Source organism: Arachis hypogaea, chromosome 15 (assembly GCF_003086295.3).
Source record: "Arachis hypogaea cultivar Tifrunner chromosome 15, arahy.Tifrunner.gnm2.J5K5, whole genome shotgun sequence".
NCBI classification, from domain to species: Eukaryota; Viridiplantae; Streptophyta; class Magnoliopsida; order Fabales; family Fabaceae; genus Arachis; species Arachis hypogaea.
In genome coordinates this window covers 12,167,317-12,311,495 of record NC_092050.1, presented here as the reverse complement: position 1 = coordinate 12,311,495, position 144,179 = coordinate 12,167,317, and the positions used below count along the sequence as shown (strand labels likewise).

The following is a 144,179-nucleotide window of genomic DNA, read 5'->3' as shown; positions in this document are numbered from 1 at the left end:
GTGAGTAGTACGAGGAGCTGACAAAAACTGGCTGAGAACATGAACTGGATAGGCAATGTCTGGTCGGGTGACAGTCAAGTAAACGAGACCGCCAACTAACTGTCGATAGAGAGTCGGATTATCCAAAACAGTGCCATCCATAGGGGTAAATCGAACATTAGGCTCAATAGGAGTAGACTCAGTGCGACTATCTGTAATCCCAGCGCGAGCAAGAAGATCTGAAGCATACTTAGCCTGAGAGAGATAGATGCCATCATCAGTGGAGGTGACCTCGAGACTAATAAAATAGCTGAGAGAACCAAGATCTTTCATCTCAAAGGTACGGTGAAGTGAGGCCTTGAGATCAGAGATACCATCAACATCATCTCCAGTAATGATCATGTTATCAACATACAAAAGTAGAAGGACAACTCCACGGTCGCTTTTACGAATGAAGGGCATTCTCATGAGGACTAGAAGTAAAACCAAGACTGCATATGGTAGTACTGAACTTGTCAAACCATTCATTCGAAGGAGACAAACCTTACGAGGAGGACAAGGATATCCCGGAGGTGGTTTCTGAAGGTTGTGGTAGGCTTAGAGAAGGGGGGTTGAATCTATGCCTTCCTTTTGGTTGCTGTTATTACCCTTTTAAAACAGATTTGCAATTCTGATTCTGTTTAAACTTAGCAGCAGTAATTTATGAGACAATTTATTTTTGTCTCATGAATATCAGAAAACAGAACACAACAGAGAAGAGAAAAGCTAACACCAGCATGTATCCTGGTTCGGTTGCCTTGTGCTATGCAACCTACATCCAGTCTCCTCCACAACTATGGAAGAATTTCACTATAGTTAACAGTATTACATACACCAATAACTCAGGATTGACCCAATCCTTTCACACTCAAGTTCTAACCTAACTTGACATTGGCTATGCTAATACCTAACTATTCACTCTTAGTGCTAACCCAACTAAGAAAGGGATACCTCACAGGTACAAGATACAAGACATAAACACACCTAAAGAAATCTGAAAATAACTCTAGGCTTTTCTCTCAAGTGTTTCACTCAGCCTTTTTCCACTCATGGCTTTTACTTGAGTTTTCTCACAATGCCTTTTCTCACTAGAAATTACAGAATGATAAACATTGAAAAGTACATTACAATCAGTAAAAACATGAAGGAGATTGACTTCATCAACAGCCTCTGTGCTATGCGAAAAACCAGATTAGCAAGCCTCTGATTTAGTTCTTCATACTGGCGGAATGCACCTTTGATTAGGTTACACTGTCCAGTTAGTTGAACTTCTTCAAAGAGCTCTCTCAGAACAATAACCTCTATTCACTGGTTTTCTCTCCTTGCCTTCTGAATGAACATCAAGCTTCTTTTATCTCCTTGCATGTTGCTTGGTTCTTCTTCCAAGGTCAACACCTTGAGCCTTGAGCTTCACCAACCCACAAGCTTACTTTTTCTTCTCAAGCATCAAAGTAGAACCTTTGCTTCTGACTTTTCCAACTTGACCGAAAGCCATGTAGGAGTAACCGAGATTGTCTTCCAATGGTCAACCAAATCTGAACCATAGAGATGCAACTTGGTCCCCAAGTATCTCTTGTGACCGTGGATTTGTAGCAGTGAAGAACAGAGATCAACTTTCCCTTGAATGTCATTTTCGGATAGTGCAGAGAGTTGGGAAGAAGGGATGAAGATCTGATGCATGCAAGATGAGATGGATTACCTTTAACCTAAGCTTGATTTGGATTAGATTTTCTGCTTTAGCTTCTGTGCTTCAAGCTTAGATTTTCTCTTTCTTGCTTCTTTGGTTACTGGCTTATGGAGGAAGCTTTTCTTCTCTTTCTTACTTTTCTGAAGTCTTGATATGACTTGATTAGAGAAGAGAAGAACGTTGCTTTGGTTGGAGCAAGATGGTGGGAAATTGAAAAACAATTGAGCTTGGATCGGGTTCTTCTCTCTTTAGCCCGTGGTGCCTTGCTATGCTTCTTTGATGAATTTGTTTGAGATGAGTGACTTGGGCTTATCTTTATTCACTCTTATCAATCAGCCCATTAGCCTTGTTTTGTTATTCATTCAACTTGGGCTGCCTAAATTGAATTATGGCCTGCAACACAACATAAATAATTAGCAATGTATACTTATTAATTAAGCAACTCTAATTATTTATTTTGCCAAAAATAATGTTTGTCATCACTAATTAATTTAGTTAATTTCTTAACTCAACAATCTCCCCCTTGATGACAAACATGATTTAAGCAATAATCAAAAAGGAAATGAGTTTGAGTCAGGTTTAGAAAACTCCCTTTGATTTTTGTCATTTGCTTTTATGTTGCTCCCCCTTTCCTTTTCAAGGTTAGCTCCCCCTGAATTTATGCTCTTCTCTTCTTTCCTGTTTACATATACTTATATGGAACTAAACAGATGCTATGTACCAACCAAAAGTATAGCAAACAGTGATAGTTTAAATGTCCAAAATAGAGCTTTAATACATCAGGGTCAGAATCAGATAGCAACATATCATAATCAGCCCAACATCAAGCTATTACCATCAGCAAACAGATTCAGCATGTGAAAACAAGTATTAATACAGCAAAGATTATTCAACATGCAAACTCAAGTATGGATGCAGCAAAAATCCCAAAAAAATACTAGGGTCCTATTGCTATTACTCCCCCTTTTGTCATCAAGGGCGGATAATAAACAAGATCAACAAAGTCTTGCATCCTGCAGAAAAGAGTTAGAGCACAGTTCAAAGTGCTAACTAAACTACCAAAGGTGCAGTAATATCCAGAGTTATTACAGTCATCCAAAATGAAACAGTATAAAAGTACTAAAGAAGCAGAATTCATGAGACAAAAAGAGAGCAGCAACAACAGTTTTTATGAGACAAATCCTAGGCATCAGAACCATTCCCCTCCGAAGCAGCTTCCTCTTCAACATCCGTGGCAATGTCTTCATCATTTTGAAGGTTGTCAATGAAAGTCAATAGTACAGCCACCCTATCCCTTGATTTCTTCAGAAAGTTCTCATGCTTGCTAGCCAGCTTCCTTTTCTCTTTGCTCAATTCAATCAAGTGATTCGATTGGGAGACAAACTCTTGCGCAACATCCCTAACAACATTCAGCAGAGTGGATTTCTTCCCAGTGGAGATGGAAGTGCCCTCAGTGGAAGGAGCAGTAGAATCATCTGGAATGAACTCTTCATCATCATCATCTAGAACCACTCTCTCAGATCGAGTTGGTCCTTTTTGCTCGTTGAGAGCGCATTGGAACAGACCTGGATTTGGGTTGTGTTGGTTCGGGTATAGGTTCCTCAGTCGCCTGACGTTTGCCTTTGGAGGAGCCAGGCTTTGCTGAACTTGGTTTTGAGGAGCCAGGCTTGGAAGGTGTGGCCTTTGGTGGTGGCGTCGGCTTGGCAGAGGAAGGAAATCTTGGAGTGTTTTTAGTCCGAGCCATGGGGTCACAGCGAGGAGGAGAGGTAGGAGGAGAAGGAGAAGGGGTAAAGGTGCGGTCTTGAGAACGAGTGGAAGGCTTTGTGGGTAGCTTGTAAATCTTTTCACGAGGAGGCCTTTTAGGAATGATTTTCTTCCTCATTTGGTTAGTTTCAGTCTTTTGAGGGAAGAGAAGCAGTAAAGTGAGTGGAAAGAAATCGAAGAGTGTGTGGAGAAGTTATGGAGGGAAGAGAGGGAGTGTTGGTAACCGTACCCAAAAAGTTGATTTCCAAAACCATGCAACTGCATCACCATTTGAAAAGACTTGAAAAGACATGACCTCATTCAAGAAAGATCTTATTTGATTTAAAATTAAAACAGGAAATTAATTTTAAATTTTGAAAGACAATCAGAATTAAATTGAAACACCTTTTGGGCCAAAATTAAATCCATTTGAAAACCTTTTGGGCCACAAAACATTTATTGAAAACCTTTTATGACACACACAAGTCATCAAAAAATAACAAACAAGATTGTAACATTCATGTTAGGGCCTTGAGGTGATTTGGATTTAATGAAACATATAGGACAACCCAGATCCGAATTGAGGTTGGTCCAGATCAATTTTTCACTTGAAGCAAGCCCAGAACACGTTGACTTGAGGGAAACGTTCATCACCTGCCCAGAATTGTCTCATACCTGTTTATGAGACAAAAAGCTCCAACAAATACATCAGCATTTTTCAAACAAGGAATCATAACTCAAAATTCCTAGACAGGTCTTAAGCATGCAGAATCTATCCTCAGCTAATGGTTTTGTAAAAATATCTGCTAATTGCTCCTCTGATTTAACAAATTGAATACTAATATCCCCTTTTTGGACATGTTCTCTTATTGAGTGAAATTTCACTTCAATATGCTTAGTCCTAGAGTGCAAAACTGGATTTTTAGAAATATTAATGGCACTCATATTATCACACAGCAGGGGAATATTTTCAGCCTTTAATTTGTAATCAGCAAGCTGTGTTTTTAACCATAAAAGCTGAGAACAACAAGAAGAAGCAGCTATATACTCAGCCTCTGCAGTGGAAAGGGCCACTGTGGGTTGCTTCTTACTTGACCATACATTTAAGGACTTCCTAAGGAAGCAACATAAACCAGAAGTGCTCCTTCTATCAACTCTATCACCAGCAAAATCTGTATCACAATAACCAACTGCAGAAAAATCATCAATCTTAGGATACCAAAGACCAAAATTGGATGTGCCATGAACATATCTAATGATCCTTTTAACTGCAGAAAGATGTGACTCTTTTGGTTTGGATTGGAACCTAGAACACAATCCAACACTTTGCACAATATCGGGTCTAGAGGAAGTTAAGTACATAAGAGAACCAATCATTCCTCTATACCTAGTCTCATCAACATCTTTCTCATTTTCTCCTTTATCTAATTTAGAATTAGGATGCATGGGAGTTCCCATGGGTTTGGCATTTTCCATACCAAATTTCTTAACTAATTCCTTGGCATACTTCTCTTGATGAATGAAAATACCTTTTTCAGTTTGTTTAATTTGCAGCCCAAGGAAGAAATTAAGTTCACCCATCATACTCATGTCAAATTCACTTGTCATGAGTTTTCCAAATTCAGAACAAAGGGATTCATTTGTTGATCCAAAAATAATGTCATCAACATATATTTGGACTAGAATAAAAGAATCATTAGAGTTCTTGATGAATAGAGTTGTGTCAGTGGTGCCTCTTTGAAAACCATTTTTCAAAAAAAAAAGAGCTAAGTCTCTCATACCAAGCTCTAGGAGCTTGTCTTAAACCATAGAGAGCTTTAGATAGTTTGAAAACATGATCAAAATGCTCTTTATTTTCAAAATCAGGAGGCTGCTCCACATACACTTCTCTATCTATCACTCCATTCAAAAATGCACATTTCATATCCATTTGGTATAATTTAAAACCACAAAATGCAGCATAAGCTAAGAGAAGTCTTATGGCTTCCATTCGGGCAACAGGGGCAAAGGATTCATCAAAGTCGATTCCTTCTTCTTGGTCATATCCTTGTGCCACCAGCCTTGCCTTGTTCCTTGCAATGCTACCATCTTCTCCCAACTTGTTCCGGAATATCCACTTGGTGCCGGTCACTTTCTTTCCACTTGGCCTTGGAACCAACATCCACACTTGGTTCTTTTCAAACTCAAGAAGCTCATCCTCCATAGCCTTAATCCAAGAGGGGTCACTAAGGGCTTCCTTGACGTTTTGAGGCTCTATTTGTGAAAGAAGAGCAATGTTTGAACCTTCATTTGCCTTTCTAGTGGAAGACCTAGTTTGCACTCCATGAGAGACGTCCCCAATGACAAATTCCTCAGGATAATTCTTCAAGAATCTCCATTCACGAGGTCTGGTGGACTTGGAGGCAGATTCAGTCACCAAGGGATTCTGTATGCTGCTGTCTGCAGAATTTTCTTCAGATTCATGAGACAAAATGGAATTGTCTTTTGAATTTTCAGCATTAGCTGTTGCTGGTTCAGATTGTCCAGAATTTTCTTTTCCATGATTCTGAGCAGTTTCACCCTCATTTTGAGCTTGATTTCCTGCATCACCATCTTCCAAAATGCTTTGCACCAAGTTAGTATCACATAATGTAACATGTATGGACTCTTCAATAATTCTAGCATCTTGATGATAAACCCTATATGCTTTACTAGTTGAGGAATATCCTACAAACAAACACTCATAAGCCTTTGGATCAAATTTTCCCAAATTTTCTTTGTTATTTAAAACAAAACATTTGCATCCAAAGATGTGCAAGTAATCTAAGTTTGGTGGGTAGCCTTTCCAAAGTTCATAAGGGATTTTCTTCAAAAATTTCCTTATGATTGTTCTATTTAAAATGTGGCAGGCAGTGTTAACCGCTTCAGCCCAAAGGAATTTTGGAACATTGCTCTCACAAAGCATAGCTCTTGTCATCTCTTGTATGCTTCTATTTCTTCTTTCCACAACACCATTTTATTGTGGTGTTCTTGGACAAGAGAAGTTGTGAGATATTCCAAATTCCTCACAAAAGGATTCAAACAAATTATTTTCAAATTCAGTTCCATGATCATTCCTTATAGAAGAGATTTTCAAATCCTTTTCATTTTGAATTTTCTTGCAAAAAGGTTCAAAGGCCGAAAAGGCTTCATTTTTGTGTGCAAGAAATAAAACCCAACCAAACCTAGTGTAGTCATCCACAATTACTAAACCATAATGTTTACCACCTAGGCTTTGAGTTCTTGTTGGACCAAATAAATCAATGTGTAGCAACTCAAGTGGTCTTTTAGTAGAGATGTTTTCCTTTGGTTTAAAAGAAATTTTTGTTTGTTTTCCCATTTGGCAAGCATCACAAGTGATGTCTTTGTCAAACTTTATCAAAGGAAGACCTCTTACTAATTCTTTCTTTACAAGTTTGTTTATTTGAAACATACTTGCATGGCCCAATCTCTTGTGCCATAACCACTTTTCAGATTCTTTAGAGTGAAGACAAGCTACATTTTGATTCTTTAGTTCATCAAGAGTAAGTCCATACATATTATTGAAACGCTTGGCAACAAACATCACTTCATTTGTCTTTTCATTAACAACACAGCATTCAAGCCTTTTGAAAACAACTAAATATCCCAAATCACACAGCTGACTTATACTTAAAAGATTGTGCTTTAAACCACATACCAAAAGTACATCATCAATGAAAGTAGATTGCTCATTACCTACTTTTCCAACAGCAATGATTTTACCTTTACCATCATCTCCAAAGGTCACAAAACCTCCATCATACTTATTTAGTTTGATGAAGTAGGTTGACCTTCCAGTCATGTGCCTTGAACATCCACTATTCATGTACCACATGTCCTTTTTGTTCTTGGATGCTAGGCAAATCTGCATGATGAGTTTCAAGTAGCATTAGGTATCCAAATTAATTTGGATCCTTTGAAGTTAATCCATCTTGGTTGCCCAAGTGCATTGAAATCACAAACAACATTGTAGACTTTGTTTCCTACAACTCTCTTTTCAATGAAGCATTGTGCATATGAGTGACCAAATTTCTTGCAATTAACACAATGATTTTCTGGTGTGTGTTGCTGAAACTGATGTGAGTTATATTGCTTGAAATGATTAAAGCTTTGAAATTTTCTGGTTCTTGGAGGAGATGCATTTCTTTTGACAAACTGATTTTTAGTAAAGTTATTCCTCTTTGCAAAAGCATTTTCACCAGAATTTTTTTGAATATTTTTGCCTTTCGAGAATGAGGTTTTGTTGTAAAAAGTTGGTTTCTTGAAAGCAGCCTCATTTTTCGAAATATAACCCAAACCTAGCGGTTTGAACTCGGTTCAGTTTTTGGTGAAGGGTCAGTTTCACTTGTGTATACTTCATCAAATTTTTCTTCAATTGTTGGAGTATTTTCAATACCAGCTTTGTTTGGTATGGTTTTGGTATTTGATGAAGAAGCCACAAACTTTATAGAGGAAATATTAGAAAATGCATCTTCCTTTGCTATGTAGCCTAAACCAGATTTTTCAAACAATGGTCTTTGACTTGCAAGTAATTTGTCCAAGTTACTAGAACCTTGAGCAAATTTTGCTAAATTACCATTCAACCTTTTAATCATATCATTTAATCTTTTATTTTCAGCAATTAACTCATGTGAAGGATCCACAATGTGCTTTCCTTTTAATTTTTCAAGTTCAGATTTTAGAAATCTGTTTTCTTCAATGATGTCTAAAGCACATTCAGTTTCCTTCACTTTTTCTTTTAAAAAATCATTTTCAGCTCTTAACACATCTCTTTCAGATCTGCATTTATTGTATTTATCAAGCAGTTTTGATGTGTTTAAAGTGAGATCATCAATAATAACATGCAAATCCTCAATGGTCAAATCATAATAGTTTACCTCATCAAGATTGTTATTTCCAGCCATGAAGCAGTCTTTGTCATCTCCTTCAGATTCTTCTTCTTCATTTGAGTCATTCTCAAGATCCTCCCAAGCTGCCATGAGTACTCTCTTCCTTTCCCTCTTGCCTTTGTCCTCCTTTTTGAGCTTTGGATAGTTTGATTTGAAGTGTCCAGCCTCCTTGCAATGATGGCATGTCACCTTGCTCAAGTCCATCTTTTGCTCCTTTGAACTTGAACCCTTGTATTTGCCCTTGCTTTTCATCATCCTTCTAAATCTCCTAGCAAAAACAAAAGTTTGTCATCTGAAATACCATCACCAGACTCACTCTCTTTTGGTTCTATTTGTGACTTGAGGGCTATTCCCTTTTTCTTTGAGTCTGTGTTTGTGTGTGTGGCTTCATAGGCAAGGAGTTTTCCTCTCAGCTCATCATAGGTTATGGGACTTATGTTGTTACTCTCGGTTAGGACAGTGGCAGTGTTTTCCCACTCTTTTGTGAGGCTTCTAAGGAGTTTTCTCACCAAGGTTTGTTCTGCATAGTTTGTACCCATAGCATCAAGGTTGTTGATTATGATTGAGAATATCTCAAATGCTTCATCAATGCTTTCTCCATCCTTCATGCTAAACATCTCATACTCTTTTCGCAGCAAATCAATCCTCGTTTCTTTGACTTGTTTAGTGCCTTCGTGTGTAACCTGAAGTTTTTCCCAGATTTCTTTAGCTGTCTTGCATCTAGACACCTTCCGGTACTCTTCAAAGCTGATAGTACAGTGAAGAAGGTTGATTGCTTTAGCATTCAGCTCTATCTTCTTCTTGTCATCTTCATTCCATTCAGCTTCTTCTTTCGGAGTCACCACTCCATCAGCACTTGTTTTTGTTGGGATCTTGGGACCACTCACAACGATCTTCCATAAGTTGTAGTCAATGGATTGGATGAAGATCCTTATCCTTTCTTTCCAGTAGGAATAGTTCTTTCCGTTAAAGAAAAGTGGCCGGTTGTTTGACTGGCCTTCAGTGAGGGTGTAGGCAATTATGGTTGTGCCCAGATTGTTCGCCATTGGATCTTTGCTCCAAGCGGTTAAGCTTGATTCTTGAGACCTTAGCTCTGATACCAATTGAAGGTTGTGGTAGGCTTAGAGAAAGGGGGTTGAATCTATGCCTTCCTTTTGGTTGCTGTTGTTACCCTTTTAAAACAGATTTGCAATTCTGATTCTGTTTAAACTTAGCAGCAGTAATTTATGAGACAATTTATTTTTGTCTCATGAATATCAGAAAATAGAACACAGCAGAGAAGAGAAAAGCTAACACCAGCATGTATCCTGGTTCGGTTGCCTTGTGCTATGCAACCTATATCCAGTCTCCTCCACAACTATGGAAGAATTTCACTATAGTTAACAGTATTACATACACCAATAACTCAGGATTGACCCAATCCTTTCACACTCAAGTTCTAACCTAACTTGACATTGGCTATGCTAATACCTAACTATTCACTCTTAGTGATAACCCAACTAAGAAAGGGATACCTCACAGGTATAAGATACAAGACATAAACACACCTAAAGAAATCTGAAAATAACTCTAGGCTTTTCTCTCAAGTGTTTCACTCAGCCTTTTTCCACTCATGGTTTTTACTTGAGTTTTCTCACAATGCCTTTTCTCACTAGAAATTACAGAATGATAAACATTGAAAAGTACATTATAATCAGTAAAAACATGAAGGAGATTGACTTCATCAACAGCCTCTGTGTTATGCGAAAAACCAGATTAGCAAGCCTCTGATTTAGTTCTTCATACTGGCGGAATGCACCTTTGATTAGGTTACACTGTCCAGTTAGTTGAACTTCTTCAAAGAGCTCTCTCAGAATAATAACCTCTATTCACTGGTTTTCTCTCCTTGCCTTCTGAATGAACAGCAAGCTTCTTTTATCTCCTTGCATGTTGCTTGGTTCTTCTTCCAAGGTCAACACCTTGAGTCTTGAGCTTCACCAACCCACAAGCTTACTTTTTCTTCTCAAGCATCAAAGTAGAACCTTTGCTTCTGACTTTTCCAACTTGACCGAAAGCCATGTAGGAGTAACCGAGATTGTCTTCCAATGGTCAACCAAATCTGAACCATAGAGATGCAACTTGGTCCCCAAGTATCTCTTGTGACCGTGGATTTGTAGCAGTGAAGAACAGAGATCAACTTTCCCTTGAATGCTATTTTCGGATAGTGCAGAGAGTTGGGAAGAAGGGATGAAGATTTGATGCATGCAAGATGAGATGGATTACCTTTAACCTAAGCTTGATTTGGATTAGATTTTCTGCTTTAGCTTCTGTGCTTCAAGCTTAGATTTTCTCTTTCTTGCTTCTTTGGTTACTGGCTTATGGAGGAAGCTTTTCTTCTCTTTCTTACTTTTCTGAAGTCTTGATGTGACTTGATTAGAGAAGAGAAGAACGTTGCTTTGGTTGGAGCAAGATGGTGGGAAATTGAAAAATAATTGAGCTTGGATCGGGTTCTTCTCTCTTTAGCCCGTGGTGCCTTGCTATGCTTCTTTGATGAATTTGTTTGAGATGAGTGACTTGGGCTTATCTTTATTCACTCTTATCAATCAGCCCATTAGCCTTGTTTTGTTATTCATTCAAATTGGGCTGCCTAAATTGAATTATGGCCTGCAACACAACATAAATAATTAGCAATGTATACTTATTAATTAAGCAACTCTAATTATTTATTTTGCCAAAAATAATGTTTGTCATCACTAATTAATTTAGTTAATTTCTTAACTCAACAGTTTCATATAGACTTTCTTTTTCAAGTCCCCATTAAGAAATGCATTCTTCACATCCATCTGACTGAGAGACCATTTTTTAACTGCAGCAATGGCAAGGAGAGCTCTAACAGATGTAAGGCGAGCGACAGGAGCAAAAGTCTCTTCATAATCAATACCATACTCTTGCGTGTAACCTTGAGCAACCAAGTGTGCCTTATAACGGTCAATAGAGCCATCAGAGCGAGTCTTGATCTTGTATACCCATCTATTGCCCACAACTTCCTGATCAGAAGGAGGATCAACCAAATCCCAAGTGTGTGCTTTTTCAAGTGCCTGTATTTCTTCCTGCATTGCTTTTTGCCAATTTGGATTTGTGGAGGCTTCTTTGAATGACTTAGGTTCATGGTGATGAAGAATAGTGGAAAAGCAATGATAATCAAGAAGATGAGGAGGTGGATTCCTTACCCGAGAAGAACGAGTGGGAGGAGGAGGGAGGACAGTAGGAGCGGGATCGCCGTCCGGACTGGAATCATTGGGAGATGGAGAAGGCGGAGGAGGAGCAGGAGCCTCAAGGGGTGGACTTGGGGTAGACCCTGTAGTATCATCACTAGGAAAGAAATCAACATTGGGGTTAGTAAAACATGGTGACAGAGTGGAAGGAATAGACTCAAAAGAGGAAAAACTAGAGAACATGTGATGCTCCCAGAAGACAACATGACGAGATATACGAATACGGCGAGAGATAGGATCCCAACAACGATAACCCTTATGTTCAGAAGCATAACCAAGGAAACAACACATGCGAGCCCGAGGTTCAAGCTTATTGTGTTCATGAGGCTGAAGAAGGACAAAGCAGACACAACCAAAAACACGGAGGAAACTACAATCGGGAGAAGTATGATAAAGACGCTCAAAGGGAGTAATGTTACCAAGAACAGAAGAAGGGAGTCTATTGATAGCATGAACAGCAGCGAGAACATCTTCACCCCAAGCACGCTCAGGACAGGAAGAGGAAATAAGCATCGCACGGATAGAGTCAAGAATATGACGGTGTTTACGCTCAGCTCTGCCATTTTGTTGAGAGGTACCAGGACAAGAAAACTCGGACAAAGTACCCTGTTCAGCGAGAAAATTTAAAATTTTGGAGTCACGATATTCCATAGCATTATCACGTCTGAAAATTTTAATGACCTTTGAAAACTGAGTTCGAACCATAGTGGCAAAGTTAATGTAAATTTGAGGCAACTCACAACGATTAGTCATCAAATAAACCCAAGTAAAACGTGAATAATCATCAACAAAGACGACAAAATATCGAGCCCCTCCCATAGAAGCGGTGGGAGCGGGGCCCCAAACATTAGAATGAATAAGATCAAAAGGAGAGCATGCAATAGAGGAATTATTATTAAAGGATAAGGCATGTTGTTTTGCAGTGCGACAAGAAATGCAATCTAAAGACTCATTTTGAACTTGACCTAAAACACCCGTAGATATAAGAGGACGCAATTTTCCTAAGGAGCTATGGGCAAGACGACGGTGCCACAAGTGAATAGTAGATGGAGAGGAAGTAGCATAAAGATTTGTAGAGGGAACATGAAGGTTCTCGAGCTCAAATAAACGTCCGACCTTACAACCAGTCCCGATGATCTTTCTCGTCCGACGATCCTGCACATGACAACCAGAAATAGAAAAAATGACATCAAAACTGAGTTCAACAAGCTGAACGACAGAGATAAGATTAAAGTTCAATTTTGGAATAAAGTAAGCATCAGAAAGATGAATATTAGACTGTGAAATAATCCCGTGACGTGTTGCATGCAAGAGGGAACCATTAGCAGTGTTGACAGAAGGTGCATTTGTAGTGGGAGACAAAGATAAAAAAAGATGACGCAGAGGAGACATATGATTGAAACAACCAGAGTCAAAATACCATTTAGAATTACCTGGAGGGATGGAAAGAGTAGCGGGGGTATTACCAGAAAAAGAGAGAAGTTGCTTAAGAAGGGTTTCAATATCTGATGGAGAGACAGAAGGTGTGTTGAGAGATGTGGAAGAGGTGGACTCAGTAGCAGTAGCAGCAGTAGAGGCAGGCACATGCGAAGAGTGGTTGGGACGAGGTTGATACTTGTTCTGATCAGAACGTGGTGGTCGAGTAGGACAGGTAGCAATCAAGTGACCCGAGAGCTTACAATAATGGCAGAACGGTTTCGGGCAGTTGGAGCCAATGTGGCCTTTTTGTTTGCACTTACGACATTCAATGGAAGGACAGTCAGAGAAGGAATGCCCAGGCCGGTTACAGTTGCGACAGATTTTGCCCTTTCTGTCGGTGACAGCAAAGATAGTTTCACTTTTAGAACGAAGCAATCCCAATCGCGTTTCTTCAGACTTGAGACGAGGAAGAGCATTTTCAAGACTAGGCAAGGGATTCTGATGAAGAAGAGAAGTCTTGACCGGCTCATAGTCATCAGTAAGTGCCATCAGAAATTGGATGAGACGTGTCCGGTTCCGATAATCCTCATATGCCTTAGCATCAGTAGGATCTTTAAGAACAGGCTCACAAGAGGTCAACTGATCCCAAATAATCTCCATCTGAGCAAGAAAATCAAAAACTGCTTGGCCACGTTCTTGCTTAAGGCTATGAAGTTCCTTAAGTAGTTGGTACTGATGAGAGAGATCAGAAATAGTGTAACGTTTCGCCAAATGATCCCATACCTCTTTAGCAGTTTCAAAACGCCCAAACTGTAAATGAATGCCAGGAGTAGAAGTGTTGCGGAACCAAGTGATAATCTGATATTTTTACTATCCCAATCTTTCAATTTCTCTGTATAGTCCTTCTCCTTCTCAACATCCTCCTTGGATTTGGAGGCACCATCTTTGGATTTGTCAGTCACTGGTGGCTTAACAGGACAGGCAATATCACCAGTCACATATCGCCATAATTTTCGCCCTTTAAGAAATCCTCGCATAGCTTCAACCCAATGTGCATAGTTGGAGCCATTAAGGATAACAGGGATAGGCTGAAAGACATCTGGTTTTTCCATAGTAAAAGAAGAAATATCAAAGGGAAGAAGAAAAACTGCAAATTCGGAGCAGAAAACGAGAAAACAGAGCGCGAAATCGAAAAGAGCTCACCAAAAAACCTTAGGAAGGGTCCCACTTGTCTGACACGTCAGCGCCACGTCAGCAGGGTCTTCAGTGCCACGTCAGCGATGTTACGACACGTGGCAGCACCTGAGAGGCAGAAGGAGACACGCTGGCGACGAGATGGCACGCGCGTCAACCGTCGGGTCGGGTCGGGCGCGCGGGTTGAGCTTGGGCGGGAGAGCAGCGGCGTGACACGTGGCAGAAGCGAAGCCATGGATCTGAAGCGCTGATCTAACGGCGCTGGATGCGTCTGGAAGGAGAACGGATGAACGCGGACAGGCAACTTTGGGCGGCGCGTGGTGGCGCGTCCGGCGTTTTCCGGCATTTTCCGGCGATGATTCTGGTGGCGTTGGAAAGCTTGCAACGAGGAGAAGGCGAGGGTGGTGGCGGTGACGAACCAAAGCGTCGGGAAGGACTCGAAAAGTGAGCACAAAGTATTGATCGGAAACAAACGGACAGCGACCTTCAGACGGAGCGTGGCGGCACATGCGGCGGTCTCCGACGACGAGGCTGGACTCGTTGAACGTGCAACGACGAGATGAAGGCGGTGGTCAAGGCGATGACGAACCAAAGCGTCGGAAAAGAAACGAAAAGAGAGACCAAAGAACACTACCGGAAGAGGAAAAACAAAGGACTATAAACGAATTTTCATTGAAAAAAAAAGGAACCTAGGTTCTGATACCATGTTAGAAACAAGAGGCTGAAAGAGTGATCTGAAAAGTGTATTATTGAGTGTGATGAAAGGTACAATATACAAGGGATATTTATAGGTGCTAAATGAATCAAAATAATAAAGACATATAATCCTACAATTAATGTATAGATATACTATATAAATATAAACGATACTAATTGATCTAAATTGATTCTAATGATTCTCTAACAGTACATTTTGAGTAGGTTTCTAAATCTTTGCTTATAATCTAGTTATATTTTTGGTGAATTGATAAATGGTCTATGTGTGCATGCCTTTAATTTTTATTAGGCTATTTAATATGTCATAATTTTAGTCATGTGTTTATTATACTAGATATATATTCATGTAGGTATTTTGTTGCAATTTGTTTATGTAAACCATTAATGAATCATACATCTTAACTATATTTTAATTTTCAAGAGTTTCAATGTATTATAGAGTGGAATGTTAAATTTTTCAATGTGTTATATAGTGGAATATTAGAATTTTCATTTATGCCATCTTTTTTTTTCTTATGTTAAATATTTAAATTCGTTGTATTACACGGTTGGATGTTGATGGTACCACTAGGTTGGAGGCGGTGCTGTAAATGAAGTAGAACTTATTGGTAGTTCTTCACATAAATACATCCCCAAAGAGTTCTTTGAGATGATTCTCAACTTTTATCCATTAGGTAGTAGTTTGTATATGCATATTAGATTTGTTATATCATCCATTTTCTTTATCGTATCAACTAATTTTATTTGGATATAAACTAATGTACTTATTTATTATGTTTTTATTGTGTAGTATATTCTTGCTTTATGCAAGGATCTCAAACCTTTTAGTGTTGAAACCATATAGACTATAATTGATCCTGACTCTTTCATTAATAGAAGATTCTACTTTAAGTTTTTTAATAGTTCTAATAGGCAAATTGAGTTTAAATTTAATTTTGGATGGATGAATTTTACTTCTGTTTACAAGTTGCAAGTTGAAAATTATATATTTAAGGTTGTATCAACATATTCATTTCAGATTAAGATACTTAAAGATGTTGGATTATAAATGTATTTAATCATGTAATTTTTTTACAAGTGAACTTTAATTTTTTTTTTTTTTACATATAATCAATATATCATATGACAGACTCAATTTTATATTTAGTTATAAATCTTATATTAGTATAACTATATTTAAATGTGTATTATAAGTTTACATATCTCTGTATATTTTTGGCTTATATTTTGATATGGAATTTTTTACGCTGCACAACATATAAGCAAATTAACATGAGAAAGTATTTTTTGTTATGTAATATGGTATGAAAATTTTTTTAACACTAATAATTAATGTGTAAAAAATGACAATTTTTTATTTATGAAAAAATATTTGTGTATTTTAATTTAATTCGATTAATGATACATATTATATTAGAACTCCGTTAAAGAGATAATGAAGAATCTTGATTATATAATGTGTACAATGGCTTTTAAATTTGACCCAATACAAGAAAAAAAAAGAAACTCAAACAGTTATTTCAAAAAATTAACCATCCTAACTCTAATTTACCAATAGAATTTATTCAAACACCCTCTCCCCAACGTCTGATATCCCATTCTTATCAATCATCCCACCTCTTCGGCTTTAGAAGCTTCTTCACTGGCCATCAAACAACCATCTACGTAGTTATTAAAATAATCATCTTGACTACCTAGTGAAATGACCATCTAATATTTGTTAATTGTATATACTTAAACTGAATTAAACAAAATAACCATCTAATTAAAAATTAAAATAACCATCTATATACCTAATAAATTAAACATCCAAATAGAATAAAAAAACTATTTTTAAAATTTACGTAATTATTATAAAGTCTTATTTATTTTAAATTTTAAATTAGTAATTATTATAAATTAATTATTTATTTATCAATTGATGTTAATTTTAATTTTATCTTTATTATACATATTATACACTAAATTTATTGAGTTTTCGTACTTTTTCATTATATTATGCATGTATAATGTAATTTTTAATTTTTATGATTAGCTCAGGTTCATTCACTAGTACTAATAATAAGAACCAATAGATAAAAGTATGTGTTGCTGAATCATCGTTCATGAATGGGAACATGGAAGGAAGTAAATACAAAAAAAAAAATAGTTGGAGGGATCGCTCCCATTAATCCAAATTAATCGGTCTGCACTCTGCAGATAAATTGTGAGCCGCCCCAGGTCGTTTTATATGCTTACGTGTGTTACTATGATAGGCTATGTTGTTGCCAAGTGACGTTGTCCCACCAATCCCCTTGCAGCCCAGCTATAACATCAAAATATGTATATTCACTATTCAGCAACTTCGTCATGTTACGGGTACCTATTTTTATTTTTTATAGTTTTAATAGAAATCTTCTTTTATGTTAAGAATATTCCTTTTTTTCCCCTAACAAACAACTTACTTTTATATTTTTAACAAGATCACCGTTATAAATAAGAGAGCCATTTAAATAAAGACGTCTAAAATAATTTTTTTAAAAGATATTTTTAATAATTAAAATTTAATACACATAATTAATTAAACTGTGTTATTTTTGTCAAAATTAGACCAGATAAATTAATTTAACCAAAAAAATAGTAAATTAAATCTTGAAATAATTTAAATTAATATTATTTTTTATAAAAAATAACTACAATATCTTTATTATAGAAAATAATTAAAATACTCCTATTATATATATTAATTTTGAACATCCTAAATTCTAACCATTTACTTCTCTACCGTCATAGAATTAGGATTTAGAGCTTTCAAAATTAATACATACACTTTTGAAAGCTCTAAATCATAATTCTATAGCAGCAGAGAAGTATATATATATATATATATATATATATAAGGGTATTATAGTTATTTTCTATAAAAATAATATTAATTTAGGCCGATTCAAAATTTGATTTATTATTTTTTCGGTTAAATTAATTTGTCTGACCTAGTTTAGACAAAAATAACACGATTTAATGAGTTATATATGTTAAATTTTAATTACTAAAAAACTTCTTTAAAAAAAGTACGTTTTACACGTCTTTATCTAAGTGGCTACCTATAAATAAAGCCTCTAAAACAAATGGTTGATGTTTACTATAGTGTTGGATTCATAAATGGAGATGGTGAATTTCGATTATATAGATATGGTAGTAGATGAATTAGGAAGAATAACAGGGTTGGTTCTTGCATGTAAATAACCAATCCCGCAGAGTATTGAAGTGAGGGGAAAAACTCAAGTACATGAATATATATATAGTTAGAGTTGTTTTCAGTAAAGATGCATATTCAACAATTGAATATGATTTTTTTTTTCTCGAAAACTCATGTGTAGTCGTTTTCATGTAAAGTTAATAATTAAAAATCGTTAAATGATGTAACAAATTTAACTAAATTATCATTTCACGATTTTTGACTATCAATTTCACATAAAAACGACTAGACGTGAGTTATTATTATTATTTTTATATTGCAATTGAATTGTTTCTTAAAGATAACCATTCATGATACACATGCTAGTTGTTGAAACTTTTACATCCTTCACATGAAAATAACTCTAGTAATCTTCGTGTGAGTAAGGTTTAGGTTTTGAATAAGTTGGAGGTGGTACCATTGTCTGGCTTAGCTTGTTCATTATTGCTGATACCATATATATAGAACTACGTACTAGTACAGTAGTACTGGATTCATTTCGGTTTACGCATGCATGATAAGTGAGAGTGAGTGAACCATTTGATGAGTTGGGGATCAACGTAACTAACCATATCATGCATGCATTGTTATTGTCTAGATCTTCATTAATGCACATGGAACAAATCAATCTGCCCCGCCGTAATTCAATAATCAAACTTAACATATATCTTACAGTGCAAATTACACCTGGTTTCAACCTAATTAGCTACCATCCTCTCTGTGTATTAATTATTAATAATTACAAATTAAATGATCATGACTTAGTTGCTCATCATTACCTTATTCTGCAGGAAACCGGGAACTCCATAATTTTATGTGATGTAATTCTTTAATTTCATGGCCACATCTGGTCAACTAATTATTAAGTTACGTGTTTATCCTTATCCACTAAATTTCTCATCATGATCGTTCGCATGTATAACTAAGAACATATATGAAAAAGTACAGGTAAACCAATTGTGTATGCAGTAAATTTGAACTACTTTTTTTTAATTTTAAAAAATACGCTTTTAGTAGTTGTGTTGTGCACATTTGTCTTCTTCTTCTTTTTCTTCTTCACCCAATTCGCGCGTGACGCCTATCACTAGGGCACCATCCGCCACAACTTCACTTCTTTTTCTAAGTTTTGGATAATTTTTTTAGTTAGTTTTTGAAGTTTCTTTTTTCTAAATTTCGAATGTATTTTTTTATATTTTAGATGTGTCTTTTTCGTATATTTTAAATGATTCTTCTTTTTGTGTTTTAGATGATTTTTTAAAAAAATATTATATTTTTTATTTTCGAATTTTTTCATTATTTTTAGATGTGTCATTTTCTTAAGTTCTAAATTTTTAAAAATGATTTTAGATATTCGTTTTACAATGATTTTGGATATTATTTTTATTTAATTTTAGATTTTTTTATATTTTAATTTTTTTTATTTAATTTTAAATATTTTTTATGATAATTTAAATTTATATTTCTTTTAAAAAAAATCAACAGAAAAAAGGCCAAATTTTATTTACTTTTTCTTAATAGGCTTCCTTATTTTATTAGTTGGATGGAGTTTGAATACACCTCTAATTGGTTAATTTGCAAAGTTGAACATATAATGAACATGTATATATATTTCATTTTTAATACTATTGCTTCTTTTATACCCTTCTTTTTTTTTGTCGTGACTTTTTTACTCTTACGACATTATTCCATATTTTATTATTGAGTAATGTTACATGTATACTAAAATTAGCTACTAAATTCAGTTACTAGTATAAAATATATGTTAAAATATAAATACACATTGAAAATAAATTAAATCACATATATATTTATATACAAATATATTGATAGATGATTTTAGTGGCTGATTTTAGTGTAAAAATAATATTTTTATTTATTATTGGCCACAGATTAAGCAAGCTACCATCAATGCGTCTTTTGTACAAGACAACAATCTTGCTTCGCGTAATTGGTACCCGGCACAAACTTTCCCGCACCATTAATTTTATGTGTTTCTTTTTATTTTTCATTTCTCTCTCACTTGGACTAATAATTGATATATAATACACAAACTATTATTTATTATTGTTTATGAAGCATGTAGTAATTAAAGGATGTCAAATTGATAGGATTGAAAGTTATCAGCTAACAAACTATACTATATTATATGCTGTATGACGGTGTTTCGAATTGTTTGCATTCTTTTTTACAGATTTTGTGGTTCCATGCAATTCTGAAGCAGTGACGAAAAAGAACAAATTAAAGGTCTATTATTCAATCACCAACATGTGTGTAAGCGTAATGTGATGCATCATCATGCCCGCCACTCACCTCCATTCAAATCTTAAACAAGACCCCAAATTTTTTTTTTTTGGGTGATCTTAATTAGGAATGGAAGTACAAAAATTTCTTACTAAGACAAAATTCATCTCTTTATCAAAGAGGTTGGGTGTTGGTAACAAAATCTAATCCACAAGGTTTTCGATATTTTTTGAATCGTTGTTTATGAAGTGAATAAGAAAATGATATATCATATATATGACTTCTAATTACCGGAATGAGCAATACTCTTAATACAAGGGACTTTTCACTTTACTGCATAATTAGCTGATAGTATAGCTTAGCTACCTACCTAGCTAGCAATAATGATTATTAATTATACCTGAAATTTGAATCATAACAAGATCACCGAGATGGGGAATGTTTAATTTTATTGTTTGGATGATGGTATCAACATGTTATATTCTATATGATATCAACATGGATTGGTCCCCCACCACGCGTTTAATTACGCAAACTAATAATTAATTGGGTTGTCACCAAATAATAGCAAAGAAAGCATACTAACACACATAGTTATAAGTTATAAGTTGCATCTATCTGAATGCGCAAGACCCAACAGAGCATGCAAAATGGTCCATACATGATAATAAAGCAGAAAAGAATGGAGTAACCAAAAGAGTCCATATCCATGTTTGTGTGTGACACGCACTCAACCAATTCCGTAGTGCTAACCACCTAACCTTATCCCTGCACTGCATTATATACAAGACAAGCTAAGCTATACTTAGCTTCTTTTTCTCTGTCAAAGGCTAATTAAACAGAAGCTAAGTGTGCTTTCATCTTATAGAAAAAGAATGGTTAATCAGTGTTTATATACATGTGCCATTGACAACTGCACAGAGTTGCAAAATAGTGAAAGTAATGAAGCAACATTAACGAATATGATTTAAGCCAAGGTCGTGAATTTCTAATGCAGCCTTACAATCAAGTGATGTAAAAAAATTGCACCAGCCGGGAATCGAACCCGGGTCTGTACCGTGGCAGGGTACTATTCTACCACTAGACCACTGGTGCTTTTTGAGATTAGCTATCGAGCCATATTTACTTGTATAAAATATTGTGAAACCACCCCAACATTCTGGCACTTATTTAATTTTAAAGCAAATTTATGTGAATTGATTAGTTGCATATATTTGAAGGCACGCAATCAAGTATGGTTTATGTAGTTGGTACTAGAAGGTGTTGGTATGCATAGTAAACGTGACTAGTGCATTGTGGAGTGATCATCATAATTGTTATTAGTGATCAACATTGAACATACAACAGTAGAGTACTTGAACAAGAGAATTTATAATTAAATAAAAAAAATGAATTAATAGAAGTGATGGATGATGTGTTATTACTTATGACACAGTGGCGGGGGCTTCTGGGCAGCACCTTGGCAGAAAAAGAAGGTGCGAGGGCACCTATAGAAGCAGTTATTAGCAAGGGTGACATTTGCAGAATCGGGTTTAAGACGCAACAGAGGGTGAGGTATCCCTCCGTACAAGTAGTTCCCACCCAACAGAAGCCTCCCAAAACTTGATTCTCCATTTCGCGGGGACACCACCTTCATCGCATACTCCCTTGGTATCTTGCCACTCAACATGTTGTTCTCCAGCGACAATGCCGAAAGCTGAGCCATCCACGCCATGAACCATGGCAAACTACCCCTAAGCTTGTTGTTGCTTATGTCTACCGCGATCAATCCGCTCTTCTCAAATCCTGCGGAGTTTTCTTCCACCGAAGAAAACTCGTTAAAAGACAGCGTTAATTGCTGCAGCGATGGTAGCTCGAAAAGAGCAAAAGGAACTGCCCCACTCAGCTTGTTCCAACTCAAATCCAAAACCTGCAAGTCCTTCAGGTTTTTCAACACTTCTGGCTTTAATACTCCGCTCAACTTGTTGTTCCTCATCGAAATCTGAACCAGGGAAGCCGGCAGCCAGATTGGCAATTCTCCGATCAGGGAATTGTCGCTGGCGTCCAGGTAGTTAAGGTTGTTCAGGGGACCCAAGTATGGAGGAACCCAACCCTGGAGCTTGTTGGATTGAAGCTCCAGCCTCTTCAAGTTCTTGAGGCCGTTGAAGGTGGCGGGGATAGCTCCGGTGAGGTTGTTGTGATCGAGGCAGAGCTCCTCGAGAGTGGAGAGTGAGCCAATGGAGGAGGGTATGGCGCCGGAGAAGGAGTTAGCGGAGAGGGCGAGTCGGCGCAAGCGAGTCAAGTTGGATAGGGAGCCGGGAATATTGCCGTAGAAGAAGTTGTTGGAGAGATCGAGGGTTTGGAGGTAGGGAAGAAGATTCCAAGTTGGAGGCAGGGGACCGGAGTAACCGGCCTGGTCGAGAGCGAGTTCGGTGACTCGGCTCAAGCCGGAGTCGATGGAGTCGCACCTGAAGCCGCACGTGAATTTCTGAGTGAAGAGATTATCGCACGGGTCGAGAGTGAAGTCCCATGAACTTAAGCAGGAGCCGGGGTTCACAGAACTTGGGTGAATCCCATTCTTGAAATCCTTCAGAAACTCTGTGTCACTCCAATGAGTCTTTGATTCTGCTCCCAACAACAATAATAATAGGGAAATCACACGAAAACACCAACCCATTTCAGTGATAGGATTGGTGATGGTAATGACATGGAATAAATAGTGATGCATCTCTGCTAATTATTATATTTTTTGTTTGATGGCTAACGGTTGTGTTATCTATGCTTGATGCTAATTATGATAAAATAATATTAAGCGGTGATTTGTCAAATATTCGTAAGGTAGAAGAAACTAGAGACAAAGCTGGTTGGTTGAGATTAGAGAATCAAGTGCACACTGGCAGTGGTTGCAAACTGATTTAGCCGTCGGGTCCCAACAATGTTAATACACCTATTGTTAATAGCTATGTATCTTGAAAATTTGGCAAAGTCATGCTACCAAACAAACCCACTCACCAAACCGTTGCTACTACATGAATTGGCTGATGTGACCCGGAAAGTCCTACTATTGACACAACACAAGTCATATATCATTGCAAGTTACACAACTAAACCCCAAGTTATTTATTTTGTTAATATCCACTTGGCACTCATTTAGAGCCCGCACCTATCATTATCAAAATTATATTTAACGGTTTAATAATTAGAATCTGAACTACAAATTTCCAGATCTTAGTCAGGTCAATTGTTTAATGGACTGGTTACTCGCTGACCATGTAACTACAACTTATATATATGTTTTTGAGTAAGAGGAATCTCTTGTTTTAAGCCCATTTATAATCAAAGAGGTGACCCAGCTTGTACATTGAATAACTGGGCCAGCATTTCACTATGGAGAATTATTCACAGGAAACTATATGGGTTTTGCTCAAACTCCTTAGTATTCTCAAATAAGTGAATAACTCAAATCTCCAAGAACAACAACCAAAAAAAAAAAATCTCTCATCTATCTCCCAAAAATGACAAGATACTTGCAGATTTCTAGTGAAATTAAACTTCTTTTCCCCTTTCTGGTTTGGGTCTAGAGTAGACTGGATTTAGATTTGGTTAGAGAAACAATTCTGACAGCTACTCTACAAAGCTCACCGTCTAAGTGGTGGATGGATTTCAATAATTTCTCTTCCATTCTTTATCACCGTTACGTTGTGTTGGGACTACATGCACTTGTTGCCAATACTTAATTCTATGCACTTAAATCCAGATTGCCTTCAATTTGTTAACACAGCACGACGTACATGTACATGTCCCACTGGGACAGCAAATTAAATTCTCTTGTCTTTGATTTCAGACCTCTCTTTAGCCGTCGTAAATATTATCATAATATATGATGTTATTATCCCTAACAAGGAGCAAACTAAAGCAATTAATAATATAACATAATACATTAGAGGCACGCATATATAGCGTTTAATTACACATCACACTCTTGCAAAATACTATAGAGGGAGGTAGGTAGCAACCTTAGGTGGTGAATAGGTTCATTAATTGATACAATACAAAATCTTAAAGAGCAAGCAACAGTAATTAATTTACAGATGAGAGGTGGACATTAATTAAGCGAGGCGGAGATCATCGTTTTTGAAGGGTTCCGGTGGTGCATGGTGGTTATGAAGGTGGTGATTGAGATGAGTATGGTGGTGGCAGAATGCATAGAGGTTGGAGGCTCCATTGGCCAGTGCAACTGCTGATTCCTGCTCTCCTTCATCGTGTAATATAAATTGTGGATGGATCACACACTTTTCCTTCTTAGTCGTATTTGTATATTCATCCCATAGCAACAACATAAACAACAACAAACTTATTAAATCATTAATTCATTTCTTTCCATCCTCTATATATCATTTTTAATCAAAACAAATAAACCAAACTTCTTACAAGTTCAAGAAGGAGATTTCCGTTCATCTGCTCCAAGCTTCTCACCTGTATATTGTAAAATTTAATTAACACCAACAATAATCATTCATCAAAGAAATAACTAAAGCAACATTATTATTATTATGTGATTGACCACAATTACTGCTCACCTTTTTCCTACAGGTTTCAGTCCGAGTTCTGATCACATGGAACTGTGAAAAACAACCCAAGAATTTAAAATTATATGCCATATTAATCTAAATCCTACAGGATGAGAAATCTTTAGATATGAAACACGGATTATGCAGCTGAATCACCAATATATATAACTTATATATTGTTTTTTAAAAAATGAGATAAATCAAAATAGTGTATTGCTGTTTAATTTGCTTTTAAACTTGAATTTTGGGTTACTTGAAAAATGGGTTTTGGATCCGGCTATTATTAAAGAGAAGCACATGTAGTTGATCACCTTTCGTTCGCGTATTTTGGCAATGGCAGAAACCATATCCTCTTCAAGAGTACGCAGTTGCTGAAAGCTCATATCATCCATATCCAAGCTACCCTCCCCTATCCGATTCCTGTTCCAACAACCATCAACTTTCATTAACCGTACCATACCAATAAGTTCAAATAAAATACAAGACTAATAGAATAATGGTTTATTTAGAAAGATTTATATTGTATCTTACCTGATCTGTCTTCTGAGCTTATTATTAATATCTTTGAGTTTCTTCAAATTCTCAAGCATTTTCTGCACGGAAACTAAATCAGAAAACAAGAAAAAAAAAATAGGGTGTAAAAGTTGAGTGATGATTTGTTAAGTTGAACCTCATAGTGAGAATGCCAGAGATCGATATCTCCCAAAGTTTTCTGATACTGATCAATGATCTTCTTTGTGCTGGTTCCAGAAGTAGACAAGATAGAAATGAATATAAATAATTAATATAAAAGAGAGAGATTATGATGATGATGATGATGATGATTACCTAAGGCCAGGGCTGATGTACTCATGCATCTTGTTGTTCTTGGAGAACATGATGAGTGAGACCTTAGCATCACAGAGAACACTGAGTTCATGAGCTTTCTTGAAGATACCATTCCTTCTCTTTGAGTATGTAACTTGCCTGTTGGTTGGGTTCTCGATGAGCTTTATCTCAATCTTTCCACGACCCATCTGATCTCTCCCTCTCTTTCTTTTTTCCCTGCTTTCCTCCTTTATGGATCTTGTTCACTTATTATTATTCCCTCTTTTCCAAACACCTACCAATATTAATAGAAGGTGTGGTGTGTGAGAGAGAAAGAGAGTAGAGAGTAGTAACTCGCACACCACAAAGCAGCAGTGAACACCCTTTCTATATTCGGAAATCCATGCTGCCATTCATAAAGTAACCTTGGACTCTAACTCCTTATATCCCTCAACCTGTGTCAAAAGCAAACTCCCCTTCCCTTACTATTATTACTCCCAACTTCTAATAATTAATAATCCAACCACCTCTCCATATTATTATTGTTATTATAATTATAATATACTTATTGGTTAATTATGGGGCACAGCATCACGTATCTGATGTGTTAACTCAAGTGTGTGTACTTTTTGGTTCGGGGGACACACAGGTTTGTGTGGTCTAAATCAGAGTTGGGATATGGAGCATTAAAAACTATTCACTAACTAATGTTGGCAAGGTGAGTAGGTGACAATGTTAAGTTGAATCCACTGTATTTTGTAACCTTGTACTTAGCTAGCTAGCGTATAGTTTCGTGCATTCACTTCCCTCCCTTACTTACTTGCATTATATTATTGTTTGTCGTTATTATACTCAAACCATATGATTTACTCCAAAGCCCAAACATGTTATCACAACACACATCAACTCACTGTTTTATTCATGCAAATGGGACATGACCACTACTGAGCTACACTAATTAAGTGACTTCCCAACTTATCTTATGTATTTTTGGTTAATCAATTGGAAAAAGTTCATATCCACAAATCAAGGGCCTATGTATATATAGGCCAATTTCATTTCACTAATGCTAGCTAGAAATCAAAGAGATGACTGAAACATTGTTGTAGCAGCACAACATATATTGAAGCAAGATTTATGGAGCCACATAGATAGAAGATAATGAGTAAAATTAATTGACTGTTGATCTCTCCATCTATCGGCACTCAGCACCCAGCAGACACACATTGATGTTGAAAGCAAACAGCACATTCGTGCTGTTGCAATTACATGTATCTGTCAGCATCTTATTTGTATTTATTCATTTTGTATAGTAAAGTAGGTAGTAAACATCTCTTTGTTGATTATTAGATAAAATCTCACATCTATTTGTTAATAATAATATTGTAAGTGTAGGTAGCTTAGGTTAGAATTGAGAGGGTGATGATGATCAGCAGAATCGAGGCACGCCAATGGGTTGATGGAGAGAGTTCGAAGATATTAACGTTGTTGGATAGCAATGGACCCGTCCCATCTTTGTGGTCAGTGGTCACATGCCTGCCTTCTCATTATTCATTATTATGATCGCACTTCTCCACTCCTTCACGGCTGCTTCTTCTTCATCTCACAACTCATGAGCTCATCCATACATCCATACATAGGTATTAATCATTCATCCCTCAGTATATGTAATTCTAGTAGGTCGCTAGCTACTATGATCAGTGTTTTAAAGTAAGAAGATACTGCTTACAAAAAATACATATAAAAAAAATATACATTTAATTTTAATATTAATATTTGATGGTCATCTTAATCACTGTAAACAGAATTTATCGTTTATATATATAAAAATAAGATTAAGACACAAAATTATTAAAATATTAAAATTTTTAAAACATGAATCTTATAATAGATTATAAAATTGGTCTAATAAAATTAAAAATCATTCTATCTCAAATTATATTTCTTAAATTTTAATATTAGAATAACTATCTATACATTTAATAAATTGAACATCTAATATTAACTATACATGAATAAATCAAATTAAAAAAAATAATTATATAATTAAAAATAATAAATATAATTATTTACATACCTATTAAATTAAATATCTAATATATCAATTATTTATATTATTTAATATTTTTATTGTTTACCTGTAATTTTCAGTTTTGAATATTGTAGCTGATGTGGGTAGCAGATGAGATAATTTGATTTGAGGTTTGTATAAGGGGGTTGGAGATTTCGTATATTTCTGGATGCAGAGATAGAGAAGCTAGGGAATAGGCATATGGTAGGTCTGCTGGATTTGACTCTCACAATAAGGTTTTGCAAGTGTCGATGACTCAACGTGACTTTGGATTGGACAACAACCACCCCTTTTTTCTTTTTATTTTTAGTGTATTGGCCGATAGGCAACACATTAATCTTGATTCTTGAGTGCTAACCTTTTTTATATTTTTATTAGAAGTGTTATTATTAAGAAATAAAAATAAGAGAGGAGATAGATCCCGTGGGATTTGTAAAAAAGTACACTGAATTTGAATGTCTTAGAAAGGAATGGTTCAATAATTAATTTTTTATATTATAAATAATTAAATATTATATAACTAATATTTTTTATAAATTTTTATTAAAAGTATTAACTTCCTAACATTTTTATTTTCATTTTACCCTTTAGCTTTTGGTCTTATTCTATTTCAGTAGGCCATGGCCCAGAACTATTTGAAATATCTCTATCCACAGTACATTCTATTTCGATTCTTTGTCCTTCCGAAAAAAAAAAGAAAAAAAAAAGAAAAAGGAAAAGGAAACTCCCTCTATATATTAAGAAAGTGAATGAATAATATTATTGTTTGTGTCCCAATGTCTCGTACGTAGTTACTCTTCACTCCTTGCTGTCTAGGGGTGGATAGGGTTGACTGCCTCCTAAATCTTTCATTCATTTAAAAACCTTCTAACCATCGAACCAAAATGTACTATTAAAAATTTAGCCGCCACTCACATAAACATCACAAAAACAATTTTTTTTAAAGACACTTACGTAGTAAAATCTAAATTATACATTCTAAAATTACATTTTTTACTACAAAACATTTAAAACCATAGCTTTTTATAAGAAAAAACGTTATCTAATGAAAAAAAGTAAATTAGAAGATTTAAAAGAAGAAATTATTAAATTATCAAAATTAATAGATCAAAAACTAATGATTTTAACTAATGTTAATTGTAATGATACCGAATTTCTAAAATCAATACAAAATGATTTTTCTCAAAATCTTTATTTTACTATAAGTTTTATTGAAGGACTTCAAAAACCTGAAAAAACTTATATTTCACACGAAATTTCTAAAAAATGCTACCATAAAAATGATTCCCCACATCTTTATCATACTTTTAACCCACCATTAAATTCTATAGTAGATATGCTTGAAGAAATTTTAGTATCCATAAAATTTCAAAGAAATAAGGAAAAAGAGGAACCTAATATAAACGAAATCAAACAGATATTAAATAAATACTTTCAGAAAGAGAATCCCAAAGAAGAAAATTTTCAAAATATAATCAACATAACAGAATTAAAAGTAAAACCACCATTGAAATTATGAATATCGAAAAAAAATTAGAAGAAGTTACAATGCTTTTTAAACAATTAAAAATGGCTCAAGAAAATAATATTATGGAACAGGAATTTCAAATAGAAGAAGAATTAGTAAATTCTGAAAATATAGAAAATGAAGAACACATCCTAGATTATTCAAGTGACGAAGAACCAGCAATTTCAATACAAATAAAAAACGAAGCTGGAACATCTAAAGATAGTCAATCTCAATTTAAATAGGAAACAGGTTTTGAAAATTTTGCTTTTAAAAAGGGATTTATAAATAAAGATTCAAAATATACAAAAATACCATCAAAATACGTTCCTAAAATCCAGAAAATGGAAGGAGAAAGAATGCTCGATTTAGATTGTAAAAAGAATGAAAAAGAAATTTTCGAGAACTGGTTGAATTCCTTCTTATTAGAAGCCTTTACTAATCCAAAACTTAGTGAATTGTCTAGAAGAGATATTTGGAATTACATAGGGTTTAATACTAAAGGAACTGTAAGAGATTATATGACATTAATAGAAAACCAAATAATAGAAGAATTAGTAATAAAAACAACAGCTTATGATAAGATATTACATATAATGATGATTCTATATAAAGAATTTTTTGGAAAAAATATTATAGATCATAGACAAGAAGTCTATAATAAAAAATATCAAGAAACAAAAAACCATTTAGCTAATATTCAGATATATGATTTATGTAATGTGGAATCTTATATATGTGAATATAGAATACATTATTATAAATTAAAAGAAGAAGATAAAGACCATTATCTTAGTATGTATATAACAAAACTTCCATATCCTGCTAATGAATTTATAATGGGAAGATTTATAAGAGAAATAAATAGAGGGACAATTGAAAATAATTTTGGTGGAGCAACCTCTACAATAAGAGAGGAAATAAAAGAACGTTGTATGCAAGAAGCAACTCAAAAAAGATTTGTAAATATAATTAGAATTTGCTGTCAGGATAATGAAGAGATACCTCAAAAATATGGTCTTAATAAAAATTTTCAAAGAAAAAAATATCAATTTAGAAAAAGAAAATACTATCCAAACTGGAGAAAAAAGAGGTATTTTAGAAAAAGAAATAACAATAAAAATAAAAGACAAAAAAATGACTATTGCCCAAATAAAAAAGAAAATTGTAAGTGTTGGTATTGCCAAGAAGAAGGACACTATGCAAATGAATGTCCAAAAAAGAAGGATAAAAAGGACCTTACCAAACAATTAGAAATTGCTAAGTCTTGTTTTATGGAACCATTAGAGGAATCAGATGATAACTTAGACTATATTTTTGAATATATCTCAGAAACAGACTCAGAGACTGAGTAATAATGCTACATTTATTACTATAAAAATAACAGAAAAGTTTTTAAATGCTTTCATAGATACTGGAGCGACACAATGCTTTGCTAGTTCAAATATAAAACTTGATTGGAAAAAATTAAAGAAACCATTAAGAGTTAGAATAGCTGACAAATCAATACATAAAATTGACCAAAAAGCTGAAATGGCTGAAATATTTATTCAAAATTATAGATTCATTGTTCCATCCATATATATGCTAGATTCTGGAATGGATTTTATCATAGGAAATAATTTCTTAAAGTTATATCATCCATTCATTCAAGAATTAACATATATAGTTTTAAAAGCTCCACACGATTCTTCAATAAATCAAAAATCAAAACGTATAAAAATACCAACTACTACTATAGATAAGATCTTAAAATTTAAAATATTTTCTATATTAGAAACATGTTATTTAAATTTATATTTTTAGATAAATATTCCAAAAAACAATCTTAAAATAAAGATAGAAAAACTTTTGGATGAAATTTGTGCTGAAAATCCTTTAGATATTAAAAATACAAATAAAGAATTAGTAAACATTAAATTAAAAGATCCTACAAAAGAAATAAATGTTCCAAATAAAATTCCTTATTCCGCAAGAGATAGAGAAGAGTTCTCATTAGAATGTAAAGATCTTTTGGAAAAAGGAATTATAAGATTTAGTAAAAGTCCTCATGCGGCTCTGGCCTTTTATGTCGAAAACAATAATGAAATTAAAAGGGGAAAACGAAGAATGGTAATTAATTATAAGAAGATGAATGAAGCAACTGTTGGTGATGCTCATAAACTTCCAAGAAAAGATTCTATTTTAGAAAAAATCAAAGGAGCAACTTGGTTTTCATCCCTTGATGCAAAATCAGGATATTGGCAACTTCGTTTAGATGAAGAAACAAAGAAATTAACTGCTTTTACTTGCCCAACAAAATAATCAACAAGTGTGTTGCTCTATGAATGGAATGTATTACCATTCGGATTAAAACAAGCCCCAGGTATTTATCAAAGATTTATGGAAGAAAATCTAAAAGAGTTAAATGAATTTGTTTTAGTTTACATTGATGATATATTAATTTTTACAAAACAGGATAAAGAAGAACATCTTCAAAAATTATTAATAGTTTTAGAAAGATGTAAAGAAAAAGGATTAGTTCTTAGCAAAAAGAAAGCAAGAATAGCAACACAAGAAATAGAGTTTCTTGGATTAATTCTATCCACCCAAGGAAAGCTAAAACTTCAACCAAATGTTTTAGAAAAGGTAAATTTATTTCCTAATAAAATAGAAGATAGAAAATAATTACAAAGATTTTTAGGGTGTATAAATTATATTTCTGATCAAGGATTTTTAAAGAATATAACAGAATATACTAAAAACTTATTTCCAAAAATAAGTACTAAAAAAGAATGGAAATGGGAAGAAAAAGATAGTATGCAAATTCAAAGAGTCAAAGAATTATGTGAAAAGCTTCCAGAACTTTATATTCCAGAAGAAAACGACTACTTAATAGTAGAAACAGATGCTTCAGACATAACCTGGTCAGGATGTCTAAAAGCTAAGAAAGCTATAAAAAGTTTGGAACAAGAAAAAGAATCACTAGATTCTAAATATTCCCCAAAGGAATTACTTTGCAAGTATATTTCAGGGACTTTTACTCCAACAGAACAGAGATATACTATTCATGAAAAGGAAACTCTAGCAGCAATTAAATCTCTTAAAAAATGAAAAATTGATTTACTACCCAGAGAATTTACACTAAGGACAGATTCAAGTTACCTAACAGGTGTCATACGATATAATTTAAAGGTTGATTATAATCATGGACGATTGGTAAGATGGCAATTATTTTTGTTACAGTATCCAATAAAAATTGAATATATTAAGGGTGACAAAAATGTTATTGCAGATACATTAACAAGAGAATGGAGTTCGTCTACAACGCATTAGATCAAGAAATTCAAAAATTTGAGCAAGAGCTCGAAAAATGCAAGCATTGTCAGCAAATAAGGATACAGATCCAATCCCTCAAGAAGGCCATTGAAGCAATGAAATCAACACAACAAGCAAAACCATCAGAGTTCAGCCAGCTAAGCATGGTGGACAAATCAGGTGAAGAAAAAATTTCAGAAAATAAAACAATTGCTGAAATTATTAAAAAATCCACCCAAGATAAAAAATATTATGTAATTTATAATGGCCCCATGAAAGGAGTATATGATGCTTGGGAAAAAGCAGCACCATTCACACATCAATCAAGGATAATTCATAAAGGAGGATTTTTAACAATGGAAGAGGCAAAGGAATCCTTCAGGGAATATGAAGCTCTTCATCCAGAGCAAACCCTAAAAAGAGCAGATAAAGCTCCAATTCAAACCCAGAGAACAGGGATAATAAGAAATATTTCTACAAGGGCTGAAATCAAGGAAAAGAAAAGGGTCTGTAGATCAAATCTCAGAGAAACCCTTAATATAGTCCTGAATTGGACTAAAGAAAAAAGGGTAATTTTGGGATATTATCCTATTGCCAAAGAACAGCTAACAAAGCTGGTTATATTTCCAGATGCTTCCCCATCTGACACTTATCAGTTTTTTCAGTATGGATTAATTGATACAATTTTAATTTTTAATGATCTAAAAATTATTAGTGAGTTTCCTGTAGGATTCGTTGATGCAGTAAAGAGATTTAAAAATATGATTGACAATGTAAATCCAAGGGATATATCCCTAAAATTTACAAACAGTCAACCTATTTTTAATGAAGAAGAAGAATGCTTGGTTCCAGCACACCAAGTAATATTTATGTCCGTCTTCCCAGGAAATTTTCAACCAATTGATCAGATTCAAGATTTAACAATTTACAGTCATGAAGGAAGGCTAGCCAGCACATTAGCAAGGGTCTTTGAAAGAACTCAAAAAATAACGAAGGAATCCCACATAAGGATTAATTATAAAAGTAGAAATACTCTGCTTGTGTCCAGTAAGAGAAATGAAATTGAAGAAAGAGAGATGAGACTCTTGGTGGAATTTGAATCAGCATTCTACAACTTATCTGGACTTTTAGAAAAACTCCCTGAAGGGATAAAGAGGAATCTCTGCTATTTGATAAAAGACAGAGAAGACCACAAATGCCAGCTATGTGCCTCAGAAATATCTGAAGAAAGCAATAATGAAACGGAATCAACCCACATGATAAAGGAAGAAGACAATGCATCTGAAGGCCACATGATAAAAGAGGAAGACAGTGCATCTGAAGCATCTCTCAACATTATTGCATAATGACGTAAGCACTTAGGTCATAGAGCACTAATAATGTAGCTAGTGCAAGATAATAAACAATGACGTAAGCAATGACGTCATAAAAAGGGTAAGGATGGGAATTGTCCATCAGACCTAACCATTATAAATAGATTGCTTAGGCAATTGTAAGGGTATCAGAAAACAGAAAGTAGAAGGCTAAGAGTACTCATATGCTAGGAGAGCAAGGAGGAAGCTGCCGAGGCGATTCTGTAGTCTGACAAAGAATTCCCTTAGGAAAAAATAGTTCTAAACTCCCTTCTGGAGTTAGTATCTACAATCTCCCCTCTGGAGATAAAAACACCTTATGTAAAATATACTAAATAAAGGAAGTTTTTCTCCAGAAAGGTACATCTTCATCCCAGTCTTTTAGTTATGAATTATTTAGAAAGTTTAGAATTAACGGAAGAATCTGATTATTATAGATTAACTGCTTTATTAGATAATGAAAAACAGGCTGTTCTAAAAACAGAATTAAATCTCAAATCAAATGAAAATTTTAATAAACAAAATCTCTTAAAAGAAGTCTTTAATAGAAAAAATATAATATACTATGAAAAAATTCAACTTGAAGCCCCTATAAAGATAAAATCTGCCAATGGAGAACTTGAAATAGCTTTGATAAATGATGAAGAATTGAGTAAACAGATTGAGAAAATTAAGGATCAACAAAAAAGATCTAAAATTGGATAAATTCATATTAGTACTATACAAGTCTTAATCAAATCTACATATATGAAAGGAATTAATTCACCAATAAGTTTAGCAATCTGTGACAAAAGAATTACTGATGACCCAATAGATCAAATAATTGGAATTGTTCATGGAAATTTGGCAAACGTAAATGTTAAATTCAATGCCCATCTTAGATATGCTATACCTTTATCAACAGAAAATCTTGGAAGATCTATAATTTTGGCTTATAAATTTCACAGAAAGAATCTAATGGAACAAGATGATGAACCATTTTCAATTACATATGCAATAAATTATGCTCTAACAAATAGCCATCATAGTATAATATTTAAAAACAGAGAAAGAATTTATGTCGATGAATTATTTCAGAAAATTGTAAAAACAGAAATACCAAAATATAAAGCTATTGAAAACCCAGTTCTATTATTAAAAGAACCATCAGGAAAATTGGTTTCATCAAATTTTCAAATAAGAGAATCTAAAATTAATAGCCATTTAGTTTATCTAAGTTAAAAATTAAAGAAGAAAATTCTGAAATAAAAGAATTAACAAAAAAGGTCGAAAAATTAAATGAAACCCTAAATACTAAATTATGACAATAAATAAAGAAGAAATATATATATAAATTATCAAGACAAGAAACAAGAGCTCTTTGAAAGAGAAAATCGTTTGAATTATTTATAGTTTTCTGAAATAAATCAAAGTGCATTTGAAGCTCTAAAAATAATCTATGACAAGTTGAAAAGAGAAGTTGAAGAGCTAGAAAAATTAATAGAATCTCTAGAAAATAGTGATGAATCGATGATAGAGTTTGCAGAAATTCTAAAATAAATAATGAAGCATAAAAAGATTGAAAAATCAGAAAATAAAATAAAAAAGAAAAGGGCAAAAAAATTAAAAAGTAAAATAGAGGAGTATAAAAGGGAATTAAATAATCTTCAGATCGAAATTGATGATCTTATAATAAAAAGGATAGAAATAAGAATAAATATAAACAAGCTGGAATTAAACTTAAAAAATTTATAAATGCTTGGAAAATCATATTATGATTTAAAAGAATTAAAGCTGTTGAAGGAAAAAAATAGAGAATGAAGTTGAAAAATTAGAAAGATATTTAGAAACAAGAGAAAGTGTAGAAATAAAAGAAGTTTTTGAGGATTTGAGAAATTATATTAAAGAAAAAGACAAACAAATAAAAGATTTTATATACAATAATCCATGCAAAAAAGAATATTATAATTATGATAGAAATTAAGCCAGAGTTAAAAAACTATAAATATGAAATCAGAATTATAAATATACATCAAGGATTTGTAATAAATGATCATATAACAAATACAAGAGAAATAGTGGAAATGGTCAATACTTTAGATTATGAAGTTGCAAATTATTTTTATCAAAATCCCTTAAACAAAGCACCACCAAGTGAATCTATACAAATTATAAACTTATTCGAAGCAAAATATGAAGAGTTAGTAGAAATTTCGAAAAAGAAATTAAAAGAAAATTCGAAATTGAAAAATTGGTATTAGAGCCAAGTTAACGATTAAGGGTAACACTTTCTCTTTAAAGCAACACTTTTAGTGACACGCTTTTAAATCAATAACAACCACAAAATGAAAAACGTCTTTACAAAAAGTTGAAATTGACAACTTTATCAGAGTGGCCACCTAAAAATTTAACACTTTTATTTATATAAAAATTAAATTTATTTAATAATATATAAATATTAAATTATAATTTTAAAATATTTAAATTATTAAATATTATATTTTTTTATAATTTACAAATAGAATCGAATACTCACAAATTAAAAGCGGATAAAATTAAATTAAACATAAAAAAACAAAAGACGAGAGAGAGAGGTGAGAGAGAGGGGGTGGGAAACACTGAGAGGGGTAGGTATAGAAGTCAGATCAAGGATCCTAGAGTTTGGAACCATGAAGAGTTTTGTCGACTGGAGAATGAATTGTTCTTGATTTTTTTAGATAATCTCCCGGAAGACATTTCGAAGAGAGAACTGTTTCACCTTTTCCGGTGGACTGGGCGCATAAATGATATATATCTATCACGGAAGCAAAAGGGTGATGGAATATACATTTTTGCGTTTATACGTTATACTACAAAGGGAGGGGCGTTGAAAGCTATAACAGAAATGAACCGTATGAGATTGAGAGGCAAGGTCGTGTTTGTTGGTGAAGCAAAATACAGAAGAGCGTTGGATGCTAAGGAATCGCGAAGGGTACAGGTAGGGGGTGATATGCGAAATGGAATTGTTCTCCAGCCAATTCGCGAACGTCAAAATGCACTATTACCCCCTGCTAGTGGCTCCAAAGATACGAGAAGTGATAAAGAGATCCAAGATCCTCTTGGGAATGGGTGGACGAAAAAGCTGGAAGTGGCCGCGGCGAAAGAAAACTTGGACTGGCTGCAGAAAAGCCTGATAGGCGGAACGATGAAGGCTATTGACTTTGAGTCCTTGAAGGCTATGGTGGCGACGAACTTCCCGCAAGTAGTCCAAGTACGCGAAATGGGAGCATATAAAGCTTTGTTGACTTTTGATAGCCTGTTGAATGCTGAAGAGACGTACACGTTCAAAATGAATAGCCTACTTCAGATCTTCCATAATGTTTGGAGGTGGGACGAATCGGAGAGAAGTGAATCACGAAGAGTATGGCTAGAGTGTTCTGGAGTTCCGTTGCATGTTTGGTCGGTTGACACGTTCAAGATGATAGGAGGCCAATGGAGAGAGGTGGTTGGGTGCGATGAGGCGACGGAATCATGTTCCTCCTTTAGTGTGGGACGTGTACTAATTGATACTTGTGGTATGATGTGATTAATGCGTGGATCCACATCACATTAGGAACCAGCGGATTTGACGTTCTGGTAAAAGAGGTGGGACAGGAAGTATATAGTCTGCAATGTAACTCGAGAGACAAGAAGCAGGAAGTGATTGGTAGCATTCTCAGAAATAACGAAGCAGCTCCGGTCTCTGATGGTGCAGCTACAAGGTTGTCAAACTTATCAGAGTTGGTAGATTCTGGAGATCAAGCAGTGATAGTGGCTATGGAGGTCAGAAGGACGGGGGTTGAAGATGAGGGTAGATTGGTAAATTCTGAATCAATTTTGAATGAATGGAGTTATGACAATTTAAAACCCAATCAAACTAAATTATTAACCTATCAACCTATTAATGGTGCTACTGAACACCTGGCTGAACTTGGGGGGTCTGAGGAGAGTTTTGTAGCGGACTCAGAGGTTACCATCCCGTGGAATTATAATGTTGGACTTAATGGGCTTGGAAGGGGAATAAAAATAAGTCATGGCATGAATGGCAACAATTGGGCCAACAATAGATATCACCTAAACAAGTGGGTAATGGCCCAAGGGGATCCAACATCATTACCGAATGGGAAGGAGGGTGCAGGGTTGGGTCAAGGAACCATGGGGCGGGCTGGTAGGGATCCGGGTCCAAGTCCCGGGTCTAGCACCGATCCAGCAGCGCAAGGAATGGCTCGTGGGTTAGGGGAACACGCCAGAAACCTTGAAGACGAGGGCGCTATACCCTCTGACGACGTTGTCGTGCGAGATAGCTTGGACCACGCGGGGGGGCTTGCAATGGTGGAGTGGGGCTGTGACGGTGGTGCGCGCGAGGGTCTGAGCGGTAGAGGAGAGCTGAGGGGGCTGCTGGTCTAGGTTGAAGCCGCCCCTAGGCTGACCGGTGGTACGCGGGAGCTGATGCTTGCTGATGGTGAGATGATGGCGGCCAGTGGGGCCAACATGGTGGCGGGAGGAATGAACCGATTGGAAATGGAGGCTATACCGGGTATGAGGAAAGAGCTACGTGAAGATAACAAGGGACCACTGGGAACTAGAGCGAAACAAAAATGTCAAGAGATCCGTGTAGCTAACAAGGGAAAGATGGTTGCAGGTGCAGGGACAGGTTCCAAAGGGGTCCCACTAGTGGAAGCTGCGAATGGTAGGCTTACACTAGAGGAGGTAGTTGCTAATGTTGAGGAAGCTAATAAAGGCCTGGTTCTCTATTCACTTGATGGTAACAACCTAATGGTTCAGAATGAGGGAGAGGGCTACGGAGACATTGAAGTCCATATTGAGGAAGAAGGACAGGGCAGTGTTGATGAGGATAACGGAAATGAGCGTGAAAGCTTGGAAGACCAAATGTTGGAAAATCAAAAAACTTGGGAGTTAGCAAAAGAATCAGGAGCCATGTTATGCAATGAAGAGGATGACATAATGGCTATCCTCCAAGAACAGAATGAAGAAATTGCTCGGAAAAGAAGCGAGGCAAAACAGAAGGCTAAAGCAAGGCGAAGCAGACCTAAATGCATAAGAAGGTGTGTAATATTAATTTAAAATGATTTTTAGTTCATGGAATGTTAGGGGACTAAAGGGGGATGGAAAGTTGAGAATGGTGAAAGATCTAAAGAACAAATATAGATTGCGTATGTTAGGACTGCTAGAAACCAAATTACAGATAGTGACGAAGTTTGATGTGTTGAAAATTTGGGGTAGAGGTTGTGCGGGATGGGAGTATGTAGGCTCCGAGGGTGCTTCTGGTGGGTTGTTGTTAATGTGGGATGAGGATTTTTTTAAAATGACAAATAGCTATAAAGGTGAGAGATGGCTGTGTGTTGAAGGTGTCCTGTCAGAAAATTCTATCAACTGTGCTTTCTTCTTGGTGTATGGTGCACATGTTAGAGATGAGAAACTAGTTGTGTAGGAGAAGTTATGTTATGTGGCTGGATTATGCCAGGGGCCATTCTGTTTTCTGGGAGATTTTAATGAAATTACACAGGTGGAGGAAAGGCGAGGCACTGATAGCTTGTCTTTGTCAGCTCAAGAGTTTAAGGATTGGATAAACGATATGGGGTTGGTGGACTTGCCGATTACTGATCGGAAGTTTACGTGGTTTCCAGGGAGTTCTTGTAGTCGCATCGACAGAGCCCTGGTTAACCTGGAATGGCTTGAGGCATTTTCAGAAACCCACTTGAGAGGAGGACCACGGGGTTTGTCTGATCATTGTCCTATTATAGTGGAAGATAAGAGAAGTATGGATGGTCCGAGGCCGTTCCGTAGCCTTGATTCGTGGTTTATTCATGAAGGGTTTCTAAGGATGGTAAAGGAGGAATAGAGAGGGTTGGGAGCTATACAATTCACCGATAAATTGAAGGCTCTGACGGGTCCTCTGGGGAGATGGCATAGAGACAACTTTGGTGACATGGACAAGAAAATCACAAAGTTTGAAGATGAAATTAAGAAAATTGATGACATGGTTGGCAATGGGACATATGATGGAACATTAGAAGCTAGAAGGAGGGCTTTAGTTACTTGCTGTGAAAAGTAGTATGTGAGGAAATAAGTGCACTGGAAGCAGATGTCGAGGTCTAGGCATGCGAGACACGTGGACAAGAACATGAGATATTTCCATAACTTAGCTTCAGCAAGACAGAGGAATAATAGAATTGATGCTCTGGTCATTAATGGAAGGCTGGTAAGAAATCAAGCTAGGATTAAAATTGCAATAAGGGAGTTCTACAAGGAGTTATATCATCAAGAGGAGTCTCCGATGGTGGGGTTCAGAGACGGATTAGTGGAAAGGATTAATGAGGAGGATGCTAAGGCTATAGAGATACTACCAACACTTGAGAAGATTAAAGAGGCAATGTGGGAATGTGAATTGTCCAAGGCTCCAGGGAGTGACGGTTACAACATGAACTTTATAAAGAAGTGCTGGGGCGAAATTGGATCCGAATTCACGACAGCTGTACTGGGCTTCTTCCAATCTTCAAGGTTGCCGGCAGATGCTAATGTAACTTGGGTGGCACTTGCCCCTAAGTTTACTGGTGCTAAGGAAATCAAAGATTTGTGTCCGATTAGCATGGTGGGGTGTGTTTATAAGGTTATCTCGAAGATGCTAGTGAGGAGAATGAGAGCTATTATGCCTGGGTTAGTGGGTGAGACGCAGAGCGCTTTTGTCAAGGGTCGGAAGATTCATGATGGGGCACTGATTGCATGTGAAACGGTTCAGTGGATCAGAATGAGGAAGTTGAAAGCGGCAATAATAAAGTTAGACTTCCAGAAAGCATATGACAGAGTAAGGTGAAAATTCGTAGACCTAGTGTTGCTGAAGATGGGATTTAGACAGAGATGGAGGACGTGGGTTATGGAGTGTGTGATACGTGCTCAATGTCAGTATTGATAAACGGCTCACCTTCGAAGCCGTTCAAGATGGAAAGGGGCCTGCGACAAGGTGATCCTTTATCTCCGTTCCTCTTTGTACTTGTTGTGGATGTCTTACATAGAATGCTTGAAGAAATAGTTAGAAACGGTCGATTATCACCTCTGTTGGTTGGAAGAGATCATATTCAGTTGTCGCACCTACAGTTCGCTGATGATACCATTTTGTTCTGCCCTCCTGAAGATGAGACCATCAAGAACTATAAGAGGTTGCTTCGGTGTTTTGAGTTGATGTCAGGATTAAGTATTAATTTTGAGAAGTCCAGTTTAATTCCTATTAATTGCGATGAGGAGTGGGTACGACGTATGTGTAATGTGTTAGGCTGCAAGCAAGATTCCCTTCCAGTTAGATATCTGGGCATCTCATTAGGTGCGAACCTAAGATTGGTCAAGACATGGAAGCCAGTAATAGATAAAGTGGAGGAGAAGCTCAGCCTTTGGAAAGCCAAGGTGCTCAATAAAGCCGGTAAGTTGGTGCTTATTAAATCTGTGTTAAATAGCCTGCCGGTTTATTATTTGAGCCTATATAAGATGCCAAAGGTTGTTGCAGAGAAATTGATTTCTTTACAAAGAAGATTTTTATGGAGTAAGGAGGATGGGAGATATGGTATGGCCTTGGTGAAGTGGGAAGTGGTGTAGGCTCCTAAAAGGTTAGGAGGATTGGGAGTGGGAGATGCTGTAGTTCGCAATACAGCTCTTCTGTTTAAGTGGTGGTGGCAGTTCTCTAAGAAAGAGTGTCCTTTGTGGAAGAAGGTGGTTTGCTCGTGTAATAACTTGAATCCAAATGAGTTACTATCCTTTCAAAGACTACCTGATCGGGGGGGTCCGTGGAAGGAGATTTGTCAACTTCAGTTCAAAAATTAAGAAGTTAGGCAAAAGATGATTACTGGGTTGGCTATGGAGGTGGGTGATGGGAGACGTACTCGATTCTGGGAGGATGTTTGGATTGCTGAAGGGTCTTTAAAAGATCGATTTCCCAGGCTCTTCTCGGTTTCAAACCAAAAAGGATTAGTGATTGGGGATTGTGGGTTTTGGAATGGGTTATCTTGGATATGGAACTTCCAATGGAGACGAGAACTGTTCCAATAGGAGTTGGATCTAGTGAACCAGCTTCACAACACTTTAAGAATAGTCAAACTTGCACTTGGGTGAGAGGATAGACTTGTGTGGAAATATGATAAGCAAGGTGTCTTTTCAACTAACTCATTTATGCAGGTGTTGCAGGTAGATATGGCTCCAGAGGATATATCAAGTTACAGCTTTACTATATCTATTTGGAAAGGGCTTGTACCTCCTAGAGTGGAGTTATTTGTTTGGTTTGGCTTGATTGGCAGGGTCAATACGAAGGAGCGATTGCGTCGGTTAGGGGCTATTAACCAAGAAGATTCTCTTTGTGTCTTATGTAAAAGAGGGGATGAGAATGATTACCACTTGTTTCTTGGCTGTAATTTTTCTAGGCAGGTTTGGTGTGCTTGGATATCTCATATTGGTTTGCAATGGGTATACCCGGGTACAATAAAGGAGCATTTTCAGAGTTGGACGGAGTTCTCAATTAACAGGGAGGAGCACAAGAGATTGATGGTATGCTTTTATGCCATTATGTGAAACATTTGGTTGGAATGGAACCGGAGAATTTTTCAGAATAAAGAAAAAGGAGCAGAGGAGATTATAAACTTGTCTGGCCAGAGTTACACTGAGTGGTTAGGTGCTAATCCCTTTTGTTGTTGATGGCAATGCCGAAGATGACAGAGGGTTTTATGGTTAGATCAGTTGGTTAGGATATTAATTTAGTTTTGTCTCGTTGTCTTCTGTCCTTGCTCCACTTCTTGTGTTGAGCTCCTTCTTTCAAAAAAAAAATTAAATTAAACATGTTATAAATTTATAAATAACATTATTCGGTGGGTCGGGTACCGGACGGTTCGGGTTGGTACTTCGATTGATGAGAGAGGGTCTCGCCTGGTTCCGGGTTACTGGGTTGGAGTAGCCGATGTTCCGAGATCTTCGTGTGGAGAAGGGGGGTATCACCTGCAAAGACACTCCGACGCTCTAGTCAGTCAAGTGTGCAGGCGAAATATGTGAGGATGGTATGTGACGTACCTTGGGGGAGGGGTAGGATCCTCTCCATATATACTGTGTCAGAAGCGGGTCCCACAAGGGCAGAACCCACCTTCCTCGAAGCTTCCTTACACAGCTGTAGTAGAGAGCTGTCCAGGACGCGTGTCCGGGTCGGTAATTGAACGCCTCACACCCGACCGTTCGGGTCGGGTGGTTCGTGGGTCGGGTCGGCCCATGTTATATGTGGGCCAGGCCGTAACAGTGCCCCCAACGCGCCAGCAATGATCGTGGGGGTTATTGGTGGCGTCTTATCTCTTCTTTCGTACGTTGTCGCCAAGTCGGCCGCCCGTGGAGAGGACGTGCCTCTTGCGCGCGTGTCTGTTTGTTGCTAGGGTAACCGTTCGTCGCCTCGTTCCTCGCGCAGAGCATTAAATGCTCATAATAGGTTATTTCAAAATCCCGTGCACAAAGACTATTTTGCCCTTGGCCTTTCGTGCTTCTTGAGCCTGGCAGTTTTAAACAGTTTTGCCTTTTGTTTTCTTCCTATTTCTTCACTCCTTCCATCTCCATCTTCTTCTCTTTCAAGTTTTCCAGAGCATCATTTGCATTCGCTCCTTTTCCTTCCCCTTCGAATCTTCGTAATTAATCCAGGTAAGCATTCATTTCCTCGTTCTCTGCTTCATGTTTATTTTACCTTCACTATCAGTTCTTCTGTATGCATGCTGTTTGTTTGATTTGTATGATAGATGGCCTTAGTGTTGAGTAGGTACGTTAGGGGGGCTACCATTCCAAGGTATTAGCTTTTAGGCTTTTATTTGGATTTTGCTTCAACCATGTTTGATTTTAGTTACTGAATAGGCTAAATGTAGTTTCTGGACTTTTTCTGGGCTCCCGACCTCGTAGACTAACCGAGTGGTACCCCACTGTAGGTATGCCTCGCATTGTCTCACGAGCTTCCACCTCCACCGCGGGTTACGACCCGTACGCTGGGTGACTTCCGACGTGAAAGAATCCCCGAACCAGATGGGCGAGGAGGAGCTTACCGAGTTCCGCCAAGCCGAGTACTTGTGCGGCGGAACTGACAAGGAGGCCAACTATGACGTTTTCGTTCCTGCCCTCGGCGAGCGGCTATACGAGCTCAACTTCCACTCCCCCTGGGTTCCCGATTGGATTTGGTTTTATAAGTCCATGTTCACCCAAGTGGGGGTCCGTATTCCTTTTTCTGCCTTTCAAATGGCGCTCCTTAACCGGATCTCTGTGGCCCCATCGCAACTGCATCTGAGCAGTTGGGCTTCCATCCGCTGTTTCGAGATGGTGTGTGAATACCTAGAGCTGCCGGTGTCCGTCGACATTTTTCTTTATTTTTTCAACCTCACGAATCCTTCTAAGGAAGGGAAAGCGAGGAAAGGGTTCATGTCCTTCTGATCTGCCCAGGGTCGAAGGATTTTTGGCTTGTTTGAAGACTCTTACCATGGGTATAAGGATAAATATTTTAAGGTGCGTCCAGTCAAAGGTCGCCATCCCTTCTGGTTGTCGTTAGAAGGGGAACGCCTCATCCCGACGTATTGGAGTTTCGGGATGGGCTCTAACACCTTTATTAAGGTGACTTACAAGGGGATGTCCGTTGTGGACAGAAAGATTGCCGACGTGTTGTTGGCCGTCTTTGGGAGAAACCATGTGAATCCCCATCTTCTTATGGGTGACCGGGAGGTCGCCAGAAATTATATTTGTGAGTAGCTATGACTTGTATTTCTTACATTGTTGTTGCTTTGATTGGTTATGCCGACTTCACGACTAACTTGTTTATTTATTTGTTGCACTGGAGATATCTGCCGAGGTGACAGGCCATGAGAATTTGTTCAGGACTTTTTTGGAGGAAAGCGACGGGGAGAAGGCTGACGGGAAGCCGGAGACCCCTACTGAGAATAAGGAGGATCAGGCGGTGCCCTCACCCCGTGATACCGAGATAGAGGACAAGAATTCTGATGGGGTGCACGTCTCTCCCGTTCATGAGGAGGGGGCCGACACTGGGCATTCGACCTTCGCTCAACAAGTCGAGGATGATGACTTGAAGATTATTCCCACCCCCAAGAGGCAGAGGTCATTCTCCAGCCCTGAAGGAGCCCTCACCGTGATGGAGAGGAACTTTGACGTCGGGACCTTCATAGACTCCCATTTGCTTCCCGGCACGGAGGAGCACTTCCATGGCTCCGACCTTGCGGGGCAGGCGAGGTGGATGTATCGTACTCTCCTCCGTGGTGCTGCTATAACTCGGAAGGCTGAGTTCAAGTTGTCGGGGATGCAGTCGCTGCGTAGGAAGCTCGAATCTGCTGCTAAGGCCAATAATGAATTCAAGACGCAAGTTGAAACGCTTCAGGAGCAACTGTCCCAGGCGGGGGAGAAGCTTAAAGCCGCCGAGGAGAAGGCCGCGTCTACCGAGAAAAAAATGAAGACCTCTGATGCTACCGTGTCCCGTCTAACCGAGCGGGAGATGACTTTGGAGAGCTAGCTTAATGCCGCGCAAGGTCGGGTGGTGGCTTTGGAGAAGGAGCGTGATGTGGCTGTCTCGTCGGCTAAGACCGCTCAAGCTGAGGCCGAAGAGCTTAAGAAAAAGCATAAGGAGACTGTGAAGCAGGTAAAGAGCGTGATCTTGATGACTGAGGAAGCTCTTAAAGCCCATGTGAACTTGGAAGTATTACCGTAGTCTTCTGGAAGAGGTTAGCAGTGCCAAAGCCAGCTTCTCTAGTTTTCTGTATCTCAGTTCTGCTCCTTGCAGTGCTCTACTCACGAAGTAAATTGGTTGTTGAACCTTTCCTTCTTCCCGTACCAAAACTGCCGCCAGTGCTTCCTCCGTTATGGCCAGGTACAGGTAGATCGGTTCTCCGACTTTGGCCTTCCCGAGCACGAGTGGTGTTGCGAGGATCTCTTTGAAATGCTTGAATGCTTCCTCACACGCCGGGGTCCATTCAAACACTATCCCTTTTTTCATAAGGTTGAAAAATGGCAACACCCTAGCAGCCGATGCTCCAAGGAAATGGGATAAGGCGGTGAGTCTACCTGACAGCCTCTGAACATCCTTAACACAGCCCGGACTCTTCATCTGGAGTATTGCTTGGCACTTTTCCGGGTTGGCTTCGACCCCCCTTTGGGTTATCATGAACCCTAGGAACTTTCCTGCTTCCATGGCAAAGGCGCATTTGAGTGGGTTGAGCCTCATGCCGTGTTGTCGGAGGGAGGCGAACACATTTTCCAGGTCGCTTATGAGGTCCTCAGGCCGGGTGGTCTTTGCGAGGATATCATCTACATACACCTCCACTGTTTTGCATATGAGGTCGCTAAATATCTTATTCATTAGTCTTTGGTACGTTGCCTCAGCATTCTTCAGGCCGAACGGCATTACCTTGTAGCAATATATCCTTCCCAGCGTTATGAACGCTATTTTTTCTTCGTCAGGCCGGTGCATCGGTATCTGATTATAGCCGGAGTAAGCGTCCATAAAGCTTAGGTACCGATATCCCGCCACTGCGTCGACGAGTGCATCGATGTTGGGCAGGGGGTAGCAGTCCTTGGGGCATGCTTTGTTGAGATCAGAGTAATCCACACACATCTTCCATTTCCCATTGTGTTTTTTCACTAGAACTACATTTGACAGCCATGTCGACTAGTCAAGTTCTCGAATAAATTCTGCTTCGAGGAGGCTAGCTGTTTGCTTGGCCACCTCCTCTGCTCGCTCTTGCGACATTTTCCTTCTCCTTTGAGCTACCGGTCTAGCCTCTGCCATAACGGCTAAGTGATGTGACATGAGTTGGGGGTCTATCCCCGGCATGTCGGCTGGCATCCATGCAAATAGGTCGCCGTTAGCCCTGATCATTTCCATTAGAGGTTCCTTTAGGTCGTGTGGGAGATTTCTGTTCACGTAGGTGAACTTCTCCTGAGTGTCCCCGACTCTGACCTCTCTAAGTTCCCTTTCGGCTTGGGTCTTGGCTTGTCGCTGACTCTGGCGTCTAAGTCGACAAGGAACACCCCCAATGCCTCTTTAGATTTCTTCCTTAAGGAGATACTGGCATTGTCGCAAGCGACTGCCATTTCCAAGTCTCCTTTTATGGATCCCACGGATCCATCATCAGCGATGAACTTCATTATCAACATCTTTGTGCTGATCACTGCTCCGAGGTTGTTGATAGTCTTCCTCCCTAGGATGACGTTGTAGGTCGTGGAGTCTCGTAGAACCACAAACTCGGCCATTACCGACCTTCGCCCCTGTCCTGATCCTACAGATATTGGTAGGGAGATTATCCCATCTGGCTTGATGAAGTGGTCACCCAAACCTACCACACCGTGCTGGTGCGTCTTTAAATCGGCATCCCGTAGGCCCAAGGCGTCGAACACATTGCAAAACATGATATTCGAGTCAGCCCCGGTGTCCATGAGGATTCGCTTGATGAGGCCAGTTCCCACTCTGGCCATGATGACCATGGGAGGGTTTTTCGTGGCCTCATTGAACCATTGGTCCTCTGGACCGAATGAGATGGGTGGGAGCCTCTTGGAGCTTCGCGCAGAGGATGAGAAAACCACTAAGACCTTGGCGTCTTTCTTGTGTGCCGACCTCGACCTTGGAGGTGCGTCTCTTGCCGTTACCACGTTCACTATGGTAAGGCCGTGCTCGTTGTCCTCCGGCTCGTGACGTCGCTTCACTGCGCGGGTTTTGTCCTCTCCCTCGCGGTCACGATCTCGCCTCCTTGGCTCCCTGATGAGATGGGAGAATTCAGCCAGTTTTCCGTCCCAGATCGCTTGTTCAAGCGCGTCCTTCAGGTCGAAGCAATCATGTGTCTTGTGTCCATAGCCTTTGTGATAATCACAATAGAGGCTCTTGTTTTCCCCGGTCCGGTCCTTCAGAGGTCGAGGCTTCAACAAAATTCCCTTCTCTGCTATCTGTTGATAAACTTCAATGATGGGGGCGGTGAGGGGGTGTAATTGGTGAACTTTCTGACTCGAGGAAACGGCCTGGGTGTCTTGCTCGGACCGCCGTCTCTGGCGTGTTCCTTCTGTCTTTCTCCGCTACCGTACTGCCGGGTTTGATTGTAGGAGGGCTGCCGTTTGTTGGCAACCACGACCTAGCTGACTTCTTCATCGTTAATGTATTCCCTGGCTACACTTTGGATCTCCTACATTGTCCACACCGGCTTCGTGGTGAGATGCTTTCTGAAGTCCTCGTTTAGAAGTCCATTCGTCAAGCACAAGCTAGCAAATGAATCCGTCATCCCGTCGATCTCCAAGCACTCGTCGTTGAACCGGTCTAGATATTTCCTGGTTGGCTCGCCGGACCTTTGAGTCACTCCGAGTAAATTGATCGGGTACTTTGCCTTTGTGATTCTGGTTGTAAATTGGGCTAGGAAAGCGCGGGTAATGTCCGAGAACCTAGCCACCGAGCCCTGCGGGAGGTTATTGAACCACCGTATTGCAGGTCCCGCCAGAGTGACCGGGAAGGCGCAGCATTTTACCTTGTCACCCACTCCTTCCAGGTTCATTCTGGCCTCGAAGGTCGTAAGATGTTCCTGTGGGTCTTGTGTTCTGTCGTACCTCATGTCCATCGGCTTGTCAAAGTGCTTTGGCAGCCGGACCTCGAGGATGGAACGATGGAATGAGGTTGCGCCCATTATCATGGGTCTCTGCGCTCTCCTTGGTCTTCCCTCGTCGTCTTCCCGTCATCCGTTTTCCTGATCGTGTCTCCTTTCTCGTCTGGTGTATATGATGGGGTGGCGGCATCTTCTAGGGCGTCCTTCCTCCCGGGCACTCTCGGGTTCAGATCGTGGACTCGGCGTCCGCCGGGAGTGAATTTTCAGAGGAGACCGGGAGTAGCTTGATTCGGGAGTTCGTCGATGATGTTCCTGATCTGCCAGCTGGCGCTCCAGGTTCTGTATCCTGTGACGCAGTTCCTGCATTATCCTGGCGTTGTTGTCGCATGTTCCCCCGAAGGGGCGTCTTTCTTGAGATCGTGAGGTTCATCGTGGAGGGGACCTCGTGCGCTCCTGGGAGGAAGCCGCGGAGGCTTCCCCTCTGCGCTCGGTCTCGCGGCATGTTCCTCCTGGGCCCAGTACAATGTCCATTTAGGCGTCCCCACAGACGGCGCCAATGTTCAGTGGGTCGGGTTCTGGACGGTTCGTGTTGGTACTTCGATTGATGAGAGGGGGTCTCGCCTGGTTCCGAGTTACTGGGTTGGAGTAGCTGGTGCATAAAATTGTAAATCACACTTTTCACAACTCGTACTACTAACCAGCAAGTGCACTGGGTCGTCCAAGTAATACCTTACGTGAGTAAGGGTCGAATCCCACGGAGATTGTTGGCTTGAAGCAATCTATGGTTATTTTGTAATTCTTAGTCAGGATATCAATTATAATTATCAGTTTCGATTGCGAAAAATAAAAGAGCATGAATTAAATACTTGTTATGCAGTAATGGAGAATATGTTGGAGTTTTGGAGATACTTTGTCTTCTGAATCTCTGCTTTCTCCCTGTCTTCTTCTTCATGCACGCAGGGTTCTTCCTATGGCAAGCTGTGTGTTGGTGGATCACCGTTGTCAATGGCTACCATCCGTCCTCTCAGTGAAAATGGTCCAGGTGCGCTGTCACCGCACGGCTAATCATCTGTCGGTTCTCACTCATGCTGGAATAGGATCCATTGATCCTTTTGCGTCTGTCACTACGCCCAACCCTTGTGAGTTTGAAGCTCGTCACAGTCATTCAATCCCTGAATCCTACTCGGAATACCACAGACAAGGTTTAGACTTTCCGGATTCTCAAGAATGCTGCCAATGGATTCTAGCTTATACCACGAAGATTCTGATTAAGGAATCCAAGAGATACTCATTCAATCGAAGGTAGAACGGAGGTGGTTGTCAGGCACGCGTTCATAGGTTGAGAATGGTGATGAGTGTCACGGATCATCACATCCATCATATTGAAGTGCGAATGAACATCTTAGATAGAAACAAGCGTGTTTGAATAGAAAACAGAAATAATTGCATTAATTCATCGAGACACAACAGAGCTCCTCACCCCCAACAATGGAGTTTAGAGACTCCTGCCGTCAAAGAGTACAAAGTTCAGATCTAAAAATGTCATCAGGTACAAAATAAATCTCTAAAAGTTGTTTAAATACTAAACTAGTAACCTAGGTTTACAGAAAATGAGTAAACTAAGATAGATAGTGAAGAAATCCACTTCTGGGGCCCACTTGGTGTGTGCTGGGGCTGAGACTTGAGCTTTACATGTGCCTAGGCTGTTTCCAGAGTTAAACGCCAGGTTGTAACCTGTTTCTGGCATTTAACTCCAACTTGTAACTTATTTCTGGTGTTTAACGCCAGAATGCAACATGGAACTGGCGTTGAACACCAGTTTACGTCATTTATTCTTGAGCAAAGTATAGACTATTATATATTTATGGAAAGATATGGATGTCTACTTTCCAACGCAATTGAGATTGCGCCATTTGGACTCCTGTAGCTCCAGAAAATCCACTTTGAGTGCAGGGAGGTCAGAATCCAACAGCATCTGCAGTCCTTTTTCAATCTGAATCAAATTTTTGCTCAGCTCCCTCAATTTCAGCCAGAAATTACCTGAAATCACAAAAAAACACACAAACTCATAGTAAAGTCCAGAAATGTGATTTTTATTTAAAAACTAATAAAAATATAATAAAAAGTGACTAAAATATATTAAAAACTACCTAGAAACAATGCCAAAAAGCGTATAAATTATCCGCTCATCACAACACCAAACTTAAATTGTTGCTTGTTCCCAAGCAACTAAAAACAAAGTAGGATAAAAATAAGAGGATATACAATGAATTCCAAAAACATCTAGGAAGATCAGTCTTAACTAGATGAGCGGGGCTATTAGCTTTTTGCTTCTGAACAGTTTTGGCATCTCACTTTATCCTTTGAAGTTCAGAATGATTGGCGTCTATAGGAACTCAGAATTCAGATAGTGTTATTGATTCTCCTAGTTCAGTATGTTGATTCTTGAACACAGCTACTTTATGAGTCTTGGCCGTGGCCCTAAGCACTATGTTTTCCAGTATTACCACCGGATACATACATGCCACAGACACATAACTGGGTGAACCTTTTCAGATTGTGACTCAGCTTTGCTAAAGTCCCCAATTAGAGGCGTCCAGGGTTCTTAAGCACACTTTATTTTTGCTTTGGACCTCGACTTTAACCGCTCAGTCTCAAGTTTTCACTTGACACCTTCACGCCACAAGCACATGGTTAGGGACAGCTTGGTTTAGCCGCTTAGGCCAGGATTTTATTCCTTTAGGCCCTCCTATCCACTGATGCTCAAAGCCTTGGATCCTTTTTATTACCCTTGCCTTTTGGTTTTAAGGGCTATTGGCTTTTTGCTCTTGCTTTTTCTTTTTCTTGCTCTCTTTTTTTTCGCATTTTTTTTTCTGCAAGCTTTGTTCTTCACTGCTTTTTCTTGCTTCAAGAATCATTTTTATGATTTTTCAGATTATCAAATAACATTTCTCCTTTTTCATCATTCTTTCAAGAGCCAACAATTTTAACATTCATAAACAACAAATTCAAAAGACATATGCACTGTTCAAGCATTCATTCAGAAAACAAAAAGTATTGCCACCACATCAAAATAATTAAACTATTTTAAAATTCGAAATTCATGTATTTCTTTTTCTTTTTCAGAAAATATTTTTCATTTAAGAAAGGTGATGGATTCATAGGACATTCATATCTTTAAGACATAGACACTTAGATACTAGTGATCATGTAATAAGACCCAAACATAAATAAACGTAAAGCATAGTAAACGAAAAATAGAGAAATAAGAACAAGGAGATTAAGGAACGGGTCCTCCTTAGTGAGGGTGGCGTCTTCCTCTTCTTGAAGAACCAATGGTGCTCTTGAGCTCCTCTATGTCTCTTCCTTGTCTTTGTTGCTCCTCCCTCATAGCTCTTTGATCTGCAGTCAAATGCTCTACCACTGAACTATGGACCCTTGAGATGAACCTCTCCATCTCTCATGACTCGGGGGTGGAAGCAACTGCCTTCCTTTTCCTCTTTCTAGAGGTTTCTCCGGCCTTAGGTGCCATAAATAGTTATGGAAAAACAAAAAGCAACGCTTTTTTCCACACCAAACTTAAAAGGTTTGCTCGTCCTCGAGCAAAAGAAGATAGAAGGGAGTAGAAGGAGAAGTGGAGGAGAAGGAGGTGTGTGAATGGGTGGGTATGGGAGGGGAATGGTTTGAATTGGAATGGTGAGGTAGGTGGGGATCCTGTGGGATCCACAGATCCTGAAGGGATCCTGTGGGGTCCACAGATCCTGTAGAGGATCCTGTGGGGTCCACAGATCAAGTGGGGTCAAGGACTTAACATCCCTTCTCCAATTAGGCGTGTAAAACGCCCTTGCTGTGTAATCCTGGCGTTTAACGCCAGACTGCTGCTTGTTTCTGGCATTAAACGCCCAAATGTAGCCTGTTTCTGGCGTTTAACGCCAGGCAGATGCTTGTTTCTGGCGTTAAACGCCAGCTTGGTGCTTGTTTCTGGCGTTTAAATGCCAAACTGCTCTCCTCCAGGGTGTGCTATTTTCAATGCTGTTTTTCATTCTATTTTTTATTTTTCAGTAGTTTTTGTGACTTCACATGATCATCAACCTAATAAATCACGAAATAACAAAAAGAAAATAAAATAGATATGATTAAATAACATTGGGTTGCCTCCCAACAAGCGCTTCTTTAATGTCAATAGCTTGACAGTGAGCTCTCATGGAGCCTCACAGATAATCAGAGCAAGGTTGGAACCTCCCAACACCAAACTTAGAGTTTGGTTGTGGCCTCCCAACACCAAACTTAGAGTTTGAATGTGGGGGTTTTGTTTGACTCTGTATTGAGAGAAGCTTTTCATGCTTCCTCTCCATGGTTACAGAAGGAGAACCTTGTGTCTTATAGTTTGCAATGTCTGCAAACCACAGAGCTTCCTGAATAGCAAACAATTGCTCATCCAGAAAGGTTTCAGAGATCTCAGTAGGAGGGAGGGATGCTCCTGCTACTGGTTCTATCCGGGACAGGTGATCAGCTACTTGATTCTTTGTCTCTTTTCTGTCTCTTATTTCTATATCAAACTCTTGCAGAAGCAACACCCATCTTATGAGCTTGGGCTTTGAATCCTGCTTTGTGAGTAGATATTTAAGAGCAGCATGGTCAGTGTACACAATCACTTTTGATCCTACTAAGTATGATCTAAACTTGTCAATGGCATAAACCACTGCAAGCAGCTCTTTTTCTGTGGTTGTGTAATTTTTCTGGGCATCATTTAAAACATAGCTAGCATAATAAATGACATGAAGAAGCTTGTTATGCCTCTGTCCCAACTCCCAATACTGGACCAATGGCATGGTCACTGGCATCACACATTAGTTCCAAAGGTAATGTCCAATCTGGTGTAGAAATAACTGGTGCTGTGACCAGCTTAGCTTTCAGGGTTTTAAACGCCTGCAGACACTCTGTGTTGAACACAAATGGCGTGTCAGCAGCTAGCAGATTGCTCAGAGGTTTTGTGATTTTTGAAAAATCCTTTATAAACTTTCTATAGAATCCTGCATGCCCCAGAAAGCTTCTGATTGCCTTAACATTGGTGGGTGGTGGTAATTTTTCAATTACCTCTACCTTAGCTTGATCCACCTCTATTCCCTTGTTCGAAATTTTATGCCCAAGGACAATTCCTTCAGTCACCATAAAGTGAAATTTTTCCCAATTTAAAACCAGGTTAGTCTCTTGGCATCTTTTCAAAACAAGTGCTAGATGGTTAAGACAGGAGCTAAATGAGTCTCCAAATACTGGAAGTCATCCATGAAGACTTCCAGAAATTTCTCTACCATATCAAAGAAGATAGAGAGCATGCACCTCTGAAAGGTTGCAGGTGCATTGCACAGACCAAAAGGCATTCTTCTGTATGCAAATACTCCAGATGGACATGTGAATGCTATTTTCTCTTGGTCCTGAGGGTCTACTGCAATTTGGTTGTAACCTGAATAGCCATCCAAAAAGCAGTAGTATTCATGACCTGCTAGTCTTTCTAGCATCTGGTCTATGAATGGTAAAGGAAAGTGATCCTTCCTGGTGGCTGTATTGAGCCTTCTGTAGTCAATACACATACGCCACCCTGTAACTGTTCTTGTAGGAACCAGTTTATTTTTTTCATTATGAACCACTGTCATACCTCCTTTCTTAGGGACAACATGGACAGGGCTCACCCAGGGGCTATCAGAAATAGGATAAATAATCCCAGCCTCTAGTAACTTAGTGACCTCTTTCTGCACCACCTCCTTCATGGCAAAATTTAGCCGCCTCTGTGGTTGAACCACTGGCTTAGCATCATCCTCCAATAGGATCTTGTGCATGCATCTGGCTGGGCTAATGCCCTTAAGATCACTTATGGACCACCCAAGAGCTGTCTTGTGTGTCCTTAGCACCTGAATTAATGCTTTCTCTTCCTGTGGCTCTAAAGCAGAGCTTATGATTACAGAAAAAGTGTCACCTTCTCCCAGAAATACATATTTCAGGGATGGTGGTAGTGGTTTGAACTCGGGTTTAGGAGGTTTCTCCTCTTCCTGAGGAGTTTTCAGAGGTTCTTTTATTTTCTCTGGTTCTTCCAGATCAGGCTGAACATCTTTAAAAATGTCCTCTAGCTCTGATTCGAGACTCTCAGTCATATTGACCTCTTCCACCAGGGAGTCAATAATATCAACGCTCAGGCAGTCGTCTGATGTGTCTGGATGTTGCATAGCTTTGACAACATTCAACTTAAACTCATCCTCATTGACTCTCAAAGTTATCTCCCCTTTTTGGACGTCAATGAGGGTTCGTCCAGTTGCTAGGAATGGTCTTCCTAGAATGAGAGTTGCACTCTTGTGCTCCTCTATTTCCAGCACTACAAAGTCAGTAGGGAAGGCAAATGGCCCAACCTTGACAATCATGTTCTCAATTATGCCTGATGGGTATTTAATGGAGCCATCAGCAAGTTGAAGATAGATCCGGGTTGGTTTGACCTCTTCAGTCAAGCCAAGCTTTCTGATAGTGGATGCAGGGATTAGGTTGATGCTTGCCCCAAGATGACATAAAGCTGTCTTGGTGCAATTACCCTCTAATATGCATGGTATCATAAAGCTCCCGGGATCTTTAAGCTTTTCTGGGAAGCTTTTCAGAATGACTGCACTGCATTCTTCAGTGAGGAGAACTCTTTTAGTTTCTCTCCAATCCTTCTTATGACTGAAGATATCTTTCATAAACTTGGCATAAGAGGGTATTTGCTCAAGTGCCTCTGCAAACGAAATCTTTATTTCAAGAGTCCTGAGATAGTCTGCAAAGCGAGCAAATTGCTTATCCTGCTCCTCCTGGCGGAGTTTTTGAGGATAAGGTATCTTGGCTTTGTATTCCTCAACCTTAGTTGTTGTAGATTTATTTCCTACAGAGATGGTTGGAGAAGCCTTTTTAGAGGGGTTGCTATCAGCACTTGTGTGTGTCTGATCCCTCACTGGCGTTTGGATGCCAGGTTTAGAAGCTTGATTGGCGTTGGACGCCAGCTTCTTACCTGTTTCTGGCGTTTGAACGCCAGAGCTGAGCTTCCATTGGGCGTTAGCACCAGCTCCTTGCCTGTTTCTGGCGTTTGAACGCCAGAATTATTCCTCTCTGGGCTCTTACTATCCTCAGAGGGATTTTGGATGATATTTTGCTCATCCTCTGTCAGTTGTTCTTTCCTTGGCTTTCTGCTGCTCTGAAGTGAGGTATTTAATGTTTTTCTACTTCTTAATTGAACTACCTGGCATTCTTCTGTTATCTGCTTTGATAACTGCTGTTTTGTCTGATTCAATTGTGCCTCCATATTTTTATTAGCATTTTTAATGCCTTGTAGCATCTCCTTGAATTCTGCTAGCTGTTTTGTTAGAAAGCACAATTGTTGATTGAGTTCATCAACTTGTTCTGGAGGACCAAGTTCAGTAGACACTGCTTTGGCTTCTTCTTTTATGGAGGAACCATTACTTATGTACATATGCTGGTTTCTGGCAACTATATCAATAAGCTCTTGAGCCTCTTCAATAGTTTTCCTCATGTGTATAGATCCACTAGCTGAGTGGTCTAGGGACATTTGAGCACCTTCTGTAAGCCCATAGTAGAAGATGTCTAATTGCACCCACTCTGAAAACATTTCAGAGGGGCATTTCTTTAGCATCCCTCTGTACCTCTCCCAGGCATTATAAAGGGATTCATCATCCTCTTGTTTAAAGCCTTGGATGTCCAGCCTTAGCTGTGTCATCCTTTTTGGAGGGAAATATTGATTCAGGAATTTGTCTGATAACTGTTTCCATGTTCTTATGCTTGCTGTGGGTTGGTTATTTAACCACCTTTTAGCTTGATCTTTTACAGCAAACGAAAATAGTAACAGCCTGTATACATCCTGATCTACCTCCTTGTCACGCACTGTGTCAGCAATTTGCAAGAACTGCACCAGAAACTCAATAGGTTCTTCCTGTGGAAGACCGGAATATTGGCAGTTTTGCTGCACCATGACAATGAGCTAAGGATTTAGCTCAAAACTGCTTGCTTTGATGGGAGGTATACAGATGCTACTCCCATATGCAGCAGTAATGGGGTTAGTATATGACCCCAGAGTCTTTCTGGACTGTTCATTTCCACTTAGGTCCATGATGGAGAAAGGGAGATGATGCGGATTGCAAATAAAATTTTTTTTTTGAAACCGAAAATAAAATAAAATAAGTGAAAATTCGAATATAAGTTCAAAAGTTAAAAGGAAATTGAAAACTAAAATAATTAATTAATTCAAAAGATTTGAAAAATAAGGGGTAAGGATTTTCGAAAAATGAAGAGAGAGAAAGTGGTTAGGAAGTTTTGAAAATTTAAATTTTAAATTTGAAAATTAAACTTTTGAATTTTAAATTTTTGAAATTTGAAATTTGAATTTTGAAATTTGAAAATTTGAATTTTGAAAAAGTCAACAATACAAGATAAGGATTTGAAAGAGATTTAAATTTTGAAAAGATTTGATTTTTAAGTTTGAAAATTAAATTTTGAAATTTTAAATTTTGAAATTTTAAATTTAAAATATGAATTTTGAATTTTGAAAGTTGAAAATTGAAATTTGAATTTGAAATAAGATAAGATAAGATTTTGAAGAAAGATATGATTTTTTTGAAAAAGATTTGAATTTTGAAATTTTAAAACTAAGATAAGATAAAATAAAAAATTTTAAAATAAAATCTGAATTTTTAAAAGGAAAATTCGAAAAATCAATTAAAATAAAGGAAAAAGATATTTTTGAATTCAATGAGGAAAGAGAAAAACAATAAAAAGACACAAAACTTAAAATTTTTAGATCTAATGCTCCTTATTTTCAAAAATTTGGAGGAAAGACACCAAGGAACACCAAACTTAAAAATTTTAAGATCAAAACACAAGGAAGACTCAAGAACACTTTGAAGACTCATAAGAACAACAAGAACATGAAGAAAGAATACCAAACTTAAAATTTTTAGAAAACCAAAATAAAATTTTTGAAAACTAAAGAAAAGTTAACAGGAGAACACCAAACTTAAAGTTTGGCACAAGATTTATTCAAAGAAAAATTATTTTTGAAAAAATTTTAAAAAGAAGATAGCCAATTACCGAGAACATAAGCACAACGTTCTAGCCAATTGAGCTATAAATTTAACGTGTTTTAATAAGGTATTTAATAAATAAAATATATATTTATTTTTTTTGAAAACTGATTTTTTGAAAAAGCACAAGAAAAACAAGAAAAGACACAGAACAAGAAAACTAAAGATCAAATAAGAAAAATTGACAAGAACAACTTGAAGATCAAGGAAGAACAAAGAACATGCAATTCGAAAATTGAAAGACAAAGAAAAGCATGCAATTGACACCAAACTTAAAACATGACAGTAGACTCAAACAGAAAAACTCAATTATTAGTTTAAAAATTTTTTTGAAAAATTTAAAAAGAGAAAATAAGGATTTAAAAAAAATAATTTCAACCAAAAACAATAATAGAAGACTCTAAACCAAAAAGAAAAATTTTTTCTAATCTAAGCAACAAAATAAACCGTCAGTTGTCCAAACTCGAACAATCCCCGGCAACGGTGCCAAAAACTTGGTGCACGAAATTGTAAATCACACTTTTCACAACTCATACCACTAACCAGCAAGTGCACTAGGTCGTCCAAGTAATACCTTACGTGAGTAAGGGTCGAATCCCACGGAGATTGTTAGCTTGAAGCAATCTATGGTTATTTTATAATTCTTAGTCAGGATATCAATTATAATTATCAGTTTGGATTGCGAAAAATAAAAGAGCATGAATTAAATACTTGTTATGCAGTAATGGAGAATATGTTGGAGTTTTGGAGATGCTTTGTCTTCTGAATCTCTGCTTTCTCCCTGTCTTCTTCTTCATGCACACAAGGTTCTTCCTATGGCAAGCTGTGTATTGGTGGATCACCGTTGTCAATGGCTACCATCCGTCCTCTCAGTGAAAATGGTCCAGGTGCGCTGTCACCGCACGGCTAATCATCTGTCGGTTCTCACTCATACTGGAATAGGATCCATTGATCCTTTTGCGTCTGTCACTACGCCCAACCCTTGTGAGTTTGAAGCTCATCACAGTCATTCAATCCCTGAATCCTACTCGGAATACCACAGACAAGGTTTAGACTTTTTGGATTCTCAAGAATGCTGCCAATGGATTCTAGCTTATACCACGAAGATTCTGATTAAGGAATCCAAGAGATATTCATTCAATCGAAGGTAGAACGGAGGTGGTTGTCAGGCACGCGTTCATAGGTTGAGAATGGTGATGAGTATCACGGATCATCACATCCATCATATTGAAGTGCGAATGAACATCTTAGATAGAAACAAGCGTGTTTGAATAGAAAACAGAAATAATTGCATTAATTCATCGAGACACAGCAGAGCTCCTCACCCCCAACAATGGAGTTTAGAGACTCATGCCGTCAAAGAGTACAAAGTTCAGATCTAAAAATGTCATCAGGTACAAAATAAATCTCTAAAAGTTGTTTAAATACTAAACTAGTAACCTAGGTTTACAGAAAATGAGTAAACTAAGATAGATAGTGCAGAAATCCACTTCTGGGGCCCACTTGGTGTGTGCTGGGGCTGAGACTTGAGCTTTACACGTGCCTAGGCTGTTTTCAGAGTTAAACGCCAGGTTGTAACCTATTTCTGGTATTTAACTCCAACTTGTAACTTGTTTCTGGCGTTTAACGCCAGAATGCAACATGGAACTGGCGTTGAACGCCAGTTTACGTCATTTATCTTTGAGCAAAGTATGGACTATTATATATTTCTGGAAAGCCCTAAATGTCTACTTTCCAACGCAATTGAGAGCGTGCCATTTGGATTTCTGTAGCTCTAGAAAATCCACTGTGAGTGCAGGGAGGTCAGAATTCAACAGCATCTGCAGTCCTTTTTCAGCCTGAATCAGATTTTTGCTCAGCTCCCTTAATTTCAGCCAAAAATTACCTGAAATCACAGAAAAACACACAAACTCATAGTAAAGTCCAGAAATGTGATTTTTATTTAAAAACTAATAAAAATATAATAAAAAGTGACTAAAACATATTAAAAACTACCTAGAAACAATGCCAAAAAGCGTATAAATTATCCGCTCATCAGTAGCCGATGTTCCGAACTCTTCGTGTGGAGAAGGGGGTGTCACCTGCAAAGACACTCCAATGCTCTAGTCAGTCAAGTGTGTAGGCGAAAGATGTGAGGATGGTATGTGACGTACCTTGGGGGAGGGGTAGGACCCTCCCCATATATACCGTGTCAGAAGCGGATCCCACAAGGACAGAACCCACCTTCCTCAAAGCTTCCTTACACAGCTGTAGTAGAGAGCTGTCCAGGACGCGTGTCCTGGTCGGTAATTGAACGCCTCACACCCGACCGTTCGGGTCGGGTGGTTCGTGGGTCGAGTCAGCCCATGTTATATGTGGGCTAGGTTGTAACAAACATAAAATTAAATTTTAATAAAATATCAACTTACTAATAAAATTAGAATTGAATATAAACTCTATTTTATTCTATCTATTACCATCCCTAACTATTAATGAGTTACATTAAGAATATTCTGTTCCTAACATAAAAAGAAAAAGATCGAGTCATTTATATTGAATTTTAAATGTTGTGAAATGATACTATAAAATAAAAAGTTAAACTTTCGTGTAATTAGATTTCCATGCTTGTAAGGATTTTAAACTAGTGAAAAATTATGTTAATTCTTTTTATTGATATCACAATACGTAGTGAAATTATATAGAGAAAGAGACAAAATCAATTTTCTCAATTTTTTTTTCAATTGAAACTTAAAAGTATAAAATGTAATATTTAATTTTTTTATTTTTTTCATATTTTTTTTATCTTACTTATAAAATATATAATAAAAAATTATATTTTATCCTTTTAAATAAAAAAATAAAAAAATTTAATTCACTGTATTGTTAACTTTTATATATATATATATATATATATATATATATATATATATATAAAAGAAGTAGTGCCCAAAAGAAAATTAAGTACAAACTATTATGGAAATAGACATTTCTTGTTTATCATTAGCTAAAAGACTCATCATTTCTGCAGGAAATGTATCCCAAAAATAAATATTTTAATCAAAATCTAAACTTTTACAGGCAAAACAATCAGCACACATATTATCTTCTCTATATATGTTAACAAAAAGTATTTTTCAGATTCTATTTTTCCAGTGATTAATATTTTTGATCGAGACATTTGGATGGTTGCTGATATTTTTTTTGCCATTAATAATGCAAATAATAGCTTGAGATCACTTTTCACCACCAGTCTTCTAATTTTCATAATCCAGACGATTTTCAATTCTTTTATTACTCTCCACAACTTAACTTTGAATACTGAGCAGTCACCAATAGAGAAGGAAAAGCCCGCTATCCAACTCCCTCTTCTATCTTTTAATAAGCCTCCACATCCAACTCTCTTCAATCTCCCATTTGCTGACCCATCAATATTTAGAGTTATTCAATTAGGAGAAGGGGGTTCCATCTAATTACAATAACCTCCTTCCAGGGCATTACCAAAAGTCTCTTTCTCTCGGGGAACGCTTCCTTCGTCTCCCTGGCTTTCTTTCAAATTTCTTTGTGAGCTCCTAGTGGTCTTTGATATCCCTTTTCATGAAGCTCTCTATTTTTCCATATCCAGAAGTTTCAGCAGACAAGGATAAAAATATCTTTTCATTTGTGATCTCGATTGGTACCGATTTATTTGGAGAGATTCAGGGTTATCCATTCCTCATGTGTGGTAGCAAAAAATCTCTGTTTCTTCTGGTTTGATGAGGTGCATCCACATTCTGGAGACTATGGGGCAGTTGTGAATGGCATATATGGTGTCTTCTTCCTGGGAATTACAAAGTCGGCATGTTCCATCTCCGCCGAACATCTTGGCCTTTCTCTTGTTGGTGAGTAATCTACCATGCATCATTTGCCACATAAAAGTTTTTACTTTTTATGGCCCTTTCCATTTCTATATTTTTATCTAGATATTTTACTTGGATTTTGACCAATTTTTCAGGGCTTTGTATGTTGCTTTGATAGAAAAATCACCGTCTTTGGAGTGCTTTCAACTAGTTTTATCTTCACCGTACTCAACCGCTAGAGGAGATAAGGCTGTTATGCTCTGTATAATATCCTCAGGTAAGCACATTCTTAGTTTTTCTTTGTCCCAATTTCCTTCTTGGTCTGTCCATTCCAGAACATTGCTCTCCACATCAATGATGTTGTGTGTTACTTTCTTTAGTAGACTGTTGATACCTTCTACCCAGGCATCTTACCAGAAGTTAGTGGATATTCTGTTTCCAATGAGGCATATGGTGTTATCTTTAAAGATTGGCCATATTTTGATGAGTTCCTTCTAAAGAGGTGAATTTGTCTTTCTTGCTATTGGTTGATATGTCTGAATGTTGCCCCTGCAATTTGTTTATGAATACTTTAGAGTAGAGGTTGTTTGGGTTTTCTATTATTTTTCATAATATTTTCATGAGAAATGTGTTATTTATGGGTTGAAGTCTCCTTAGCCCTAGGCCTCCTTCATGTTTCGGAGAGCACAGAGTCTTCCAATTGATGGCATGCATCTTTTTTCGATTTTCATTATTCCCCCAAATGAATCCCCTTTGTAGCTTTTCTATCTCTTGGCACACGCCTTTAGAGACTCTTCCATGTTGCATTTCGAAGCTAACACTAGGACTGACCATCGCTTGAGCTAAAGTGATCCTTCCTATTAGAGATAGGCATTTTGCTTTCCAGCCTTTGAGTTTGTTCTGGACTCTCTCCACCACCGTTCTAAGATTTTCCTTTCCTCTTCTATTGTTATTTATTAGTGTACCTAGATATCTTCCAAGCGCATTGTTCTCCTTAAACTCCGAACATCTTAGAATGTCCTATTTTGATTCTGTCGAGACATTTTTGGAGAAGACTATGGAGGATTTAGCTTGATTGACTTTAATTCCAACTGCTTGGTAGAAATCCTCCAAAATGACCTTAATCTTTGACATTTGGTGAGGCAAAGCTTTCGCAAAAAGAAGTAAGTCGTCTGCGAACATGAGGTGTGAGATTTTCAAACCATTCCTTCCCATTTTGATGGGCTTTCAATTTTGCTTTTGTACCTCTTGTTCTTTGTATTGGGATAGCTTATCCATACATATCACAAAAAGGTAAGAAAAATGAGGTCTCTTTGTCTAACCCCTCTAGAAGGGATAAAACTTTCTATCTTGTTTCCATTCTAAAGAACTTTGTAGCTGACCGATTTGACTCCTTGAATAATAATGTTTGTAAATTTAGTTGGTAGCTTGAGCTCCTGAAGCCTTGTGTTGATAAAATCCTAGTTGATTCTATTGTAAGCCTTTTCAAAATCTATCTTTATGGCCATGTACCCTTTCTTCACTCTCATTTTTTCATTGAGTGCATTAGCTCTTTTGATATCACAATGTTGTCTTGAATGTTTTTGCCTGGGATGAAGCTTGATTGGTGTGGTGAGATCATGTCGTTGAGGAGAGGTTTGAGCATTTGGACAAGGATTTTTGTGAGAATCTTGTATTGAACGTTACATAGGGCTATTGGTCTGAATTGTGATATGAATTTAGGGTGTTGAATCTTAGGAATTAGAGCCAATAGAGTGGAATTTGATTCTCTGATGTGTTCTAGGTTGTTCCAGCAAAACTTTATGTATTCACAAAGTCTTCTTCTTCAAAAGGTTCCAGTTGTTCTTGTAGAATGCCCCTGAAAAACCATCTTTCCCATGAGCTTTCAAGGACCCAATGCTGTGGAGCACTTTTTTTATCTCTGAATACGTGGGTGTATTCTCAAGGAGCATGCAAGCAGTAAGGTCCAAATTAGGTAAAGAAGGGTTATTTAAAGTAATAGGAGAGCTAGTTACCTCTTCTTTATAGAGATTGATGAAGTAGTCCGATATGTGTTTCTCAAGTTGGTCTTCTTCCTCAATCAAATTTTCTTGTTGGTTTCGGAGCTTTAAGATCTTATTCTTTCTTCTTCTGATAAGGGTTTTTTAGAATTTGGTGTTTCTATCTCCTTCAGTAATCCATTGCTTTCTAGATTTTTGTAGCCAATTTTTTTTTCTTTGTCTAGCAACTCATTTAGGTCTTTTTGGAGGGTACTTTCAAGCTGTTCCAGGAAGGGGTTGTTGCCATAGGAAGGGGTTGTTCTAGGATAATTCTTTTTTCTTTAAAAAGGTTTTTGAACACTTCTTTGTTCCACATAATGAGGTCCTTGCTGATATTATTAAGGCTATTTGGGAACGAGTTTTCTTTCTCTTAATGTTGATGGTGCGCGAATTGTGAACTCGCACAACTTAATAGGTAAGTGCACCGAGTCATTCAAGTAATACCCGGTGCGGGAAATCAAATTTCCCACAGCTTAACTGGCAAGTGCGGGTCATCCAAGTAATACCTCAGGTGAGTGAGGGTCGATCCCACAAGGATTGTCGGACTGAGCAAGCAATGGTTGTCAAGTTGGACTTAGTTAGGCGAATCAGAAAAGGGTTTGGTGAGTTGAAATCGCATAGAACAATAAACAAGCAATTAAAGAAAGCAAATAAGAATTAGTGTGAAAACAATATGAGAAAACAGTTAAGGTTTTGGAGATGTTTACTTTTCCAGATTAAAATTCTTACCAACTATTTTAACAATGAATGATTCATTATATGACTAACCATAAATGTCTAAAACCTAATCTCTTAGTGATTTAACCTCCTCTAACCTTCATCATCCACCACTCTCATGATCACTTAATTCCGATTAGAGGATGAAGTTCAGAAAACTAGTTTAGCGCCACGAAAACCTTAATTACCCATGACTAACAAGATTATATGTCACATATCCAAATTAGTTCATGCAATTAGCGATTTAAGAGGAATTTGTTTCAAGTGAGATAATTCTCTCGAGAATCACAAGAACTCATACAGAAAAAGGGTCATACTCTCGTTCCACCCAGTTCATAAGATTAAGAATGAAAACAATCCTTAGAATTGAATCAAAACATTAATTAAAATAGAAGAATAATAATTCTAATCCATAGAAATAAACAGAGCTTCTAACCTTAACCAGGAGATTTAGTTGCTCATGACTTACAGAGAAAATAGGGTTCTGAAAAGTGCAGAAGGAAGAAGATCCTAAACCTAAGTGATCTTTTTTCTTTAAATACTAACCTAATTTGAAACGAAAATAAAATAAAATAATAAATTCTAAAACTAAAAGATATTGTTTGAAAATAAAAAATTACAAAAAAAAAAAAACTAAGGAGTGCTAAATCCACTTGGAAGCCCAAAGAGAATGTGACTTCGGCCTGCTTCTGGCATGAAATGCCCTAGGGGGAGTAAACTCATGCACACCTTGATCCCTTGCTGGCGCTAAATGCCAGCTGGCCGTTTAGCGCCCAAGGGGTTGCTGCATGCTTTCTTCCTTTTTGCTCCAAACTCTGCCAAATTGCTCCGAAATTCACCTGAAATCATAAAAACACTAAAACAACTTAAAGTAGCATCCAAAAAAATTTTTGCACTAAAATCAAGTAAAACTAAGTAAAATCTAACTGAAAATAACTAAAAAATACTAGTAAAAAGGGTATAAGATGGTCACGCATTAATACCTCGGGTGAGTGAGGGTCGATCCCACGAGGATTGATGAACTGAGCAACAATGGTTATCCAAATGGCTTAGTTAGGCGAACAGAAAAGGTTATTTGATGGTGTAATTCACATAAAACAATAAACAAGAGAATAAAGAAAACAATTAAAAGGTTTAGTGTAAAATAGTGAGAGAAAATAGTTAAGGCTTCGGAGATGTTTACTTTTCTGGATTAAAAGTTCTTACCAACTATTTTAACAATGCATGATTCATTCCATGGCAAACTGTAAATGACTAAACCCTAATCTGTTAGTGATTTAGTCTCCTCTAACCTTCATCAACCGCCACTCTTGTGGTCACTTAATTCCGATTAGAGGGTTAAGTTCAAAACCTAATTTATGACCACAAAAACCCTAAGTACCCAAAGCTAATAGGATTATATGTCACATATCTCAATTAGTTCATGTAATTAGCAATTTAAGAGGAATTTGTTTTCAAGCTGTTGTTCAGGTGAGATAACTCTCTCGAGAATCTCAAGAACTCATGTAAAATAAGGGTCATACTCTCGTTCCACCCAGATTCATAAGATTAAGAATGAAAACAATCCTTGAAACTGAATCAATACATTAATTAAAATAGAAAATTAATAATCTTAATCCATAGAAATAAACAGAGCTCCTAACCTTAATCGAGGAGGTTTAGTTGCTCATGACTTGTAGAGAAACTAGGGTTCTAAGAAACGTGCGCGTCCGTCCGAGATTAGATCTAAGATGAATCTTTTCCCTTTTATATCTAACCTAATTTGATTCAAATATTAAAAAAAATAAATCCTAAAACTAAAAGATATTATTTTTAAATAAAAATTACAAAAAGAAAATAAAATATAACTAATAGTAAATGCTAAATCCACTATAAATGCTCCAAGAGTGGGCCTTCAAATTTGAATCAAGCTTGCATGCGCTAAATGCCATATTGAGCGTTTAACGCCCTAGAGGGAGCAGAGACGTGCATGCTGCTGGCGCTAAATGCCAGCAAGAGGAGTACGCTAACTTCTCTGTTTAGCTCCAAACTCTGTCAAACTGCTTCTTTCACTAAAGTCAAGTAAAACTAACTAAAAATAACTGAAAAATGATAGGAAAAATGGTACAAGATGCTCACGCATCACAATGCAAAACTTAGACTATTACTTGTCCTCAAGCAACCAAAACAATATAGGACTGAGAAAGAAAATGCTTAAGACGTGAGTTATCATTTAAGCTCAGGTCTAGTTACTGAGTGGGGCTAATAACACTCTATCTCTGAATAGTTTCGGCATCTCACTATCCTTTGAAGCTCAGAAATATTGGTATTCTTCAAAACTAGAACACGGATGGTATTATAGATTCTCTTCTTTAGGCTCTAATTGATTCTTGAACACATCTTTTTCTTTCTTTTCTTTGGTGCTTTGCACGTTGAGCCTAGTCGTGACTCTAAGTGTTTTGTCCTCAAACTTAACTTGATACAAGAACACCATAAGCACGAGTTCTGAATTTTCTTTTTATTTCTCCCAGATAGTGGTGCTCAGAGCTTTTGGCCTATTCTGTAAGAGCAATTGGCCACGACTTTAAGTGTTTAGTATCAAGGGTTACTTGACACTTTCACACCATAAGTATATAGTTAGGAAAAACCTATCTTTTGAGCTTTAGATCAATTTTGACCCTCCTAACCATTGATGCTCAAAGCCTTGGACCTTTGTCTTTTGATTTTTCTTTTCTTTTCAATTCTTTTTGTTGTTTGTTTTGCTTCAAGAATCAGTCTTTTTCTTAATTCAGAGAATCAATAATACTTTTCTAAGGTCCTATTCCTCAAGAACCAATATTCTCAACTCCAATATTAAATATGCACAGTTTATTCATACATTCAGAAATAAGGATAGTGCCACCACATAAAAAAATAACTAGAAAACTCAATATATAACCCAAAATCTCATGCATTTTGCTACTCTTTTTTCTTTTGATATTTCTTTATAAGTTCAGTGAGCAATACATGAGACATCTTTTAAAAATAAGCATAAAGTACTAAAATAAACAACTAACTAGAAAGCAAGAAAATCCTACTAGTGATCATGCAACTCAGAATAGAAAACAGAAAATAGAATAAAATACTGAAAAATAGAAATAAGATAAAGAAAGGGAGAATGAAACTCAACCACCTCAATCATGGTGGCTGCTGCTCCCTCTAGGGAATCCTTTCCGGCGTTTCAGCTCCTCTATGTCGCGCCTTTGCCTCCTCTGCTCCTCCATCAGCTGGTGGAGGAGAGCAGAATGATCCTTATGCTCTATCCTCAACTGATCAACAGATGATGTCAGCTCCCCTATGGATGTGGTCAACTGGTCCCAATAATCACGGAGAGGAAAATAGACTTCCTGGGGCATCTTCAATAGATCCTGTGGAGGCGGTGGAACTGGCTCCTGCTGTGGTCCACGCCCGACCTCTCTAGCTTGAACATGCTCCATACCCTTCCTAGTGATCGACCTATCAATGTCAATTGGAGTATCTCCATCAATGTGAGCTCTAGCTACTGCACATAGACAGTGGATGAGATGAGGGAAAGCCAGTCTCACTGAGGTGGAGGCCTTGTCAGCTATCCTGTAGAACTCCTGAGGGATTACCTCGTTGCCGAGCATGATACAATGAATTATCACTGCTCGCTTGACTGTAACCTCAGAATGGTTACTCGTAGGGATGATGGAACGTTGCATGAACTCCAACCATCCTTGAGCAACTGGCTTGAGGTCATGCCTACCTAGCTGGTATGGCTGACCTCTAGAATTCCTTCTCCACTGAGCTCCGGGGAGGAAAATGTTAGCAAAAATATGATCCAACCTCTGGTCAGTGTTGACCCTTCGAGTGTATGAATGAGGGTCCTCTCCGGATGGTGGTAACTGTAGTATCACCCTCACACTCTTCGGGCTGAAATCCATGATATGCCATCTGACCATGGTACGCCAGTTCTTCGGCTTTGGGTTCACGTCTCTGGCATGCTTGTACGTCACCCAAGCATTAGCGTAGAACTCTCGCACCATCAATGCTCCAACCTCAGTTACGGGGTTGGCCAGAACTTCCCAACCCCGTCTCAAAATCTGATACTTGATCTCTGGGTACTCATCCCGCTTCAGATCAAAGCGGACCTCAGGAATCACCTTCTTCTTGTGCACTACCTCATAAAAGTGTTCCTCATATGTCTTAGATGAGAACCGGGTGAAGTCCCATAGGTCAGAGATAGGAGCCTTCTCTTTCCTCTTTCTTGAGGAGGATTCTCCGATCTTAGATGCCATGGAGATAGTAAAATGAAGAAAAAACGGAGCGCCCAAAACCAAACCGAAAAGGTTTGCTCGTCCCTGAGCAAAGTAAAAAGGAAAAAAAGGAAAAGTAAATATAAAAATAAAAGAGATAGAAGAGAATGGAGGGAAAGGCTTCGGCCTTGGTTAGGATGGAAGAGGAAAAGGAAAGGGGTGAATGTATAAAGGGAAAGAGTAAGTAAGGAAGGAGAGAGTAGTTTGAGGTATGGTAAAAGTAGAAGAGGAGTAGGGTATGTATAGGTGGGGAAGGGGGATTCGGTTATGGGGTATGGGTGGAGGGGATTGAATTTGAATTTTGGGTTGTTGGGAGGAGAAATTGATGGGATAGATGAGAGTGGATTGGGTGGAGTGGAAGGTGAGTTGAGAGAATCAAGAAAAGTGATGGGTGATGGGATGAATGAATGTGGATGGAAAAATGGGTAGGGAGGAGAGAGAATGGATAAGTTTGAATGATAAAAGTAGGTGGGAGTTGGTGTTTAACCAATGGCCAAAACACCTCCTTCATTCTCAAAACCTGAACGCTAGGCGCTAAACGCCGGTTCTGGCGTTTAGCGCCAGCAAGGGATTAAGTTTTTTTTTTTTTTTTTTGAAAAGAGGGACGAGCACCCTAGCGTTTGGTGCCCCAAAGGGGGTGCTAAAAGTTGAAGGAAATGCCCATTTTGGGAGTTAAACGACCACATTACTATTCCCCCTTCTGGAGCTAAACGCCCTCCCTGGTGTTTAGCGCCCAAGCTTGTTTTGCTCCAGGGCGTTTTGTTCTTCTGTCTGAGTCTTCCTGTCCCTATTCTAAGCGTTGTACATGATCACAAACATTAGAAAACCTAGAAAAACTCTAAAGATCAATGAAAAATAAAATAAAATAAAATAAAACTAAAATAAATCGAAATAAACTTAAGGATACTTATGGTTGGGTTGCCTCCGAACAAGCACTTCTTTATTATCACTAGCTTGACGGTCAGCTCCTCTAATGAAGAGGATCATAGGGACTCAAATTTTTACCCCTCATTGTGAACTTCTTTTCTGTGCCATCATGGATCAGCTCTACATGCTCTAAGGACAGGATTCTGTTTACTATGTGAGGTATGATTGGACTTCTAGCGAACACCACCTTCATGCCAAGTGAGAAGTCTTTAGTAGGGATTTTCTTGTACCTCCAGCCTTTGGGTACCTTCTTCTTAGGGTCTCCTTCCTTGGTGGATAAAGCACACCCAACACCAAACTTAGGTTTGATGTTAGGGGGAATAGTATTGGTTCCTACCAACGGAAGAGACTTGTGCAATAAGCTCTGCATGCAAGTACCTCTTTTGTCAGAGAGTGGTGGATGTTTAAAAACCTTGAAAACCATCCAATTTTCATGTAACCTCGGCACCAATTTACCTCTCTCAACATCAATTAGGGCTCTTCCAGTGGTTAGGAATGGCCTTCCTAGGATGATGGAGTCATCTGTATCCTTTCCCATGTCAAGTATTACAAAATCTGACGGGAGAAATAGCTCTCCAACCTTGACAAGTACGTTTTCCGCTAGCCCATATACCTTCCTCAAAGACTTGTCAGCCATTTGCAGGGTTATCCTTGTTGTCTGTGCTTCTTGGATTCCCAACTTTTTCATCACAGACAGAGGCATCAGATTTATGCTTGAACCAAGATCACATAGTGCTTTCTTAAAAGTAATATTCTCAATGGTACAGGAAATTAGGAAGCTTCCTGGATCAAGCATCTTCTTGGGTAGCTTCCTATGAATCAATGCATTGTACTCTTTGGTCAAGATCATAGTTTCATTTCCCTTCAAGGCTTTCTTCTCAGAGAGTAGGTTTTTTATGAAGGCCATATAGGGAGGCATCTTCTCCAACACCTCAGCAAAAAGAATATTGATGTGTAATCTTTTAAAGATTTTCAAGAACTGAGTGAACTGTTCATCCTTGGTCTCCTCTTGAAGTTTCTGAGGGTGTGGTACTTCAGGCTCCTACACCAATGGGACGTGTAACAATGTGTTTCCAGCCTCTTCTTGAGCCTTTTCTTTCTTCAGTTCCTCAGCAACATGCACCTCCTTAGGCTCGGCCTCTTTAGCCATGACGAGGGCCTTACACTCTTCTCTTGGAATTATCTCTATATCACCGAGAAGAGTGTTAGGAGGTCTCTCAGGTATCCTCTTACTCAACTAACCCACTTGTACTTCCAAGTTTCGGATTGAAGCTCTTGTCTCTTGCATAAAGCTGTGAGTTATCTTGAAAAGTTCAGCAACTAGTTCGGCCAAGTCAGGAGTGTTTTGGGTCTGAGAGGGAGATTGTTACTATTGAGAGGGCTGGAACTGTCGGTTGTTGAACCTGTTCTGATTAGGGCCACCCTGATTGTTGTTGAAGTTTTGTTGGGGCTTCTGTTACTGCTCCCTCCACCCAAAGTTAGGGTGATTCCTCCATCCCTGATTAAAAGAATTCGAATATGGATCATTGTTGGAATTTTTGAAGGAGTTGCCCATGTAATTAACTTGCTCAGTAGTGGGTTGAGCATAAACATAAGCGTCCCCTTGGTTGTAGCTTCCAATCATGTCATAGGATGCATCTTGAGTGTTAACAGCTGAGACTTTCATCCTAGTCAAGTGTTGAGAGATCATACTAATCTGCTGGGACATGATCCTGTTTTGAGCCAAAATGGCGTCCAGAGTGTCCACCTCCAAGACTCATTTCTTCTGAGTAGTCCTAGAGTTCACATGGTTCTTCTCAGAAGTGTATAGATATTGGTTGTTGACAACCATGTCAATAAGCTCATTAACCTCTTCAGGCATCTTCTTCATGTGCAAGGAACCACCTACAGAGTTGTCCAGTGACATCTTGGCCATCTCAGAGAGGCCATCATAAAAGATCTGTAGCCTGGTCCATTCAGAAAACATGTCAGGAGGACACCTCCTAATCATCTGCTTGTATCTCTCCCAAACTTCATAGAGGAACTCTCCATCTTTTTGCCTGAATGTCTGAACATCCACCCTCAGCTTGGTCAGTTTCTGAGATGGAAAAAATTTGGTCAGAAATCCAGTGACCACTTTGTCCCACGTGTCCAGGCTCTCCTTGGACTGAGAATCAAGCCACTACTTTGCTTTGTCCCTTACAGCAAATGGGAAAAGTATAAGCTTGTAGACCTCAAGATTCACTCCATTCATCTTTATAGTGTCACAGATTTGTAGGAAGTTGGAGATGAATAGATTTGAATCTTCTTGTGGGAGTCTCTGAAACTGGCAATTCTGCTGTACCAGAGTGATCAGCTGCGACTTAAGCTCAAAATTATTGGCACCAATAGAAGGTACAGCTATACTGCGGCCATAAAATTCAGGAGTGGATGCAGTGTATGAGCCAAGCGTCCTCCTTGCATGCTCATTAGCATTCGGGTTTCCACCATTAGCGTCCATAGCTTCCTTCTCAAAATTTTTCCTGAGGTTCTCTTCGGCTTTGTAAGCTTTAGCTTCTTGCAAACGCCGCCTCAAGGTCCTCTCAGGTTCAAAATCAAACTCAAGAAGGGGTTCTTTATCCCTGTTCCTGCTCATAAACAAACAAGAGATAAAAAAAAGTGAGAGTCTTTATATTAAAGTATAGAGAGTTTCCAGTGAGATATCATGTGTAAAAGGCAATAAAAATAAATTAAAGCAAGCAATTAAGCTAAAAATTTTGAAAATAAGAATGAGAAAGTAACCTAAAATTTTCAAAAACTAAAATGAGAAAAACTAAAAGTTTAAAAAATAAAAAAAGAGAAATACTAAAATGACACCAAACTTTAAGTCAAAAGTGAAGTGAAAATAATTAAAACTAAAATAAAAAATTAAAAGAAAAATTAAATAAAAAAATTAAGAAAAATACCTAATTTAAGCAACCAGACAACTAGTAGTTGTCAATTACAAACAATCCCCGGCAACGGCACCAAAAACTTGGTGTGCGAATTGTGAACTCACATAACTTAACCGGTAAGTGCACCGGGTCATCCAAATAATACCTCAGGTGAGTGAGGGTCGATCCCACGAAAATTGATGAACTGAGCAACAATGGTTATCCAATTGGCTTAGTTAGGGGAACATAAAAGGTTGTTTGATGGTGTAATTCGCATAAAATAATAAATAAGGGAATAAAGAAAGCAATTAAAAGGTTTGGTGTAAAACAGTGAGAGAAAATAGTTAATATTTTGAAGATATTTACTTTTTCAGATTAAAAGTTCTTACTAACTATTTTAACAATGCATGATTCATTCCATGGTAAACTGTAAATGACTAAACCCTAATCTCTTAGTGATTTAGTCTCTTTTAACCTTTATCAACCACCACTCTCGTGGCTACTTAATTTCGATTAGAGGGTTAAGTTCAAAACCTAGTTTATGGCCACAAAAACCCTAATTACCCAAAACTAACAGGATTATATTCAACATATCCCAATTAGTTCATGTAAGTAGCAATTCATTGTTTTCAAGCTATTGTTCAGACAAGATAACTCTCTCGAGAATCTCAAGAACTCATGTAGAATAAGGATCATACTCTCGTTTCACCCAAATTCATAAGATTAAGAATGAAAACAATCCTTGAAACTGAATCAACATATTAATTAAAATAGAAAAGCAATAATCTTAATCCATAAAAATAAACAGAACTCCTAACCTTAACCGATGAGGTTTTGTTGCTTATGGTTTACAGAGAAACTAGGATTCTGAAAAACGTGCACGTCCGTCCGAGATTAGATCCAAGATGAATCTTTTTCCTTTTATATCTAACCTAATTTTATTCGGAAATAAAAATAAAATAATAAATCCTAAAACTAAAAGATATTGTTTGTAAATAAAAATTACAAAAAAAATATAAAATATAACTAATAATAAATGCTAAATCAACTAGAAATGCTTCAAAAGTAAATATGACAATCCCACCCGATCCCGCTGATACCCACCCCGCCCCTACCCGTCCCCGGTGAAAATCCAAGCTTCATTCATGTTATTAGCTATGTTTTGGATAAGGGGTCAAAGGGTTCTTCTATTTTGTTGCTGGGGCTAGCATAAACTACCGTCATGAACCAATTCTCTTTGTTAGGTACTTCAACTCTGGTGTGGATATATTCCAACGTGGTAATTTTTATGTTTCGTCATTATTCCAGCAAATCCAGATGCCTCCAGCAAAGCCTTGTGCCTCTTCTATAATAGCGTGATTAAAACCCAGGTTTTTAATGGTGTTATTGGTAGCACCCCTTACATTCCAACTAAGAATTATCATCAGAACTAAAAAGATAAAAGAGAAAAGAAGAGGGGGGGGGGGGGTTTGGCTAGTGCAATTGCATGTCGACAACCTCGTTATCCTTTAGAGCACTGATAGTTGGTGTTTCGAAGTCCACACCTTCTACCAGGTTTGTTATTTCCACATCATGTCTGAATTATTCTTTGGCATATCTGGGTCTGGTGGTTTCTCTTCCTCCATGTTTTGTTGAGTTGCATTTGTTGGTTGGTTTTGTTCTTTGGTAGTTTCCTGGGTTTCATCATCAATGTTGTTCCAATTTTCTCTGTGTGTTTCTTGTATAGTGCTTTTTTGGTTTTTAGTTAGGGCTTTCTTGTGACTACTGTGTGGATCCTTTTGGTGCTCCTTTTGTTTGCTTACTGAATGCTAATTCTGGTTGTTGATCTCTCTGGTATTGATTTTCTTTGGTGTTTGCTGATTGTTTTGCTATTGATTTTTGCCTTTCAGTTTCTGGTTATGTGTCGTCTCATTTGTGGTGGTCTGGTGGTTGTTGCTGTGGTTGTGCTTGTTGTTCCTCATGTTCCTTGTGAGTGTCATCAATCTCTAGGATATTGAATCTTGATGAGTTATCTCTGCTTTTTCCTTTTTCTGCCGTTTTGCTTGTGCCTGCTCCATCTTCTCTAGTTTCTTTTCTAGATCTTCTCTGTTTTTGAACTACCATCCAAGGACCAAAGTTGGCAATTGTGTTTTGCTTTACTTCCTTTTCTTTCACTTTCCTACTGGCTTCTTCCTTTTTCTTATCCGCCACTTGGTTGGGTTGCTCCTTTAGTTCCTGGTTGTTACCATCTGTTTTTTAGCTTCATTCTCCTTTTCTTTTTCAGTGCCACTAGATATTTCTTTTTCTGGAGGCAATACTTTTGTTCATGATCTATTCAGCCACATATAAAACATATTTGGTGTATACTTTCGTATTCGATGTAGTAGAGTTTTCCATTAATCATGTACCTTCCTAGAAGAGCTTTGTTGAGGTCGACCTCTATACATAGTCTAGCAAATTTTCCTCTGCAGAGATGGGAGGTATTGTAGTCACCCCTATTTTTCTGAGTATCTTGTTGTTGTAGAGCTCAATAAGGAGTCCAGGCAATCTAATCTAAGCAGTTATTTTATCCATAGTTGTGCAAGAGGGGTTAAAGTTGGGCTCCCATAGTCTCATCGCTAGGTAGTGAACATAGAATTTGACTAGGAAAAAAATTTGTTTCCTAGGTCTATGACATCGATACTACCAAATCTGCTCCACATAGCTTCTAGCCTCCTCTTCATCATTGCATAGCCTATTTTCCTTCCAAGTAGTTTCCCTTTCAGTTTTTTCATTGATGATGATGTTGAAAAGTCCATCACCCATGTTTTCTACTGTAAGATTTGCCTTTTCAGTGTTGTTTTAACTATCTTTTGTTTTGACCTCTACAGATTCTGGGACCGCTTCAATATCGCTGTACATATCTTCATCGCTGCCATTCAGGGAGTCATCTTCCAATGGGTTCCCTTCCATTTCCATGTTGGGTCCTCGCACCATGCTGGCATATATGTCTTCATTCCCTTACCTGGTTCAGATGTTTCTTCTTGCATCCAATCTTCTACCCAGGGCACTAGTGCACTTGTCCCTGTGAATCCTTGTTCACCTTGTCGCACCTTCTTTACACTGCGTTGGAGGAGGTCACGCTCTTGGTCTGTCGGTTGATGGTCGGCCAGAGAAGACTCCGGCCTCCCTGAAACGGTCATGAGGCTGTTTGTGCTTGGGGGGGGGGGATATGGAGTTGTACGGAGAGCACGCTAACGGCTAGATTTTTTCACTGTATTGCGAACTTTAATGTCAATGATTTAATTCCCAAAATATAAATTGGGTTATCCACTATATTGTGGACTTCAAGATTCGGCAGATTAGTTTGGATCAAAATACTAGAACTATGACTATAGGCTTAGAGGTTAGAAAATTCATTCCAGTTTACCTGAAACAAAGAAAAGTACATTCCCACTCCTTACTAAAATATGTACCCTCGAAAGGAGACAATTATCTAACATTATATAGAAGAAAGACAAAGGGTAACCATATTCCTAAACCCTAATCAAGATGAAAATTTTATCTCAATTCTCAAGTTAGTACTAAGATAATTGGTGTATTAAGTTTATAAAATTGGATATCAATACGTAACCTAATAAACAAACTTGATTACTTGAAAGTTGAAATACATTTCAATTTAGAAAATCGAATTCAACCTCAAAAGCAAAAACTAATTTAGGGCATAAATATTACCAAATAACCAATATATATAATTTTAATGCACTAACATAGTAAATTTTACACAATCCTCTAATTGCATCCATTCTTTTAAATAACTATTCACCAATCAATAACTATTCTTTTAAATGTTTGCTAACATGACTACATGCATGTGTAACTGCATCAAAATTCAATTATATATATTATGGAACACAATTACGGCCTTCATTCTTCATTATCATTCTTTTGCCTCTGCACAAAAGGAAACAACTGGGGCTACAACATACAAAAATCACACACCTGCATATACTTGATGACAAATATGGTAACATAGTGCATACATGTCGGGGTGTTTTCAAAATAAAGATCAGTAATGCATATTGTCAATTGAGAGATATATAGGATTTGTATTGCTTACGAACGAAAAGCACTAAAGTTCGGGGTAATCAGATAATCTATATCCACATCCGAATACCTCTGAGAACCACACTGTTAATGAGTTTTGTTTGCTCATTGAAGAAGTTACAGGTAATGCCAATTTACAGGAGAGAGTTATTATGCATTTAATTTGAAGGAAGGGACCCTGCTTTCTCAAAATACTCCTTCCCCTCAATCGTCCTCTTACTCTTTCAAAAGCATAATCCTCTACCCTAACCTTTGTGGACTTATTGCAAATAAAACTAGTTACTATACTTTGTCATCATGGAACCACCACCTCGTCTCCTTCGGCGATCTCCCGTTTCTGCAGTTCTTTACATAGCGATCATTATCTTCCGGGCGTTGCTGTCAAAGAGATCATGCTAGACTTGTTAAAATCAAAACTATGGCAATTTGGTTATGGATTACCAGCTATTTATAACATTATTTTGGATTCAGAGCAATTATGATAAAGAAATTTTTTTCTCAGATAACTTTTAAAAATGTGCCTGTATCATTTGCATTCCCCCCCCCCCCCTTTTTTTCTCTCTTCTTTTTCTTGTATATAAGAAAAAATAGCTAATAAAAGCAGCATCTTGGTGACCTAAATTACCAGCATCCTATTCCTAGGAGACCCAGGATGGAAGAATATGGAAAACAGAAGATTCACAGTAACTAAATTCACACCTTTACAGTTGAGCTTGAAAGCATTGAGAGAATGCTGATGCAGATGGAACTAACTGTCATAGCTGGGGACCATGAATCATACAATATATCTGCATGGCATAGGGCATATTAAATGTCAGCAGATCACCAAAAAAGCAGAACTGAGTCTAGAAGAATCTAATCTTCTTCTGTTGAAATGGATGGGATTTCAAAGCTGGTCCCCTTACTTTACAATCAAATGTTGAAATATGAATAAGACTAACCATCAAGTATGGTGAAATAGATCTCATCAAACATCATTCTCAAAAGATAAAAGTAAAACCAAACTAATTTTTACATAATTCACACTTATGATATCAATAGTTTGAAGCAAAGCTCTACACACATCTAGACGGGCATGAATTGACAATGGAGGAAACAATCCATTGGTAACTTCAATTATTACCACTTTCAATGTTATTTGTTACTCTTCACAATGTACATCAAAATCATAGGAACAGAAAAATAAAGGACAGAGAATAGTAGCCTTCTAAGCATTTCAAACTTGTATGGACGCCCGGGCCCTATTAGAATCTTCAGACACAAATATCTAAGGTTATTAACTTCTAAAAAATTGATTTTAATTAGAGTAAAAATTTGCTTCCTCAGCTATCGGTGAAAACTTAAACAAGTAAACAAAGCATCTTTCCGAAGCATTAAGCAAGGAATTATAACTTGAATGCCAAGAAATAAAGGGAAAGTCCGAATCAATTTACAAGCGATGAATTATTTGACGGCAACACAAGTGTCTGAAGGAAAAGCTAACAGAAAAGCAAATAGCAAATAAACATAAACGTAAAACATACCAAAACCCTGCAAGAAAAAGGTAACCCATAACATAAGTAAAACCATTGACCAATGGAAAATGAAAATATAGTGATTACAAAGGCATAGCATACCTAAACAAATATGGCCGTTGCTGTAGATATGAGGGTGCAGTGGAGCAGGATGCAAAAATATGACCTGTTAAACAGTTAACAGCAGAAGTAGGAACATAATAGCATCGGTGAACAAAAGAAGTAGCTAAAAACTTGGTGAAATTTATGCAAGTGAGGGCCAAAAGAACCACCTGTGGAGCTTCCATGGGGTAATTCTCTGGAAAATCAACCTGAAGCTGGTAGGTCTCATTAGCGTAAAGTGTGCCAGGAGCTCCAGAGACTTCAATAACCCACCTTCCGAAAACAAACAAAAACACAAAGCAAAAGGGGCAAAAACAATGTAAAGGAACAATGGTGCATGCATAAAGGACTGATAAATTAACACAAAAACGGTGGAAATTAATAAAGGAAGCAGCTTTGAAAGGGCCATCAGGGGTCAGGAGAGGAAGGGGCCAAAAATTGAAACTTTAGGGTGTAGAAATGGAATTTAAAGGGAGAGAGGGGGGAAGAAATAGAATTGGATACCTTTGAAGATTGTCGGTGACTTTGTGCTTGAAACCAGTTGGGGGATTGACCTGCCACTCGACAAGCTCTTTCTGAAGCCTATTGCAGGCAATCTTACTCAGATTCTGAACCCCAAACCCAAACCCAACCCCCAACGAGATTAGAAAACAGAATTAAGAGCGAGTTAGAGAGAGATAGAGATAAAGGAATCTGAAGGAGAAGAAGAAGAAGAAAGGGGTTAAGAACCTTGCGAGCGGTAGCGGAGGAACTAGTCATGATTTGCGTTAAGATGATGCAAAAGCTGTTTGTGAGAAATTCAATTAAGAAGGAAGCAAAGAGAGAAACAAGAGAGAGAGTGAATAAATAGTGGGATGCGAGCTTTGACGAAGTGGACAATAGTACCGCTGACGACGCTTTGGGACTTTTTTTTTTTTTTTTTATGAGAAAGTACAGGGAGTTAATGGCCTAAGCGTACAATGCGGGTTTAGAAAGTATTAGAGATATGACCATTAGTATTACATTGTTCTATCGGGTTACGTTTTTGGAATGAGTGGTTTTATGACATGGTATTAGAGTTCTAGATCCGAAAGGTCAAGAATTTGATCCTTGATAAACCCCAAAATCAGCTTAAGCTTTTTGGATGAGTGGTTTTATGACATAAGATGTTTATTATCCCTGGATATCCAGATGGTTATTCTGGATAATATGGGTGATATTCATTTTATTCATGAATTAAAAATTTAACCCATTGTACATATTGTACGCTTAGGTCATTGGCTCCTTAATAGTACTTTTTTTTTATTTATTTAACTTCAATATTTTTCTACAATTGTCTTAATACTTTAGATGATAATTGAAAAATATTAAATAATAATTTAATTAAATTATTTAATAATTTTTTATTAATAATTTTACATAAAAATAATTGTATGTAAAATTTTTTATTTTAAATTAATATTTCTCCACACTCTTTTATTGAAATTTTAATTACAACGAGATTTATACTATTATCGATCATATATTCATATTTATATATTTAAATAAATTTTTTAATATAAAATTAATTATTTTACTTATATAATAATATGTCATTGATTATTTTGTATAAAACTAACAGTATATAAAAATATAATTTTAAATAAATAATTAAATTTAAATTATTTATATTTGGACGCTATTATGCAAACCTGATATATATATATATTGTATGCAAGAAAACTATATTTAATTATTACACATATTTCAAAAAAATTATATTTACGTTTATATTGTTCATGTTTTAAACGAGATATGTATATGTTTATATGGTTTACATTGATAATAAATTTACGATATTGAATAATTAAAAAAATATTTATAATATAATTTAAATTAATTTAAAAAATAAAATTAAAAAAAACAATTTATGATTTGAATTATATAATTTAGTTTCTATTTTTAATCTAATTTATTTTTTGTAAATGATTATAATTTACATTTATCGATTTAAATAATGAATCATAAAATTGATTATACATATTTATAATATCGTCAAAAAATTCTTCGAATCATTTTTTTGGGTACATCTTATCAAGTATATACTACCTTAAAGTCATATAGTTAATAATAATATTTTTTATTCATAATGTATCATTTTTTTTTTAAATATCAGATGGTATATAAACAAAGTAAATTTCAACCTTAAGATTACATAAAAATATCTAAAAGGAATCCTTTTTCACTTCACATGTTTAACCGCTTTAGAGGGAAGAGTACACTCTAATATGTAATTCCAATGAAAACATCCAATATTTTATCATAGCATGGTTGTTATTTTATTGTTGTCCTCGTTATTTTTCTATTTTATGATAAATTGTCACACTTTCATCCGATCATAGTTTTAAATATAATTTCATTAATATATATGATATCACAATCTTTTTCATCTTATGCTTTTATAGTTTATAAATAAATAAATAATACAAAAAAGAATTGAGTTATTCTCGTAGTTTCTTGAACACGACGTTAAAAAGTAAAAAGTAAAGTATCGTTTTTGTCCCCAACGTTTAGGGTAAATTCTATTTGTGTCTCTAACGTTTAAATCGTCCTATTTGTATCCTTAACGTTTGTAAAAGTGATTCAATATTATCTTGGCATCAATTACACATCATGAAGGCTTTAGTTTGAGTTTTAAAAATCTCTTCTTAAAGTTAGAATACAAATGTTTGGGATAAAATCGATAATCCATTCCAAAAAATAGCTCATCAAAAGTTGAAACTAATTCCTACAACATTTACATAATTCACTTTTCTAAGGACATAATTGAATCTAAACACAAATAGTGGGTATAATATTAAAATCGAACACATCCAAGTGAGACCTAATTGAGAATGAATACATCCAAGTGAGAATAATTGAAAAATATAATCTAATTTGTTAGTATAATTGATAGTAGGATAATATTGAATTACTTTTATAAACGTTAGAGATACAAATAAGACGATTTAAACGTTAGGGACACAAATAGGACTTACCCCCAAATGTTGGAGACAACAAAGATACTTTACTCAAAAGTAAGAAACTAACAAATGTGATACTCAAGTATCAATTTTATTGATATGAAAGGAGGTTGCGTGTCATTCCGGGATATGGCATGATGGGGTTCCATACCAATATGTGGGGCAGCCTTTTTTCTGGTGTCAGGTACAAGAAGTCGGACCCTGCGACATGCTTGTTTTCCAGCTTTGGACCAACAAATCGGTAGGTCCGATTTGAAGAAGATGAAATTTTGAATGCTATGATATTGGAACTCGGACGGTCCGAGTTGCTAGTAGAGGAAATTTTTTTTTTAATTCGTTAAATGAAATCGGAGGGTACGATTAGGTTATTTAAATAATTTTTTGAATGAAGTATACCTAATTGGAGGGTCCGACTTGTTGGTGACTGTAAACAAAAGTGTCTGAATGCTGGTGAGGACCTACTCGCGTCTTCTTCTTCTTCAACGTTTCTTTCCTCTGGTTTTTGTTTCTCTGTTTCTTCTTTACTTAAGATTATAGTTACAGATCTAGTTCTCAAATTTTTTATTTTGTTTAGGTGATTAAGAATAATGAGTGACAGAGTTTTATTGAAGGTGTATTATTTTGGTCAGATTTTATTACAAACATCTGAAGGAGCAAGATTTGTTTGTGAAAATCCGTTAGATGTTGTGATTCCTTTCACAATCTCATTTGAAGAGCTCAAAGGTGTGATCTGTGAAAAGATTCATTCTGAGATGGTAAGAAGAGTAGCCTGTATTCTATATAGATACCCTGTACAAGTGTTTGGTGGATTCGTCCAGTTTCAAACCAAATATGTAACGGACGAGGCGAGCATGCAAGAGATGTTTTCAATGTATATTGAAAATCAGAGTCAACTCGCGTTCATCGAGTTGTATGTTGAGTTCGAGCAATCTGAGGCCGACTGGAATATTCTACGAGAAGATTACAATAGCGACAGCGAAGAAGAGTTCGAAAGCAACTACGAAGTTGTTGGTCCAGATGGAGATGAAGATCAAGGTGACAGACCTATGGCTCCCGATGTGTCAGATGTGGCAAATGCATTGGCAAACGAAGTGCTATTTGAGGAGCCGTCATTTATGCGAGTTTTGGATTTGGAAGCCATGCATGTTCCGGAGTTTCCGGATTATACCGGTGCTGGTACGTAATTGTCTATATTTATAAAATGTATTAGTATTTTTTAGTAATTTATGTTGATAGTTGGAGCAACTAGCTAAGTAAGGTGTGAAAATATATTGGATTAGTATTTATTTTTGTTTACCTGTTTGTGTATTTAAGTTTAAGAAATTTATTTTTTTAGCAAGTGACTGAATTAGTTGAATATAAATTAGGAATTATATAGAAATTAGTAAATCAGTCAAATAGCAGTTAGGATTTATGTGTTATGTTAGAAAACTTCAGTAAATATATAAATTCGTATTTATTAATAAATTGGTAAATTAGTAAATTAGATTAATATAAATTAGTATTTATTAGTAAAATAGTAAAACAGTGAGGTAGTTAAATAGAAATTAATATCTGTTAGTAAATTAGTGGAAGATAAATTCGCAATCATTGTAAATAAGTCAACTAGTTAAATATAAAAAAATTGGAGTTATGTCATAAATGATGCAGTAACAACTTGTTTACGTTTATTTTCGATGTTACAATATTTGTGTTTTAAATATATTTTGTATGGCTGTTCTTGTGGCAGAAATTCCTTTTGTCGCAGATAGTAAATTTGCCGTTGGGATGGAATTCATTTTCAGGAAAGCTGTTATTAAGGCGATAAAAGAGTATACCATACGAAGAAGCGTAGACTACCGGGTGTATGAGTCTGAGCCGTTGACATTTTATGCTAAGTGTACACAGTATGGGTCAGGGTGTGATTGGCTTATCCGGGTTAGCATGATCAGCCGGAAGTACTGTTGGGTTATAAGGAGGTATAATGACAGTCACACATGTACCAGAGCAACAATTTCTCAGGATCATTCGAAGTTGGATTCGAATACAATTGCAGAAGCAATAAAGCCGTTGGTTGAGGCTGACCCCTCCTTAAAGGTAAAATCGGTTATAGCAGAGGTGCAATCGAAGTTCAACTACACCGTTAGTTATCGGAAAGCATGGTTGGCTAAGCAAAAGGCAGTGAAAAAAATATTTGGAGGCTGGGAAGCATCGTACGAGGCCTTGCCTATATGGTTTGAGGCCATGTGTCATAAGGAGCCATCAGCTGTTGTTCATTTTGAGACTATGCCTGCATATCAAGGTGATGACTTGGTGACTGATATTCGGGTATTGCATCGGGTCTTTTGGAGTTATTACCCCTGTATTAGAGCATTCAGACATTGTAAGCCAGTTGTCCAGGTTGATGGGACACACTTGTATGGAAAGTACAATGGTTGTCTACTAGTGGCAGTTTCACAAGATGGCAACAACAATATCGTCCCAATTGCGTTTGCTATTATGGAGGGAGAGACTTCTGATGCATGGTACTTTTTCCTTAGTAACATTCGTCAGCATGTAGTAACTCGGGATGGTGTGAGACTGATATCCGACCGCCATGAATCCATAAATGCCGCTGTGAAAAGGAGTAACGGTGCTTGGTCACCTCCAAGAGCTTTCCATATGTTTTGCATCAGGCATATAGAATCGAATTTTCTGAGAAAATTCAAGGCCCTGTACTTGTAGAAACTGGTCGTCAATTTAGGTAACGCTCAGCAAAGCTAATTAATTTACTAACAGATTTACCTTCAATAAGTGTGTTTACCTCTTTAATTTTGTTTGTATCTTTTCATCGTACAGGATATTCGAGGACGGTACGGGAGTATGAAGTACGCTATCAGGAGGAACTGGATGGTTACACGTCACCATTCTTAATTTCTACAAAAAACATAACAAATTATTAGTCAACTAATTAACTAATACTAACTAACTACTAGGCGACAAGAAATTTTTAAGTAGAACAAATCATTAACAAAATTTGCCCAGCTAACTCAACAACGCATAGTAGTTGAATCCACACAACATTCATAAATTATTTGACTAATTCAAAGTAAAACAAATATTTACAAGAAATATTTCACTAATCCTTGAAATTTCTAAAAACTAACTATTAATGACATCAACTAATAAATACATTCCTAATCAATTCTCAACAATATGACAACATTAGACATGTTGGTTATTTATTTATTCCCAGTAGATTCCAATTTTTTTAATATATAACATTATAATTTGTATTTTTAATTATCTATTAACTATTACTTATGTAAAGTTAAACACATATATATAAATTCTAAAAAATACTAATAATCATTCTCATTATATTTCTAAATTCATTTTCTAATAACAATTATGAATAATTAATTTCCTAACAATTATCATTATTATTAACGAAATCAAACTAAATATCTGTTAAAAATTAATACTAACCATTCATTTTTTATTCTCACATTCCATTACTGACAACCACAATATTATTTAATTTTCTAACAATTATAACTAGAAAAAATTAAAAAAATACAAAAAAAAAACATTCTACAAAAAATTTTATTAATAATCTGATTTACATTTTATAATTTTTTTCTAAATACTAATTTTCACTTCACTTCCTAACACTAACAAATATATTAAAAACAATAAAACAAATTTAAAAAAAAATGAGTTTGTTTGTCAACATAACATCATTCTAACTACATTTTCAGATTCTATGTAACAATTATAACTAGAAAAAAAATAAAAAAAATAACGTTCTATAAATAATTTTATTAATATACCGGTTTACATTTTATAATTAATTTTCTAAATACTAATTCTCACTTCACTTCCTAACACTAATAAATATATTAAAAATAATTAAACAAACTTAAAAAAAAAAAACTATGTCTGTTTTACATAAATTCTAACTACATTTTCAGATTCTATGTAACAACAATAATAAAAATTCAGACCATAACAATAATAATTTTAAATAATAAATAATAAAAAAAATTCAGGAAAAAATAAAAAAAAATTAAAAAATACTTCTAACCATTCTATGTATATTTCTAAGCTCAGATCCTAACAACAATAAGAACAACTAAATTGTAACAACAATATTTATAATTATAAAAATTTAACAAAATATTAAATAAACTTACATAATCAGAATGGTTGAGATAGTGTCTAATATGAAGCTCAGGGCGATCAACATCTTTGGTTTTATATTTTTTCGGCATTTTCTTTAATTTTTCACCAAACACAACCATTACCAGCAGAAGAATGAAGAAGAAGAATGGAGTTTGGAGGTTGAGAGTGAAGGCTAAAAGTGAGATATCGGATGGTGAGAGTCCTACTCCATGCACTATGTTGGGGGCACCGTTTGGGGAGTGAGGGTTGCACGACGAGTGTCCAGAGAGGCACAAAACGGACCATCCGTGTTGTGAGCTACATGTCGCAGGGTCCAAGTTGTTGGCCAGCTGCATATCGTACGGTACGAGTTCCTTCAACCTTCACCCATGGTCCGATTTTCCTGTAAACTGACACCACCCCTTTGTGCAGCACCCCTCCTTCCCATAACGTGGTTCAACCCCAGCCTTCCATCTATATAGAAATTAAAAAGCGACTTTCGGATTAGTTAAATTAAAAATTAGAAATAAAAACAAAGGTTTTTGGAACCAAATAAAATCCTAATTTGTTTTGAATGCTCTGGTAACCGAAAGTATAAATAGATTTGACACTGATTAATTCATAAATATATATTAGAATATATTCTCATATTTAGCCATAGCCCAATTAAAGGCCCCAGCTACATTGGGTTAATTCTTTTTAATAATAAAAAAAATTGTGTGTAATTCAGTTTAATTGATGTGTTTTTTTATATAGATTTTATTTATTTATTAAAAAAAATCGGACCCTCAGATTTTAAAATTGAGAGTGAGCTTTTCATAGTATATAAATCGAAAGGTCCAATTTGTGATAATTTTTTTTTTTTGTAAAGTAAATCGAAGAGTCTAATTTGCATATTTTAATAAATTTTAAAGTACAAATCTGATTCAGATTTATATACTTAAAATATTTTAAAATAAAAAAAATCAAATATGACTTTTAAATTTGTAAATTTCTTTTAAAAAAATAAAACCCACAAATTTGACCCTTAAATGTGTGATATTCATACAAAAAAAAATACCAAATATTCAAATTAGTAAAAAGCACCCGCTGAACTCCAACACAAAAGATAAACAACGACCATACTGTATATTCTCCTTAGAGTGTGAGCATGTTTCAATGGTCACTCTCAAGTCTCAACTTAAGCATAAACACAAGCCTTATTATATAACTCATCCAACAAGAATGAAATCGAACGTTGCTAAAATAAATAAAAATTAGGATATTGGTGAAGCCACCTAGTTAGTAGTTAATTAGTGTCTTATATTGCAATTTGTATAAAGTTTTTGCCTTTTTGGTAAGTGATTAATACATGACAACTGATGTGGCCTAAGGTAGTGTAGTAAAAAAATTGGGGTAATTTGTTGGTGTTAATAAAATACTAAACCCACTACTATATTTTTATTTTTTTGGAAAGAAATAGCTCAACACACATGTAGAGCAAGAAAGACAAAACAAACCATAACAGTCGTATAACTCCTATGTCATTTTCGGCATTATCATCAACAACATGAGTTATTTATAACACCATTCTGTGGCATATGAAAAGGATTGATCCACGCACTCTCTAATCCCTGTTATCTTGTTGTTAAAAATGACATCATTTCTGCGTAACCATATAGTCCATATCACTGAGAAGAAACCAACTAGCCAATACTTGCGTACCTCTTTTTTCATTGTCACAAATCTCCAACTCTCAAATTGCTCTCTCACAGTACCGGGGATAATCCACTCCTGTCCAAACGCCGAGATCCAAGCACACCACACCTGCCAAGAGTACTCACAGGTAATAAACAGATGTTGTATATTTTCAGCATCTTTCTTACATAACATGCACATAGTATCATTCTATTGTAGGATTTTCAGTCTACTAAGCCGATCCTTTGTATTGACTCGGCCTACCAAAACAAACCAGGAGAACAATTCCACTCGTGGCGGAACTAGGCCTTTCCAAATTTCTTTTGTGAACCTGTAGCTCAAAAGCTCCTCATCCATAGTCTCTTCCTGCAAAACCTGCACAAATGAATTAGTTGAATAAACGCCTTCCTTGTTAAATTTCCACACCATTCTATCTTGCACATCTGCTATCAATCTAACAGATTGCAGGACATGCAGCAACTGGTTCAGTACATTTGTCTCCCATTATTGTAGTTCCTTCTCCATTGGAAGTGCCACACCCACTCTATCCCATCATAGAACCCACAATTCCCAATAACTGATCCTTTTTGGTTTGAAATCAAGAAGAGTCTCGGAAAGTTATCTTTCAGCTTTCCCACTTAGAGCCATGTATCCTCCCAAAATCGGGTGGATCTACCATCTCCTACTTCCATAGCAAGCCCATCAATCATCTTCTGCCTGACATGTTGCTCCTTTATTTGTAATTGACATATATCTCTCCACGATCCCCCTCTTCGGTAATATTTGAGTTGACAACAAGTGATTTGGGTTCAAGCTATTGCAAGAGCATACAATCCTCTTCCATAGGGGACAATCCTCCTTAGAGAACCGCCACCACCATTTAAACAATAATGTCGTATTTCGGACCACCGCATCACCTACCCCCAACCCTCCTAGCTTCTTCGGTGCCTGGATCATCTCCCATTTCACTGGTGCCATACCAGGTCGTCCATCATCCTTTACCAAAAAGAATTTCCTCTACAAAGAGATAATTTTCCGTGCAAACGCATTCGGCATCTTGTACAAACTCAGGTAATAAATAGGCAGGCTGTTGATAACTGACTTGATGAGTACTAGCTTTCCGACCTTGCTAAGAACCTTTGCTTTCCACAAGCTGAGTTTCTCTTCCACCTTATCCATCACCGGCTTCCAAGTTTTTACCAACCGTGGATTTGCTCCTAGGCTAATGCCCAAGTACCGCACCGACAGAGCTGCCTCCTGACAACCTAGTAGCTGACACATCTGGTTGACCCACTCCTGGCTGCAGTTCGCTGATATCAAGTTAGACTTCTCGAAATTGATGCTCAACCCAGACATCATTTCAAAACATCTCAGAAGCCTCTTATAGTTTCTCACAGTCTCCTCCTCCGGCGGACAGAATAAAATAGTGTCATCAGTAAATTGTAAGTGTGATAGCTCTATTTTATCCCTACCGACTAACAGAAGAAATATCCGACTGTTTCTAACCGCCTCCTCAATCATCCTGTTCAGCACATCCACCACCAGTACAAACAAAAATGGCGATAAAAGGTCTCATTGACGTAAACCCCTCTCCATTTTGAATGGTTTCGACGGTGAACCATTAATTAGAATAGATATAGATGCTGATGTAACACACCCCCTCACCCACGCCCTCCATGTTCTTCCGAAGCCCATCTTCTCAAGCACAGTATCAACAAAGCTCCATTTAACTCTGTCATAGGCTTTTTGGAAGTCCAGTTTAATAATCACTGAGGCCTTCTTCTTCAGTTTTAACCATTGCACAGTTTCACATGCTATTAAAGCTCCATCATGTATCTTTCTCCCCTTCACAAAAGCACTTTGTGATTCCCCAACTAAGCCTGGCATAACACTCCTCATTCTTCGTGTCAATATTTTAGAAATAACTTTATAGACACATCCAACCATGCTGATAGGTCTAAGGTCTTTTATCTCTTTTGCCCCAATGAATTTCGGAGCCAAAGCTACCCAAGTAACATTAGCGTCTGCGGGCAATCTTGCAGTCTCAAAAAAGTTCATCACAGCTGCAGTAAACTCCGTGCCAATCTCATCCCAACACTTTTTTATAAAATTTATGTTGTATCCATCACTCGCTAGAGCCTTAGAAGATTCACAGTCCCATACTGCCTCTTTCACTTCCTCTACTGATGGTAGTGCCTCTAAGGTTTCTGCTTCCTCCCTCTCTAGACGGTTAACCAATCCATCCCTAAAGGTCACCCTTGGGGACGTTTCCTGGTGGTACAAACGTTTATAAAATTCCCGGATCACAATCTTGATCCTTGCTTGATTCCTCACTAGCTTCCCATTAATCCGGTTATTCCTTCTCCTCGCCGAAGCAATATTATGGAAGTACCTTGTCTTTCTATCCATCTCAGTGACATATCTAGATCTTGACATTTGCTTCTAGTGCATATCCTGCCTTATATACCACTTCTCACAGCACCTCACTAAAGCCCTTCTCCTTGCCTCTGTTGTACCATCGTACTATCCACTACTAACCATATCATCCACCTTACGTATTTCTTCCTCAAACCTCTTTATCCGCTCAGTCACATCCCCAAAATGCTGCTTATGCCATAAACGTAAAGGTTCTGATAGTGCTTTCATCTTTTCTAGGAATTGCACGTCTCCTAGTTCCCTCCATTCTTCCTTCACCATTCTCAAGAACCCTTCATGCGTGAACCACGAATCCAGGCTACGGAACGGTCTTGGACCATCAAATCTTCTGAAGTCTTGCATGATCAAAGGGCAATGATCCGATAAACCTCTAGGCCCACTTCTTAGACGCATCTCTGGGTACATATCAAGCCACCCTAAAGAAACTAAGCTCCTATCAATACGACTGCACGACTGTCCCCTAAACCATATATACTTACAATCATTAAGTTCCAAGTCAACCAACTCCATATCATTTATCCATGTTCTAAACTCTGTCGCAGACGCTGGTAATGTGGTTGCTCCTTTCCTTTCCTTTCCTTCAAAAGCAAAATTTCATTAAAGTCTCCCAAAAAACAGAACGGCACCTGACACAATCCTGCAATATAACTCAACTCTTCCCACATGGAGATTTTCTCAGCTCTCTCATGCAGTCTGTACACCAAACAGATAGCACAATGAAAGTTATCTTTTACCACAACCCTTTCTAAACACAACCATCTATCCCCTTTATAACAATTATACACTTTAAAGGCCGGTTCATTCCATATTAACAACAGTCCTCCAGAAGACCCAATCGAGCCTACAAACTCCCAACATGCTCTGTCACTTCCCCAGATACGAACAACATCAAATTTAGTCATGACCTCCTTCTTTGTTTCTACCAGACCCAACATTTCCAGCCTAAATTTATTTTTAAAATTCTTTAGCATACTAACTTTTGCAGCACCTCCCAACCCCCTTATATTCGAAGAACTAAAAATCATTTAACCAAAATATTACACACCTATTTACGGTTTTTTGGCCGGCTTCGTTGAGCTTTTTCTTTCTGCTTAGCCTGTCTTCGTTTCATTGCAATTACTTCGTTTTGCTCCTGCAAGATCACCATAATATCATCCTCATCACTGCACTGAGCACCTGATTCTACAGCTAATTTCCAAGCTTCTTTTTTCTCAGCCATCTCTTCTTCCCAAGTCAGCTTCTATTCTTCACTGCCTAGTTTCCTACCACGCTCCGAGTCATTCCCCATCTCTAAACCTGATTCTACGTCATTCTCATGTTCTTCCTCACGTCCTTTACCCTTATTTTGAGCAGATACATCCATCAAGAATTCCCCTTCCTCCAGTCCCAATCCTAACTCTCTTCTTGAATACCGTTTGGCCTTTGGATCATTGCAACTTCTGAGTACTCCATCAGCATTTCCCTGGCCCACGTTTCCTGCAATCCGCATCCTTAGAGCTTCTTCAGTTTCTGCATTCATGGACGCCTACGTCCTCTTCTGTCTTCGTTCACTCGTCTCATTGGCGGCCTTCTCGACAGTGCTCCTCCCTTCATCAGCCTGCTTACATACCGCCTCCCGTGCACTAACCGCCAGGTCGCTTCACAGCCCACAGCCGCCAGCCACACAGATTCGCGAGTCTCCCTCTACGCCACCCATGCGGCCAGGCTCGATGCGCGCAGCCGCTTGCTTCCGCCCTTGCTTGGTCGGCCTTGCGCATAGCTCCCTCGCCTCCGACGCGTTCTGTTAACAGACCCCCTCTCCCATGTTCCGCGTCCCAGCATGTTCCTCACCCAAGGCTGGAGGCGCCATGCTCACCCTAGGCCGATTCAGGGTATCCAGTTCCTGCTGGATCAGCGTTGTGCCTGGGTCAGACCCAGCCTGGTTAGAGCGTCCAGCCGCTGTCTAAGACCCTTGGTCCCTCTCCATCAGCTCACCATCTTGCCTCATAATAATTCTATTGGGCATGTTGACTTCCAGCCCATTTTACTTCCTTGTACAATCATATATTTGGCACTCATATCCTTCATAATTATTTGAGACCGTTTCCTCCGAGTCAATCTCGTTGATTTCATACGATCCCTATGAATCCGCCAAACCTTTTAATGCCGCATGATTACCGTTCCCCTGTGAAGGATTTGAATTTTTGTGATTCCATTCGTTTAAAATGAGACATGAATTTACCACCCTGTCCCTCTCCTGTTCGTCGTTCCTATGGTCAACCTTCGTCTGCACTACCGCCTAATCCCAACCAACCGCCATCGGTTCACACTGCATCTCTTTTCCGTTTGTCATGTGGCTGACTCCTGCCTCCTCCTTTCTTTTTCGAAAGCACTCCTCCTGATACACTTCTCCACCCACTTCTCTTACAAGGACGTCAAATCCACTTGTACCTATTGTAACGTGGATCCATTTGTTAATCATATCAAAAGTGCATGTATCAATAAGGACTCTACCCACACTGAACGAATTACACGATTCCGTCAGTTTATCACATTCCACCACTTTGCCCCATTGCTCTCCTATTCTATGAAAAGTGTTCCTTGACCATGCATGTACTAGGACTCCATAACATTCCAGCTAAACCCTTCTAGACTCGCTTTTCTCAGTCTCATCCCATCTCCAGACCATATAAAATAATTTTAATAATTTGTTCATTCTAAATGGGTAAGCTTCTTTAGCACTAAGCACCGTATCAAACGTTATCATTGCTTTATATGCCCCCAACTCCCTTACCTGTGTTACACCTGGCCAGTCCCTATGGATCTTTTGTTGTAGTGAATTAAAATCAATCGCCGTCTTCGTGCCTCCGACAATACTTCTCTGTAGCCAGACGATATTTTCACTTGCTATTGGCACTTCTAACTTCTTTGTCCATCCATTACTACTTGGATCTTTGACGGGTGTATCTGACAGCTGCCTCTCCACTTTTTCTTCAGCCGCTCCTACCTCCTGTGCCAAGTGCATCGCAGCCTCCAGCATCGCACCCACTACTATATGTTATTAATTTTGTTTACTGTTTATTCAGGAAAATAAATATTAATCATTATCCAGTTGAAAATCAAATAGAGGCATCTATCTAAATATTTTATATTTTGCATTGGCAGCACAAAATATTCTTTTCTTTTATTTATGTTTTTCCATTGCAATTTACAGCAAAGTAGAGTAGTCTATTAGGCTACGTTTGGAAGGAAAATTAAAATTAAGAAATAAAAAGTCAAAAATTAAAGACAAATATTTAACTAAATTTATGTATTGTATTTGGTTTAAGGTGTACAAAATTGAGAGAAGTTCTAATTTATTTTTAAAGAGGGATATAATTAGAATTTGAAAAGTTGAATAAGAGCATTTTCGAAAAGAAATATTAAAGTTTTAGTTCTCACTCCAAAAAATTTCAATTGTCTATGTCCTCACTTTCTAAAAGTACCGGAAGAGACTAAAATTTTGTGTTTCGATTTTAATTTCAATCTTTGACCACCAACATGATATTGAATCCCAATTTTTTAATCTTAAATTTTGCAAACAAACACATCATCCTTACATAACAGACAAAAGTGTGGCGCCAAATTTGGAAGCATTGAAAAGGCAACATTGTAGTCCATAATTTCATATCTTCACCCTTTTAATTTCTTCCAAATTAAACCATTGGTAGGAAGCTGGGGAAATTCATATCAAAAGAGATCTCTATAGATAGTGATGTTCATCATGAGATTTGAATAGGAGGAGTGATCCAATAATGGTAGGTCATGTATAGATTTGTTGATGAGTAACCACAACCACAAGTATTTCACGCATGAACCACACGCTCTCTTATCATTCATTCATCGTCAAAAGTTCAAACTAGACCTCGGCTATGGAGATTGTGAATATATGATAATTCAGTCAAGTTGTCAAGTGAAATAATATCCCAAAACATACAGCTAGCTACACAATCATTAGGATTAGAATAAAAATCACCAAACTTTTTTTTTTCTAAAGTAACAACAAGTAATTGAAATTAAATTATTGGAACTTTTCATTAAATAAATGCAAGTACATTCAGACACACAAGAGTTTCACGAGAAAGCTGAATTTAACTTGAGCGAAACTTAATTTAAGAAAAGTGACAAATCAAAGAAGAAAAGTAAAAGTGGTCTGGTTATTATATACAAAAGCGTTCTTTTTATTCTAACCCACCAATATAAATCCAAAACTATTAGAATCTCAAATTTGTCGGTCTTGAAAATAATATAGTTCAAGACTTTCAGGCTCAAGCTGAGTTGACCTGTTGACCAAAATATACATATAAAAAAAGAAGAAGAAAAAACTGTGTTGACCTGCTATAGAAATAAAGCTCTCACTTCTAGGGCTAAGTTTCTTATTATTTACCAAATTCAAAACTGAAATATTACTTAAACCAATCAATATAAAATTGTATAGGTTTACTAATGAAAATATAGCATCAATGAATTGCATAAGGCAGGGTGAGTTTTGAATAAAGTAGAAAGTAGCCTCTATTTCTTCTTATCTGTTCCCTGGAGCAAAAAACTGACCAAACAACAAATCAATGAAGTGGTAATAAGAAAACTGGGACACCAGTGACACCACCCCATTTTTTCAATGAAAAAGAACTAACACTAGTAATTTATTTATTTTACTTTCTCACTATCTATCATATGTGGATTGAGCACTAATAATAAAAAGTTAGTAATGACTTTAACATTTTGAATTTGGCTTATTTCTAAGGCAATTAAGGGTAGAAGATAAGCATATATTCTAGGCGTGTTTAGTGGAAAGCTCGTATCTACATTTGTTCATAGGGAAATTAAAGGCGAAACACCGCATGAAAGTCTCAATGTTGAAAACTAAGTAATTAATGGTCTGCCCTATGTTATGGACTTGTGGCTTCTAGAACATGCTGTTGGAGGAGAAAAGATAGTAATGCAATAGAAAAGAAAATTTTCTTTATAAAAAAAACTTAATTAGATGATAGGTTGGAATAAAAGGTATATACTCATCTTTGTTCTCACCTTTATTTAATTATCTTTTCTTTGACCGAACACACTAACAAATCTCAAGCTTAACCAAAAGGTCTCTAATTCTCTATATAAAGTAATGCATGAAGCAATGAATCTAGTCTTAAACCCTAAATCTCAAAACACTCTAAAACTAAAAGTGATTCCCTTCGCATTAACTTGCTCCCGTTCTTTTTCCATGAGATTTATAGCAAAGTGCTTTTCTTGCTCTTAATAAATTCTTCTATACCTCACCTTAGAATGAAAGGTTCCACATTTATACTAGGAGGAAAGACTTTGCACAAAATATTCCCGAAACAGCCAATTAAGGACTCACAATTGACCTAAAAAAAAAAAATTCAATTATTTAATCATTATGCTAATCCTAGTTTCATGTTCTATCAAATTCATGGACCATAAATTTATTTAGTATAGTAGTATTATTTATTATTTACAGTGCAGCAGTGTTGTTGAGTCAAATATGAGGAGACAGCTCCACTGTACTTGCATCATCTCAATTTAAAGAAGTCAAATATGAAAACAAGATTAAGTTACACATGTAAGACTCATGAAATGGAAGAACAAGGAAGAACTTTATATGGGTTGAGTATGTGATTGGGGTCCAACAATTTCTTGATTGAAGTCATCACTTTCACCTGTCCAATAGTTAAGACAAGACATTCAATGCACAGTTAAGTTTACATTCTCAAATAGAAAACACAAGTAGATGCAATACAATACATACAGTTTCTGGTGACTTGCTGTAGAAAATCTTGTTAGCTTTCATTAGTCCAAGGCCATGCTCAGCACTGATACTACCATGATGCTTAGATGTCCATTCATATACAAAAGGCTCAATTTGTGATAAAATCTGCAAAGTTTTAATATTTTGATTATTCATCTAAATTGAAGACAAGGACTTCATAACCAAATAGTTCATTTGTGTTTGATCTTGCTACCTTATCATCATACTGAGGGGTAGAGACATTTAAATGCAAATTACCATCTCCAAGGTGACCATATCCAACTACATTTGCATCATTACCTACAATTCGGATTATTTTAAGACGGTAATAACAGCTGATAACATACTCTGTTTGTGTAAAATCTTTAATTATAAATACGGATTCTTAGGAAAAAAATCTAGGAAAATAAAAATAAACATGCTTGTGTAATCCATTTACTCTGCTGATTTATACTCTCTTACCTAATCTTGAGCGCATTTCTTCAACAAGATTATACATCTTTTCAACAGGTATCGATAAATCATACTTGTAAACTGCTCCTGCTCGCATCAGTGCCTCTGGTATTCCCTGGGATGTTAAACTGAAATTTCATCTACCGACGACAAACCCTTGCTAAATAAGCATAAGAAAGTAGTTCTTTTGACCAAAATTTAATTTCCATTTTTTCCCCTTAAATAATAATAGTAATAATAAAAGCAAATGATTTAGTTTCCACAGCATTATAGCCAATAATAGTAAAAGAAGCAACTAAGGGGCCATGCTGGAAAGCATCCACATGGGCTAAGAATCAACTGGTGAAATCAGAATAAACACTAGCAACTTAGCCAATGAAAAACAAAGGAATAAAGACAAGCAATTTAGAAGGAAGCCCATACCATTTAAAAGAGTAAAAGTGTAAAAGCATCTGGAAAGTTTGAACTGAAATATGCTCTAACAATATGAAGGAGCCAATAGATGGTTTTTGTAGGAATGCAAGTGGATAAGTGGACAGGCACATATATAATCTCACAATAGTGACTCTATTATATGAAATCGGTATACAAATTCGAAACGCAAGTTGTATAGCTGACCTAAAAAATACAATTCAAAAGAGGTAAAAGCACTGCCACAAAAGTTTGTAAAACAAGCTCATAGAATAACATCAATAAGAAGAAAAGCTATGCACGACTATACAATTTATCATTAATTTTGAACAGCATAATCTATTCCACCAAAATGGAAAATCATGGAGTGAGAAATGACCTCACGCAGAAGCCAAAAAGATGATGCTTGGTTTATGTCCTGTGCAAGAGCACCATCAGATATCAATTCATTTTCCATGGAGCCAAGTAGGAATGCTTCAAGCTTCTGTCTGGAAATATAAAAAATTCAAATTCAAAATAAAACTGAAACATACATCAAACGTGGATGATTAAAACATAGACTACACACTTAGAATTTACATCTAAACCAAACAGACATATTAAGTAATAAAATAAATAAAATAAAATAAAATGTTAAGAAACATGGCGAAACACATTCAGAGGTTAATGGATAGAACTCTTTATTAGGATAACACAAGGATGTTAAGCTGACAATAGGACATTTAAAATATATCTCCTTTGGTTAGTCACTCAATTAACCCTGCATTTCACTATATATATATATATATATATATATATATATAGAGAGAGAGAGAGAGAGAGAGAGAGATAGAATTCATTAGGTTGATCAGCAGAAGCCTGAGATGAGAAGGAAGAAAAATTCAGCATTAAAAAGATACACTAACATTGCAAATTGAATGAATTCCGTTGAGGAATGGATTACCTACATTACAATTTTTAAAGAGGCTTTTTATAGATGAAAATTCAGAACAAAGGATGCCAATATAATTTATTCTACTAATATAAGCAAAACTAATCAAAATAATTGGGTGAGAAATTCACTTGTCTGAGGATTCATCACTGCCAGTTGTCTCAATTAGCACATAAAAGTTATGCAGTGACGTAGGTAATGGATTGCGAGCACCTTCCAAATGATTTAAAACCTGTTAGAAACCAAATCAAATCAGCACGACTAGGATCCAACAAACAGAGGCAATCACTAAGTCCTAATAATTTTCTCAGAAGTAGGACAGCTATAATGCATTTATTAATAGCAAATTAGCAATCAACATAGACAGTCACAAATCTATAAAGATTACCAAATTCATAGCATTGCTATCTAAGAATTCGAATGCTGACAAAATCTCCCCAAGTTTCCTCCTTGCTTCCTGTAGCAGTTTCTGAAATGCAAAAAGAACCAGAAATAATCTGGTCAGATGTATGCCTGTTTCAAACTCACACAAAAGGGAAGCATATATAATATATATATATAAAATCAACTGAAAGAGTCTACTAGTCACCAAAATTCATACAAACATCAGATAATAGTTAGCAGTATATATGAGTTAAAAAAAATGAATACAATAGGTAAACTTATTCAAGAATTTCACCTAATTGGTAACATTAAGCTTATACAGAACAGTTTGTCAATGGAGACCTACTTTTCTCTTGCCTATATCAAGGCACACAAAACAAAGCAATTCATGATTTCAGATTCAGGACCCTTCATCTTCATTATAAAATTCTATCTTACAAAAGAAGAAATTCATTAAGAACATGAGAAGAAAATTATAATGAATTTCGACAAGCTTCCTCAATGAAAAAGGTAAAAAAGATAAAGAATAATGAACAAAAATCAGAGCCTCACAATTCCTGAATATAAAATTGCCAATTTCAAAAAAGGGCAATCAATTAAGGTAACCGCATGGGATAACATAATCTATGAATGCAAAAACAAGAACAAAACAATGATAAGTTAAAAAATTCAGTAAGAAAAATAAATTTAAAAATAAGAACATTGATCATGCCTGGCAACTGCTATAATCCTTGCAAGCAAGAAAAGCCACATTTACTGAAGATAATTTTGGTGGGGTAAGTATCGAAACCTTAGTAACAATTCCCAAGGAACCTTCACTTCCTACATCATTTGTAAGTTAAGTTACAAATACATCTATCATTAGGTTCCAGACTTGCATAATTGTTAACTAGATACCTATAAATAGATGTTTCAAATCATATCCAGTATTATCTTTGCGCAATGTCTTAAGCATGTCAAGTACAGTACCGTCTGCTAGAACAGCTTCAATACCTGCTAGGCAGTAAAAATCATTGGTGGTTTCACCTTTCAACTGAACTCCATTTATTCATCCAGATTTATACATTGACTTTGGAAGTATAAAACTCAAATAACATGCAACGATGAACATTTTTGAATAGTGGAGTTTAACAGGTTACAAGTATTCCTTTTACCAAGTACATTTCCATGAAGGGATCCATATCGAAGAAGACGCAACCCGCCAGCATTAGTTGAAACATTTCCACCTATCTGGCAACTCCCTTTTGCACCTAAGTCTAGTGGCATAATAAATCTGAATGAAAAGTGTACACCACTTAAATACAGAAAGCATATGTCAAGGTTATAAGCTAATAACTCAAATAGGCAGAGAGGGGAATCAATCATCTAAACTTTCAAGACCTAGGCTGTGACACTGCATTTGCACAACATTGAGATTGGAGAACTCCACTAATAGCATAATTTTGTCAAGCAAACACCCAAAACTAAATTTAGAAATATTAATGTAAAATATTGAATCAAGATAACATATTTGGTTAAATTCTTCATGAAAGAGGAGCCAACATAAGTGTCTAAATAATATTAATAAAAAAAAAAAAACAAAGACTGCTATGAAATTAATATATAAGTTACAAATGACAGTGACTTTATGCATGAAAACTATTACCCTTCATTGTCCAGGAATGATATTATATTTTCCAATATGCACCCTGCTTCACATACCAATATACCGCTAACCTGAAACATGCATTGGCAAAAACCTCAGGTTAAGTATTCAAATCCGTAACTTGGGTTTTCAAAATCTTTTCACAAGAAATAACTTTGCAGCAATCTATCTGCAGCATTCATTATGGAGTTTTCTGAACACGTAATAAGCTATCCCAATATAAAACCATAAACTGAAGTTTCATCTTGGTAGGAAGCGAATAGATATAAGAAAGACAGCCTGATTTTCTTTTTTAATGCTGAAATGCCCGCAAAACTAGTGAGAAAAAGGCACATTGATAAACATATACAAACAGAAGAAGGGAACTCATAGCCTATATGTCTCCCAAGAAATAAATGGTCTACCTTGTCGAAGGATATGATTTTACTCATAGCACTAAGACTGACAACAACCTGCAGCAATAGATTATAGGAAAAAGTTGTCAGTGTACTAAGTACGATGAGCCCCATCATTCTTTCAAGGGAAAAAAGAATAACATGCTTAATGAACTCCATCATACTTCATCAAAAACAGGTACACTTCCACCTACAAGACCAGTGTTACCACCTTGGGGAACGACAGCCAGACATCTGAAGTTACAGTATTTAAGAATCTCAGAAACCTGCAGAAGCAAATACACATAGCCATGACAATTTGGATATGCTTCAATGAACCAAAGTAATTGTTGATTCTATTAAAAGAAGAACCTGGTCAGTGGTGCGTGGCTGTAGAAGGAGCTTACTGGAGCCTTTGTATTTACGCATCCAATCAGTGTTTGCAGTGATGAGCTTTTCATCATCCTGAATGACATTCTTGGCACCCAATATCCCCTCAAAGTATCTAACATCTTCATCATTCAACTTTGAGAATTTGGGGTTCCTCTGAACCAACACAGAAGCTGAACCATAACATCTACTCTGAATATTAACACCCCATTGCCTAGTTTTCAGGGAACTTGCTAACGGGCTGAAAAAGGACACAATTTTATGCTCCCCGTGAACATTGTTGCGCTGTAGCTGCTTCCAGCATGCATCAATTCCTGTCCCCGAGTAAAAACAGAGCACCGTTAAAAAAACAAAAGCGATTGAAAACGGGAGAATTATATATGAATGAGAAATGTGACCAGAAGGAGAAGAGGAGAGTGGTGGGTGTGGGTGGCCTTGACGATTGATTAAGGTAACAAGGCGAAGTGTGGCTCTGCAGTTCCGATTTACCATCTTGGAACTTCAGCTTCTGTTGCAGATCGTTGTTATCAGCTAAACACGATTCATATCATGTGTATCAGTCTATGTAGGTGTACCGTGTACGTAATATTTTTAAACAATGATTGAAAAATAAATAAAAATCAATTTTTAAATTATTACTAGTATATGAATCCGTGGTCAGCACGAAAAAAATTATAAAAATAAAAAAAAATTATATCTTTGGATATTTTAAAAAAAACACAAAATAATTATTATGTTAAGAAATTTATAAAATTATTATCAAAATCAAAATTTAACTTAAAAATAGTAAATAATAATTATTTTACACTTTTTTAAAGTAAAATAATTATACATTGATATAGAATTTAAAATAAAATCAAAATGTTTATATTAGAATTCTATTTTTTTAAATACTTTTCTATAAACAATATTGATGGTTGAATTTGCAGACATTCCTACGTGATTCATAAGTAAAACTTTTAAACTTCTCTTACTCTTAACTCTTGAAAGTGCCACATATAGTTGGCTATGTGTAAAAACTAGTTTGGGCAAGTACAATCTAACATGAAATAAAGTTTGTCTCTGAGACTTATTAATTGTCATGGCAAACGATACTATTATGGAAGACTGTCTTTGTTGGAATCTAACTGGGACGGTTTCATTTGTTGGTACCATATTTATTCTTGAAGTCAAAGCAATATGACCAACATTGTTATCCGTTAAGACTTCACATTCTATGACATGATTTCCAAGCTTCCTAATTTGTAGCCTTGTACCATTACAAAGACCACTGGATTGGTCAATATTCCTCAGTAACATCACCGGATCACCAACCTTGAGTATTAATTTATGTGGAGGCAAAGTAGAGTAATTTATGCTATTCAGTAATTTAGGATCATAGAGATCTAGTTGACTCTCCATATTCCTTTTATCCATACAAATCGAATCCGAACTAAGATATAATTTTTTTCCTCCAGGAATGATAGTCATCAGATGGTTGTTGACCTCTTCAATGATGTCCAGCATGAGAGCCAGTATAGTTCTTGCTTTGAAAAAATCCTTTGAGGACATGTTATCTAAAATATTTGGATAAGAAAAATGAACCAACTCATCAAATGCCTGGTCCGAAGAAGGAGTAACAATATCTCCTTGACGACATATCTCAGATTCACCATCCATATTGTCACATGTTAGACCATCACAAACTTTCAATAACCACTCACCAAATTGCTCTGTCTCATCTTGATCTGAAGCAATCGTCCCTACAGAGAGTCTCATGTTTTTTGTTAGTTTGAGCACCTGACAAAACTTCCAAAGGTAAGACGAATTCACGGTTGAATGAACGATATCTTATCTTGATTCTCGTGAAATGATAGGAAGAATTTGTCTAAAGTCTCCACCTAGTACAACCACTTTTCCTACAAAGGGCAAATCTTTGTTATATGTTGGAGAAAACCTCATGATATCACCTAAGCATTTATCAAGCGCTTCATAACAGTACCTACTAACCATTGGAGCCTCATCCCAAATTATAAGTTTGGCTTTCAACAGCATCATTGCTTGAAGAGAACCAGGTTTGATGTTACATAAAGAATCCTCAGTTATATTCAGCGGTATTTTGAACCTTGAGTGTGCCATTCTTCCATTGGGAAGAAGTAAAGATGCAATACCACTTGAAGCAATGTTTAACACAATATCACCCCTTGAGCGAATCTCAGCAGACATAAGGTTCCAGAGAAATGTTTTTTCAGTACCCCCATAACCATACACAAAGAAAAAACCCCTTCATCATAATACACAACTGTAACAATTTTATCGAATGCATATTTCTGCTCAGGTGTTGCGATGGCTAACATGTTTGAGGCATTTTTCTTTAAATCATCCCTGTTAAAGTTTAGCTCTTCCCTGATAACCCTTTCGGTTAACAATGAACTATCAACTTCAATTGCTAAAGGCATAGGAGGATAGTATTTCAAGGTTTTACCATAAGAATGTAAGATCTTGTCTATATCCATTAAGCACAACTGATTAATCTCATCCTCTGACATGGTTAACTCTGCATATTATACGATACTGTAAAAATTCAATCAAACTAAAAATGATCAATAATGAAGAACTTTTATAATTACAATTATAAAAACCCACCCCTCATGTTCATCACGGTTCTCTTTCGATACAAAATATCATCTAAAAGTTCATGCCAACATCTATTCCAGACATGTTCTGGTCTTGAGATATTGTTGGATGTTAATAGAATAACAAATAACCTTCTAACATATGATCCTGAGGCCCACGAGCTTGCTTCCTTAATTGCATCCATGAATTCTCTGTCATCTTGCAAGAGTCCAAGGACGAAGCATGCATCTCTATACGTAGCATAAAGCCATAAATTGTTCCTCCTACTGTTCTTATATCTCAAAAATTCATACATCCTCTTTGAGTATTCAAAAGAAGTCGTTGGTAATATTCTTCGGTATTTACTGCAAAAAAATTGGTTAAAATCCCACTTTTAAATAGCTAAATGGATTAGGCTATGCGATTTCAATTATTATGTAGCTACACATCCGCATAAGATTAATTTTTCTAAAAAATATAGAACAATTCTAAAATTGTGTAATCTACAGATTATAACTGCTAAAAGTTATTTGAACATTTGTTTTCTAGTGTAGATAAATCGAATAAAATAGACGTGGGGTACATGCTGTTAAGATTTTAAATTTAAATCGTCAAATAAATAAGATCGAAATTGAATATAAACTCGTCATTACCTGCAGGTACATGAGTCAACCTTCCAATTGTGAAGCCTTGCTTTCGAGGAAACCACTTTGAAGCATCGTCCTTCCAAACAAACTTGGTTGGAAACTCAGCATAAGTCAGACCTCGAGCATAGGGATATGACATGTTCGCCGCCATCCATCCCAAAAACATAGACTTGAGATATTGCTCTTTCGACGATATCATTCACATTAGAAATTTCACTATAAACCACAGGTTGCTCATCCTCCAAATGGAATGGAAGTCTAATCACAAATGATTTTTTCTCTTGGATTTCGTATCCAAATAAACCAGACTGCCTCATATGCCGAAATGTACCTACAATCGTAGTAATTCCTAATTTTGTCAACAACTTGTGTGGCTTCTGACGGATCACCAGCGTTGTATAGGGTAGTTGTTACGCGGTCATTGCTCTTATGTACATACTTAAACAGATACTTAATAGAACTTGTTTGGCATGTGTATTCCACATTTATGTGACACCCGAACTTGAGCAACAATTCTGGATTATAAGCAACAATGAACCTATTGTCTAGTACACATTCCCTTCTCTTCACTGTTCGACCGTTATTAGTACGCCTATATTTGGAAAATTCGGCTTCATCAATGAGTGTTCGCTATCTAAACTCTTTGGGATAAAACTTTAAACAGGATCCATTCTTCATGCAAGGTGAATTCTTGTTGTACGGACCTCATAGACAATGTACCGTGTAATTTTGAACAGCTCCATGTAGATTTGGCCTTTCATTTTCATCAAGAATCTTAGCTGTTATATGTTTATCTATGTCATTTGGTGTTTGTGGCTTGAACTTGATACTCATGAATAAAAGAATATGTGCATGCGGAATCCCTCTCTTTTGAAACTCTATAGTGTAAATATTTGAAAATTGAAAAAGACAAATGAGAAAAACATTACAACATAAGATTTTAATAAGGTGTTGTATAAACACAGACTTACATCCCAAAATTTTGCTAAAGATTTTTTCCTCTTTTAGGTCATCAATCAAACCATCAAGTTTGATCTTGAAAACTCGACACAATATATCAAGGCGGTCTTCTACTTTCAATCCAATGGGAGTGACTTCTCTTTTTATCTCATCCCATTCAGGGTTATAGGTCATAGTGATAAAATAGTTAGGATATCCTGCATATCTACAAATTACAAATGCATCTTTACAATTATTCATCATGTACCTAGGTCCACCGGTAAAAGTATTGGGAAGAATGATTCTTTTGCCAAGCCTTGCAGCATCTACATCCCCGTTTATAAGACTTTCATGCAGACATTTGTATTTATCAACCCTCAACTGTGGTTGTTTATACCTAAAGAATTTTAACCTCTCTGATTTTACTATTGTGTAGGCATCTACTAGAAACTGTTGGAATAATCTCTTTGATATCAGAATTAACAGAGATTCACCCGTCCTTTTTTGTATGTAGTTGAAAAGCAAAGAATTGTTACAAAGTGATTGTTTTGTTTTTCTTTGTAGGCCTAGCGGAGATAGAATCTGATGTTGCAATACCCAAACAAAATCCATTCTCCCCATACAGAAACAACAATGGATATTGCAAGGCTAAATAAGATGGGTGAAAAATATTAATCTGTTGGAGCTTTTTAGTTTGACTCTCTATAATAATATCTCTATCTTTGCTTAGTTGTTTGACATCACCAACAATCAATGCAGCCACTTCAGATGCAGATGGTAAGTTGTATGTCCTGTCATCTGTAGTCCTTTTACTAATCAACTTAAGCTTTATATTTGTGCAATTTTTCTGTTGGTACCTATCTCTTGCATAGCAAAAACTCTTTACCAAACTATTATATTTTTCTAGCATGTTTCTTAATATTGCCACAATTTTCTTATCCTGCTCATTTATAGCTTCATTGGAACTGCACAAAATAAAAACAATAAATTTTATGTTATTTTCTCTCACAGATAAAAAATAACTAAAATATTTGACTGGTTGCATGAAAATTATCGAAGTGTGTCTATCTGAATATCAATCTCATTTTCTGTGTCATAAATATATAGTTGGGCAAATGTTGGTTGCAGATTATTCGGAGGAAGTAAGCTACCAATACTATGGTAGTTTTGACCCCCCCCCCCCAGACTTAAAAATTGGAGGAGCAGTCCCATTGTTCACCCCACGGTCAATTTTTTTGGCTATTGATGTAAAACAAAACATTGAATTAAATGCCTTTATATTTTTTAGAAAATGAATACTTCTTTGATCTCCACCAGTATGAAGTTAAATGAGCTCATCAGGAGGCACAGAAAGTAGAGGAAGCTCGATCTTTCCTTCCATACAACATAATGAAAACTTTGGTTGGAGCGACTGTTTGAATTCAGCAAGCCTTTCTTCAGACCACATCTATGCTTTACAGTGTTGACATTGATAAATAGGATTTTCTATATCCCACACATCTGCCGAATGAACTCTCTTTAGATACTCAGTTGTCATACCGATGCAATTTAGTCCAGGATGTACACAAAGATGCAAATAAACATATAGATAAAATTTTTACATACCGTCTAAAGTTTTTGAGGATGGTATAAAATTATCTTCTATATTCACATCCGACATTGAATATCATAACCATTCAAATGGTTTCAACAGCAGAAACCACATACATTTAACTCTTTCACAATCTCAGTACAGGTCCGTCCGAATAGAGCTGCAGTCTCCTTATCGAACACAATAAAAGTTATTGTAGCAGTACCATAAAAAACTAATAAATTCAACTTATGTGCTTTTTTTATTCAAAAACATCAATTAACACTTGGTCTGTCACCCTTTAGTTACAATAAAATCATAAAAATTATATTCAACACAATTTAAATGCTCAAACACAATCTTTTTAGGCTTATCAATTTTCTAGATTTTAGTCTAGTAGAGGAGACTTTGGTATAAAATTGTTGTAGGTATATGAATTTTTTCTATGCACTCTATCTCATTTTGCCATTTTTTTATATGGATAGACAATATTTTCATCGATCAAAGTAGTTTTTGTTTTTAATAAATTGTTCTCTTATTGTCTACTAATTGTTGGTATTAAGCTAGATATTACTAAATAAATTAAAAAGAGACATAATCAATTACATAACTTTATTGCTTTTTATGAAAGAATTGCACAAATAAGTCCAATTATAGTTGTACCTATCAACCACATTATTCACGTTCTTATTACAGCCATCGTTGAAGTATGTATCCGCATTAGCTTATTCCTTCACGCTGCAAACACAAGATTTATACCACCAACTTAGAACGGGTTCTAACATTAAAAATAGTGGCCAGAACAACATAGAATCCAACCTACATAGGAACAGTTTGAAAGTCCAAAAAACAATGAACCAAACATAAAAAAGTAGTTTTCTATAAGGCACTCACATCCACAGCCGCACGTAACTCCTTTATTGTCTTCCTCTCAGTGGAATATAAAACCTCATCTTCATTAATATACACCGGTTTGCCAGAAAGCACAGACAGATACTGCGAGATCTCTTTATAGTACACGCTACTTATCAATCACAACGCCATAAAAATACAGTCAATATACACAACCATAAATAATTCACAATATTGGTACAATATCTTTTTTGAAGCATCACAATCTCAGGAACATCTGGATTTATCAAGAGCCTGGTACCATACATAATGTTCTGTAAAATATTGGTACCTATATACAATAATTATTGCTTAAATGAGTTGTACAATTATACATGACAGAAAAATTATCGAATGAAAAGTAACCAAAAGTGTCCTTAGATTTAAAAAACCAACTATAATCTACTATAAACCTAATTAATTAGTAAAAATTTTTTATTTTAGCAATGAGCTATACAAAAAATATTTATTGTAAATATAAAATAATAAAAAATATTATATAATAACAAAAATATAACTTGAAATTATATATTAATTAATTAATTGTTGAGTAATTTAATATAGAATTTACAATAAAAAAAAATAAAAAATTGGTGATACAATTTATCCACGTGTATATAATAATATTTTTTATCATTTCAAATTTTAATTTCTAGAACGCCAGCCATTTGCCGGAATTGTTATTACTATTTTCTATAATTTCACTTATAATTCCACATGATCAAAAGTTTTAAACACAAAACACAGTACTTATAATTTTGCTTCCACGACATCTAGTATCACACTCTAAAATTTAAAAATAAAAAAATTACTATTATATATAACATCATACCATAAAATTTTAAAACTAAAAATACCTATTGAATCGCATCCCAATAATTAGTAGAAATAGCTACAATAAAATATAACCATTCGATAGTGGTAAAATCCTCACATACCTAAAAATTTCTTACTCTTGCAAATTGAAAAATAACTACCGGTAACTGTTGCTCATCCGCTGCCACAAGACCCTTGATCTGATCCACTATCTCTCCAAGAACAGCAATATTAAGTTTTAAACTGCAAAGAAAATGTAAATTATTTAGAAAATAAAAAATTGCTTATATAAACATATTAAGTGTTGAGTAAGGGCATCGAAAAAATACACTCCTCATTCTCAATTTGAATGACCAACATGTCAATAAGTTTGCCATCCTTCACATATTTTCTTTCACCCTCTACACCGGTCATAACTCCAGCAACGTTTAAAATAAATATCAAACAGAAGATTGTGCACAAATCACCCGTCTTAGTGATATTTTGTCATAAAAACAAAAGAAAAATCAACTTATGTACTTGTCATAAATCATACACTTACCAAACAAAAAAGGATGTTGAGGAGAGTATCCCATAATTTTTCTAAAAGGAACCAACTTAATACTATATAACGGCATTGCATCATAAAAAGAGGATAAGATAGTAGTTCTTTTTTAAAAAAATAATCGAAAATGATGTGATGTTGTGCGGTACAACCCACAGTTATTGCTATCTCCAAAGTATGTAAAAATATACATAGCCCCCTCCGATATCAATGATTCGAATACAGATATCAGATCCTTATCTACAGAAATATGCATAGTTGTTTCCTATTTTTTTTACAAAATAAAATATTTTATTATTTACTTTCTACACACAGTACCATTGTCCAACTAAATAAACGAACAAAATTTATATAAAATATTTCTTTCAACAAAAATAACTGAATAAATAAAAAATATGATTTAATTCCAAAATATTAAATATTAAGTATTAACTAACAGATTTATATTCACCCAAAAGGAAGAATATACATATAATAGATTCAAATATTTAATACTTTAATGTATAATATCATTATATTTTACACAAAAATTTAATTATATATTAACACAATAATTAAAATAAGATCTGAATCCATGACTTCCTTGCAGCAGTTCACCTCCATAAGTTACAGATAGGAAGCATCCCGGTGCGATAGCGATCTGAACGACAATAATATCAGTGAAAGTCTCCTCTTGCCGGTCCGCTATCTAACCTCTCTGGTCACATTAGCATCTCTCATCTTCATAGACCTCCTCACCGGCACAATTCCATCATCATCCCGTCGCCGTATAAGCAACCAGTCTTCTCATCTTTGCCGTTCTGAAGTTGCCAGTGCCAAGATACCGTTCTCCATTACTGGCGTATATGCTTGCTTGCTGAGAGAGAGAGAAGACCCAAAAAGACTAAAAGAGGACTTTAGGTGCGAGTTGAAATTAATTGTATGAGATCCGGGTAGGTTTTCTATCTGTCCAGTTTGGAATCGGGATTAGTCTCCATAGGCCCATGTTTTGTTAAGATGCAATGGAGGCAAGCAAGCCAACATGGTGTAGGCCCTACTTTTTTATTCCTTTTTATTATAATTCACAAGTTCTATGCTTTGTTTGATTGTTGTATAAATTATAAATTTACATTAGGCCACCTAGAAAATTAATTTATTTTACTTATGTTTTAGAATGAGTTTAATTAATAATTTGTTATATAAAATTATTTTATATTTTAATAAATCAAATCTAATGAATTAGTTAATAATACATAGAATAATTTCGTTTAGAATGAAAATTTTTTTGCCTTATATTACTTTTGCTTACAGAAATATAAAACTTAAAATTTAACAATCTATGGAATATAAAAAGCTAAGAAAATAAGGTGATTTATAACTTATCTTTAATTTATCTATAATATAATTAAATTTAATGAATTCAATTAGAATAAACAACAAATTATTTATTTTATTTCAAACTTTATAAATGAATAAACCAATTAACTAATATAAAAAATTACAATTAATATAATAAAATTAATCAAGTATTATATACTATAATAAATTACATTGATATTTAAATATCTAATCAAATTAATTAGTTGATATAATTAAGTTATATCAAAACACTTAAAAATACACCGTTCTTAATTAAATACTATCTATACTATATAAACCACATTTAAATCCATTTTTCCGTGCGCATATAATTTAAAGTAATTTACAATTTATTTGATTGAATATTATAATATAAAATAATTTATAAATTAACATTAATTCATATATAATATATAATTAAATTTAATAAATTTAATTAGAATAAACAATAAATTATTTATTTTATTTTAGACTTTATAAATAAAAAAACCAATTCACTAATATAACGAATTACAATTAATGTAGTATAATTAATTAAGTAATATAAATTATATTAAATTATATAGATATTTAAATATTTAATCAAATCAATTGAGTAAATAGTCAAATTGGTCCCCGAAAGATAACCCATTCTTCAAACGAGTCCCCGTAAGAAAAAGATAATAAAATTTGTCCGCGAAAAATTTAAAATTGGTAAAGTTAGTCCTTCCGTCAGTTGGATGATGACGTGGAGGGCTAATGCCACGTGTCACAATATGATTGGTTGACATGTCAGATCGGTGACACGTGGCACATGTCAGTGACACGTGGCATGCCACGTGGCACTTGATATGTAAAAAAGTTATTTATAATCAAAATAGTCCTTGAAAGTTCAGACGTAAGTCATTTTCATCCCTAAAAGTTTAAAAATTAATCAAATTAGTCCTTATATAATTTTTTTTATTTTTTCTTGATAATATTAAATTTAAAATATTTTTTTGATACTACTAATTTTAATAGAAATGTAATTGACAATAAAAAAATTAGTAATTGTATCTTTTTTCCTTAAAAATTTGTTCAATAAAATTATATCTCTCCTTTAATTCTTGTCAAAATCTCTCTATTCTTTTCTATTATAAAACCTTTTTCTTACATTATTACATTTTGTTGGAATATATATATATATATATATATATATAACCTAAACTGTATTGAATAAATTGTATTGAATGAGTTAAAATAATTAAATCGAAAAATACTCTCCGAAGCATGCCACATCAACTCCATCATTAAGTGCAGAAATCCGATTTTTATATAATAGAGTATATTCAAGACTTTTATTTTTAACAATAAGGGATACGAAACGACAAGAAAATGTTGCGTTGTGAGGGATAGCGTTATGGTGGTAATCCACAAAGCGGAGCAGTAGAAGTAGCAGGGAAGAGACCTTATCCACCATATACCGGTGGCGGCAGCCTGCAGCGGCGGAGAGAACTCAATGGCGTCGTTACTTACATTTTCATCCATAATGAACCAACCTTTTAAGTTTCATCGTCCTCGTTTTACTCTCACAATCTTCAACTTCCACCGCCATTCTTCTTTCACTACCTCATCACCACGCCCACTCCCACTTTCTACTTTCAAGCTCACCGTCGCAAGCTCTTCGAGAAGCTTCTCTCGTTCCACCAAATTAGAGGGTCCCATTCCCTCACTCCCTCACTTCCTACCTCAAGCTACCCTTACCTCTTCCCAACCTCAATCCCTGTGAGTTACTTCTCTTCGAAATTCAATCTTTTTCTTTTTCAGTTCTCTGGGTATTTGTTTTGCCTTTTACTTCTGTCGAATTGAATTTGAATATTAATAGTAGGACGCATATATCTCTGTCACGACAACTATAAGCATAGTGTAAAAAAAAAGAGGAATTTTTGTTTTTGTATCCCCAATTGTAGAATTACAGGTTTAAATAAGAATAGGGATTAGGAATGGAAATAGTTTGCTTATTTTTTGTGTTTTTCCGAATAGTGTTGTACCAGACAACGAAGCTGCTTCGAAAGGTCGTATATACCATGAGACCTATGGATGTCAGATGAATGTTAATGATATGGAGATTGTCCTCTCCATCATGAACAATGCCGGCTATGGCGAAATAGTGAGTGTTCCTGAGAGTGCTGAAATAATATTCATTAATACTTGTGCCATTAGAGATAATGCTGAGCAGAAAGTGTGGCAGAGGCTTAACTATTTTTGGTTTCTTAAGAGGCATTGGAAGAGCAATGTTGCCACCGGAAGGTCGCAGTCCTTGCGCCCTCCGAAAGTGGTTGTTTTGGGATGTATGGCCGAGAGGTTGAAGGAAAAGATACTTGATGCAGACAAAATGGTTGATGTGGTCTGCGGTCCTGATGCTTATAGGGATTTGCCGCGGTTGCTGGAGGAGGTTGACTATGGCCAGAAGGGGATCAATACTCTTCTTTCCCTTGAGGAGACGTATGCCGATATTAATCCAGTTCGGATATCCAAGAACTCGATTAGTGCTTTTGTCTCTGTGATGAGGGGTTGCAACAATATGTGTTCATTCTGTATTGTGCCATTCACAAGAGGCAGAGAGCGATCACGCCCTGTGGATTCCATTGTGAAAGAGGTGGCAGAGCTCTGGAAAGAAGGCGTGAAAGAAGTAACACTTCTAGGGCAGAATGTGAACAGCTATAATGATGCATCCGGCATTGAGAAAGAGGTTGAACCAGGCTCCAACTGGAAATTTAGTGATGGGTTTTCCAGCATTTCTAAGGTGAAAACAATGGGTTTAAGATTTTCTGATCTGTTGGACCGACTCTCCTTGGAATTTCCTGAGATGCGATTCAGATTCACTTCTCCACACCCTAAAGATTTTCCGGATGAATTGCTTTATCTTATGCGAGAAAGACATAATATATGCAAACTGATACATTTACCAGCACAAACTGGAAGTAGTACAGTTCTTGAGAGGATGAGACGAGGATATACCCGAGAAGTTTATTTGGAGCTTGTACATAAAATTCGCAGCATTATTCCAGATGTGGCCTTGAGCAGTGATTTCATCTGTGGTAATATGCCTTTCAAGTTGCTCCCTTTCTATTCGTTAGTTTTTGGCTTTCTATAAAATTTCTGCATGAGAGATCAAGTTTTGCGTTTGTCACTTTTTTCTTTAATTTCATAATCATGTTGTATCTAATGCTGACCTTCTATTCTTGAGGCATCTAGATTTTTAGTTTTCATAAAGGAACGGAATACACAAATTCAACAGTTATGAATCCATCCAGCATATTTAGGAGGTGTAAAATTTTGTCAGCTGAAACCCTTGAGAACACTTTTTCGTTAACTTTCTACAACGAGTAATTGATAGAGAAGAGATTCTTGTTCCTTAAGAAAGGTCTATGGAAGTGGTGAATAAAATCTGCATTACCAAACATCAGCATCAACAATTAAGCCTTCTGTTTTTTTTGTTAGATGGAGTCTGCTACATAGATAAAGTGATGCCATCATGTGCTATCATATATATAATCCTCTTAATTGGCAACAGCATCATCATTGTCAAATATTTTGTTTCCTAATATATGATGGAACAGATGTATTTTGTTGAAAGTACAAAAGTCAAAAGGTAGATAAGCACGTTGCTAATTTAGCTACTTGTGTATGACTGTATGGTATTGCTACCCAAAACTTTAGGCTTTAGGGTTTTCTTTGCCACACCAATATTTAACTGCAGATTGATTCAATTCTTTCTATGTTTGGAATTCGAACAGGATTCTGTGGGGAAACAGAGGAGGAACATTTAGACACATTGAGTCTCGTAAAAGCTGTTGGTTATGATATGGCATTCATGTTTGCTTACAGCATGAGGGAGAAAACTCATGCCCACCGAAATTATGTCGATGATGTTCCTGAGGAAACAAAGCAGAGGAGGCTAACTGAACTCATTGAGGTTTTTCGTGAGAGCACGGGCAAGTGCTTTGACTCTCAGGTTGGAACCGTGCAGCTTGTGTTGGTTGAAGGACCTAACAAGAGAGCTCCGGATACCGAGCTTATGGGCAAGAGCGACAAGGGCCACAGGGTTTTGTTTGTCAATGTGCCAATACCAGACAGGGAAGATGTCAAGACACGGCGAAATCCTGTGGTTGGCGATTATGTTGAGGTGCGCATATCAAGATCTACAAGAGCATCACTCTTTGGTGAAGCGCTTGCTATCACCAAGTTGAGTTCATTTTACAATAATCTGGAAAAAGAAGCTGTTGCCTGCAGTGTATAGAGCCTTTCAGCATGAACAGCTTGACATGGAAATCTTTGCATAAATCCATCATAATTTTTTCCTTTACCTTGTTTTCATTTATTACACAACACATTTTATGTTAGAGAAAGATACAGCAAGGGAGTGGATTGTGCATTGCCAGTCTCTTTAAATTGTATTCTTTTTAAATCATCTCTTTGTAGCATATATTGCATATTTAGCTGTCTGTTTAAAACTTCCAAATAATGGTTGAGTTTATTTCTTGTAGCTTTCCTTTAAAACCATGATTTATGATTCGGCAACTGTCTGTCCCATTTTGGCAATCGATGGAAGAGTTCCGGTGACGATCACTTTTTGGCAACCGGGGGTGGAAAAAAATTTTGTTGTATATAAATAAAGGGTAAAAATGTAAAATTATCAATTTAAATTAAATTATTTTTTCGTTAAATTTCATTCATTTCTTATTGTATATTAAAATAGTAATCAAATTAATAATTTGTATAGAATATATATTAAAATATTAATTTTATTTTAAAATTAAAGGTAAATACCTTTCTGGTTCGTGACTTTTTTTCTGTGAGATATATCGTACCCTAATCATCCTTAAACTTTAATCCGCCCCCACCCATTAATAAAACGGTCCCGTTACGTTACCAACAACATATCTGCCAACCTCTATCAACTCTTATTTATAACTGTGTTTCATGGAAGTGTCTTCATAGATGTGTCTAATAAAAATGTCTTTTTTATGGTTGTGTTTAATAGAAGTGTCTTTATAGATATATTTTCTGGATATGTCTCTTTATATATGTATTTAAAATATAATAATTAATTATTGTTGACAATAAATTAACAGATAATATGTTGGTACCCTATACTTTTCCTTAATAAAATTAGACAAATTGACCCTTATAACCAGTTGACAATCTTACATGTCAGGTAAAATATGATGTGTCAATGTCAAGTGACACAGGTGTCAACTCCAAATGAATAACCACTCCCTCTTCTTCCTCCTCTCCCTCTCCCTCTTCTTTTTCCTCTTCTTCAGACTCATTATCATTACTATCTACTTCCACAATCTTAAAACTCTTCACGTATCAACCTTAACAAAATTATAAAGCTAGTAATCCATATATCATTAATAAGATTTGGGACAACTGGAAGACCTCAGCGAAGAGCTTGAATGCCTCACCAGATGCCACATGGGAACTCTTGTAACGCTTGCAAAGGACGAGGCATGGATAAATGACTCTGGACATAGTACCAATTAGGAAAGGGGGAGTTGTTAGCGGCGGCGCGAAGGACAGCGAAGATCTTGGTGACGTCGAGAAGATTGATGGTGATCGAGATGATAGTGACTAGCAAAGAGAAAGGAGAAGAATAGGAGGAAGAAAAAGGGAGGAGGAGGAGAAGAGAAGAGGATATTTTTTATTTATATTTTTTTTGTGACTCTTATTTTTTGCAGGGGAAAGATTTTTAGTCCTTGTAACTATTTGGAGTTGACACCTGGTACATACCCAACCTGCTGCCAGGGGTCAATTTGTCTAATTTTATTAATAGGTGGGAGCCAGGTTGAGGTTTAAGAATGAGTAAGGTGCGAAATCACGAAAAAAAAGTCAGAGACTGAACAAAATATTTACCTAAAATTAAATAAAATAACACATATATTTATATATAAATATATAATAACTAATTTGGTGGCTGATTTTTTACGTAACATAATATTTTTATTAATTTTTAATTTAATTTGTTTTAAACTAAATCAATTGAGTTTCAAATTCATCCTAAACCCTAAATATTAAAATTTATTAATTTTTAATTCAATTTGTTTTAAACTAAATCAATCAGTTTCAAATTCATCCTAAACCCTAAATATTAAAAAAGTAATATAGGAAAGAATGGAGTGTATATATGTTGACAAGTGAGTGAGGGTTGAGGAAGCATGTGGAAGGAACATGGTTTTTGGCCCACCACGAACCTAAATAGGCATCATCATGGGGTTTGAAGTCTAAGCAAAAAATTAAGGTCTATTACAAGATGTATGCCCGTATGTTTATAAATTGTTGATTGATTTATTATTTGATATGAAATATGGAGGAGAAAATAGGATATGTATAATGATTGGTGTAGGCTAAAGTGAGAGTAGTTGAAAGGGATCTGAAGCAGTTTTGAAGCATTGAAAGCCTTCATAAAAGCAAGGCAAGCTATGCATTATTGAACAGTGCACAGTGGTCCTGTCTCGTAAAGAAAGCCAAGGCCTTCAAAGACAGACGAGAGAGCAGTATAGTGTGTGTAGATAACTGTGTAGCAACAGAAGAAGGATGAAGACAAGACGTTCCAATTGAAGGGCCATCAACATTCATCAATGCACCGCACCCCTTCCCCTCTTCCCTCACGTGCCACACACCCAAAACGTTCTATTGTAGAACATGTAATTTTAATCACAAATGTGAAATACTACTAACATTCAGAATTCAGATTGATCGTCTCCCATGTCAATATTTCAGAGTAACGTAACACTTTCTACGTGTCACAATGGGACAGGTCCCTTTAGCAAGTTTTTCAACTCTTTGGAAAGTCCACCTACGGTCGTAATTACCATTCTTTTGTGTTAATGAGTTTCGTAGCCGCCCCCAATCCCCATTCAAGTTGTACACGGCCGACACCTTCTCATTATCATAAACCAACATTCATGCACATTTTCAACCGTCTTATTTTATCTTTATAGCAAAACAACAAGCTTATCTCAACCTATTTCATTCTTCTAGTTTAATTTCATAACTGTACTTTAGGGTTTATCGTTATTATTAAAAATCAAATTGCTTTTGTTATTCGGCAAGGGATAATTTGGAAGAAATATATTACTATTTTATTGGTTATCAACTTGGTCAATGTATATTGGATAGCTGTCAAGTTGAGGTCCAAAGATTATTTCTTGGTATGTACTACACTTAGAGCAGTACGTATAGCCTAGGATGATTATGGTATTCTATTGAGTTTATTATACGTCACAAGATTGAACCAAATTAACCAAGTAATTAACTAAGTCATGACTTAAAGCTCCATACTTAAAAGTGAAGAGAAACAAAAATATGGGAAGGACAAGCGTGGGTGGGCTTCGAGATTTGGGTTTCTTACATTTCTAAATAGAGTGAAGACAAAATAATAATGGAGCATGGCGAATTAGGTGAACCCAATACTGGTCATCTCATCTCATATTAAATGCCAAACAAATATTATTTATATGTATATTTTTATAAAACATATATTAAACATGAGAGGAATAAAAAGGAAAATAAAATAAAAAATTTATTTTTTAATTAAATGATTATAATTTAGTTTCTGAAAAGATCAAGAGTCGATTTTTATTCTAAGTAGTTAAGAGAAAAATAAAATTTGGTGACTACTATTGGTATAAAAGTATCTTTAAATAAAGATATTATTTGATTAATATTATATAATTTAACATATTTAATTAAAATTATCTAATGTAATATATGCTAATATTTTAGTTAATATTTTTACATAAAAGCATTTTCTTGTGAAGATTCACCCTAAAACTTATACATTTTTTTTTTGAGAAAAATTAAAGTAAGCTATTAAATAATTATATCAAAAAAATAAACTTTGAAATGTACAAGAGTCTTTTGTAATTCTCGAAAAAAAAAAAGAGTTTAGATTATTTTAATTTGAATTGTATATTTTTATAAAAAAATCTAAAAAGCCATTATTTTTATTAAAATTTAGCTAGCATTTAATTAATAAAAAAATAGCGTATAATTTTATACTATTAAATATAATTTTATATCATTAAAAATATTAATAATAATTAATTAATAATTACAGATTACAAAATTTGTTGATACCTAGCACCACTGTATTTTTATTGGGACTAAAATAGTTGGGTTACTCTCTTTCACTTGTTTAGTAAGCTTTGTTTCTAGATATATAGTATTTAGATATAGATGATAGATATCCAATCCATCTCCTTCGTGTCTATCGTCTCTCGTTTACATGATATATATATGAGTCTCTTCACTCCAAAACAAGAAAAAGGTTTCTCCCTTAATCACCTCACTTTCTGTTTCCCTCCCTACCTATTCATTTTCCTTTCTTTCATCTAACACCTGCATGAACCCAAAACCGCCACGAGTCACTGCTTATGACTTGGTGGTTGGTATATATAACCAACAAGACATGGCATGGATTATTGTGACGGGGGTAATAATCAGCTTCATCACGAGTCTTTGTTGGTGGCTTCTCCGTGAAAATAACAAGAAGAAGAAGAAGAAGAAGGTGAGAAGGGGGAAGGTTCCAGAAGGGCGGTGGGGTTGGCCTATAATCGGAGAGACCCTTGATTTCATTGCCTCTGGCTACACTTCTCAACCGCAACCTCTCACCTTCTTGGAAAAGCGCAAGTCCATGTAAGTACTCATTCTTTGCATGCGCATCATCATCATCATTATTATTTCCATTCTCATCATGCTTCTTTTTCATTAGGGCAATAATAATGACATGCATGCTCCGCCAATATTATATACTATTAATTAAGGGAGCTACTCAAATGAAGATGCAAAAAACATCTTTTTATGAAGATGCTTTGTATAAAAGTGTGATTTATTGATTTGACCACACTTCAAATAAAAACAACACTTTTATAACATATCAAAATCTAACCCTACACTCCATCATCTAAAGGTCAAAAAGAAAAATCATCACATGAAGACAATTATAATATCTTCATGGGAGTACCCACCATTAATTAATGCACATACAAGTGTGATTATTATTCCCACCACAAAAAACTTTAGTCAATTCTCAATTTTCGATGGAGAAAAGCAAAGTATTTATTGTATGTGAAATTGTGATGAGTCATAGTCATATTTTATTTGGAATAATATAATATGTATTCAGGATAACTAAAAAATTGAAAACCGCTAAAAGATTTCGTTATCCATCATACCAATATCTTTCTCCTCTATATGTGAAGGCCCAGTTTATTTTTGAAAATGATATGACTATGGTCCTTTCCATTCACCATTCCCATGTGTTGCTCACAATAATTTTGTCTTCCTGGTCCACACTCATGTACTATATCTAGTTATCTACTATAATAATAATAACGCACATACACTAGCTACTAACACTAATTATAGCTTAACTAGAAAAATTAAGCAGATTCAGTTTTTTTTTTCTTTAATTAATAACTTGTGGAGTTTATTTAATTCTAGTTTTTATTATAATTTGCGTGGCGAGGGAGAAAGACAAAGGTGAGTTCAGTTGTAGAGTTGTACGTTTTACCCTATGAAAAGTACTGAAAAGACGAAACGAGAGAATTAATGAGTGTACTATAGCTTTACAACGATGAAGGATGGATCCTTTCAAGTTTCAATAATTAAGGTTTTTCTTGCTATAAAGAAAAAGAAGCTAGCTAGCTAGCTTTAGGTATAGCCTATAATTGAGGCATCACTAGTTCCAAAATGGGACCGATGCAAAGTTAGGTCAAGGAATTAATGAAGCAAGCTAATTAATTAAAACATTTAAATATTTTTAATTAAGATAGAAAGGAAATTGAAATGTTTGTAGGTATGGGAATGTGTTCAAGACGAGCATATTGGGAAGCAGTGTGATAGTGTCGACGGAGGTGGAGGTGAACAAGGTGGTTCTGATGAACCAAGGGAACATGTTCGTCCCTGCTTATCCCAAATCAATAAGGGAACTCATGGGGGAACACTCCATACTCAACATGAACGGCACCCTCCACAGGAAGATGCATGCACTCATCGGAGGCTTCCTCCGATCCCCGCAGCTCAAGGCTCGAATCACCACTGACATTGAACGCGCTGTCAAACAATGCTTGGCCACTTGGACCTCGCACCAATCAATATACGTTCAAGATCAAGTCAAAATGGTATACTATATCTATATATACATACATAAATCAATTAATTAATTACTCTTTTTGATGAGTGTATGTATGTATGTATATGTCAGATTACGTTTAGTGTATTGGTTAAAGTTTTGATGAGCGTTGGTGCTGGTGAAGAGCTCAAGTTGTTGAAGAAAGAATTTGAAGAGTTCATCAAAGGGTTAATTTGCTTGCCCCTCAAGTTTCCAGGAACAAGGCTATACAAATCCTTGAAGGTTTATTATTAATTATTTAATTTACTTGGAATTGGTTTAGTTTGAATGATGAGATGCATGCATGCATGCAGGCGAAAGAAAGAATGGTGAAGATTGTGAAGAGGATAATAGAGGAGAGGAAAAAGAAGAAGAAGGAAAAATGTAGTAATGAAGAGGAGAAGGATGTGGTGGACGTGGTGTTAGGGAATGAGTGGAATCCGGAGCTGACGTTGGAAATGATGAGCTCGAACATAATAGAGATGATGATACCTGGTGAAGAGACCCTTCCTACTGCCATGACCATCGCTCTCTTCTTCCTTTCTAACTCCCCTCTTGCTCTTTCCAAACTCCGAGTAAGCCTCACTTTTTTACTCTAATTAAAGTTTGGTTTATATGTCTGATTTGGATTTGTTTTGTTATTACTAGGAGGAGAACATGCAACTGAAGAGGCAGAAGAGTAGTAGTCCTAACTCTTCAGATGAATATGCATGGACTGATTACATGTCACTGCAATTTACTCAGAATGTGAGTGTCTAACTCTATCTGCAATTTACATGTAGTTTAATCTTACTATTTTGCTTTCTATAAGGTCATAAGTGAAACTCTTAGAATGGCCAATATTGTCAACGGCATTTGGAGAAAAGCAGTCAAAGACGTAGAAATTAAAGGTGAGTTGTTTCGTTGTGCATGTATAACAAACTTACTTATCTATACTAATTAATTCTCTTTGGCTATATAATTCATCAGGGTACTTAATTCCTAAGGGATGGTGTGTTATGGCATCACTTACCTCTGTTCACTTAGACTCCAACAACTATGAAAACCCCTTTAAGTTTGATCCATGGAGATGGGAGGTAACAACTATATATGAAAACGTATCTATCATGATTATTTCATATATAATTCATAATCACATAAAACTTGCAGAAAATTGGAGCTGCGGCTAGTAACAACTGTTTTACCCCATTTGGCGGTGGACAGAGATTATGCCCTGGGTTAGAACTCTCTAGGCTAGAGCTTTCTATTTTCCTTCACCATCTTGTCACTACTTACAGGTAAATAGTATATGAACTTTTCTTTTTTTAAAGGAAAATAATGATTTTGCGATTTCATTCTGTAATCTTTTCTTTCAAGCAGATGGGTAGCTGAGACAGATGAAATAATATACTTTCCAACCGTCAAGATGAAAAGAAAGCTGCCAATTAGTGTAGAACCCATTAATGCATGATTGAATTAGATTATAAATAAATCCCAGTAGTGTACAGAGGGATATTTATTTTAACATGGGGAATAAAATAAGAATTGAAGGAAGACAATGGGAAATGTTTTTATGTATTCACTTCTTCTTGTACATCAAGTCCATAGACATCTCTTTATAATGGAATGGAATGGAATTTCAATGTTTATCCAATAAGAAAAGAATTTGTGTTCGTTCTGGGTAGAAGACATAATGAATACAAATAATATATCTTATAACAAAAAGGGACATTTCAAGAACTGAAATGTTTAGTAATGAAAAAGTATTAGCCACATTTTTTTAATTTGTTTTGTTTAACATTCATTAATTGTTGCTAGAATTAATAAATGTTAAATAAGATAAATTTGGACTGTTTTAGCTGATTTTTTATTATTTCTTTGCGCATTATTGAGAAAACGATTTATCATTTATGCATGCATGTATTCTTTGATTTATTTTGCTAGCTTTACAGGCATTTATTTAGTTCTAGTGTCGCATCATCTTGCGGGGGAGAGAGCTGCCTTTGGGCCCTCCTTCTATCTTGGTACTAGTACTGAATGCAAGCAAGTGGGATGATTAAATAGCTATAATCATACCTTGTCTTCTATCAATTAAAATTTTCTCTACTTGGTTGTTCTTTGAAATTTTCATTGTACTTTAAATTCATCTTTTAGATTTTAATTAACCAAATTTAGACTTTTAAATTTCGATTTGTGACTAGTATTTAGTCTCTGAATTTATCTCCATCAATGAGTTGAGTTGGCACATTAAGTTGATCGAGCGACGGTAATCGCAACAGAGGTTGCTTAGAATGGCAACACGAAGAGAAAGTAATAGTCGAGTGATTTGCGCAAGAATGATTTCTCCTGTAAAAACTAAAAAGATGTAGTTTAATTCGTGAATTTACACAACCATAAAATGATATCATTTCATATCATGGCAAGTTGGCAACCTAATGTGTCAATTTAGCTCATTGTTAATGAAGTAAACTCTGAACTAATGCGAGTTACCAATCGAAATTTAAGAATCCAAATTGAGTTAATTGAAAATTTATGAGTTAATCTAAGACATGATACAAATTTCAGAAGTGATTTTGAGTGTTAACTCATATCTGCTGTGGGTTTTGCGTTGCTTTCGGCCCCATGCCGTGAAATTAGCTCGAGCTCTGCTACAGGCTACTAAAACTTTTCAATATTCAATACCATAAAAAAAAAAAATCTTCAATATTAGCGCAAAGTGAAGATGCTCCGCTTATGCATGCAGCTTAAACTATTTTATACCTATGGGAATTAGGGACTATTATCGCCGAGAAAGAAAATAGGACAAACTATCGCCATAAAATGTGTATTACTTAATTAAATTCATAACTACTATTTATATATTAAAATCAACTATCTTATTTGTGTATAAATATATATTTTATATTTTAATATATATTATATATTAGTGATTATTTTTTTTTACGGTAATTTTCAGCGGTAAATCAAGAATTAATCCACTACAATACTAAACTTCATTTAAGGATTTATTACTCGCCAATGAATTACTGCTATGAGTGACATACAGGTTAGCCCACATTGTCCCGTCTAGTGAGACAATCCCAAATGTATACCCCACCCCGTCTAATGGTAGATTGACGGCAAAGCCTACTTATTTTTGTTTTTATTTTTAAATCATTAAATATTAAAAAATATATAATTTCACAAATATTTTAATAAACTTATAAATTTTAAAGTATAGTTATCAGAACCGAACCGATAATCAACCCGGTCATATGACCGGGTCATCGGGTTATTGGTTCAATCGGTGGGTCACTAATTCACCTGGTTAACCCGGTCATAACTAAAAAAATATAAAATTATATTAATAAAATTGAAATAATGTCTTAAAACTTAAAATGCGAGTCTTACAAACATTAATAATCAAATATCAAGTCTTAAACATAACTAATAATCTAAAGAGAGTTAATAAACTAGTTTTTAGTACAAAATATGTTCTCAATTTAAATCAACTAGAGCAAGTTAAAGATAACACAATCATTAAATCAAGTCTAAGGGGTGAGCTCAAAGTCGGCATCAACATCTTCATAGGGCAAATTAGGAGCTTGATCAACATTTTCCTCATTTTGATTTGTATCCATATCTTCCATAGCATTGTTACTTGGTCCATCATTATCTTGGTCATCTTCCAAATTTAATTGATCTACATTTGTGTATTTTTGACAAATCAATATCAAGAATAATTCATAATAGCAACTGACGATTAAAATATTCAAGCAATTGAAGAATTTACCTAGATCATCCAAAGTTGGTTGAATGGACATATTTGCCAAATTATTTCGTAGAGCATCAACCTCTTCAGGAGTTAAAAACGGCGGTGAATCTTCCAATATCCAATTCGAATGCTCATCAAATGTATCAAGACAAATTGGATCATAGCTTTGCTTTCTCATTAGATTCCTATGTTATCAAGTTATGTAATTACTAAACTAAAGATTAAATTTTAATGAACAATACTTTTTAAAATTAGATAAATAATTATAGAAGATACCTTTGTTGTAGCCTCAAGTTATAATGAACGAAAACAAGATCATTAAGCTTTTGGTGTTCTAACCGATTCCTCTTCTTTGTGTGGATGTGTTCAAAAATACTCCAATTTCGCTCACAACCAGAAGAACTACAAGTTTGACTTAAAACACGAATGGCTAACTTTTGTAAATTTGGTGCTCCAGTTCCATAAGATTCTCACCATTGGTCTTAAAATCAAAAGAGGCAATGCATTACAAATAGCTTTTCTAAATAAATTAACGAATAAAGAAAGATAAAACCAAATAAAATATTTATCTGGCATCACTGTGCTTCGTTCACGCAGTGCAGATTGTCTTCCAAAATCATCTTCAGTATTAGAATATATTCTCTTCTCACTTGTCAACTTAGTATTCAATTCTGGATCATCATATGAATATTTCTCAATTACATCTAGTAGGCCAGAAGTGGTTTGCATATGTTTTTCAAATTCAGCAGCATTGAATCGAAAAGCAGGGTTTAACCAATAGCCAGCAGCATGAAGATTTCTTTTAAGTTGTGAATCCCAACGAGTATCCAAAATCTTCAAGTAAGGCTCCACAATCTTCTTTCTTCGTCGAAACCTCTTCACCATCTCTTCTCTAGCCATATTAAAAGCTTGATAAAGAAAACCCATTGCAGCTTTATCTTCACTATCCACAATACGAAGCACACGAACTATCCACCGGGTCAATTACAAGTCCAGTTCAACATATGGCTCGGCCCAGACAAGTGACCGGGTGACTGGGTTTCCAGTCGAACCGGCCGGGTCGAGCCGGGTCTGATAACTATGTTTTAAAGACAAAAAAATTATCATTTTCAAATTTATAAACACTAAAATTTTTATAATTTTAAATATCTAATAAACATAACTATTAACCAAGATTTTTGAAGTAAAATCATAGAATGGCGGTCTTGCTGGGTAACCCCCGCGCTGTCAAAACCCGCCAAAACTCTGGGTTAGGCGATGCAAGTTAAACTGGCAGTCTTAAATTTATAGTTCAGTCCGCCTCTTTTGGCGAGTTACGATCCGGCAGATTTTGGCCCATTTGCCACCCCTAGTTGCTGCATACACAAAACGGAATTTGAATCCCAAAATTTACTTAAGTGAACTGGTGAATTAACCCCGATATTAGTGACTAATTTTAAATTTTAATATACGTCTGAGAATTAAATTTAGGGGTATGAACAGCAAAATTTGCATGTTATCTCTCACTTTGTTAGGAACTTTCACATGCTTCATCATAAACACACAGAAGCTTATAAAGAAGAAACTATTAGTATTTGTTAAGCTTTACAATAAATTATGCAAGGCCTACAATAAACATAGCGAATCGTTATAAACAAAATAACTCTGCATGAATTTGTTACCCAGTTTCAGGCTTTCACTAATGCAAAAATTCAAAGGTTTTAATATCATCAAGACCTTCACATTGATTTCAATATGAATCTCTTTTTCTTTTCTTTATATATGTAAGGCCTGCATTCCATGGAGCAGTTGCTAACCAGGGGGCACTAGCCATCATCTTCATCAAATCTATCTTCATTAGAGTTCTTGCGACAGTCATGAAAATATATGCCAGCTCCATTGAACAATGAGAGCAAATGCAGCAATTCCTCAATAGAAAGTTTGGAAGGCCGTTTGTCTTCATACCCTCCCGTTTTAAGCACCCCAATAATCTTTTCCTTAAAAGACCTCCGAGACCCCCCTTCATCCTCATCATCCTCATCATCTTCTTCTTCTTCAGCAAAACCAGACACATTGGACAGTTTGGACAAGCTTAAAAGTTTGGACTTTTGCTTAAAGGTGGCCCCAAGTGTCTTGTTCTTCCTGCTAAAACAAGTCCTGGTGAAGGCCCTCCACTCATGCATATCCACATCTGGAACCTGATCTTTGGGGCGGATTATGACAACAGAGGAATCAACTTTGGGGCATGGCAGAAAGTCCCTCTTGCTAACATCCATGACAAACTCCACGTCAGCCACAAGCTTCACGTTCACCGCCAATCGGTTGAACTCAGAATCACCGGGATTAGCCAGTAACCTTCCAGCAAACTCCTTCTGAAGCAGAAGAGTTGCACTCCTAAATGGGCTTGCCCCATACACCAGTTTCATCAGAAGAGGTGACGAAATCCCATAAGGAATGTTCGCCACCACGAGATCAAAGTGTGGGAATCGTATTCGCAACGCATCTTTTTGTATAACCTGAAACCCCCAAGGAGAAAAATAAAAACTTTCGTTGAGGCATTTCATCGAACACGTGGATGACTAAAAGAAGTAACGTTAGAAAACTTTTACAGTTAGGTAGTTAGTTAGTTACGTTGAGCTTGTGGCGGAGGCCGTGTTGTAGGACGCGCTTCTCGAGTACATGTACCATGCGATCGTCGATCTCGACGGCGACGACCCTGTGGGCGGCTTCTAGAAGCTTGAGGGTGAGGTTGCCGGTGCCGGGTCCTATCTCGAGGACAGTGTCAGTGGGATTGATAGCGGACCTCCGAACGATGGTGTCGAGAATTCGAGGGTTGACGAGAATGTGTTGACCTCTGCTCTTGTAGAAACGAAAGCTCTCTTCTTTTTCACTATTGCCACCGCCACCATTGTTGACATCGTGGTGGTGGAGTTGCCGCGGTGACAGTTTTTGTAGACTATAGGGGATTAACCCAAGGACGCGCCTTGGGGCTCCAAGCATGGTCAGGTACCATTGCTTGCTTCTTCGCGACGTTGGACATAGATCTTCTCTTGATTGGGCCGTATTGAAGTCCAAACAATCTTATTCAAGCCCATATAGTTTTCCTCTTTGTATCTGGGCCCAAACAAATACCTTTCTCCTTTTTCTTTATCCAAATGCAAAAATAGTTTGTTCTCTTATGTTCTTGGAGATGTAATAGGATTATTATTGTCAAATGTATATTTGTAATCATTCAATAAACTAATAAGTCAGCGTACCATATTTGATAGCATCAGCAAGTAGTGAGAGTGAATTGGATAAAAGGCATACGTACTCATTATTATGTATAAATATTGTGGGACACAAGCAGGGTTGAGTAGTTGAAGATGATGGCAAATTAGATTGGAGCCATATACTTTGTCAGTTTGTCTATTCATGAATGGGGGGACAACTGGGGGCTAAAGTAAAACGAAAGAACTTGAGAACAAAGCATGGAGCAAATCAATTATTGTTACAAAGCTTACGGGGAATTCCTAATTCATAATTTATGGCAAGTATGCCAGCCACGCTCTTCTCAGTCCCTTTGAATGCATGCTTTAATTTACTTTTCGTTGACCATTCCTTCCCAATACAAAATAATTGTTCCTTGCTCCTTGCTTTGCTTTGCTTTTGGGTTTACTTCCCATGCCAATGATTTATACATAGCTTCATTTACGTTGTCCTTCCTATGACACACTATATATAACAACATAATTTTGGCGGTTGCTATTTACCTTTACCTGCCCCGTGTTCTAAAGGAGTGACATACGAAGTTGGAATGGATTTGATTCAAATGTTGTCTCCTTACAAGATTAGTTTCCAGAGTATTATTATAATCGTCCACTACTAAAATTATTATGACATAAAGATAACAATAATAATATATATATATATATATATATAAAGAACATTAGGCCAACCTAATAACTACTTATATTAACATTATCGAAGCAAAAAGGATTAGCTTAATTCTAGATCGAAGAATTAAGAGAAAAAGAAAAGATATTGCAAAAACAAGCTTTTTGTGGCGCCATGTATAGAGAGGAATTCATTTAGTTCCCGCCAAAACCAAAATGGAGAATAAAGTCCGATTGGTCTAATTATTGAAAAAGCGAACGCAATATCAATACGATATGTGGACCAAATTCTAGGTTGAGCAACTTTACGCCATATAAAAATTAGAACCCATTACTCCATTAGCTTTGTCAAATAGTAGTGGCTGCCTAACCCTAACCCCATAGTATTATATATACTGCCATTACATATATTATATTCTAAAGGGTCCTGAAATAACTAAACAGAAAAGAATAGTGCACTATACTTACCGTTTTGAATAAATATATCTTACAGTCGAAGGAATCTCCATGGAGGCCAGCAGGCTCATTCAAAATGTTAAATAATGAAACCCTTTTTTTTTCTTCCCAAGTATATATTCAGCATGTTTGGTCGTGGGGGTTTACAATACAACCACACCTTTTAAACAACATCTACTAATTAATGAATAGATTAAGTTATGGTGGTTAAAAAAAGTTAGTTGTGATTAAATTCCGTATTTCAAGAAGTAGTTAGAGTTCGTTATTAGCTGCTGTCATATTCGATAGCTACCTGAAGTGTACTTGTGTATACAAAGTCTTCATAAAAACCAACTATATATTATTCCATTTAATATGCATACGAGAATAATTTCTTCTCTATCTTTCTCTTTAAATTTTAATTAGTTGAGTAAATTTTCCTTTAATGACAAAAATTTGAGAGTGAGGAATAAAATACAGAAGAAAATAAAGAAAAAACAAAGCCATGGGTGTTTTTGACACTTCACTAAAGTTTGGCTAAAATATAGCTATTTACCTAATTTTGTTTTGTATTTCAGTTATCAACTATGTGAGATATACATCAAAATAAGTTACTAATATAAAATATATATTAAAATATAAAATATATATTAAAAATAAATTAAATAATAATTATATTTATACACAAATATAAAATAACTGATTTTAATAGTTAAATTTTATATACAAATAATATTTTTGTGTAGTTATTTTTCTGTACTTTAATTTGTTTGAGAGCCTTTCACTGCATTCTGTTATAGAGCTTCAAGCTCTCATTAGTTTCAATCCACAACTCTTACATTATTAAGTTATGCTTCCTAGTTGATTTCACGTAGCAAAAATACTGTTTATTTCAAGAGTCAAATTCTGTTAGTAATATAAAATCTTAATTAGTTAATAGAAAAGAAATTCACTGAAATAACAATAGATCCAAATGAGTCATGCCAAATTCACTCAGAGTAGGTGCGGCTTACAATAATTCATGCTACCTATAAATTCATAAAAGTAAAAATATCATTCAGAACATACATAATCACATCACACAGCAACGAATACAACACTTGTTTCGTCGCACTGCTAGCCACCTTCGCCGCCATTTGTCGCTTTAATGCCTTATGCATGGAGAATGAGTTAGAAAAATGTTTTTATTATACTGAATAAAAATATAATATTGTAATTTCTCATAGGAAAACAAGCTTTACTTGAATTTACTCTTTGTATCAGGGTATACTTTAAAATACTTAAGTCCATTATCTTTAATATTAATTCACGTGTATAAATTTTAATAAATATAAAATTATATTGATTTAGGTATATAAATTTTGATAAATATAAGTGTAAATTATATATTTTATATATGTAAATTTTTATAAATATAAAGTATTGATTCTAAATAATAATATTTGCTGATTCTATAGTATTGTTAATTAAATACAAATATAATTTTTATGATAATAGTCAATATATCAAAAATAAATTATGATATTAAGCAAGTAAAGGTACAAGGTAGTAGAGGACAAGGATATGAGCTATGAGGCAATAGGCATTAATTGAGATAATAATGTGTGTATATAATCCCACAAAGCACAAAGATCCTCGTGATTTTGTGTGAACCAGGGCCATTTCTCTTCCACCTTCCTGCGCGTGATCCCAAAGCTCAACGGACCGACGTTAACGGCGACAGGATCCCAGGAGCCACAAGCCCACTACCCTAACGGTGTTAATAACCCGCTTTGGTTCATGCGTGGCACGTGCTGGGGCTCTACTTTCTTAGTGGTGGGCCCCACAAATGCATGAATCCGTTATGACGTGGACCACTAACATCCATCCCTTAGCCACTCACGTCTTGTATTCCTCTTTTCTTTCTTCAACCACTTAGAATCAATTTTCCGAGTGGTTAGTGGTTATTCATACCAATTACGAGTTAAATCTCAATTTGGCCTTAAAATTTGGCCGAATACTCAAAATGATTTTCATAATTTTGTTGGCTTCAATTAGAATCTTTAAATTTATAATTGTGGCTCCAGTTTGCTCCTGCGATCATCTCCGTCACTAGAATGCTGATCTAGCGCAATTTCATGACATGATAGACACTACTTAAACAATGGTGTATTAATTTTGCGCGCAAATTCTTTGAAAATCACGTAGTGTAAGGGTTTTCTCGATTTTTGGCAACTTATGATCGTCGTAGTGGAAAGAAAGAGAGTTTTAACCCACAAAAAACTGAAACGACGTGGTTTCCAAAAGGTTTGGGTGCGAAACCAATGCGCCGTCGTTTAAGTAGTGTTCACCGTGTCATACAATTGCATTAAATCAATATTCTGGTGACAAAGATGATCGCAGAGGCAAGTTGGAGCCACAATTACAAATTTAAAGTTCTAATTGAGGCCAACGAAATTATGGGGATCATTCTGAGTATCGAGCTAAATTTCAGAGGCTAAATTAAAATTTAACTCTACCAATTACCAAAAGATCTTTTAATATGTATTATATTGAACAATTTTAAATAAAGTTTTTTTATGGAAAAAATATATTTTCTTTTTCAACATGCTTTATCGACAAGAAGAAATGACCCATATATATCATTTTGATGTATAGCAAAAATAAGATATATTCTTTTTTAGGATATTGTATATTTTCCATTATTGCAAATTGAAAGTGTACAATATTTGGTATATATAATAAGCAACTCTCTGTAAGGTTATTTATTTATTAAAAAAATCTAAGAAACTAACTATATCATGAACTAATTTAAGTTAATTTTTTGTATTTTTAGCATTAATATTTAAAAATTAAGAATAGTAAAAATTATTTTTTTTATTTTATAATAGACCTCCTATTTTAAAATTAATTACATTGATTCTAGTTGTAGAGAATATAGACACTAGTGAAGTTACATAGGACATGCTATCACTATAAATATAGAATTTTTAGTGTAAACAAAGGATCACTCTGCAATAATTTTAGATCAATATTATTCATCTCAGAAATTAATCTATGCTCTCTCTTTCTTTCAATTGCTTTCAATTTTTTCACTTTTTCATAATTTTCACATGGTATCCAGAGCATTGGTTTGATCCATGGCTTTACTTGTGAATTCAGCAAATCAAAAAAAATTTCTTGCTCCTATCTTGGATAAGCTTGAAGAAACAAAATATGATAGCAACAAGCACTCTTCACAATCAAAGGACAGAATCTGAAAGATCACATCATTAAAGGGAAGGTGCCAGCTAAATTTGAATATGAAGAAATAAAAACTGCTGGCAAGGTTTCTTCAATATATTCAGAATGGATGCAACAAGACTATAATCTGTGTTCTTGGTTCTTAGCATCTGTCGATTCTTTCTTCAAGAATCGAATTGTTCATTGTAAATCAGCATTGGAGATTTGGCAGAAACTTTAAGACTTCTACAAAATCAACTAAAACAAAGATCAAGCAATTGAAGAATCAATTGAAGATCACCAAGAAAAAGAACCTTAGCATATCTGAGTATTTGTCAAAAATCAAAGAAAATTGCAGACTCGTTAATAGCAATTGGTTTTCAGCTTAGCCATGAAAATTACATTGAGACTATTTGTGAAGGCTTGCCAGAAGAGTTTTCTAGCTGCATCAACCTCATCCAAACTAAACCTGAATTGTTTAACTTGGGAGAGGTTGCAAATCTCCTTGTATCTCATGAAGATACCATTAAAAAATTCAAACAGAATTCTTTAACAATGGTTCAAGCAAATCTTGCTCAAACAAATTTTCCAAATCCAAGAAACTCTAATAGTCCCTATGGAGGTAGAAGGGGTGCTAGAGGTGGCAGATTCTCTCGTAAAGGTAGAAGCTCTTGGCAACTCAATAATAGGCAGCTTTGTCAGGTTTGTAGTAGAATTGAACACACCACCCTTCAATGCTTCTTTCGATTTGATCATAATTATCAGGGAGTTTCTACTACAAATTCGTCAAACTCCTCCCCATCAATCAATCAACCACCTCCTCCACCAGCTTCATTTCATCAATCACAATTATTTCTTGCATCTTCTTTTCAAAATTCAGATATGTCTTGGTATCTTGATTCTGGTGCCTCTCACCACCTCACTAATGACGCATCCAGTTTGATTTCACCCTCAGATTACACAGGACCCGATCAATTATACATAGCTAATGGTTCAGGTTTGCCTATCTCTAAATCTGGTTATTCATATATTCAGAATTCATCCAACAATCATGTTTTCATTTTAAAGAATCTTTTGTATATTCCTCAAATAACTAAAAACTTAATTAGTGTTTTAAGATTCTGTCTGGACAATAATGTCTTCTTTGAATTTCATCCATTTCATTGTGTGGTTAAATCACAGGATACCAAGCAGGTGCTTCTTCAGGGACAACTTAAACATGGGCTATATGTGTTTGATCAATTTTGTATTCCAAAACCATGTTATGATAATTCAAACTTTCAGGCCTTTTTAGCTACTTGTAGGACAAATTTTGAGTTGTGACATAAACGCCTAGGCCATCCATCTCCAATTATTGTTGAATCTATTCTTAAAATATGTAATCTTCCATTTTCTAATACAGTTGATTCAGCATCTTTTGTTTGTGAAGCATGTTGTAAAGAAAAAATGCATACTTTACCTTTTTCCTATTCTGAAACCACTTATACTACACCCTTACAATTGGTTTTCTTGGTTGTTTGGGGCCCTGCTCTATCTATATCTCGTTCTAATTTTCGTTATTATTTGAGTATTGTAGATACCTTCACTAGATACACATGTATTTACTTATTAACTCAAGTCTCAATTGCTTACCATCTTACAACAATACAAATCTATGATGAAAACTCAGACAGGTCAAATTCTTAAATCTATTCAAACGGATAATGCTAAAGAATTCTTATCAAATGAATTCAAAACCTTTCTCAATATTAATGGCATCATTCATAGATTGTCATGCCCTCATACTCACCAGCAACAAGGTGTTGTAGAGAGAAAGCATAGACACATTTGTGAAATGGGACTTACCCTACTTGCTGTTGCACATTTGTCAATGGAATATTGGGAGGATGCCTTCTTGACTGCTACTTTTCTTATCAATCGATTGCCCACCAGGATACTTAATATGAAATCACCCTTTGAGGTTCTTCATTTCAAGCCCCCTGATTATTCTATTTTGAAGGTTTTTGGGTGTGCTTGTTATCCAAACTTAAGACCCTTTAATAAACATAAATTAGACTATAAGTATCAACAATGCATTTTTCTTGGTTATGCTCCTTTCTTAAAAGGGTTTAAATGTTTAAAACAAGATGGTACAGTTGTTATTGCACATAATGTTATTTTTTATGAGAATATTTTTCCTTTTCCCTCATTTTTCATAAGAATGTTGTCTCTAATTCATCACTAACCTCTTTTTATGAGCATGAGATGTTATCTCAGATTTCTGTTTCAAATTCTCCTACATCGTAGTTACCTTGTATCCAAAGTTCAGCTCCACCTACTTCAACTATACTTCCTACCTCTAATACAAATTTCCCTCCTTTAACTAACAATGCTTCATCAATTATTAATCAATTACCTTCTGAGACGGTTACTAGAAATTCTGTACCAGTATCAATTTCTGGTTCTGAAATTGAGCCTCCAAAGTTACCTATCATAGAATCTTCATCTTCTCACAATACTCATGCTATGGTAACTCGTTCCAAGTCTGGTATTTTTAAGCCTAAGGCTCTTATTGCACATTCTAATCATCTTGACTTGGTTAATAATGTTTCCAGGACAGTTTCTCAAGCTATGCACTCCTCTCATTGGCTTCAAGCCATAAAGGAGGAATATACTGTTCTCATGAAAAACAAAACTTGGCATTTAGTCCATCCACCACCCAATTCCACCATTATTGGGTCTAGATGGGTGTTTTCCATTAAGCGTGGACCTAATAACTCTATTAAAAAATATAAGGCTCGCTTTGTGGCCAAAGGATGCCATCAAATTGAGGGCATCGATTATTCTCAAATCTTTAGCCCGGTCATTAGGCCAACAACGATTAGAGTCATTTTATCTTTGGCTTTATCTAAAGGTTGGTCTCTTAGAAAATTTGATTTCAACAACGCATTTTTCAATGAAGATCTAACTGAGAACGTGTACATGGCACCACCTCCTGGCCTCTTCAATTCTGATTCTGACTTAGTATGTAAACTTGATAAGGCCATTTATGGTCTCAAGCAGGCTCCCAGGGCCTGGTTTTCTAAACTGTGCAGTACTCTATCCATATTTGGTTTTCGAAATACTTCATCTGATCCTTCCTTATTTGTTCGTTTTACAACTTCTTCTATTTTTTTTCTTCTTGCTTATGTTGATGACATAGTCATCACAGGTAATGATAATTTTGAAATAGAGTCTATTATCTCTCAATTGAATCAAATATTATCTTTAAAGGACTTAGGGACACTGCATTATTTTTTAGGCATGCAATTTAATTTTTTGCCTTTAGGAGACTTACATATCTCACAAACTACCTATATTTGTGATCTTCTTAAAAAGGCATCCATGGATAAGTCACATTCAATGCCCACACCTATGCTTTCTTCTCAAAAACTAACACTGCAGGGTTCAAATTCCTTTGATGATCCTAGTCTCTATCGATCAATAGTAAGAAGCCTTCAGTATGCAATTCTCACTCATCCTAAAATTACATTTTCAGTCAACAAAGTTAGCCAATTCATGCATTCACCCATGATTCATCATTGGAAGGCAGTCAAACGCATTTTACGTTATCTCTCAGGTAAGATTAATTATGGTATTCAATTTTCTAAATCCTCTGATCTTCGTCTTCTTACCTTTTCATATGCCAATTGGGCCACGGACCTTGATGATCGACGTTCAACAAGTGGCTACTGTATTTACCTGGGGTGCAATCCAATCTTTTGGAGCAGCCGAAAGCAAAAAGTTGTAAGTCGTTCATCTACTGAGGCAGAATACCGTTGCCTGGCAGACACAGCAGCTGAGTTAGTTTGGGTTCAAAAGCTTCTACGAGAAATTCGTGTTACTTCTCCAGTTGCTCCCACTTTGTTTTGTGACAATTTAGGTGTTGTTCTTCTTGCTGCAAACTCAGTAATGCATAGCAGAAGCAAGCACTTCAAAGTTGATCTCTATTTCGTTCGTGATCATATTCAAAAAGAATTGCTAAACATTGTTCACATACCTTCTTATGCTCAAGTCGCTGATATTTTGACGAAACCATTACCAGCTCCCTCATTTACTGTGTTCATGGACAAACTAAGGGTGCAACCAAATCCCACCCTTAGTTTGAGGGGGGTGTAGAGAATATAGACACTAGTGAAGTTACATAGGGCATGCTATCACTATAAATATAGAACCTTTAGTGTAAACAAAGAATCACTCTACAATAATTTTAGATCAATATTACTCATCTCAGAAATTAATCTCTACTCTATCTTTCTTTCAATTACTTTCAACTCTTTCACTTTTTCATAATTTTCACACTAGTTGATTATATCTTTAATTGGTTCCTTAACGAAACCGTCATTTATTTTAGTTTTAGGGTCAAGTTTATAACTATTTAAGTGGATACTGTAAATATTTTTACACATGTTCACGTGTAATTGTATATGTTTCTGTTTCATATTGGACTTTATGCCCATAAATTGATTAAATGATTTGTTTAAACTCAACACCAAATCTTAAAATTAGCCTGTATAAATTAAATTTGAATTTATCTATTGTGTTCCTAAGAAAATAAGTTAAATTGAAATAATTCTTATTAAATTTACAAAAATTTAAATTTTTAATGTATTTATTTTATATTTATTAAATAAAAAAAATTAAAATCCTCTATTAATGATAAATTTATTATGTGTCCTAAAAACACATATTAGTTAAATCCAGTAAATTTTTAGAATATAAAAATATGATAGAAATCACGAAAAATATATAAAATCATCAAAACGGTTAATCGCATAACCCTGATAATCAATATTTAATGTCTATTGAAACTTATAAAGGCAAAAAACTGTTATGAGAGTACACATACTATAAACCGAGGAGGCGCGAAGGCAAAATTAAAGAGGATACACACAAGTTTTTACTTAATTTTCGAAATCATATTTTATTCATTGAAATATCGGAGTATCTTAACAGGTATATATCTTCAATCAATAGGCAATGAGCGATCGAGGTCCCCACTTATTTAGTTGGTGAGTTTACTAAACCGACAACAATTTCCTTAAAAAATTTCTCGTTCCATTTACATGGAGAGGAATTCGAATTCAGAATTTATGAGATACAACTCAAAAACTAATTGTTTTGTCAATTTTTAACAAAATCAAGAGTGGTTCATATCTAGTGGTCTGGGAGCAAAACCTACTCCTCTTTGTGAGTGCCAGTTTTATTTGCATCAAAATTCATGTCTTTGACAATGACAAAGAAGAAGGAACCAAACTTTGCAGAAATTCGAAATGAACAATAAAAAATTTAAATGACTTGAATAAAAAAGGAAATGAAATTGCAGAAAGAAAAAGTGTTTGGAAAAATAAAGGACAAATTGAAAGGTAAAGACGGGAAAGGATAAAAGTTGCTGAATTTAAAGAAATCGAAGTGATATTGCAAAGAAGATAAATTGCATGGAAAGAAAGTTGTAGGGAATTTAAATGTAAAGTAAAGACATGGAAGGAACTCTTCAAAGCAAAAGACTCTTGACTAACTCAGAAAGTTGTTGGGGATGTGAGTGAGTGTGAGTGTTTTCTCTGAAAAGATTCCAACCTTTGTTCCTTCGAGCTTTCACCCATTTATAGAAGTCCTCGACCAATCAAATTCAAATATAACTTTCACGTGCGCTGATCCTTGAATAACCGTTCCCGCTCTTTGAGTCTGTAACTTCCGCCAACTATCTTCACTTAGTAACTTCCTTTGATTGCTTCACTCTCTTTCTCGATGAGTCCTAATCGATCAGAATTCTCTTCTTCATCGATTGACCATCTTCAAGGAATCCAATACAGTTATTCTCCACCTCGAAGTTCACAACTTGTTTATCTTTTTCGACTAACAAATTGCACTGCTGACCTCTTCTTCTACATAGTTGACTTCCGTCGAGTTTGCCTCTTCGATTTCCATACTTAAGTCAATCGACTAATAGAGAGTACATAACGGAGTACCTAATTGGCTCCAATCCAAAGTTAATTGTAACATGTATTTGGAGGTTGATCAAAATATTATTTTGGCAATTAGCAATGATCGAAGTCTAAACTTGTCAAACATTGGCTTGTCAAAGAATTCGATAACATTTTGATCGAAAATATTATTTTTCGATACCACAAATGCCCCCTAACTATTTATTTTTTCGACTAGAAAGAAGAAAATTTAAATACTTACTATTATTTAATATTTTTTTGGCGGTAACAGTCATTTCTTCATCTTCTTCCTCAAAATTTTTCTCGACATAATTAATCCATTTTTAGGAATGGAGTTTCAACTGCTTTACCTCGATCGGTTGAAGTAGAAGGAACATGATGCAACTATCGACCACTTTGGTTATCACCAAACTCTTGCCAATTCTTGATCCATCCAACCTATCGACAAAACTAAGATGAATAATTGTCATGTGGACTTTGAGAGGATGGAGCCTCTGGACGTCTTGCCTCTTTGTCTAACTTGCTCTTCTTTGTCGAAATTGGTTTTCGATGGCTTGATCAATTTGAAACTGACCCCAAATAATTATTTGATCAATTTCATATATTGTACAAATTTTCACAAATATTTTCTTGTAGTGCATGACAAAATATTAGTGAAGCATCATGCCATTTTTGAAGAGCCAAGGATAATAATTTTTTTAAATTTATCGAAGAAAAATTATCTTTGATATAAGAAATGCCCCCAAGTATTTGTTTTTGACATCTTGAGGCAAAGTGGCTGTTTGTCGAACTATTGGATCTTCAACATTTTGTTGAATATTTTCAGCCATATTCATTTTTGATACCTCATCGAATTTTTTATGACAACATATTACCCAATCATGATAATTTTTCTTTTCCTTCTCGGACCATTGTGGTCAAAGAGTTGTCATATTTGATGATTCGAAAATATCATAATCAATTTTTTTTTTCAAATTTCTAACTTCACAATTTCCAAAGTGAACAGAGAAGCTTTTTCTCTGAAATTTGATCAACTTTATAGAGTTTTAAAGTTGAATACAAAAAATTTTCTCTTTTCCACAGTTATATCTAACAACTACCAATAACCGCTTTTCAAGAACTTCTTTTCACAGACATACTTGTACATACCTTAACAGAGTATGCAACTCCTTCCAAAGTATTCTAATATGCACCTGTAACTTGATAAAGTTTGAATTTGTCGAATATTGACTTGTCGAAGAATTCAATAATATATTGTCGAAAATATTATTTTTGATGATGAATTTTTTTTTGCTAGATGGACAAAAGCAAAAATACTTATCATCATTGAATATTATTTTCGACAAACTCATATTCAACCATTTCTCTTTCTTTCTTCTTTTCTTCTTTTATTTTTTTAACTTGTCGAACTCTTTCAGCCAAATAGGCTAAATCAGGAATATGCATATTGAGTAATTTTCGACGCATATATAAACCAAGACCTTTGATGGCTATTTTGACGATCTCGCTTTCAGGGACTGACACATAACATTGATTGCGAGTATTTTTGAATCGAATTATATAGTCATCTATCGATTCTCCATCATCTCGTTCTATTACAAGCAAATCTGTCAACGAGATATTCAATTCTGCTCTATAAAATTGAGCATGAAAAGTATTTTCCAATTGTGCCCACGTTAAAATCGAACTGAGTCTCAGATTTGAAAACCAAGTGAAAGTATTTTTTGTTAATGAAGCAGGAAAAAGCTTCATTCTCAGATTTTCATAATCTGTCAAATTTTCTAATTCAACCATATAGCGAGCTATATGCTCGACAGTTGACTCTCCAGCCTCTTCTGCAAATTTTGTAATTATTTTGGGATTTTTTACACCTATTGGCACTTCTATCATTTGCACTGCAGAAGGAAAAGCAGAAACAAAATATGGTCGATGATGCATGAGACCCACGTTGATACCCATTACATTGAGGACATCCTCGACAATCCTTGTCACATGGTTGTGATATCCACACTATGTGTGAAGTCTATTTAAAACTTCATCAGCATTTTGATCTCGTCGAACGAGATAAGGGATATTTTCTTCCCTTTCAGGATTGTTAAATACATTCTCCTCATTATATCCTACGTTCTCCTAGTCTACTACCAAATCTTGGGGAATAGATTGTCCATCATCATAATCGACAATTCGAGCAATTCTCTCGATTTATTTAACTAGTCAATCATATTTTGACTCATTGTCAGCCAAGATAGGATTCGAAATAGTAGTCATCTGGTGAGTCAACAGGTTGACTAAATCATGAAGGCTTTCGTCAATATATTGTCGAAACTCAGCCATCGATCCTAAATTATTCGACGAGGAGCCTACTTGGTAATCTCGATTAACGTCGGGATATGAGAAAGAAGGTTGGTTAGAAACCGGCACATTTTCAAATCTGACTGAAAATGTGTAACTGCCCATAGGAAGCGCATAGCCAGGAAGAAGGCCAAATGGAAGCCAACCTGCGGTTACTTGTAGTTGATTCTGTCATTGGGTGATTCTAGGGCGTGAATTTCGTCCATTACCACCAATACTTACATAAATAACTGCAATATTCTTCCCAGAATCATACTCTGCATGTGGAATCAAATTTGCAGAAATTTGTGTAGCAGTTATTGGGACATTATTACTTATTTTTGCATTGCCATTTGAAACTTCGTCAGACATGGTAACAATTCTATCACTTCTTAATTGCATGCACCAAATATCAACACTGCATGCACAATGCAACAGTTGAAAGCAACAAATTTTGACACAATTAAATTTTAAAATTGTCCCACCGGGCGTGCCAATTTGTTTTGTCGATTTTTAGCAAAATCAAGAGTGGTTCATATCTAGTGGTCTGGGAGCGAAACCTACTCCTCTTTGTGAGTACCAGTTTTATTTGCATCAAAATCTATATCTTTGACAATGATAAAGAAGAAGGAACCAAGATTTGAAGAAATTCGAAATGAACAATAAAATTTAAATGACTTGAATAAAAAGGAAAATGAAATTGCGAAAGAAAAAGTGTTTGAAAAAATAAAGGACAAATTGAAAGGTAAAGACGGGAAAGGATAAAAGTTGCTGAATTTAAAGGAATCGAAATGACATTGCAAAGAAGAAAAATTCCATGGAAAGAAAGTTGCAGGGAATTTAAATGTAAAGTAAAAACATGGAAAGAACTCTTCAAAGAAAAAGACTCTTGACTGACTCAGAAAGTCGCTAGGGATGTAAGTGAATGTGAATGTTTTCTCTGAAAAGATTCCATCCTTTGTTTTTTCGAGCTTTCACCTATTTATAGAAGTCCTCGACCAATCAAATTCAAATATAACTTCCACGTGCGTTGATCCTTGAATAACCGTTCCCATCTGTAACTTCCGCCAACTATCTTCATTTAGTAACTTCCTTTGATTGCTTCACTCTCTCAATGAGTCCTAATCAATCAGAATTCTCTTCTTCATCGATTGATCATTTTCAAGAAATCTAATACAGTTATTCTCCACCTCGAAGTTCACAATTTGTTTATCTTTTTCGACTAACAAATTGCACTGCTGACCTCTTCTTCGACACAGTTGACCTCCGTCGAGTCTGCCTCTTCGAGTTTTACACTTAAGTCAATCGACTAATAGAGAGAGTACATAACGAAGTACCTAATTGGCTCAAATTCAAAGTTAATTGTAATATGTATTTGGAGGTTGATCAAAATATTATTTTAGCACTTTGACAATGATCGAAGTCTAAACTTATCGAATATTACTTGTCAAAGAATTCGATACAACACTAACTGAATAGGGTGTCTCGATATTGATATGCACCGCTAAAATGTAAATTTGCATAATGTAGTTGTTGCTTGTTACAATTGTTAGTAGTAAAACAACTTCACCAATAAAAATTATATTAGAAGCATACTGATATGATTAAGTCCTATTAAATCACATAATTGTTGTAAAGAGAACAGGCATATATAGACATAGTGTGTAGTGTGTACTAATATCGCCAGAAAATATGATTGAAGAGGGAATCTCGCATTTTTAAATTCATATTTGGGAAAGAAACATTATATTACTCCTTAATGTATGAACACATGAGAATTGAGATAGATATGTTAGTTGTGGGTAAACGTGATTTGGAAGGTTCAAGTAAGAAACAAATTAGTTGAGTGTGGTGTCCTACACACAATCAGAACAACTCACTACTCCAAAATTCCAATCTACACCCGTCCTTCTCGCCGTTAAACGTGTTGAACAAATCTGAAATCAAAGTCCAAAAGCTAAGCTATTATATTCGAACAATTAGTACAAGTTAGAACATCATAAATGAAACTAAATCACTAGGTGCCGTCCATTCATATGACACGACCAAACATGCCCCCATGTGGGGGCTAATTAACCTTGTATATAGCAGATATATCATCACTATTATGATTTACCAACCATATTCTTTCTCCTTTGACTTTGTGCTCTCCACAAATTAAAGTGATTAATTGTTCAACCCCATAATAATGAATTAAAAAGAAACAAGTGCTTTTGACTAGATGTAGTACTATAATAAATTGGAGGATCATTTTACAATTAACATACACTATACTTTTCTTTGCCTTTATCTTTTGCTAGTAATTTGTAGTTGCACCGTACCCTTTTACTGTTATTGATGAAAAGAAAGTGAATATTCGATTAACTAATGACGCTCTTTATCTCAAACTAACCTATAACCATTGGTTCACTGCACTTAAAATTACAATGAAAAAGGAAAAGAAACGAAAAGAAAAAGATAAAAGAAAAATGCATGGCCTACCTAGCCATCTCCATCAAGATACAAGAGGTGAGAATCCAATGTCCAGTTCACTAGTTAGTAAAATTATGCTCACGGTAAGTACGTAACGTACACTAAAGAATTATAAAATCTATTGTTGAAAAAAAAAAAATAAAATTGCATGAAAGTAATTAATTATCCGAAGAAAAAAAATGAAAAAAAAAAAAGCTACATGAAGACTTTAATTTTTCTTCGTTTTTTTTGTTACTTCAAAAAATTAAAACTAAAACAAAACTAAATTCCTTCTCTTGGTAATAATAATAATAATCTTTCTACTTTTTTTCCCTCGATATTGGATTAGTAAGCTATTTAAGCTATCCTTAATTTTTGAAAACACAACTAACGTAGTGTTAGAGCTGAACAATATGATTTCACCATTGAAAGTAAGAATGTTTAATTAATTAAACTCCAGGGTATGCAACTATATGCATATTTAAGACCTCTTGCTATGTGTTGTTCACATTAGAATAGATAGTCATAATAAGTCATAACATAAAAATAAATACGTAGTGGCCAAAAAGCCAAACCCAAATAAATAAGACAGCTTGTCCTCTCGTCGCTATACATATATTGATACCTTTTATTTATGTAGATGTGAATGAAACGGTAAAGATAAGTAACGAGTAACGAACAAACAAGTAGGGTTCACATGTGTGGACCATTTTTCTCATAAATACCGCATTCATTCACAACACTCCTCAAAACTCAGTGTTTCTGAATTATGTATTAACTAACCCATAAAGCCATAAACTATAATACCATATACACTAGTTCTATTCAATAAAAAAAAATGTTGTGACTCCACAGTCAGGTAAGGTTTATTTTACTTATTAAGAGTTTAATAGATATCAAAATATTAAAATTAATTGTGATGGACCAGTGGACTAACCCATGCACTATGACACGTTCCAAATGTTAACACTTAACAGACAGAGTTTGTTATGCAAGAATATAGCTTGATTCAATTGATGTCACCGCTTGAAAATAGTTCCACTGAAGACTACTGTCATCCCAATAAACATACTTAAGAAATCATCATCACTTTAGCTTCTTTCTAAAACAAGTTTATTTAAAATTTTAAATCAATAAAATCCAATAATAATACTATTTCATTGACAGTAAGTACATTTTCCTAGATTGTGTGTTTAAGGTAACACACTACACTACACAATTCTTGTACTGATGAATTCATGTCTGTGACTCTGTCTCCATAAAAGTTAGCCCAATTTTAATTTTTTTTAGTGCCACTATATATATATACATGCCATAGAACTATAGATGTAGTTTAATTTGCAATGTAGAGTGAAGCCACGCAATAATGGGCATTGACACCTGTGATTATGAGTGCCATTAGTGAGTAATATAAATACAAAGGAATTGGGTCTACTCAGTAGTTACAGCTCACAACTGCGGTGCCCCCAGCAAGGACTACACCACCCTGCTACTCTCAAACTGTGAGGCAACAACAACAGCACCCTCCATTTTTGGTTTCTTCTCTCTCCTTTCTTTCCTGCAGTGAAGGAGAGTGTGCTTGGGGGGACAAACATGGAAACCAGCTCGGTTTCCAAGTTGGTGCTTTCGTTGTTGTTTTGGTCAGCATTATTGTGGGTGGTTGAGTCAAGTGTAAGCTATGACAGGAAGGCCATTCTCATCAATGGCCAAAGGAGAATCCTTTTCTCTGGCTCCATACATTATCCCAGAAGTACCCCTGATGTAATGACCTCTTCTTCTTTATCTTCAACGAAAGAAAACACATAAAAATTAAATCTTTACCAAATTCTCACTTTGTTGGTGTTTGTTTTCTTTTTTTGTGGGAAATGGGGTTATGTGTAGATGTGGGAAGATCTGATTCAGAAGGCGAAAGAGGGAGGCATTGATGTCATTGAAACCTACGTCTTTTGGAATGTTCATGAGCCTTCTCCTGGCAATGTATTTCACTTTTCTCTCTCTCTCTCTCTCTCTCTCTCTCTCTCTCTCAAGTCCTTCTTTCTGTCTAACATTTTGAGCTATGTTCTGTGGTGTTTTCTGGCTATGTGAATGCAATTCAGTACAATTTCGAAGGAAGGTATGATCTGGTGAGGTTCGTGAAGACCATACAGAAAGCAGGGCTATATGCTCACCTTCGCATTGGACCTTATGTCTGTGCTGAATGGAACTTTGGGTACCTCACTTTCTTCCCACTCATTTTCTGCTACATAATTATTTATTACTACATTTTAATTGTTTCATTCTTTTATTTGTAACTTGAAAGTTTAGTTGTTGGTCTTGTGGGGTAATGTTGGCTTGTTCAATGATGTTTGCTACCTTGTAATGTGCAGAGGATTTCCTGTTTGGCTGAAGTATGTTCCTGGTATAAGTTTCAGAACAGACAATGAACCCTTCAAGGTCTCTCTTTTTTTGGTTTACATTATTGCCTTTGTATTGTATGGTAACTGATTATTATAAAGCAGAAAACTTTCTTCTGTTTCTTTCAATTGAGATAGTTTTATTGATGTTGCAGAGGGCAATGCAAGGGTTCACTGAGAAGATTGTGGGAATGATGAAGAGTGAACGTCTCTATGAATCTCAGGGTGGTCCTATCATACTCTCTCAGGTCAAAATCTGTGGCCTTGCTTGGTTTTTGTTTTCTGAGAACCTAAAAATCTGCCAATTTTCACCAAATTGTTTAGTACTCACTCAATAGCTGCTATAAGATAAATTGTCTTCCATGGAAAGGCACTAGTGGCTGCAAACTTTTCACTCTACCTCTAAATAACTGGCTTCAATAACGATAATGACGTACAATGAAAAATATGTTGTTTCAGATTGAGAATGAGTATGGGGCACAGAGTAAAATGCTTGGACCAGCTGGCCAAAATTATGTGAACTGGGCTGCAAAAATGGCTGTCGAAATGGGAACTGGGGTCCCATGGATTATGTGCAAGGAAGATGATGCTCCGGATCCAGTGGTGAGCACACTTTCTCTTCCTCTTGTAATGTGTGTACTACTACAAGTGACTGCATATTCATCAATGCAATTGATTAAATA

General features: G+C 36.0%; 11 protein-coding genes, 1 long non-coding RNA gene, 1 other non-coding gene and 1 pseudogene across 14 annotated transcripts in view; 4 read left to right on the top strand and 10 right to left on the bottom strand.

Moving 5' to 3' along the window:
- Positions 1 to 21,442: 21,442 nt before the first annotated feature.
- TRNAG-GCC (transfer RNA glycine (anticodon GCC)) lies at positions 21,443 to 21,513 on the bottom strand. Its single transcript has one exon. It is a non-coding gene; the product is annotated as a tRNA-Gly (tRNA).
- Positions 21,514 to 21,687: 174 nt separating this feature from the next.
- LOC112749498 (uncharacterized) lies at positions 21,688 to 23,885 on the bottom strand. The gene has a single exon (XM_025797760.3). It carries the CDS (start codon positions 23,123 to 23,125, stop codon positions 21,839 to 21,841), a length of 1,287 nt encoding a protein of 428 aa, XP_025653545.1. The 5' UTR covers positions 23,126 to 23,885; the 3' UTR covers positions 21,688 to 21,838.
- Positions 23,886 to 24,316: 431 nt separating this feature from the next.
- On the bottom strand, positions 24,317 to 26,324 carry LOC112749497 (agamous-like MADS-box protein TM6). Of its 2 annotated transcripts, none has more exons than XM_025797758.3 (7): positions 25,797 to 26,324; positions 25,639 to 25,708; positions 25,500 to 25,561; positions 25,280 to 25,388; positions 24,978 to 25,019; positions 24,829 to 24,873; positions 24,317 to 24,698 (listed from the first exon to the last, which is right to left on the bottom strand). In XM_025797758.3, the coding sequence occupies exons 1-7, from the start codon at positions 25,982 to 25,984 to the stop codon at positions 24,507 to 24,509; spliced, it is 708 nt and encodes a 235-aa protein (XP_025653543.1). In that variant the 5' UTR covers positions 25,985 to 26,324; the 3' UTR covers positions 24,317 to 24,506. The 2 variants fall into 2 exon arrangements, with proteins under 2 accessions (XP_025653543.1, XP_025653544.1); XM_025797759.3 differs by having other exon boundaries at positions 24,317 to 24,695.
- Positions 26,325 to 48,188: 21,864 nt separating this feature from the next.
- On the bottom strand, positions 48,189 to 48,680 carry LOC112747909 (uncharacterized). The gene has a single exon (XM_025796118.1). It carries the CDS (start codon positions 48,678 to 48,680, stop codon positions 48,189 to 48,191), a length of 492 nt encoding a protein of 163 aa, XP_025651903.1.
- Positions 48,681 to 73,458: 24,778 nt separating this feature from the next.
- On the top strand, positions 73,459 to 75,704 carry LOC112749496 (uncharacterized). Its single transcript, XR_011873155.1, has 2 exons — positions 73,459 to 73,947; positions 75,243 to 75,704. It is a non-coding gene; the product is annotated as an uncharacterized lncRNA (long non-coding RNA).
- A 736-nt stretch (positions 75,705 to 76,440) lies between these two features.
- Positions 76,441 to 78,964, bottom strand: LOC112749495 (probable ubiquitin-conjugating enzyme E2 16; annotated as a pseudogene).
- A 15,746-nt stretch (positions 78,965 to 94,710) lies between these two features.
- LOC112749493 (D-2-hydroxyglutarate dehydrogenase, mitochondrial) lies at positions 94,711 to 100,269 on the bottom strand. The gene is made up of 15 exons (XM_025797754.3): positions 100,053 to 100,269; positions 99,637 to 99,968; positions 99,450 to 99,551; positions 99,295 to 99,342; positions 98,891 to 98,961; positions 98,400 to 98,518; positions 98,143 to 98,238; positions 97,958 to 98,067; positions 97,250 to 97,330; positions 96,993 to 97,093; positions 96,310 to 96,418; positions 95,529 to 95,634; positions 95,281 to 95,366; positions 95,067 to 95,192; positions 94,711 to 94,977 (listed from the first exon to the last, which is right to left on the bottom strand). The coding sequence occupies exons 1-15, from the start codon at positions 100,144 to 100,146 to the stop codon at positions 94,888 to 94,890; spliced, it is 1,671 nt and encodes a 556-aa protein (XP_025653539.1). The 5' UTR covers positions 100,147 to 100,269; the 3' UTR covers positions 94,711 to 94,887.
- A 255-nt stretch (positions 100,270 to 100,524) lies between these two features.
- Positions 100,525 to 101,412, bottom strand: LOC140179115 (uncharacterized). Its single transcript, XM_072217736.1, has one exon. The coding sequence runs from the start codon at positions 101,410 to 101,412 to the stop codon at positions 100,525 to 100,527; it is 888 nt and encodes a 295-aa protein (XP_072073837.1).
- Positions 101,413 to 101,484: 72 nt separating this feature from the next.
- On the bottom strand, positions 101,485 to 103,095 carry LOC140179114 (uncharacterized). Its single transcript, XM_072217735.1, has 3 exons — positions 102,903 to 103,095; positions 101,989 to 102,190; positions 101,485 to 101,917 (listed from the first exon to the last, which is right to left on the bottom strand). Exons 1-3 carry the CDS (start codon positions 103,093 to 103,095, stop codon positions 101,485 to 101,487), a joined length of 828 nt encoding a protein of 275 aa, XP_072073836.1.
- A 59-nt stretch (positions 103,096 to 103,154) lies between these two features.
- On the bottom strand, positions 103,155 to 107,526 carry LOC140179113 (uncharacterized). Its single transcript, XM_072217734.1, has 6 exons — positions 107,471 to 107,526; positions 107,274 to 107,355; positions 104,104 to 104,285; positions 103,919 to 104,061; positions 103,617 to 103,774; positions 103,155 to 103,526 (listed from the first exon to the last, which is right to left on the bottom strand). The coding sequence occupies exons 1-6, from the start codon at positions 107,524 to 107,526 to the stop codon at positions 103,155 to 103,157; spliced, it is 993 nt and encodes a 330-aa protein (XP_072073835.1).
- A 2,788-nt stretch (positions 107,527 to 110,314) lies between these two features.
- On the top strand, positions 110,315 to 113,536 carry LOC112749492 (CDK5RAP1-like protein). The gene is made up of 3 exons (XM_025797753.3): positions 110,315 to 110,737; positions 110,996 to 112,053; positions 112,753 to 113,536. The coding sequence occupies exons 1-3, from the start codon at positions 110,472 to 110,474 to the stop codon at positions 113,253 to 113,255; spliced, it is 1,827 nt and encodes a 608-aa protein (XP_025653538.1). The 5' UTR covers positions 110,315 to 110,471; the 3' UTR covers positions 113,256 to 113,536.
- A 3,368-nt stretch (positions 113,537 to 116,904) lies between these two features.
- On the top strand, positions 116,905 to 120,776 carry LOC112749491 (3-epi-6-deoxocathasterone 23-monooxygenase CYP90C1). Its single transcript, XM_025797752.3, has 9 exons — positions 116,905 to 117,658; positions 118,821 to 119,145; positions 119,229 to 119,378; positions 119,450 to 119,710; positions 119,784 to 119,882; positions 119,947 to 120,025; positions 120,105 to 120,211; positions 120,285 to 120,412; positions 120,495 to 120,776. The coding sequence occupies exons 1-9, from the start codon at positions 117,366 to 117,368 to the stop codon at positions 120,583 to 120,585; spliced, it is 1,533 nt and encodes a 510-aa protein (XP_025653537.1). The 5' UTR covers positions 116,905 to 117,365; the 3' UTR covers positions 120,586 to 120,776.
- Positions 120,777 to 124,418: 3,642 nt separating this feature from the next.
- LOC112749490 (ribosomal RNA small subunit methyltransferase, mitochondrial) lies at positions 124,419 to 125,924 on the bottom strand. The gene is made up of 2 exons (XM_025797751.3): positions 125,479 to 125,924; positions 124,419 to 125,363 (listed from the first exon to the last, which is right to left on the bottom strand). Exons 1-2 carry the CDS (start codon positions 125,845 to 125,847, stop codon positions 124,674 to 124,676), a joined length of 1,059 nt encoding a protein of 352 aa, XP_025653536.1. The 5' UTR covers positions 125,848 to 125,924; the 3' UTR covers positions 124,419 to 124,673.
- A 16,328-nt stretch (positions 125,925 to 142,252) lies between these two features.
- The window catches only part of LOC112749488 (beta-galactosidase 3), a 5,849-nt gene continuing 3,922 nt past the window's right edge, over positions 142,253 to 144,179 (top strand). The window contains exons 1-6 of the mRNA XM_025797749.3: positions 142,253 to 142,864; positions 142,985 to 143,080; positions 143,200 to 143,312; positions 143,470 to 143,536; positions 143,652 to 143,744; positions 143,956 to 144,099. Of these exons, the coding sequence (XP_025653534.1) occupies positions 142,697 to 142,864; positions 142,985 to 143,080; positions 143,200 to 143,312; positions 143,470 to 143,536; positions 143,652 to 143,744; positions 143,956 to 144,099 (681 nt within the window). The 5' untranslated portion in view covers positions 142,253 to 142,696. The remainder of the gene's footprint in view (positions 142,865 to 142,984; positions 143,081 to 143,199; positions 143,313 to 143,469; positions 143,537 to 143,651; positions 143,745 to 143,955; positions 144,100 to 144,179) is intronic.

Coding starts and splice junctions, on each gene's coding strand:
- LOC112749490 (XM_025797751.3), bottom strand. CDS start 125,847: ATGCTTGGAGCCCCAAGGCGCGTCCTTGGGTTAATCCCCTATAGTCTA. Junction 125,364..125,478: donor GCCTCCGCCACAAGCTCAAC/GTAACTAACTAA, acceptor TGGGGGTTTCAG/GTTATACAAAAAGATGCGTT.
- LOC112749498 (XM_025797760.3), bottom strand. CDS start 23,125: ATGCATCACTATTTATTCCATGTCATTACCATCACCAATCCTATCACT.
- LOC140179114 (XM_072217735.1), bottom strand. CDS start 103,095: ATGATATCGTCGAAAGAGCAATATCTCAAGTCTATGTTTTTGGGATGG. Junction 102,191..102,902: donor GTTGACTCATGTACCTGCAG/GTAATGACGAGT, acceptor TATAATATGCAG/AGTTAACCATGTCAGAGGAT. Junction 101,918..101,988: donor AAGAAAAATGCCTCAAACAT/GTTAGCCATCGC, acceptor ATTATGATGAAG/GGGTTTTTTCTTTGTGTATG.
- LOC112747909 (XM_025796118.1), bottom strand. CDS start 48,680: ATGGGCGCAACCTCATTCCATCGTTCCATCCTCGAGGTCCGGCTGCCA.
- LOC112749491 (XM_025797752.3), top strand. CDS start 117,366: ATGAACCCAAAACCGCCACGAGTCACTGCTTATGACTTGGTGGTTGGT. Junction 119,379..119,449: donor GGCTATACAAATCCTTGAAG/GTTTATTATTAA, acceptor GCATGCATGCAG/GCGAAAGAAAGAATGGTGAA. Junction 119,711..119,783: donor TTGCTCTTTCCAAACTCCGA/GTAAGCCTCACT, acceptor TGTTATTACTAG/GAGGAGAACATGCAACTGAA.
- LOC112749492 (XM_025797753.3), top strand. CDS start 110,472: ATGGCGTCGTTACTTACATTTTCATCCATAATGAACCAACCTTTTAAG. Junction 110,738..110,995: donor TCTTCCCAACCTCAATCCCT/GTGAGTTACTTC, acceptor TTTTCCGAATAG/TGTTGTACCAGACAACGAAG. Junction 112,054..112,752: donor GAGCAGTGATTTCATCTGTG/GTAATATGCCTT, acceptor GAATTCGAACAG/GATTCTGTGGGGAAACAGAG.
- LOC112749493 (XM_025797754.3), bottom strand. CDS start 100,146: ATGGTAAATCGGAACTGCAGAGCCACACTTCGCCTTGTTACCTTAATC. Junction 99,343..99,449: donor GTGTACCTGTTTTTGATGAA/GTATGATGGAGT, acceptor CTATTGCTGCAG/GTTGTTGTCAGTCTTAGTGC. Junction 94,978..95,066: donor ACAGCAAGTCACCAGAAACT/GTATGTATTGTA, acceptor ACTATTGGACAG/GTGAAAGTGATGACTTCAAT.
- LOC112749497 (XM_025797758.3), bottom strand. CDS start 25,984: ATGGGTCGTGGAAAGATTGAGATAAAGCTCATCGAGAACCCAACCAAC. Junction 25,562..25,638: donor TCTGGCATTCTCACTATGAG/GTTCAACTTAAC, acceptor GTTTCCGTGCAG/AAAATGCTTGAGAATTTGAA. Junction 25,389..25,499: donor AAGCTCAGAAGACAGATCAG/GTAAGATACAAT, acceptor TTGTTGGAACAG/GAATCGGATAGGGGAGGGTA.
- LOC140179113 (XM_072217734.1), bottom strand. CDS start 107,526: ATGACCGGTGTAGAGGGTGAAAGAAAATATGTGAAGGATGGCAAACTT. Junction 104,062..104,103: donor ACTTTTACCGGTGGACCTAG/GTACATGATGAA, acceptor TGTAATTTGTAG/ATATGCAGGATATCCTAACT. Junction 103,527..103,616: donor GAGCTGTTCAAAATTACACG/GTACATTGTCTA, acceptor GAGTTTAGATAG/CGAACACTCATTGATGAAGC.
- LOC140179115 (XM_072217736.1), bottom strand. CDS start 101,412: ATGAGACTCTCTGTAGGGACGATTGCTTCAGATCAAGATGAGACAGAG.